The sequence below is a fragment of the Mchenga conophoros genome, linkage group LG6 (assembly GCF_057382185.1).
Source record: "Mchenga conophoros isolate Kocher_MC1m ecotype Shallow Benthic linkage group LG6, M_conophoros_male_GT1.1, whole genome shotgun sequence".
Taxonomy (NCBI): Eukaryota; Metazoa; Chordata; class Actinopteri; order Cichliformes; family Cichlidae; genus Mchenga; species Mchenga conophoros.
In genome coordinates this window covers 10644684-10788862 of record NC_140531.1, presented here as the reverse complement: position 1 = coordinate 10788862, position 144179 = coordinate 10644684, and the positions used below count along the sequence as shown (strand labels likewise).

General features: G+C 41.3%; 5 protein-coding genes and 1 long non-coding RNA gene across 14 annotated transcripts in view; 1 reads left to right on the top strand and 5 right to left on the bottom strand.

Annotated features, from left to right (window-relative positions):
* The window catches only part of tab1 (TGF-beta activated kinase 1/MAP3K7 binding protein 1), a 25118-nt gene extending 14757 nt beyond the window's left edge, over window positions 1-10361 (bottom strand). For 2 of the 8 annotated variants that reach the window (XM_085276122.1, XM_085276124.1), the window contains exons 1-5: window positions 10262-10361; window positions 7709-7842; window positions 6917-7070; window positions 4502-4597; window positions 4070-4208 (exon numbers count right to left, since the gene is read on the bottom strand). In XM_085276122.1, coding sequence (XP_085132248.1) covers window positions 4070-4208; window positions 4502-4597; window positions 6917-7070; window positions 7709-7842; window positions 10262-10294 — 556 coding nt within the window. In that variant the 5' untranslated portion in view covers window positions 10295-10361. Of the gene's footprint in view, window positions 1-4069; window positions 4209-4501; window positions 4598-6916; window positions 7071-7708; window positions 7843-9894; window positions 9991-10261 lie in introns of those variants that run through there. The other 6 variants (XM_085276128.1, XM_085276130.1, XM_085276126.1 and 3 more) reach the window with 4 other exon arrangements.
* A 1784-nt stretch (window positions 10362-12145) lies between these two features.
* On the bottom strand, window positions 12146-43146 carry syngr1b (synaptogyrin 1b). Of its 2 annotated transcripts, none has more exons than XM_085276119.1 (4): window positions 42425-43139; window positions 19067-19304; window positions 17080-17219; window positions 12146-14996 (listed from the first exon to the last, which is right to left on the bottom strand). In XM_085276119.1, exons 1-4 carry the CDS (start codon window positions 42524-42526, stop codon window positions 14781-14783), a joined length of 696 nt encoding a protein of 231 aa, XP_085132245.1. In that variant the 5' UTR covers window positions 42527-43139; the 3' UTR covers window positions 12146-14780. The 2 variants fall into 2 exon arrangements, with proteins under 2 accessions (XP_085132245.1, XP_085132246.1); XM_085276120.1 differs by lacking the exon at window positions 12146-14996 and adding an exon at window positions 15003-16876 and having other exon boundaries at window positions 42425-43146.
* Window positions 43147-43516: 370 nt separating this feature from the next.
* On the top strand, window positions 43517-54601 carry ift27 (intraflagellar transport 27 homolog (Chlamydomonas)). Its single transcript, XM_085276121.1, has 7 exons — window positions 43517-43701; window positions 44148-44227; window positions 51721-51780; window positions 52282-52341; window positions 52563-52680; window positions 54019-54128; window positions 54272-54601. The coding sequence occupies exons 1-7, from the start codon at window positions 43668-43670 to the stop codon at window positions 54374-54376; spliced, it is 567 nt and encodes a 188-aa protein (XP_085132247.1). The 5' UTR covers window positions 43517-43667; the 3' UTR covers window positions 54377-54601.
* An 11025-nt stretch (window positions 54602-65626) lies between these two features.
* cacng2b (calcium channel, voltage-dependent, gamma subunit 2b) lies at window positions 65627-134595 on the bottom strand. The gene is made up of 4 exons (XM_085276118.1): window positions 134260-134595; window positions 87387-87470; window positions 69860-70000; window positions 65627-66344 (listed from the first exon to the last, which is right to left on the bottom strand). Exons 1-4 carry the CDS (start codon window positions 134468-134470, stop codon window positions 65812-65814), a joined length of 969 nt encoding a protein of 322 aa, XP_085132244.1. The 5' UTR covers window positions 134471-134595; the 3' UTR covers window positions 65627-65811.
* On the bottom strand, window positions 114881-117102 carry LOC146572129 (zinc finger MYM-type protein 1-like). The gene has a single exon (XM_085278600.1). It carries the CDS (start codon window positions 117007-117009, stop codon window positions 115162-115164), a length of 1848 nt encoding a protein of 615 aa, XP_085134726.1. The 5' UTR covers window positions 117010-117102; the 3' UTR covers window positions 114881-115161.
* LOC146572128 (uncharacterized) lies at window positions 117160-118782 on the bottom strand. The gene is made up of 3 exons (XR_014892905.1): window positions 118199-118782; window positions 117894-117947; window positions 117160-117465 (listed from the first exon to the last, which is right to left on the bottom strand). It is a non-coding gene; the product is annotated as an uncharacterized LOC146572128 (long non-coding RNA).
* Window positions 134596-144179: the final 9584 nt, after the last annotated feature.

Sequence of the window (144179 nt, the reverse complement as noted above, 5' to 3'; positions counted from 1 at the left end):
ATATAGCATGTTCTGACAGAGATTTCTGAAAAAATGTAAATGTACAGCTCTGTCATCACTTCCAACATAAATGAAGACGGAAAACTAAACAGCAGTGATGTTTGTAGGATTACTGACTGCTTAATGTGATTTATAATCCGGTGCGTCTTACGGTCCAAAAATACGGTACAAGTCAAAGGAGCTGCACAGTTTTTGGCACATCTGGATTTTCTTTATTCTTCAGCCCTGCTGGTTGCTCTTTGGTGTAGCCTTTTTTTTTTTAAAAAGACCACAGAGCTAACATGTCTCTTTTAGCATCAAAAACAAAGGATTGCTTTTAAAATATTATATACATGTCAATAAACAGGTGCCATAAGGTGCACCTTCCATATAAAAGTTTATATAAAAAAGTTTTATGAAATAAAAACAAGACAAAAAATGTTAATTACAAAAAAAAATACTGTCTCATCTTTCTCAGTCCCTATCCATATTCATGAGACATTTGGGCTTCTAATTTTTGCACGCATTAATCATGCAGAGGCTTTGATGTTGCTCTGAGGTTACTCACAGGTCCGACTCTCCACCAATTAACGAGCTAAGACACTGTGGTACTTTTAAAAAGCTAAATATTAATTATTTGCCTCTGCAACCACACAAAAGCTGAGCAGGGAGAGATCAATGATTAATTCACTTTTATATTAATAGTTTGGGGCCGCTGAGCCGAAGCACGGTGCAGTTCCACGCTGCCCCCGCCTCCGGCCAAATCTTATGTTCGGCTGTGTGTGTGTGTGTGTGTGTGTGTGTGTGTGTGTGTGTGTGTGTATGTGTGCATTATTCATATAATCCGCACATAAGGGCATCCGGATCAGCCCCAATACACAGGGAGGGGTCCGTGTCACCTTCTGTGTTAATCAGGTAGTGTTGGGTTTAAATCTGATGTGATAGTCAGGAAAACGCACGTCTGTTAATCTGTAAAGAGCAGCCAACCATTTCTGATATTGAGCGTTTACATATCGGCGCCCTTCCCCCTTTCTCCAAACACTCCAACTTGCAGCTCAAACTGTGACTCACATGACCTTAACTGTCAAACTGCGTTTCACATCAACACACAGCTGGGAGTGATTTTCAAGCACACTTACTCCTATGTTTAAACATCCCTGGGCCTCATGTTCTGTCAACTTTGAACTCTTGACCTCCCCCCCCCCCTCCCCCCTCACTCACACAAAGCACCAGAGGGGACAACAGTCCCTCCTTTCTACCATCTACTAATTACTACCCACCTCCCCATATTGTGCCCTGTTCCACGTCCTCAAGGACAAAAGAAAAATCCAACTGAGAGGGAGGGGCTCTTTTCCTGTGTGTGCCCCAGCATCAAATCAGGAAGCTAAAAGAAAGAAACGTGAAGCAGTGCTTTTAAAGGGTTTTGCAAAACTGAGGTATTTCCAATAGGTAAGATTCATCCCCTGGATTAGTGAATAAATCCACCAAAAATAGGAATATCCAGTGTTCACATTTATCTGAAACAAAGCTCAATATGCAGCAGCCTTTGGCAGCAGCTTTGATGATTATTAGACTGAAATCCTTCTGGGGGAAAATCGCTGTCGCTCTTCAAAGTTGGTGCGTCTGTGTGGGAAGAACTGCGCCCTGCTGCCTTGTTTGAACTTTCTTACAGTTAAGGATCTAAAATGGCCTGCGGGTTTGTGTATTCAGATATTAACAGTAGATGCTCGTTTTCCACTCTGAAGCTTAAAGAACACATAAACACACACAATAAATCATGCAGGCAGAACTAGCTGTTATGATGCTAGTACTGCAGCTGTTGTCCGCGGGAGCCGAGTCGGCAAGCTGGGATTTAAAAATATTGATGGACACTGTTGGTATGGTTTGAATGAAAAGAGTCAATATCATTCTATAACTCCATCTGTCTGTGGGCTGCTGGAAACACAGCATGTGGAAATGCTGTGATGGCATTTGGTTATATACTAACCAAATCACCATCTCTGACGAGGCTTCATTGACATATAGCATATATTACATTGCCAAAACTATGTTTGACTGCTTTTACATGCATCTAACTCGAGTAACATCCCATTCCCGTTTAACGTGATGTTGACCCCTTTGCAACTATATCAGCTTCAACTCTTCTGCAAAGGCTTTCCTCAAGGTTTCGGAGTGATTATGGGAATTTTTGACCATTCTTCAGATGCAAATTTGTGAGGTCAGACACTGATGTTGGACGAGCAGTCCCAGCTCACAGTCTAAGCTCTAATTCATCCCAAAGGTGTTCTGTTGGGTTGATGTCAGGAAACTGTAGAAGCCAGTCAAGTTCTCCCACTAAAATTCGCTTATTCATAGACCTTGCTTTGTGCACTTATTTGCAGTCATATTAGAACAGGAAGGGGCCATCTCCAAACTGTTCCCATGAAGTTGGGAACATGAAATTGTCCAAAATGTCCTGGTACGCTGAAGCATTAAGAGTTCCTTTTACAGGAACTAAGCCCAACTCCTGATCAATAACCCCACACCATAATCCTGCCTCCACTAAACTTTACACTTGACACAAAGCAGTCAGACAAGTAACGTTCTCCCGACAACCACCAAACCCATGCTTGTCCATCAGAACTGCTAGACGGAGAGGTGTGATTCGTTACTCCAGAGAACACATCTGCACTGCAGAACATTTCAGCTGGACTACTCCTAGTACCTACAGCTGATGCTGAGCATTCAGCATCAGCTCACATAGTTGGTTAAAAACAAGAAAACCCCAAATACCCTCTATGAAGAGATGGAGGTTTCATGGTTTTAAAAGAGAGTCTGGCAGCACTCTTTAGAAAGAGAAGTCACATAGGAGTCTGCAGAATCTGCCACACAAGTTTAAATCTACTATTTATGAGTGTTACGATTTTTTCTCAGTGCTGTCAGGTAGCTATCAAGTTCCATGGCAGCTGGCATAGATTTATATGTATGTTTTGTCTTCACTAAACCTTTCTGCGTGTGGATTAACAACTCATTTTCCCCCTCCTTTACCTAGTTGATAGGCAATGAAATGACACAAAAATGTTCCCTGCTTGTGTTCGTTTGCTTTGTTTAAATAAGAATACTTTAAAGTGGGACTATTATGCTCTTTCTTAGCGCCACCCTTTCAGACAGCTTTCTTCTCATCAGCTTCACTCGAAAAAAAGTCTGATCACAGAGGCCTTTCCCACCTGTTGTTCAGTTTTCCAAACGTCAGATCTAGCAGATCCCCAACACCACTGGCTGATTTGAAGTGTCACATTATAACAGAGCCGGCACCTTATTTTATAGATGGCTGCAGACACTCACTGTTGTACCTCTCCCCTGACCTTCTCTGTACATACTGATGATGACTTGAACCAAAGATATTACATTTCAAATGGATTAATCACTGCATATTTTGTGTTGCCACGGTTTGTTATTGTGTAATTTGGCATGCCTCAGCCTTTTCTTCCTGTTTCCCTTCCTCAAAAATGCCTTCTTGACAGCCAGCCTTCCACTGAGACCATCTCTGATGAGGCTTCACCATTTCTTTGGAAGTTCAGTTTAGGAAATGGGAACAAATTCTGTGTTTTAGTGCCAAGCTTCTAGTAACAAAGTGCCTAAAGATACAATTTAAAATGAGTTCTTTATCAAGTTGTTATGTGTAGACACTGCACTGCTTCATCCTTTGACACAAACTATTATTCCCTAATGTAACACTATATTGGCTCTCAACTGCATCAGGATGCAATACAGCCATTTCTCCAACCTTTAATAAGGAAGGCATTATTCTCCGTCAGTGAACAAGTGCATTCCATAAGTATATATAGAGACTGTGACACTGTGGAGCTAACATGGATTTTCATGCTGAAAGCGGCCTCGGTCATTTCCACAGAGTGGCCAGTAACCAAACACAAATCTGTGTGAAGCCTGACATCTGCTGGTGCAAAGCAGACTGTGTCATGGCTGTCTGTTACTGGCTGGCCTTTTGGTGGTTTTGCTGCCAACTGTTTCTGTTGCAAATGATCGAGTGCGATCACACATTAAACAGGAAATCAAAGCGTCATCGCTGACATAACCAGAATCAACTTACCAACGTTTGCAATGTAGAGCTTGTTATTGAGAATGAGCGCCACCGCAACCGTGGCGCCTCCTGACACCTCCTGCTCTAGCTCCTTCAGCCGCTCCATCACCTTTTGACTCTGAGGAGAAAGCTGGTGGAACGGAACATTCTGATTGGCCGAGAGGTGAAGACACAGAGTAAAAGATGGAAAGGAAGAGGAAAATGAAGCAAGTAGGAGCAGGACAGATGATAGGAAATGAAGGGAAAAAAGAGAGAATTAGACAAATGATAAAAAAGCAAGAAAAGAATAAGAGCTGAGTATCTTATCTGACGAAAGAGAGTGATGAGCCCAAATAAAAGAATAACAAGCTCATTCTCCCGTGGCTAAATACTTGCTCACATCAAAGCCTAAATCTGTGGTTGTTATGGAAACCAAAAGAGAAAAGAAAAAAGTGTTCCTACCTCATTGTGCGGTAGGAGGTAGTTGCTCAGGTTAGCCTTCTCAGCCAGAGCATCATCTATGGTTTCAAAGTAGCTCTTCTCCACCACATCAAAGGCCTGCAGTGCAGCAACAACAGCGTGTATAATGTCAAGTGTCAACACACGTGAGAGCGAGCGTCACTACTGAACACTTAATGCTACTGAAATGTCAACTCAGGCTTAATGGGCCTGGACTGCAGCTGGCAGTGATGGTCCTTGTTTTGCTCGTGACCAGAGCAGAACAAGGACCATCACTGCCAGCTGCAGGCCAAGAAGCTACAGTTGGAGATTCAATGAATGAAAACAAGGACCACGAGATCAGCAGGTAGAGGAAGTAGAGAGTGAACTTGAGTGAACTTTCAGAACAGCAACGAGGGGATTGTCTGCTACTGAATGAATTGCAGATGGCACTGAAGACATGACAAACATAAGATAAGAACACACATGCAGCCCGCGTTCACACAAAAAAATACTTATTACATATGTGCACAGAAAATCTATAATCTATAAACTACAACAGAGAATTTTTACTGACTGAGTAGTGAAAAGTGAAAAACACCTGGGAGACCTGCTATGTGAGGGAAGCACAGTGTATGAATACGGTTCATTTATGCCACAGTAGTGCATAATGACCCACACAGAGCATCTTTCTATAATCTGACTAGCCCTTAAATGCACTGCACGGTTATGTTTCGTTTTTTGTTTAACGCAAAAAGCTTTAAGTCGCATTAAACGATCGTTAAAAAGTGAAACAGGCATTTCACATTAATATGATTTAAATAATATCCATAAATGTTTTTGTAATGTGGGGGAAAATAAAACCGCTGGCTTAAGTATTAAATCAAAATATGTAGCGGCAGCAAACGCAAGCAATGTCTTTGAGGCAAGAATGAGATTTTACACTTTTATTCATTTATTAAAATAATCAGCGCAGTTTCTGCCTCAAGGAACTGCGCTGATTATTTTAATAAATGTTAAGGCTGGCGTTTCTCCAGATTAGCTTATTAATGACATGTTTCCGAAAAGTTTTATACAGCATGTCTGAGTATATTTTTTTTTCCATATGAAAATAAAGCCTTGTTTATAATGTATTAGTATTATTTATATACTAAAAGGTAATAACTTCAATGTAGCTTTATTTTAAACATATCTGAGGGTAGTTTAAACATTTAACCCTCACATAGCGACCACGGTGGGCCAGTGCGTTTCTATGATTTTGTATAAAACACCCTGTATTTTAACATTTTTGAATAATATCAACACTTAGCAAAGGACCAGGACTAAAAATAAAAACGTGAAGATGAAATATTTTGTGATCTTTCACAGTTTTACCCCTGAGGCACCTCAAACACTGCGGTCAGTGTTTCTCTCAGATCACCGGTTACCTCGTAATACCAGGTGTGGAGCATCCACAACTATTTACTATGGAGGAGGCTGCTTGTGAAAGGAAAGCGATACAAGTCGCTGAGTCAGTGAACCTCACTTCTTCCTGAACACAGCAATACTGAACTGAGTTGTTGAGGATTTCCAGAACCTTTCCGTAAGTGTGTGCTGCTGTTTTTGGCACTGTTAGCTGCTGTTAGCCTGTGTTACTGAAACCTCCTTCAAAGTGGAAGTACAAGGCTGGACTTGGACTTTTAGTGAATAAACTCCCATACAACCTGAGAATGTAATCAAACTGTTTAGCAGAGGGAAAGCGTGCTTTTTTAGGACACTCTAGCCTGTTTTCTGGCATAACGTTAGCTTATAATTAGCAACTGCCGTCACAGCTGGCTCTTGTCTGCTGTCGGGAGACATGAGGGGTCACATGTCTGATCTGCTGAAAATCAGCAACTACAACAATACTAGGAATAAATAAGAACGTTCATAAACATTTTTGCGTGTAAGATCCCTGTATTCAGTTCAGGACATGGGGCTTCAGGTGAGCATGGAGCTGGAGGAGGCAGATGAAGAAGAGGAGGATGACAAAGAGATGATGAAATGTACAAAAATAAAAATAAAAATGACCCAATTTCTGTCATCGTCAATAAAATGATCAGTGTGGCTGCTCTACCAGGAGCTCTACCAGCTCTACTTTGATCCACCTGCCACCAACACAAGGTTAGTCATTGTGCACGGTTTTGACGACTCGCTGTGAAAAAATTCCTGATCTTAAGCTACATGTTCCAACTGAAAGCCTCAGAATGATTCTTTCATGGATCGCTCATATATTTGGTTATTAAACGCAGTAAGAGCTTGGGACCAGAAGCAGGGCTGACACAGACTGGGCTAAAGAGGCTTAAAGATTCATTTTGTGTGTGCAGTGTTTTGTCACAGGCTCTGCCTTAACAGACTGCAAAAGCAAGAAAATGTTTCTAGTTTCTTTCCTCAACAGTTACAGCAGTTAACTTAACAGACCTGTGTGAGGATCCTGCGGACGTCGTTGTCTGTGTGACCGGAGTTTAGCTGCCCCAGGAGCAGTTCCGCTGTCAGACACTGGGAAGCAAAGTTGGCCACTCTGCTGCCATCGTAACCATTAAAAACCCCGTACAGGAAACAGCCATCGTCACCTCTGTGGGAAAAAAAAAAGAAAAGCTCAACAAACATGGCACCTATGTTTGAAAAAACTATGGATTACTCTCAGAGCCGTGCTATCTTTTCACGTTTTCGCTGTGTTTGTTGCAGTAACAAATGTAAGAACATTTGTATAAAAATGATTCATTTACAAATAATTAGACGAGCAAAGTCACAACGATGAAACACATTTCTCTGGCAGAGCCTGAGCCTCTATAAAAAGGGACATATACCAACTACCTATTTCTTTACCGCTTCAGTGACTCAGACATTACCAGTGCACATTTAAAGCTACATGTTTATGTGCTCTGCCCAGGCATTGCTGTGTTTTCCTGCTAAGTCCAAGATCTTTGTTTTTCTGTGAGATTAAATAAGAAACTATTCAGGATTTTACTGGTAAGAAACACTGCTACCGATAAGTTTGATCATAAATCTCAGTACAGTTTTAAGTCAGCAAGTTTCCTTACAACATTAGCAAGGACTGGCCCAAGTAAACAGACAAACTCAAAGTGGATCCATTATGCATGTTCCCTGCGCAGTATTAGTTTAATTCTTGCACTTTCTAAAGCAGCTCTGAACAAGTTCACAGTTCAAAACGATGACCCTTATTTGTCTCACACTGGACGAATCGTGTACCTGAACCTGAGGTGTCCATCCTCATTGGGGTGGCTCTGAGTTCCTTTGCCATCAGGGCCGTACACACAGTTGGGTGCTGTTCCGACCCCACACATCTGACACAGAGGCAGGTCATCTGTCCAGCTTTGATGCTGCTAATAAAAAAAAAGAAAGAAATCAAAAAAGAAAAATCAAACAAATACTTGGCCTACGTGCTAAACTCAAGTTTGAAAGCAGTATTTGTTTAAAATAAAAGATTTAAACCGACACAGAAATGAATTAAACTGTCATCACAGATATTTTCCCTACACCTTTATCCTATAAAGTTGCCATAATGAAGACAACCAGCTTTGATATGATGAGGTTTCATTGACATTTGAATTTATTAAATGGTCCAACAGGAAATTACAAACACTTCTGTCAGATGCAGCAACACACTCAGCACCGATGGTGCTTTTGTTTGTACTGCAGCCTCCCTGAGCCAGAAAAATAGGTCATTCATCATTAGGTGCTCCTATTATACTATACTATACGATTTATTTTGCATTACTCTTAAGCATATTTCACTGTTAACATTGTAGATGACGTTCCTGGTGTCAGTCACTATAAACACATTCAGTATACTTGTAATGGAAAGTGTCGCACACAGTCGTGGTGAAAACAAAGCACATCCTCTTTCAATTCTAAAGTTTTATTATTATAAAGTTAAGTTTTTATTATTTACACAAATTAAGCCAAAATGGAGAAACTGTGTGTGAATAAACTAAGCACACCGTTACTTACACTGCTTCCAAGTGAACACCTCTATAACATCAGACATTTTGGCTGTTGAGATGTGTGTCACACGCATAAGGAAAGACGCTAGCGATGATCTTAGAGAAGTAAGTGCTGTCTCAATCAGTCTGGGGATGGTTGGAAAGGTTAGAAGTTCTTTTCTAAACAATTTGAAACTGGGTACAACTTTAGGACTGAAAGAGGGTGTGTTTACTTTTCACTGTGAACGACACTTTCTATTACAGATAAGCCAATGTCTTTATAGTGATATCGATACAGCAGATTATAATCTACATGGGCAGGTTAATACTCTGAGGTTTTGCCACAGTGCACAGTGACATGTTTGGACAAAACCAAACACACCATATCAGCACAAATGCAACTCAAGAGGACAATGATCCAAGTAACAAGTCTACAGGAAAATGGTGGAAAAGGTGTGGGGGCTGTGGCTCAGTTGGTTTAGTGCAGGGGTGGGCAACTCCAGGCATCAAGGCCGGTGTCTTGCAGGTTTTAGATATCACCCTGGGTCAACACACCTGAATCAAATGACCAGTTCACCAGGCCTGTGGAGAACTTCAAGACATGCTGAGGACATAATTTAGCCATTTAAATCAGCTGTGTTGGATCAAGGACACATCTAAAACCTGCAACACACCGGCCCTTGAGGCCTGGAGTTGCCCACCCCTGCTTTAGTGGGCTGCCTGCCAATAGGAAAGTTGGTGGATCAATTCTCGACTTCGATGAGTGTGTGTTAACATTTAGGTGTAGACAAAAGAACTTTATAAATGTGTGTGTGTGAGAGAAAGAGAGATGGAGTGGCTATCACTTATAACAGAAGCACTTTCAGTGCTCAAATACAGCAGAAATGCGCTAAGAGCCAGTCCATTTATTTGTTGCAATAGTCCAGTCTTCAACCTGACTGAAATGCTGTGGTGGGGGATGTGCATAAAGAGATACTAATAAACCGAACAATGAAGTCAAACAAAGAAAAGTCAGCCAAAGTTCATCACAATGATGTGAGGTAGTGATAAAGTCGTACACAAAACTTCAACAACTACTGCTTAAGGTGGTTCAACAAGCTACTGAATCGTGGTCGCTTTCAGATTGCTTCTACATTTGAACTTATTTAACAAGAACTAATAACAGTGTGTCTGTCATGTGTTGTTGTTCATCTGAGGTTGTATTTACCTGCTCAGAAGGATAAACTGTGTACTTCCGTTTTACCACACCTGTATCTGCCTTACCTTGCCTAAAGTTTTAATGTGAATCATTGACGCCCAGGAGAGACCGATAGCATCTCCGGGTAGGGCAAATGGGAAGCAGTCTATGTAAAATTAAAAGTGTCATAAGATATCTACATAATCACAAAACGACTGAGAAAAGTTAGTCGCTCGGAAAAAGTCGTTTGTGTTGTTCACAATATGGCTAATTACCAGTTTGTGACTCTCAAGTTTAGCTAATTCACACAGGTTATATGGACGATATCCCAGGCACTGCAACTGCAACAACAGCATCGGTCGTGTTATTGTCTCCTCCTGCTTCAAGTGATAGCGTTTCTCGGTGCTGAATACAGACGCTAATAAATCGTATTAGTCCAATTTTTTTTTCAATTAAGGTGCCTAGCTAACTGTTAGCCAAACACTCCATGAGCTCAACTAAATTAGCTACACAGGAAGCATTGGACCAAACAACCAGCGATGAACACCGAGAAAAAGACTGTAAGACGCCAGTCTTCAAAAGCAGAGGAACTTTGCACATATTGAGTTACTGAGAGTAACAAACGGCAGGCTTTTCACTTACGCTCTGCATCAAATTCCTACGCTGGGCCGCCATGTTGAACGGAACTCGTTACGTTCACGATTCAGCACAGAGGTAGAAAATCTTAGCTTCAAAGTCTGAAGTTGGAAGGCAAGCTATGCGAGAGTAAAATTGAACTAAAAATATATATCTAAACCGACAGCTAAATTCACCATTACCAGATATACGTTTTATATCCGTAGTATACGGATATAAAACGTATTCACATATTAAAATTATTGTTATCGCGTTTTAACAACAGGAACTGCATACACGTCTTGCTTTCTTATACCCGTCTTTCCTAATTCTTCCACATGCAAGTCTGTGAGCCATGATCCAAATTCAGGGGCTGCGTCCCTTGAAGGATATCGGAGACGGTAAGATTTACACTCGTCTGCTAAATTGCTACAGCAATTCTGATGGTATTTGAAGGCAGCATATAACGTCAAGCTCGTTTGTTTGTTTGGGCTTTTTTAAAATCTCTTTCTAAGCGTGCTTTGTATTTCCATAATACATTTTTGATTTGCCTCATTTATAAAGTGGAAAAGATAAGTAAATAATAATAAACTGAAAAAAACTGTTTAAATAAATAATAAAACGACAAAAAGAAAGGAAGAAAAACTCCCGACTTCTGCTTTTTTGCTGAAACGGATTTCTTTGACAATACCGCCACCATGTGTTTACCATAAACTACCTCTACCTACCACTTTTTGCTTTACACTTTTTATGTTTATTGTGATTGTAATTTCTTAAACTACCATACTAAACTTCTATATATTCAATCGCCCTTCCAAAAAAGTAGCACACATTCTTAATTTAGTATTTTGTGCTTAGACTATCTATTTTTCCATATTATAAAATTAGCCACACATGCGCTTAGCAGCTTTACTCTTCTCGAATTAACTATTTTAAAAGTACGTTAACTGTGTGAACTAAAACAAAAGAAAGAGCAAGTTTTTTAAAAAAAAGCTGAATAACTGCATTAAATTAAAAGCTGTCTTGCAGTTGAACTCGCGGGTAAAACTCCTGCCAGCAGGGGGAGCTGTGTCTTATAAATAGTGGACTAACCAGCCTGCTTGTGACCATTTACAGCTTTGAAAAATAAACGGATAAACGTTTCCTGCATAAGTAAGCTCACCCCAGGTGAAAAGTTGATATTTTTCAAGAGAGATACAACATTTAGAACTTAAATCTTGAGCCACCCCCACATCAAGTGGTCTTCAGCAATAGTTCTCCATGCTTTCTGACAGTCTTTCAAAATATTTCTTTTGCCGTTGAGTGATTTTTATTTTTTTTTTGTTGTTGTTGCTGGCATATCCCAGCAATATGTTTAGTGTGCCCTCAGAAAATGTGAGGACACTGGATAAGAGGAGGACAAGATGTGAAGTGGCAGGCCTAAAAAATATCTACACGAGATGAATAAGATCTGTAAGTCATTTCGTTGATCCATCTGCTGTTCAACGAAACCTCATCAGAAACTGTTTGAGTGAATGGGTGGCTGACAAGAAGCCATTTTTAAGGAAGGGAAGAGAAAAGAAAAAAACGATTGGACTGTAAATCAGTGCCTACAGGTATCACAGTGAGTGTCTACAGCCACCTGTAAAACCCAGTGGACGCTCTGTCCTTTTTGGGGGGCAGCATTTCAATCAGGGCTGTGGGGATCTTGTCAAAACTGCTAAAATTATGAACTCAGAGAAGTACTATTAGACCTTGAGCCAGATACAATAGCATCGGGAAAGCGTCTGATTGGGAAAGGATTCATTTTTCAGCACAAAAACAACCACACACACACTGCCAATGTATTTTAATTCTGAGGGTTGGCTCATAAAGTTTGCACAGTACTGTAATCCAAAAATCCAACACCAGAGATTCTCATCTCATCTTGCATTTTTGTTCAGTATTTTCTTTATTTTTATTGGTTAAAACCACATCAGAAACATACATTTGTACACAATTGTTTTTTCTTTAATCTTAATTTGCTTCATTTCACAGAGGAACATCACACATTTCTACATCTACACAGATGTACAGCATAAAGTATATATGTGCATATATACTTTGATAATTTGGTCACATTTTCCGTAGCCATATATATGTATGCATATTTTAATATTTAATATTGTTATCCCCAAAATAAAAACTTCTCCTTACCTCGAGAGCAACACAAAGGATGAGGCATGGATAACCTCACCATATATCTTATCACAATAACACTCAACAGACCACAGAGCTTTCTTTCTTTTGTCTTTTTTAAATATAGAACTAACTTAATGCCCTAAAATAAAGCAGAATCTTTTTCAAACACTGTTATATACTCAATTATAGATTTACATATGTTTATACAGACAGATACACTGGAGAAAAATGGAGCACATGGAGCAGCGATGCATGTTCATAAATATTGAGGATGCCTGCAGATTTGTTGACAACGAGCGGAAAACACACACAAGTTTTCCGCAGACCTGCTGATAAGGAACGCTCTATACTGATGACAAACGCTTGCTTTTGTAAAGTGGTTTGACGTGCTCAAGGACAAAACAGGACCAAATTCGTTTTGCTGTACATTAAGACTTTGAAAGAGAGCATCAGTGTGTTGTGGAGGCTTGTGTTCCTGCGTGATGGATTCTGCTTGGCAGTCAGCACTAAGGCAACAATTGAGGACAGAAAAAGCTTCACAGGGAAACATAAAAACATTTCAAGGAAAAAAGAAAAAAAGGACAAATTTCAATACAAACACAGTCTCATTATACAGGGGAGGGGATTAGTTGCCTGATACGCCACTGCTGCTTGTTTATCTATGCTGATATCCTGTAATGGCCCATCGACGAGTTCTGTCAACAAAAACTTGTGTTCGCAGCATCGATAGGCTGTGAACCTGTGCGTGCGTGTCTGTTTGGGAGCGTTTTAGCTATCGCACTTATTTTGCTGACCAACTGAAGACCTCACAAGTTGAAGGCAGTGTGGTCACAAGCATTGATCAGCTACAGGGTGACCTGCCGATAGTTTCTAATCCACCCCCTGCCCCCAAACCCCGAATTAACACCTCCAGTAAAACCTGGCGTGTTTGCACTCTGTAGCTCCTTCCCAAGGATGAAGTGAACCCACTGATGTTTGTCTGCCTAACTGCAGATCACCACCTGTTACCTATGCATCCAAAATCTGGGGGATGCCCAAGATTTCTTTGTGGAGGTTTTTTTTTGACAAAAAGACAGATAAACTTGCCAGAATTGATGACATTAACTTCTGATTACTACAGTGTTTGTCACATGGGATAAAAATCACCACCTAAATGCAGAGGCTGTTGTTAAGATCACAAAGTCAACTGAGCTGATCGTTGGTGTAAGTCTTAAATGTAAAATGTCATAATCTCTCCCTGTTCTTTTTAAAAGTACGCTCTTTTTTTGTTGTACTGACCTTTAATAATATGTTTTCTTTACATTATTTATTGTCACAGGCACATTATTTTGTGCACATAACCAGGGGTTAAAGTGGGTCTTAACAATTTTCTGGTAGCCTACCTTGAGTTAATAAATAATAAATGATTGTGGAATGAGTTCATTTTTCTTATGCTTCAGCCTGGTGTTACTTCCAGTGATGGCCTGGAGACACTTGCTCAGTAGTAAGAAAATAACAACACACCACAGAGCTTTTACACATTAACACGTCCCCTTTTCCTTCTCATCCCTGTGATGTGTTCATGGTGCAGATGTAAAGTTGTGGTCGTGGTACTTCAGCATCTTCCTCGCACTAAAGACGAGGAGAATAAATGGAGCAACTTAGTGTACTTCCCAGAGAGAATTTCATCTCAGAGATGAAATTTAAAGCTGTAATAAAATTGGTTTCAGAGTTTTAAAATCTACACGTGTTGTCAAACTAATTGAAGCATACTCATTTTAGACAGTCAAAGACTGCAGGTTAGTGTAGTTAGTTTGCAGTTCTGTGATAGAGCTTACAATGATGCACTGTGTTAGACTGTTATAGGCTGTGGTGTTGTGGTGTTAGCTTACATCAGGTGTAGCAGACATCAATTTACATTTAAGGTGATGGCGTGGTGCACACTTACTCATAGAATCCGATCTTTTTATACTAACTTTTTACTGTCTAGGTGAAATCAGCCGTACATGCAGCTGCTTACATCTTGTGAATAACAGTGAATATCGAGTCACAGCATGAACACAAAGAAAAATCTGCTGGAACTCAAAAACCAAACAAGGATTTTATGTGAATTATTTCAAAGTAAATCTTTTCTCCCCATGCTGCACCGCTACACCCGATCTTCAGGTCTCCTCACCTGCCAGATCCCACTTTAACCCCTGCACGTAACAATAAAAACAGTAAATTGTAGCAATAAATTTGCAACTCAAAACTTGAGGTTGTTGGATCTAGGATGTGATAAAAGATCTGCCCAATACACTAAGTAATGGATTCAGTGTTTCTTGTGTAACACAAAACAGCACAAATATTATTTTGAAGTAGAAACCTTGGACAACTTCATCAGCATACATAAATGTCTCCTAACATCTCAGTATTCTTGACGTTGGTAGCCTCCGGATCCATCGAAGGCCCCGTCACTGTTGGTCTGGCCTCCTCCTCCTCCCGGGCTCTCCAGGTCATCCCCACCGAATGAGGTGTAGGGGGCTCCGGCTGCATCCTGGCTGGGGTCTGTGTAGTCCTGGGAGAAGAGGGCCGAGTCGGCCCCTAGCTTGTATCTCTGGAAGGCCAGGAAAGACTGGCCCGCCTTGGCGATGAGGATCGTAAATGGGAAAGGACGAGGAGATGAATAGGAGGCGATTGAAGACAGATGATGAAACAGAGATGTGACGATGTTAGTGTGAGGAAGGGAGGGGTCAGACAACAAAAGACAGGAGGACACAGTGGTTAGTTGGCTGGAAAGCTTGACAACATTATTAGACAGCTTTAGTGAATCAGTCACAGTGAATTACTTCCTCAAGCAGCAGCACAAAAAACGCTGCTCGTACATTGTGTAGCTCTAGAAGAAGAGCACGAGTTCCTCTTGTGTTGATAATTCAGAAAGGAAATCGTGGGACAAGCCAGAGGTAAAACAGAGCAACACAGAGAAAGTTAAAATGATTCAAGTTACACGAGGAGATTTTCTTTATTATCGACTGCTCAGATGTTGCAGACACTTGAATAGCTGCAGTACTTTTGAACCTTTTTTGATTTTATAAGTCGATACATGACAGCGCATCAGGCCAGCTAACTGTCCAAAAGAAAACGTTCCACAGCACATACTTAGAGGAAATTTGCACTCATTGTAGTCTGAGTTACATGGACTGAACCCTGAATATTTCAGACTTTTTTGTAAATATGAATATAGAACATTTTATTAGCACCCGCATAATAAAACTTAGCCATAAAAGACAATGAATATTAAATGTTAAATGACTAAAATTGAAGCTCTAACACACCTCTACCATCTAAATTTAATAAAATGAAAGTGAAAGAGGGAGCCTGTGTGTGCAAACACAGAGGAAACTGACACCCCTATAAAATGTGTTAAATATGCTGGAGTCTGTAGCGAGACGACTCAGCTTAGCTTGTGTTCTCACTGTAAACGAGGCGAAACAGTTCTCGCTCCATCTGAACTTAACATCTTCCAACAGAAAGCTCTTTAACATTTCTCTGCTTGATTGATTGAGCCTGAAGTCCTACTGGAGAAACTGTCCAGCACATAAACAAAGTCGGTCATCTTGAAACAAGTTTGGTGTTACTAAGCATTAGCTAAATTAGCTTTCATTTCACTTGTCAGCAGTACATAGAGTCAGCAATCAGATCTTACACAACAGAAAAGGCTTAAAACATCCCCTATAAGTTACACTTCCACCAACGTCTGAGTGCTGTCGAATTCTCCCATTGATTTCAATTGAGGATTTTGAGTGCAACATATCTGTGTAATAATATATCTGAAAATAACCATCTCAACACTGCAATGTGCTCTAGATTGTGAGTAAGTATATATCAAATTATTCATTTAAGTGAGGAACTGAAAATTAGGGGGTGGGGGTGTAAGCAATTAATAATTTTATAAAAACTCATTACAATTAAGGACGTGAAAAAATGGTGTCCAGTCCTAAAAACTGAGACAGCAATTGCTCAGGGCTCCAGGTTTGGTGTTGCAGATACTCTGACTGTAACATCTGTTTCAACAAAAAAATTTAAAAAAATAATTTGGTGAAGCTTTTCTTCATAAATAAAATGAGTCTTTCATGAAATTCCAACAGAAAAAGCTCTGATTTCACACCTGAGATATTTAGAGCTGCACATGTGTAAATTTAGCTGTTGAGTGTCTTGCGCTGATGAATGATAAGGTCAGCCTGCTTGTTAATGTGGGTGTTTGGAGGTGTTTGGATTAGTAAGTCTGCTTTTATGTCTCTGTGTCAGCAACGGCAGTATTTGCTGTAAGAGGGCGCCCAAATCAAGTGCAGTCTCAGTAAAGAAAGAGGAGCGTGTAGGACCTGCTGCAGATGGTTAAGGCAACAAAGAGAGAAGATAAAGTCAAACAAAAGACTGATGAGGCTGAGGAGGGAACAGCTTGGTGTATTCCTCTTCAAATGACACATTCTTTAACTTCTCCATAGAGAAGAGAGCCTGGGCCCCCTGTTGGAACAATATTTGTACAGTCATGAGTTCACATGTCAGAAACAGTAAGCAGTACTAAAAAAAAGATGAAGGGAGACACATTTATATAGCTCCCTGGCTATATAAGCAAGCTGAGGATAAAAGCCAAATAAGATTCAAGGTTTAAGGTTGTCAGTCCCGTCTTTGGTTACAGCACCGCATCAGGCCATTAAGGTCCTTACCCAAGTGAAGATGGAGAAGAAGGAGAAGGTGATGGCTGCTCGGGCAGCGTCCCCTCTCTCCTTAAATTGGTTGTCCTCAGACACCTGCCACTGGTTGGCCAAGAAACAGAAACCCACAAACCACATGAAGGACCAGAATGCTGGAATAAGAAAAAAAAAACAGAGATTCGGAGTAAAATTGCTAAGAAATTCCTCTTGCTTAACTCCAAAATAACAGAATGGAACTCGTGTTGCAACTCAATATGAGCAAATTACAATGTTTGCAACTGAATTCATCTGTTAAAAGACTAGTTTAAGTATTTACAGTACTTACTTGATTAGATTACATCTGCATGGCTGTTTAGTTAGAATATGCACTAACAGCAGGGGAGAATAGGTAGCTGTCTTATAAAGGTGACAAAACTCAGCCAATCACCACCTTCACCTATAAGCTACTGGTTGATGAATATGTTGTATAACTGTAATTAAGCCAAACTAAACGTTCCCGCCTGTTTCAACTCTTTTAGCTTAGCTAGGCTAAGTTCCTGCTGCCATTTGTTTAACAAAACAAGAACTGTTTTACTGAAGACTCTCATAAAAAAAGAGATATTTCTCAAATTGTCGAACACATAGTGCAGAAAAACAAAGCTCAGGTACCACAGCTGGATGACTAAAGCAGGTAATTAAGTCAGCATAAGAATGAAAAGGTGGAGGCAATCAACTGAGAACAGCAATGGGCCCCAAAATGAGCCCTGTGGTATGCAAGATGAGCAGTCAGACAGCAGGATTCACTCATAAAATCAGATATGATTCTTTCCTGCTGGCTGGGGGAAACTGGAAGACGAGAGAGAAATTAAAAGAGCTGGAGTGTGGAGGCAATGTATAAAGCCTAATCAGAAATGCCCAGGGATTATCAGGTTCCCTTATTTCTTCAGTGTGGAAACCATCTCATATTACAACAGATACGGCAAGAAAATCAGAGAGTCAGAGAGTGTAGGTGACGAAAACAGGGAGGGCGAACTCTGTCTGTGACAGGAACTACCTCATTAACCGATCCGACACTTCACTGTCCTGTCATTATATTTGAGTTCATTGCAGTAGCAGTGCAGTGGAGAAGTAGTGGAAGCCACTGTCAGGGACGCCAACGCACAACATCTCAGAGACTTGTTAGTGTCAGATGAGTACTTGTCTACTTATTATCCCTGTCACACATCTCTCCTTTTGTTGTAAAAACCTAACTGCACGGCATTTTTATACATTACAAAAATCGCTGACAGGTTTTTGTTAGGTAGTATATTTTGAGCGGCTGGGATAATTTGCACAGAAAAAGGCCTATTTGGTTCGAGCATCCATGGGAAGTGAATTTAGGTATTTTTAAAAGCTGTTTGTAGGAGTCTTTGTTGATCTCCAGACAAACAGACCCAGAGACTCATTGGCAATCACCTGTTGCTTGGAAGAAATGTGAACTCCATGAACAGATAGCAAGTGGTTGCTGACGCTTGCTATGCGAAACTGGTCGCAAAGAGGTATACGGTGCAAATACCCTTGTGATTGCTTTGGTTGCTAGCAGATTCCCACAGTTACTGTATTGTAGATGGAAGATGAAGTCTTGTTTGCAAACACTTGCCAACTACTCCCCAAGCAAAACTGTGAAACTGAAAAAAGTGTGGCGCAAACTGGAAATGTAGCACGCTCACCTTCAAAGTAAAACTTGCACCTTTTGACTCGTAGAAGTAAGGCGGGATTTTTATGAGTAGTTGGCAATCTGCTACCGACCAATCAATCAAGTTTTTTGGTGCAAGCACCATCTCTGCGGCCAGTATCACCCGGCGACAGACAGCAACCACTCACCAACTTGCATGTGATTGCACATGTTCCCCAAACCAGTCTCTAGGTCTGTGTAACTGAGGCTTTAGCACATCTGAAGGTAAAATCCAAACTCAAACAAAATACTTCACAACTATAAAGTATTGTAAAGAAATACGGTATGAAAAGACAATGTGTTTACCTGACAACCCAATATCAGCCAGCACAGCTTTCTTGCGGTCTTTGACGCTGCTGATCTGAGGGAAATAGATGTCCAGAGCCAGGAAGCCCACACAGCAAAGAAATGCCATGGAGCCCATAAACACCCCATAATTGCAGGCGTTTTGGTTGCGGTTGAAGATGCAGTACTCCTCCTCTTCTTTGGCCTGGTTGATGTAGCCCTCATTGGCGATGCAGCCGAAGATCACAATGGAGAAGAGCTGGAAAGGAGAGAAGAAGGGATGAAAATGCACGAACAGATATGACTTTCAGGACTGTGGTAGAGTTTACAAGACAGAATTTAATGTCAGCACCTTTAGAACATCTGAACTGAGTGTGTACCATAGTGGCTCTGTAAAGTGCTTCTATATGTAAAGCAGCTTTGAGGTTTGCTACTGAATTCAGAAGTCAATGTTTCCATATTTTGAGCATTTGGAATGAGTGTCGTCACATTTGCCTCCACCTGGTTGCTCAAAAGTTGAAAGTCGAGTATTCAAATGGCGTCCCACTTCGTACACGTCAAACTTTTCTGGGAACTTCACAAACAGGTGCCACTATTATGTATGGCTTTTCTTAACTTCATGTCCACACAGCATTGCCAAAGGCTGGAGCCTATCCCAGACAGCACTAGGCGAGAAGTGTAGTACACCCCGTGTAGTGTCACTAGTTCTTTACAGAGACAACCAACCATTCGTATATCATTGTTTGTCTTTACCAAGATTGTGTCAATCCTTATAACATTTCCATGCTGCTGACTGAGTGTAAATAGCAAGAGAACCATCAATCTGACTTTCCTGCTTTATATTAGAGATGGACCGATCCGATATTACGTATCGGTATCGGTCCGATACTGACGTAAATCACTGGATCGGATATCGGAGAGAAATAAAAAATGTAATCCGATCCATGAAATATAAAAAAAGCACCTCACAAAACTTGCTACACGGCGTAACTCGGCTCATAACCGTAGCACGTCGGAGCAGTGTGCTCACGTGATAGAGCAGCTGTGTGTATTTGAAGCCTGCTACCAAACCAGCATTTCATCTCTGAGAAAGTGATCCCAGAGAGAAGTAAAGCAAGTGTGGACGGATCTAGCAAAGTTTAGCCAGGGGGGCTGATAGGGCATTAACAGGGAAAAGGGGGCACAAAGACATACTTTTCTTTCTCATTCTCATTTAAAATGTTGAACTTTTAATAAATAATTATCTGAATCTTACACCCAAAGTCCATTACTGTATATAGTAACTGTTAAGTCTAATATACCCTAGTAAGCTATATTACTTTTTCCTTTGGGAAGATACCATCTGTGCAGTCTGCAGTTCTGTTGAAGCAAGATGTTGAATCTATTTAATATTTCTTGAAAAATAATTGATTTCTGTGCATTTTTTTCACACTGCATCAAATTAAAGTTGATTACGTCGATTAAGCATCATGAGGTGGAGGGTGGTTCCCTATTTTATTTTATTTTTTGCTGGGAGTTGGAACCCTATTAGTTAGGTTGCTTAATATTTCTGCTAAGTACTCTTTAAAATACCAGAATAGGGAGGATGGAGCAGGTTTAAGTTTATTAGATTGATCAGTATTGCTGAACTATGAAATATTTTGGGTGCAGTGTATTTTTTACATACAGGTATAACAGAATAGCTTTAATGTTGTTGTTTATTTAAACTTGAGTATGAACCTATACAAAATGCAGCAAGATATTAAAAAAACAGTTTTATTGATTAAAAAACACTATATCGGATTCATATCGGTATCGGCAGATATCCAAATTTATGATATCGGTATCGGACATAAAAAAGTGGTATCGTGCCATCTCTAGTTTATATTTGTGCTCCAGTGCTGCCTTCTATGTTTGCATGTTTTCTGAGTGTTTCATAAAAGCCATTTCCAGGCCATAAAACTCCTACTTGCTGCAGTAGGGTGATATATTTAGACTGACTGGGTAATGAAAAAATAGCTTTAGCTTGGTGTTTTCAGCCCATACTGTCACAGAAATCCTGCAGTTATCATTTATTAAACATTTCTCGTGTCTTCTTCAAACAGTTTTGCTCACATGCCTCTTTTTTCTGAGAAGCTGGCATTTTGCTGCATTTCTTTACTGCAATTTAACACAACAGCAACACACAAAAGCAAACTTTCTGGTTGTTCCACTTAATGAACATACAGGTGATACGATGCTTGTAATAATGGCTGCATGGTGAGAATCACCTTCTTTGACTTCTAAAACGCATTAAACACAACTGAGCCGCTGCTATTGAGAATGAAACGACAGGAAATAAAAGAAAACCCTGGCGGTAAATCATGAGATGCTGCACATTATATGAGAATGGGTTCTGTTCTGTCTGGCTTGGTGATGCACACTACAGTAGCTCCACAGGAGACTGTGGAGCTTAGACTTTCAGTAGATCACCAGAGTGTGTCACCTACAGAAATACTGAGGTACAAGTAATGGGCTAAATGGGAAGACCAACACTGAGGAAGCTGAGATCCTTCACTGTGTGCAGCAAAATGATGGATTTTGTGATTGGCAGCAAACTGGACAGTTTTGAAGATGTAATGGAGAGGAGGACACAGACTATTGAGCTATAGTAGCTCAGGTCAACCTTCGCTCTCCACGTGAATCAGTGAGCCTTGGCCGCCCATGACCTTGTTGCTGGTTCACCACTGTTCCTTCCTTACACCATTTTTGATAAATACTGACCACTGCAGACCAGGAACATCACGCAAGAGCTGCAGTTTGGGAGATCCATCCATCCATTTTCTTTCATCCATTATTTCCTGTACATAATCTTGTACGGCATGCATGCACATGCTTATAATGTTAACCCAAAACAATAGCATTCATTGCTCCTGCACTGCATCTACTACAGAACATCATTTCAATGTCATTTTGGAGGTATTTGCTACTGGCACTGTAATACTGATCTTCTGTAAAGCTGAACATGCTGGAGAGGATTTATCCTTCCTGCAGTAGTCGGTTAAGGTCGAGGCAGGGACCCTGACAGTGATAAAATGGAGCCAAAGAAAGGACAAGGTTACTGTGATAGCATCTGAGCCCTCTCTCCTTTGTCTTTTCCCTTATTTTCCTCTCTGCGTCTGTCTCGCTTTGCCTCAAGGAGCGCACACCCAAAGGGATACAAAATGGAGTCAATAACAGGAGCAGGTTAATAAGATATCATCAAATCCCTCTCTCCTCTTCTCCTTGCTCCTCTTCAGTGCAGTATCACGAAACAATATTCTCATGGCAACAAATGCAGTACAAACTGTGTAGCATGCTACTTTTAGTTGCTAACAGCAGATCAGACAACTTCATCCAGCTGACAAACCCTCAGACCAAACCTCCCGGGAGCTTTTTCTGTCTGGATAAGAGGCAGAGTGTGTTTATGTTTGTCTGTGTGTGGTCTTTGCTGTGATGAGTGATGGATTCAGAGGGTATCTCTAAATGTGATCCAGTGTAAAAAGAGAGATAAAAAGCTAGAATTGAACCTTGGGTTGGTGTGTACAGTTTACCCAGCTGTCGTGTCTCTGGGTGTGAGATAAATGACAGCGATACAAAGACTGAATACAAAGCAAAGTGTACCTCCTCTGACAGCCCTGATCATGAAGGCTAGCTACCGGGCCGGGAGGAGACAGGGATGCCAGTCACGGTGGGATTACGGCACAGTTTTTTCTTCAGCTCCTTCCTTTTTTATCTGCTTTTGAGCCCTTCAGCTTCTCTCTACTGTCCGGTCCACGCTTGGGAAACCCCGATTTCATTTGACATTGAGTTCTTGCTTTCTATTAAATTTGACAGACTGGCATTTCTTTTCTCTTTAGATACAATCAGTTAGATTATGTGAAGGACAAAAGTTTAAAATCAAGTCACAATGACTTCATTTTTTATCTGTGGGTTGTGAAGCTTTAACCTATAGCGTCCCACTGATAAAAACAACTGCACTTCTAAGTCGTTTGCATATTTGTCAGACTTTACTTACTTTGTTTCAGATAATCAAACAAATGTTAATAATAGAAAAAGATAACCCAAAGATAAACCTGTCTGACAATGACAAGCAGGCTATAAGATCTCAAAAAGCAACACATCATGCCTCGTGCTTTTTCTAAAGGAAAGGCTGAGGAACAAAGTCAGTGACGTCTGTCGGTCTATAAAGGGTTACAAAGCCATTCCTAAGACTTTGGGACTCCAGCAAACCACAGTGAGAGCCTTTACCCAGCGAGCATAAAGGGAGTAACTTTTATAAATGGCAGGTAATTACAAATGTAACATTTATATCACCTCATCAAACATCAGCAAACACACACGCTGTGTTGCTAGCTTACGATCCAGCCGCCGTATTTCACAGCGAGAGAAAAGAGAGAGAGCGCTAACTCCACTCAAAGACCGGACAGGAGAGGACGAAGGGAGGTTAGATTTAGAGGTAAGGATGCTCAGTCGTATTTGATAAACTGTAAAGTTAAAGCTTACATGTAAGTCCTCGTATTTTTGAATGTGGCATTGTGTTTCTTCATATTGTGAAACACGCTGCAAATCAATAAGATAAGATAAGATAAGATAACCTTTATTAGTCCCACACGTGGGAAATTTGTTTTGTCACAGCAGGAAGTGGACAGTGCAAAAGTTATGAGGCAAAAATTAGAATACAATAAGAATAAATACAGTACACAACTGTACAGAATAGAATAAAATAAAATACTATATACAGTAGAATAAAATAAAATAAATATACAATAAGATAAAAATAGAATACAAATACAAATACTATATACAACTGAGTAAAAATACAACGATGACAGAAAGGATTATTGCACTTAGTATTATTGCACATGTATGGATGTGTGTGTTTGATCAGTTAAAGTCTTTATTATGGAGTCTGACAGCAGTGGGGAGGAAAGACCTGCGAAATCTCTCCGTCCCACACCGTGGGTGCCGCAGTCTCCCACTGAAGGAGCTGCTCAGTGCTGTCACAGTCTGCTGCATGGGGTGGGAGACGTTGTCCATCAGGGATGACAGCTTAGCCGCCGTTCTCCTGTCACTCACCACCTCCACTGGGTCCAGAGGGCATCCTAGAACAGAGCTGGCCCTTCGGATCACCCTGTTCAGTCTCTGAACAGGGTGATCCGAAGGGCCCGTTGTTTTGTTGAAGCTGGTTCTCCATCTTCTGCCTGTAGCTCTCCTTCCCATTCCTTATCAGTCCCCTCAGCTCTCTCTGCACCCTTTTCAACTCCTCTTTGTCTCTGGATTTGAAGGCCCTCTTCTGCTTGAGGACGGTTTTAATTTCTGGGGTAATCCAAGGTTTGTTGTTGGAGAAACACCGTACAGTCCTGGTAGGTACAGTGTTATCCACACAGAAGTTTATATAGTCAGTAATGCATGTAGTAAGGCTGTCGATGTCCTCACCGTGGTCATCACAAATCACCTCCCACACAGTCGACTCAAAACAATCCTTAAGAGCCTCCTCGCTCTCCTCTGACCATCTCTGTACTGTGCGGGTGGCTGGTGGCACCCTGCGCACTAAGGGCTCATACACAGGGACAAGGTGCACCAGGTTGTGATCAGATCTGCCCAGGGGAGGGAGAGGTGATGAACTGTATGCCTCTTCTGCATTGGCATACAGTAAGTCCAGTGTTTTATTGACTCTGGTTGGGCAGGTCACATACTGGGTGAAGGTGGGCAGTGTGGAGTCCAGTGAGGCATGATTGAAGTCCCCTGATATTATGAGAAGGGCTCTCGGTGATTGTGTTTGCAGTCTGCTGACCACAGAGTGGAGAGAGTCACAGGCTGCATCCGCGTTGGCCGAGGGGGGGACATACGCTGTTATCGCGATAACATGCAAGAACTCCCGGGGCAGGTAGTACGGACGCATGCTGAGACAGAATAACCGTGTTATTTAAAGGTTGTGTGAAAGGACTCTGCAGTATACTGTCAGAGGATGGAAATCTGCCAGGGCAACTCGTGAAACGTCTGCTGACATCTCGTTGAAATCAGTTTTGTAAATTTGCAAAGAGCAGCAGATCAGCTGATCACAGCGTGCACGTCAAGAAAATCTACCGGAGCTCTCAATAGAAATTGTGATTCTTTCCCTCACGTTGAGCCATTCCATCTGATTCCCCCACCTGCTGAATCCCACTTTAACCCCTTCCCTACATGTTTTCCTGTTTAGAGGCAAAGTCACCCTCTACAAGGCAGGCAACAGAAAATAAAGCAATTTTTTTATTTTGCTTCTTTTTCTCTGCTCATGTTCTTCTTATGATTCAAGAGTACCTTTATTAGAAATTAAATTTAGACTGAAATTAAACTTGTATTCCTATCTACTAATATTATTTTATTACAACAATAACTTAGCACAAGGTCCAGTTAGCTTTGCACAAAAGTATGTGGCATTAACGACGGACCCGACCACAGGCTTGTGCTTTTCAGCATCACTTTATTAACACTTTCACGGTTGCACACTTTCACCAACACACGGCTGCAGCTCTACAGCTGCCGCCACACACATCACCAACACCAATACTGCAGGACCCAGTGCAGACTTTAAGCCGGCGAGGCGGGATTGAGGATGGTGCATCCACCTCCCCTGCAGCGGCACCACAGACCACGCCCCACCACAGAAGACCACGCCCAGCCACAGAGTACAGAGCTGGTAATTTTTCACTTTTACTCGAGTAAAAAAGTTGAATCGGTACTTTAACTTGTACCAGAATATTTTTTGACACAGGTACCTGTACTTCTACTTAAGGACAAAATGTCTGTACTTGTGCCACCTCTGCATGTCAGTGATGCGGCTCTGCACTGTGATGGTGTTAACACTGTGAACAGTCTCACTCGGGTCATAACAAAAGACAAAACAATTGAATCCATGTCCATGAATATGACCATGCACATGTTCATGAGTTATGTTTTTAAATAATGCTTTCATTCCTTCGCAGATCGTGCAGGATTGTATTTCGATGTTTAATAAGCATTTAAGTGGACGGCACAGCAGACTGACACAGAGTCTGGGACAATGACCTGGGTTTATTAAAAATATCTGTCATGGTTTCATCGCATATTTCTATTTTTTGTTCAACAGCAGCTTGTATCAAAAAAAATGTTCCCTGCCTCTGACAAAAAGCCTGAATCCCCAGAATAATGGCCACCGTCTCTTTCACCTACAGTGTTATAGTTTGACAGACTGGTGATGAGCTTATGAGCAATCACCTACCTGAATGAATGGAGAGTACGCACTTAAAACTGACCTTCCCTGGCTGTATTACTTATACTAATAAGCATTAATAAAAGTGATTCAGCAGACTATGTTAAGATAAACAGAGTAACACTCATTCATTTTGTTCTACACAGCAACAAAAGCCAAACTCTTATTTCCATTTTAAAGCTCCAGCACAGAGAGAAAGCTGGCATTTAAATCTGCGTCTCGATGGCAAACTCTAACAGTTTGTTACTAAGCATGCGCAACCTTTCTGTTTCCTCGCTCCTCCCTCGGTCCACTTTATGCCACTCTGGATTCTGGCCCATGCCACGCACTCCTCTTTCTGATTAAAGGATGTATGGGGGAGGGCAGTAGCACCTCAAACACCTCAATCCCATCATTCATCTACCTGCAGTTTTTGTTGTTGTCATGATGAAGAACTAAAGGAGGAGATGGTGGGATTGTGAAGGGGATAAGCAAAGAGAAGCATCGGGGGTAGAAGGGGCATGGAGGCGGTGCTATTTTTAGACCGGCTGCATCATTGCTCCCTCCCCCTCGTCTTTTCCCATCTCCCCTCGTTACTGGCCCTGCCTATGCCCACAAGCATTCTTCAGGAAAAAGGAGCACGCTCCGACACACATACTCATGCATACACAGCTCAAATGCACGCACAGTTTGTCCACTGCTTCACAGGGCTGGCTTAACGACTCAGGTCAGAAAATGCGCACACACAAGCATTGCAGCACAAACGCACAGGCATAAGGCCAATCCCATAATGTGGGATATTGTCAGAGCAATAATAACTTTATTTGCTCACTTAGTCTCTTTCCTCTTATAAAAACACGCTGCATGTATTTATTCATTTATTTAATCTCCATGTGACACAACGGATTTGTGGCGCTGGGTTTAAAGCTAAAGAAAAAGTGGCATATTTGCACGTGCAATAAAAATAAAAGACGTGGTGTCCAAAATGATTTTTGATGAGTTCGAAAAAGGCCAAAAACTGCAGGATTCACAACACTTCTGTGTTTCTCTCTTACCTTTGTGTCATCGCCAAAACCAGCACAGTAACTGTTCAAAATGTGTCTGTTTGGAGAAGCGTGAGGATCATTTACACCCTAAATACACAGACTCACCGCCTGGTCTAACTCCCAGCCTGACACATCAACTCTACTCTTCTGGGTCCTCGTGATATTTGTGAAGTACAAACGTGCACACTCTTCTTCTTCTTCTTTTATCTTTTAAAGAGATAAGCGCAGTGTCGCTAACACGCTTACCTGCAGGGTCATCGCTTCTTTGATATAGTAAAGGAAACCATAAAGATTCTTTTGAATCTTTTAAATCAATCTACTTGACTTTTATACATTGATTTGAAGATGCTTTTAAAGCACTAGTCACCAGAACAGCTTATAAGATTTGATGATTTTGTCCCACATGAAGGAATTTACACTTCCACCACCATTTTTTCCATAACAGAAGCCTTCCAGCCTCCCATTCAGGAATCTTTAACTGTCACATCTCCTCCTTCTGATTAACATACAGGCAATATTACAATGTCTCTGGTTCACCCCTCACCTTCTGTTGACTCAATTCTGTCACATTGCGAGCATGACTGGATTCCACAGTAATCTATGAAGCATGTACAGCTGTGGCCCCTAACTTTTTTTATTTGAATACAGAAGGGAGTCTGAGTATCTGTAACAGGGACAAAAGTACCTGCAGGGCCACAAGTTTTTAGTGATGTGACACACTTTGGATTTGAAATGCTCGGAGAATCTGCACTGGGAAATAAACTCATCGCCAGGGACTCGCGTTCATCTTTCAAACTCTTTTTTTTCTTCTTTCTTTTCCAGCTACAGCTTCAAAGACACAAACACTGAATGCACAAACGCTATTCCTTGAAATATGGATTGGACTCGGCGTGACCTGGTTCACTAAGAAGGAAAACACGCACCATCTTCAGGATCACAATTATATTTGGTATCACATGGCAGGGGGCAGATTGAATTACAAAGCTTTTCTCTCCTGCTTGCAGCGAAAGTCCGACGAGGCTTGTGTAACGATTCGAGCTTGATCCACAAAAACACCCTTAAAAAATGCACAAAAAAATGTGAACTGCACCTAAACATTTCCCGAGAGCTTCGAAACCATAACCAGTGAATAGTGTGACATGGTTTCATATGTGACTTGACTCCTTTGAGTGGGTGTGTGTGCCTGGGTGAGGTGAAGGTACCCCACCCTGCTTAATCTGTAGAGAGATCACAAGGCTTCTGAATGTGGTGAAAGCAGGCACTGTGAAGAATCCCACGTGCTGTCTCTGGTCTTGTGACCATCAGAGGGTCCCTCACAAATTGCCCTTTAGCGATGCTGATTACAAGATGTGTGTGTGTGTGTGTGTGTGTGTGTGTGTGTATGTGTGTGTGTGTGCTTCTGAAACGTTGTGCATTTGTGCGTGAAAGCATGTGCTTCCTGAGAATCTCCCTTTGAAATTGCTGCTGTGTCTCTCCATTCAGACCTTCTTTAGAGCTTTAAGCAGAAATTCTGATATTTGCACGTGATTGCAACAATGAAACACACTTACACACAAACACACACCCACAAACCCACAAACCAGCACCCATATCAGCTGCTACCTAGGCCTAAATCAGATCGGTTCAATCGGTCTGCTTGTGAATGATTTAAAGCTGCTGTTGTGCTGGCTGAAAGGCCTTTTGCATCCATTGTTGAGAACCAGACAATTGAGCCGGGCCTCATGTCACCCGGCTATTCACTGTACCTCACAAAATCCTGTACTAGAAGTAGCCATGCACACACAAATGCACAGACCGTGAGTTAGCAACGTGCAGCCTTTTCATAATAATAGCGTGCCCACATTTAAGGAACAAATCCTGTGAAAGTTATCACCTTTGTTGAATCACTCATTCGCTGATTTGAACTTATTTTAGAAATATTTTTACAATTCACACATGTAAAGTTGTAAATTACCACATTTTCATCTATTTTTAAATATAACCAAGTAGTTTAGATGCCTTCAAAATACCAAAAACGAGTAAAACATGAAAGCAACACGTAAGAGCAAAAACAACAGGACATGCATCTTGGTCGCTTGGTTCTGTTTTGGGTAAAATACTCCTTTTTTAAACGTTTGGATCTGTATGATGTCACAGAGAGGAGGATTTTAGCAAAGTTGGCTTAAAGGGGGAAAATTAGATGTATTTTCTTCAGTAAGTGTTTTGTGATTATGAACATATTTTAAAAATACAGGTTCAGAAATAGCTAATAATAATAAGCTAATCAGCTATGTAGTGTATCAGTGGAGCTTATGCTAAGTAGCCATGTGAACCCATGTGGTGGTTGCCCATCTGGTAAAAGATAACACTTTTATAGAAAAATTCAAGAGTGAATGGGAAGGTCATGATAATATCTGAACATATTATCTTTTGTTCAGGATCCAGCCTTGATCAAATATTTATGCCTGCAGTAAAAATTACATTTTTAAAGGAAAAATATTAAGGATATTAAGGATAATTGTTTACAAGGGATTCTCAGTCAGCCTGAACACAATTCATGTTAATTAATGATGAATGGCTATGAGCACACTGTGTTGCAAATAAGCACAGGCTATGTGCACGTGTTCTCTGTGGAAACTGTATTAGATGAAGGCGAGGCAGCACAAAAACATGGCTATGTTATGATGCAGAAGCCATGAGAAACCTGGCTGAGAGGCCTGGCTGGGGTCTTGGAGGTCTGAGAGGTTGTTCTGCAGATAAATCCTAAGAGCTCAGGTGGAGCTCCAACATCTAAGCCTGAGCAATCTGGTGCTAATGGTTACTGCTGTTCTGCTACAGTATGTGCATACGTGTGCACACTGCAGCCATTTTTTCCCCCTGCATGCTACAGGCAGTAAATCCGTCCATCGATTTTTATTAACCACTTATCCAGTTCGGGGTTGCATGCTGGAGCCTTTCCCAGCTGTCACAGGGCCAATGCCATGGGAAAATAAGTTGAGAAAAGTCAATTTTAAGGTTAAGGCTGTGCAAACAAAACACACCAACTAGGGCAGAGCAATATGGCCAAAAATATTTATCACGATATACATTTGAAAATTTGTGATAACGGTATAACTGACGATATAATTGACACTAGACAAAATACTTTACAACTCCACAACTTTATTAGTGCAAAAACCCCATCAATGTATTTTCACTTAAACAAGCAGCTGTTTTTTATGTGCATTAAAGTTATATAAAAATGTAACAGTGAAAATGCAAATGCCTTGCTGACAGTTTAACCAAAAGGCATTTCCAGTGGAAATTGGCCGACATATCCTCAGCATAACCATGTATAATATCCACAAAACTTAAAAAGAGGTTATACACACACAATATGGTAATATTATGTTGAAGCACAGTACGTATCACTCCGCGAGGCTCCAGCCTACGATAGCTGTAATGCTCCGACAATCCATCAAGCAGAGCGTAGCTTCGCACTAAAACATTTTTTGACAGATTTTCGAGCGCCGTGTACCACATAAAATCGGTTCAAGGTCAGTAAGCACAATCAGAATTCATACATAAGGCACACCGGATTATAAGGGGCACTGTCGATTTTTCAGAAAATCAAAGGATTGATTTTAAGTGTGCCGAGTTTACCGAAAAACACTGTAATAACAACAGCCCGCTTGCATGCTCTACCAAAACTGTGCTTTGGTGTGTATCTGACAGACGAAAGCTAAACCAGTTCCACACCACTGAAGTTGCAGCATTTTACAAACCAATTCTGGTTCATCCGTTTCATTCAACGATCCGCTTTCGCCCTTCTCATTCTCCGTCGCCGCCATGCTTTTTCCGCCATGTGCGTATGAAAACAAAGGCACTGCGCATGCGCGTTTTACCCATATTCTATGGCGATATTTCATTTTCTTATCGTTGCCTAACATTATACTGGTATTACTGTGAACAGTATGATATAACCCAGCTCTAACACCAGCCCATCAAAACAGGTAGAAAAAGAAATAAGGGTAGAACAATTTGTTTCTCATGACGCGTTCTAGACTATTAGGATGTGCAGGTCCTCTGAAGTGAGACAGCATTTTATCAATAGGTAGATACAGATCGAGGTCAGAACTAGACACAAGTGTCCAAACAGTTGTCTAATGAATAAAAAAGAACTTGAGATAAAAGCTTACATGTGGCCTATTTTGAACCTCGGCACACCCGACCAATCACTGTGTTTCATGGCCATTTATGTTACATGTTGTTTAGAGAAACTGTCAGAAGCAAAGGAACGTGGGGAACGTGTTGACTCTGAGACAGTAAGTGTAAAGCTTTCTAACATCAATGCCTTTGGATTTATGCCATTCTTTTGACATATAGGTAGTAATTAAAATATGGACTAAGGAAAAAGAAACATTTCAGCAGCACATCACCAGTATCTGACGTGTGTGCTGTGCTCTCAGTGACATTAATATATTATCTAATTGCAAAAACGGAGGAAATTTCCATTATTGCTTACCATAATGATGTAAGTACAGATAAAGAAGACAGCACTGTTGATGCAATCAGATCGTCCCAGAAAGAACATGTTCATTTCTGCAAATTCTTGCCTTTTATGTGCTTCAGAGCTTTTATCTGCTCTGAAGAGAACAAACCAAAGCGAATGCAGTGAATGATCAGTAAAAGTAAGTTATGACAGTGGGAAGTGAGCAGAGCTATCTGCTGCATAATACAGGATCACTGCTGGAGGATATTACATCCTCTGTGTGTGTGTGTGTGTGTGTGTGTGTGTGTGTGTGTGTGTGGGCTTATTGTCTGCTGCAGAATGTCAGCCCAGACTGGGGATACCTGATTGCTGCTGTCACCATGGCAGCAGCTGCTCATGTAATGAGAGAGAGAGTGAGAGAGACAGGAGACCTTGTCAAAGTACAATTCAAGGAGAGCCACTGCAGTACCAAGGGTACACAATGAGACAGACAGAAACACAAGTTCAGAGCACAACGGCACTCTGATGTCTGTTCTGTCGAGTCACTCAGTCACACACACAATGCTCTCCTCCATACGTCTCTGTGCCTTTTTTTTTTTTTGGGGCATTATTATCTCGTTTCCATTTGAAATGTGGTGGCAGTCAGTGAGAACATGACCAGACGAGCCCAGAAAACAAGCATGTATCAGTGCAAGAAAACAGACGGTCCCTCAATCTTGTAAAGCCAAGCATAACAGAATCAAGGGAAAGTAGCACTGCAATCTGGTACGGGTGCTCATTCAGTTACAGGCCTGCTTTTTACGTTTTTTTAATGGCAACAGCAAGTGAAACTGAAAGGGCAATTTTGTAGTGTGTTCAGCCAGTCCACAGACAAGGAACAAAGATGGCTGTAGCCAAAGAGATTTGAAGTCTTATCTTAATGATTCAAGTTACGAGAGTTTACTCTCTTTTCTCATATGAGTTGCAAGGGAAACCGTGATCAGGTATTTGCATGAAGCAAAATGCTCCAAAAGTCACCAACACAAATAGCAAGGGTGTGAGGCCCAGTGGCTACAAAGGGCCACGCCTTAACAACAGGAACTATAAATCTTAAGAATAATTAACAATATATACTTCAACCCTCTATAAGGTTATCACTAATGGGAAAAATAACCATAGAGACCAAAAGTGTTTTTGTACCATTCTGTAAATACATTTATTTCTGATGTAAAGTTGGACACACAGGAATCTATTGAAAGTGACTTGCTTTTGGAGCCAGCCTGCATTATATGACACTAACTACATCAATGTACTGCACTATGATGATATACCCAAATAAAGTAGGGTTCAGCCTGCTCATGAACTATTCATGCTGAATTGAATCTCAACCAATCACCAAACTGAAAACGATCAGTTGGTTAAGTTAGAAGATGATTCATTTTTTCAGGCTTTATTTACCTGTGAACACAAGCAGTACAGGTACCCAGCGGTACCCTTTTCAGTACTTTACACACCACAACAGCTGCTGGTTACTGCCTGGCACTGTCTGTGATGTTGACGTCACTGTCACAGTGCTTGCACACTGCAGTATTTAAATGGTAGTGTGAGACAATTGTTGGTTATGTTTACATACTAAGGTTTTGTGTGTGTTTACAGTATACCATGCTGATATGACATTTCAGCGCTGCGAAACAAATGCTAAAAGTTAAAACGTCAACAGCACAGTGTCAAAAAGCCGTTTCTCTGACAACAGCTTTTCATCATCATCATTACCATTCCTGGGTTCACCTTCTTAACAGGCACGTTGATGTTACCTGCCGGTCTTTCAAATACGGTACACTTTGCAGCTTTCAGACATACTTTGTATTTGACCAGATGTTTCTTCAGATTAGATGTGTTCCCACGTTCAGCTTCTTATTTTACACTACAGATGTTACATTTTCCAACTGTTTTAGCATTGGATGCATGCTAATAATTAGGTCCAAACAGAGATTTATAACAAACAAAACTTTCCACTACACTGCGATTTCAAATATATAGCAGTCAGAAAAAGAATCACCCACAATCAGTCACAGCAGACGGCTGTCCCTCCCTGAGCCTGGTTCTGCTGGAGGTTTCTTCCTGTTAAAGGGAGTTTTTCCTTCCCACTGTTGCCAAGTACTTGCTAATGGTTCTGTTTTTTTAGGGTCTTAACCTGACAGTACACTGAGGCAACTATGGGTGTGATTATATAAATAAGAAATATCCATCCATCCATTCGCTTCCGCTTATCCTTTTCAGGGTCGCGGGGGGCGCTGGAGCCTATCCCAGCTGTCATAGGGCGAGAGGCAGGGTACACCCTGGACAGGTCGCCAGTCTGTCGCAGGGTGAGAAATAAGAAATAAGTGAACTGAATTTAATAATAAGATCTATCTCAACCGCAGTAAGAAGTTATATCAGTGGGGAGTTTAGGATGCTTGGCTGGCCAAAAAGCTGAGTAATTTGAATGATGTATAATAAACATTATTTGACAGGGCTTTAGGTTTTATGAATATTTAATGCAAACATCTGCAGACTTTATGTTCACAATTTCTACTACAGTCACATTAAGGCAGTCAAACAACATAAAAATGCAACTTGCTTCTTAAAATAGCTTTCGAACAACATCTGAATTTTGACATGTAGGTGCTGACACACTGTGGGTGTGTGAGTAACCAGGAGATGACGGAATGCCCTGCACTGCAACGGGTTTGTGCTGGTGACATAAAATAGTTACTCATCAAGCACAAAATCTCTTGACCTCTGCAATGCTAATCACCATCATGGCTAAATTTAAAACATTATCCAACGCTATTTACGTAAGAGTGTTTTAATTACAGAGCAAATATCAGGACAGAAGAATTTTCCACAGCAGCTCATAGTTTATGTCCACTTTTAGATAGGATTCACCATGCTGGGAATGTCAGGTCTTTGGCTAAATGCTCTTTGGGAATCACATTGTTGGTGCAGACGTGCTATTTTATGTCAGTGAGACTCTTATCTTTAGCGTTTTTTTTACATTCTACTAAAGACATGGAGGGAAAAATATGTATCTTTGGGAGGCTGCTAGTAACATAATGTCTAAATATACCCTTTAAAATAGGTTTGTTCTTAGGTTGTTTGTTATGTGCAGGCTGGGTTATCCCTTGAGTTTGGGGCCTTTTTTGTGCTTGAATGATTCCTAGGTCAGTGTTAAGTGGTTTAACATGCAGTCACAAAAATGAACCGACTGGACTGTGAATGTGTAAAAATGTAAAAAAAACAAAAACACTTTATAACCTTCAGAAAGCCTTAAGAACTATTTCTTGAGACCCCTTTAAAAAATGACAAGAAACTGGATTCTTGGAAGCAAATACTTTAGGCCAGGCTGAAATAAGTAACATTATTAGCAGTTTTCAAGCCAGCTGTGTCTAATAGTTTGACTTTTAAAGACATGTTTATATTTAAAATAATCATGCCTATACGTATATATGTCTCTATGTTACTGTATTTTTGTCTTTTTTGAGAGTTAAATTGTGAACTTTAATCAGCGTTTTCATCCACAGGGCAGACAGAAGTTCTACTTTGGGCATGTTGACTTCTGAAAATAAAAATGCTTCTTTAGCACAGTCGAGCACAACACAGAACTAAACAGCATATTTAGGTGTATAGTGATGTGATGCTTTATGTTACCCCTGCGATAACCCGAATCCTTGAACAGCAGCAGAATTCAAGGAACTTCACTCAAGGGATCGATCCAAGTTTTGAAAGTAATTCTCTTTTATGCACAGATCAAAGTAGAACCACAGGCAAACAATGTCATGTTTACTTTGTGAGTCAGGTTGACCCTGTTCAGCTTACTTAAATCCAAATATTTTCATTTCCTCAATTAGAAAATTATCACGGCCACGTTACTCTCCCTGCACCTGTCACTGTGTTCGCTGTTCTTCTTTTCACCATCCAATACTCTCGTAACTAAAATCCGGCGCTGATTCTCTGAGGCGGACACACACGTCATTATCACCTCCACATTCAGCCCTCATGAGTCAGAACAAGTGGGAGATGGATGGAAAAGAGAGGGCAGAGAATCCTCGACCAACATTCATAAACTTTTCTCTTTCTTACTCATTCATTCTGGTCTCCTCTCTCTCATACGCTCTTCTGTGACGTCGCCCATCAACAAATGTTTAAAGGAGAAATCCAATCACGTAAAGTGTCTACCCTTGCTCTGTGGGTGATGCTAACTTCATCGTTTTTAATGTTTGTGTTTCATGCAAAAGTCACTTTAGTGACTGTATTGGAGATCTCCATCCCAGGCGACCTAATCGCACAATAATTTACCTATCCTAGTTTGTTTCAACAATGATTTTCAGCTGTAAAACGTAATGACAGACCATTACCAGGATAATAACAGGTAAATTCAGTTTAACGGTTGGTTGTAATGGAACTTAAATCTGCAGCTGAGGACTCCTCAAAGTAAAGACAAAAGGAAATAAGAAACAGAGGAACAGAGGAAAACCTTCCAGAAAGACGAGGTAATGCTGGATCCAGGGTGTTCCTGTTGTCACTACTCAGTTGCTGACTAAAAAGAAAAAATTATGCTCCAAAGTGTAGATATCGTTGATGTTTTGAGAGTCTCAGTATCTGAATAAATCAGAGCAATCCCTTTCATGAAATGATAGATCTGTGTCTTTGTTTTTCCCCTCACCAAAGTAAACCTGAAGACTAAGAAGACTTTTCATTGGAACAAACGTTTCGTCACTCATCCAAGTGACTTCTTAAGTCTCAGCTGAATGCAGGTTTCCCCAACGGCATAAATGGTACATTTGCATAATGACTTCCTTACCTGGATGAATTAGTACATTTGAGCCTAACAAACACCACCAATTCAGTGGTTCAGGTATGTAGATGACACCTGGGTAAAAATGTCAGGATGTACCATAATTGACTGATCACAGTAACTCAGTAGACATCAAGTTTGCCTGGAAGGATATGACAGGCTAGACTTGTTAGACTGTGAGATTTCCATCAGTAACGGAGGACATTTAAAAGTTAATGTGTACCATAAACAAATGTTCACGGATCAGAATTTAAGGTTTGACTCTTATCATCCACTGAAGCACAAACTGGGTGTCATCAGTATGCTACAACACAGAGCGAACACCATCGCCACAGATACAGCGGCCCTGAGTAAGTGTGGTTATCCCAGCTGGGAAGGCACCTAAAGAAAGCTCCGGGTGATCCAGACAAGAAAAAGCTGAAAACCCTTAGTGATGATCTCTTCCATGTCAGGAGTATCAGAAGAACTGAGACGCATTTTTTATAAACAATCTGCCTGTGTGGCTTTCAAACACCAAAACACGCTGCGCCAAAAATTGGTCCACCCAGGGATCGGGTCCCTCGACACAAACAGAGTAACATAGTGTACGCTGTTAATCGCCAGGACGATTGCCAGGATTTATACATCAGAAAAAACAAACAACCTCTGGCGAAGCGGATGGCACAACACATAAGAGCTAACTCGTCAGGCCAGGACCCCGCAGTCTACTTACACCTACAGGCCAGTAGCCACTCAAGACCATCTCTGAATTGAGGAGGGGGCCTAAGGGTACATCTTTCGCCATCTTACAATGCTGTGACTGCAGCCATTCCCCAACTCTCTGTGAGTGGCACTCATGGCCATTGATCAGTGGTTGTTGATCAGTCTTCATGAAGATTTGCATATTAATGATCATGAAACTGACCTACAGCCCATAGTTCGTTAGTAGTGCTAGTTTCAGTCATTATGCAAATGTACCATTTATAAGGTTGGGGAAACCTGCGACTGAAAAATTCTCTTGGATGAGTGGAAAAACCGTTCTCCCACTGAAAACACTACGTCCAGATAAACAGAATCAACTTTCTGGCATTATCATTTTACCTGGTTTGCTCTTACCTCTACATTACAAACAGACATTAAATTTTACAGAATGGGATCTTAAATACTGTTCATCACTATAATGGACTTGCAGGAAAGTGCTAAGAAGTGCTTGACCTTTAAGCGATGTTCACATTGGAAGGGACAAAGTTTCATTATTGCTGAGCATGGCCTGCTACACTGTCAATGAATTGCTAACAAAATATTGTTAAATCCTCTGAGGTTGAAGATGTTAACTTCTATCTTTCGGATGCAAGCAAAAAGCACTTTTCTGGAAGAAAAAGTTTTGACACGTCCATTAAATTCATTGATGTTCTTTGTCTCCTGATTGCCAGAACGTAGGAGAACAAGTTTAACAAGAACATGATATGTAGCACAAGGATAGGGTCAGAGGTGACAAAAGCACAGACATCCTTTATTTAAGTAGTATAGATACTAGTATCAAAAATACTCTGGTAGAAGATGAAGTACCAATTCAACTTCTTTACTCAAGTAAAATAAAAAAGTATAGTTCTGAAATGTACTCAAAGCAAGAAAGTAAAAAGTAGCTCTTTGAAGGACATTACTACCAGCTATTCTTTTGTGAAGGACCTGGCACTTTGGGGTTATTGGAATGTGTGTGCACTGTTAGACATAAGATGCATAAATTATGTATTTTTGGTTATTTAATATCTTTCTATGCAATAATCCACAGTAATGGATATACTAACAGGATTGTCACATCACTGGATGTTTGGCATGCAGTGATGTGAAACAATATCTTCTCTTAAATGAGTCAAACCTAAAGAAACGAGGCTGTTTTGACAATCTCAGGAGTAGAAAGTAGATATTTGTGAAAAAAAATGCATGTTTGTTACATGTTTGTTACGTCTTACGTGCTTCATATTATCCATCAGTTTGTGTGTGTTTTACAAATATGGAAGCATATGACCCACTGAAGTCTTGGAAAAAGCTGAAACTTTATTTGTTTGCATGTGTCAGTTTTTAACTTCCATTGAAAGTGTGACTTGAAGCCAACTGCCTTTTCACAATAAGAGCCACAACAGCTACACTATTGGGACATCTAGTATATGAACTAAGGAAGTCTCCTTTAAAGTGGTGAATGTTATAGTCTCCTCCCCCACAGACTGCTGCAGGCTCAATATGATACGATACATCACAAGCTAGGCTATGCCTGTTACTATGGCGACATGCTGCTGCTCTGATGACACCTCTGGACAGGGGATGTGGTGAAGAGTCATAAAGACACTCCATACCTGTAGAGTGTTGTCTTAGTGTCACTTAAGATGTCGCGGTAGTGTCAAATCAATAGAAAATTATAAATGTGTAAGAAAATCACTGCTGAAGCGATCTGTCACCTAAAAATGATCTTGAAAACATTTTTGAGGACCATAAAACTCTTCATTAAGACATTTAAACATGTGCTGTTTTGGTTTCTACTTTTAAGATTTTGAGTACTGAATGCTTGAAGAAACAACTTCAACCATTTAACCCCAACTATGTAACTTGAACATTAATAAACAGTCACATAACAGTAAAATGTATTGTTTAAATATACGATTTAACCCCCTTTGTAGCGCAGTAATTTAGTTAATTGAAATAGTAATAATAATATAAAGATTAAGAAATGAAGATAGAAAATAAAAAAGGAAAAAACTGCAACCCTAGATAATAAATACAGATTTTATAACTACAAATATCTACTGAGTTGTGCCATATACTTTCAACATAAAACCTTAAAACTCTCAAAAAAGGTGAAATAGCAGTGATCAGATTGTGCCATATTAAAATATGCTTTCCCTACGTGACTAAAAAAATATTCCTGCATACAGATGAATTTACAGCACAACATGTGTCATATGTTTAGAAAAATTCAGTGAAAGAAATGTAACTGCCAGGTTTACTAATATAAATGATACACAAAGTACGTCATCATATTAGTATACCTCGTATACAGCCAAAAATCTGACCTCACAACTAAGCTTTACAATGATTAAATTCATGATTTACAGACATATCACATCACTAGCCACTGGCCTTGTTATTTAAGGCTAACGGGTTAATAAACTCGGTTTATGTCACCACAAACTATGCATTTTCTTTGTATTTCTAATTATACAAAGAAAGTTTATGGCACTTTCAGGCAACAGAAACTTTTTCATTTATAATTTTTTAAAGAGGAAAACCTTAGCTCCCACTTTAGTGTCAGGACTGTACAATACAATACAAACCTTACCTTAGGTTTATATAGTTATAAGCATAATGTATTGACGCAACACTGGTCACTGACATTATATAACTGCTTACATTTTAGCTCTGAAAGCAACCTGTGGCTCTTAAGATGAAACTAAAATTTGAGAACCTGACTGACGCTAAAGTTCAGACTTTACGCTACAAAGGAAACACAATGAAATTTTAACTTTTTAACACTATAAAATCTTTGCAAGTGTTTTCTCTTAACCAACTGGTGCCTCAACAGAGACAAAATCAGTACAGTGAAAATATAGAGATGCAGGTAATACAGGAACAAAAAATCTGTTAGTCAGGCTTTTAAAGGCTATCCCGAGCTGCAGAGCGCCAAGGCTTAGTGGCACATTAGAGAAAATAGTCCCTTGTAATTTTATGTTACTGTGCAAAAGTCTTGAAGCACCTCTCATTTCTTCTTATTTTGTTTCCAAGCAGCTACACTTTCTTGTGATATTTTAAAACGCTCTTGAACAATGGTGCTCCAGACTTTCTGAGTCTTTCATTGCACAGTGGCTGCTTTTTCACTTATTTTCAGAGGAATGTTTCTTGTGTTTGTTAAGCCAATTATCACTGACCTGTGAATCAGCACAGTGTCTACACATAACACATAACTGAGGGGAAAAAACAATTTTAAATTGTATTTTTTGGCAGAAACACAAAATTTGTTCCCATTTCTTTAGTTGCGTCTACAAAAAAATGATGCCAAATATAACACATCTTAACAGACATAAACTAGTATTTTAGCACCACCACCACCCATTCAGTTACTTTCATTAACGGACAAAATCCCAAAACTCCAATCATGTCTTCCTACAACCTTTTGTTGTGGCTGTAGCCAACCTGTTGCGAGCACACAACTTCTAGCTGGCTAATACATCACATAAACATTCTTACTGATGTAAACTAAGAGAAATAATAACTAAAGGTAAGATGTTCTCCCAGTAGGTTGTTACCTTCAGGTAATCCCAACAACTGTGGTCAGGAAGTGCCTTTAGTCATGTGTAAGATAATTTGAATGAGTGCTAGATTAAAAAAAACTACAACTCATTTTTCTTATTAAAAAATATTGAAGTACACCTTTCCACATCCTTTCCTGTTTTTGCATAAAACAAGGAGACATCAAAAAGTTATTATTAAAACAAATAATAATATGCTCTTTGTAATAGATTGCACTGTTGTCAAAAATCAATCGTATAGTTCAAAATCTAAAACAACAACGTCTTGCTGAGTCGAGGAGTACTATCTGTTAACTTATTGTCCAAATATGTTAAAAATAACAAAAATATGAGTTGTTCTGAACAATATACCCATTGTCCAAAGTTTGAAACATCTCTGATATACAGCAATCTTCTTTGAAAGCTTACAACAGCTACACTATTGGGACTGCTGGGCCTAACCTTTGCACTGCTGCCTTTTGTTGAAAAAAATGTTTTAAAAAGTGCAATAATGCCTTCCTAATTGCTGCACATCACCAAATGTTCATCTAAAAAAATAAACTGTAACAATGTAATGTATAAATCTCCGTTGGATATTCATCACTTGATGCGGTTTATGAATGGATGCAGTATATTTACTTCCTGTCTTTCTTAAATTACAACAATTTAAGAGAACGTTCTTGATGCTTTCTAATGAAAACACATAGAATTGCATTTTCCTCCTCTCAAAATATAAACGACACAAAAGGTACAGCTGCAAAAACTAGACACCCAAAACAAAAATCCTATAAAATACCACCTGGCAGTGCACTAAAAAGAAGAAAAGCTGCCCAAAATCCTGACTTTAACTCATTTAAATACATGTACATTTTCCATGTAATTACATAAGTACAATGTAAAACAATGGTCTGGTCAAATAAAATGAACTTGATTGTTATACATTCAGTTTATACCGAGCACATTTTCCTTAATGATTAATTATATGAATAAATAAACCTCCGGTTTCATACATTTCGGATGTATTTTCCTTAAAACTCAGCGTGGAGCCTACACTTTGGGGAGCACTTCTGTTGCCATCTGTTTACTATGCTTGTCAAAAGTGTTCTCCTACTGTTGCTACTTTCATTAGTGCTCCTCCTCCTCCTCAGAGCCCGGAGGGTGGACAGTTATTATGAAATTATTTTCTATGAAATCCAACAACTGTGTGACTGTGTTCTCACTGTGCTCATGAGAAAACATCCTCTGGTCACTAATGTATCATCTGTAGAAGGTGGATTTTGTACACAGCGATCGGGACTCTGTTCAATCAACCCATCAACCCACTGCGTGAGGAGAATATTATTAGTGAGATCAGGTAATAGCACCAAACACACAAGTGAAAACAAAAGTTAAAAGAACAAAACACCACAAAGCATGTTACAGCTTCCTTCAGTATCTATAGGAGCTCCTCTCTGAAATGAAGCCTGTGTGGGCCCTCAGTCGGCTAATTCAAACCCATATTTGACAACATATATGAACGATTTAAAAAGTGGTGGCCTCTGTAGCTAACTGTGTATCCAAGAACAAAGTTATTTTTCGTTTTTACGTCTCCAACTCACCCAAGACACTATGCGGAGAATGGTCTGAGGCTGCTGGAGGAAGGTGACGGGGTCGAAGGCTCCTCCGGCTTTCCCGGCTCCGTATGCCTGCATCCCCTCCATGGTCCTCCTCCTCCTCTCTCTCCCTCCCCGCTGCTGGCTCAAAGGCACAGGGTGTGTGGAGCACCGGGTAACCGAAACGGAAAATCCCCGAAACTGCTCCCTATCACCACTACTGTACTACCGCTGAATCTGCACGGCTGGGATGCGCGTCTCCCCCCACCCCCGGTCTCCTTTGGCGACCTGTTCTCTCGTGCTGTTGGTTTTAAATGTACCTCTAATATTTCTCCGTTATGTGTGGGTAAAGAAAGCTTTGTGATGGTGCTAGATAGTGATGCTTTCTCCCTTTAGTTCAGCGCAGAAGCCGGTGGCGACCCCGTGAACGCGCCTCCGTTGTCACGCCTCGGACGGAGCGCTCCTCGTCAAAACACCCGAGTAAAAAAAAAGAAAGAAAGAAAAACAGCGACGTACTCAGGACCACTACAGAGTCACGCGCTCTTCGTTTATCGACGGTGGGCGGAAAAACAGTGATTAAACCATTAAACCAGAACATGATATTAACTTAATCAACGTTATATGATAAAGTGTGTGAGCTGAAAATAAATATTGGTAAAGGGTTATTTTGTGCGACAGCACTTATTAAAACACTAGAATGCTTCTACACGAATAAACGACAGTATAACAGTACCACCACCCAACAACGTTGAACTCCATGATTGATGGTGCCGTTGGTAGGTGCAATAAATTCCGCCCTCTAGCGGTCTTACCGTATATTGCCTGAATGTGCAAGGACCTCACGCTTGTTTTCTCCTTCAGGCTTTATACGTGATATTGCTCTGTTCTTCAACAAGCTCCATCAATCTTTTGTCAAGTCGGCTTATTGGTGTTATAAATGGTTGTGCACACTGGTATTTACGTTTGTACACTGTTTCAGTAAGTTCTGTCTTACACACTCTGCAAAAGTAGCCTTTTGCTTCCTTTACGTCCTCACAGAAAGCCAATGAAAACGCGATTACGCGTTACGTCCACGCCGGCTGGACCAATGAAACATCCCCGTGGCTGGTTGCTAAGAGACGCTTTGTGTCCATGTTCCCGAGGCTGCAGGGAGGATAATCCAACGCATATGGACCGATAAACAGAGAAACATAGCTCGATTAGCTTCAAGAGAGTTTTACCTGACAGAGACCGGAAGTCATCCCATGTAATGGTCAAGTTAAGGGCGAGATGTCTGCTGGTCGGTAAGGTTTTCACCACCTGATATGTAAGCAACGGGGGCTAAAGCTAGCCTTTTACTACAGAAACATCCCCAGCCACAGGCTGTGTCCTTCTTATGTTTCAGATTCAACCTACTTGTTATAGGACTGACGAAAAATACAAGCCTGATACTATTCTAAATGTGAAAGATGACGTTTGTTGGGTCTATTTTATCATGTAGCTACAGTCATTTAGCTTACACAAACCAATCACTGCCGAGTGATGATGTTTCAACTTAAAGAAATGATGGTGAACCAGACACTAAACTCTAAAACTCCCTGATAATGAGGGGGGTTAATTATGAATTCTGTCGAGAACCAACTCCTTACACACAAATTAAACTATTAATTATTAATTCACAAAAACGACACCGTAAACACAACCACAGGACATTATATTTGTATTCTTCCGTGTGTGTGTGTGTCTGTAGGAGATGCTGCAGTGGGCAAAAGTGCTCTTTCTCATATGTTCTACAGCGATGGCACTCTCTTCCAGAAGAATTACAGCATGGTGAGAGCATTAACACACAGTCACTGAAAGGCTCATGGTTTGATCCCACAAGTGAAGTGAGTCTTCATACTTTAGATCAGATGTGTCCAACATAAGGCCATCCTTTCATAAGTTTTACAGCTTTTCTTATTAATGCAAAACAAAAGGAATTGACTAGGAGATAAACAACTGAATGATAGAAAAGTGCCTGTTTTTTTCCACACCATCTATAGAAATATGTAACAAAATCAACATTTACTGTGAATTAACAAAAAATGTGTTTTGTAAATACAGGACAGTTTGGTGAGCTACCACAGCTCTCTATGTGATCATTTGTAGTTAAACATCTTTACAATGACAGAAAGTTTTGCTCGTTAGGCCCACGTAAGATCAACGTGTGGTGTGTGTGGCCAACGGTATAAAATGAGTTTGACATCATTGCTTTAGACTAATCTGTAAGGGTTAGGACAGTCTTTTGTTTGGCTCATTGGTCATTTCATTCAGTTTATACAGTGGGGGTATCCGTATTCTCCTGAACGATAGATGTTGCCACTCAGACAAAATTTCCATATTGTCACTGGTACAGGAGAAGTCAAAACCAGAAGCATAGAAGTTATAAAAGCATATTCTTTTTTTCCTCATTTTTTTTTTTATTTCTCTGCATAATCTGCGGATCTCCGAGCTCATGTACTGATATATCATTAAAATGGCAGAAAAAAACGGCACTCATATCTTCAACCTGCATTGGTTGGATTGCCTGCAGTGCCTCAGGTTCCAAAAATCAAAAGGTACTTGGCCGGCCGGAGCAACACTCAGGTGGTATTGCAGGCAAGTGGATGTGATGTCGGTTTGACATCATTTTTGTCACCTGGCAAATGGCGAGCTTTATTGTTGTTACCATGGTAGCAATCAGTGATACCGGTCTGGACCAGTGGCAATCAACACTTGGCGCTTTACACGTGTATAGACATGTGTATATGAAGTTTGGTTTATCTTTAGATAGTTTATATTAGGGGTGTCAACATAAGACTTCAGGGGCCAAAATCAGCTTGGAAAAGATTCCAAACTGGCCCACTAGAGGGCTTTGAAAAATTTAAAATAAGGAATAAATTTAATACGTTTTACAGCTTTTCCTGCTGGTAAAGACCTCCCCCGTGGCCATTCATACTACACCTATACCATTTAATTACTTACTTATAACCAATTAATTACTATAAGTGAATAAGTAATAGATAAATGTCAAAGGAGCTTGCAAAGAAAAGCGTCTGGACTTCTTTAAGTTGCTTGAAGACGTTTCACCTCTCATCCGAGAAGCTTCTTCAGTTCTAAGGTCAAATGGTGGAGAGTCCCAGATGTGAGTGGGCGTTAACGCCCACTCACATCCTGGGCCATCTGACCTCAGGAATTCGCATGATAAGGTGGGGCCAGGTTTCACAATGAACACACCCGAAACTCTGGCTGATTGGGACCCACGCCCAGTTTCCCACCTTGGCTCAGGCGATTAGAGGATCATCAGGGGGTCCTTTGTCCCTCTGTGGGGGGTTACTCCCACTAGGTTTATATCTGGGACTCTCCACCATTTGACCTTAGAACTGAAGAAGCTTCTCGGATGAGAGGTGAAACGTCTTCAAGCAACTTAAAGAAGTCCAGACGCTTTTCTTTGCAAGCTCCTTTGACTACGATGACCTGGATGACTGAGAACCTTCACAGACATAATAGATAAATGGTTAATTTACAGAAAAGTTTCAGTTTTTCACTATTGACTGTTGACTTTGTTTTTGGTTTTTTTGGTCTTTATCTCATAGAAAAACTGAGACATAATGTTGAAATTGCTCTTCTTTTTTTAATATTAAGATTTCTCCGGGCTTAAATGTGTAGTTAGAATTCTTTACACAGACAGAAAGGATTTTTTCTGGTTTGGCTCACTGAAGATCATAATTAGTTGAATGTGACCATGTAAAATGAGTTTGGCATCCCTGGTTCATATAGAGGAGCTGCTATACTTTGTGTATTTAAGTATACACTTGGTCCGATTCACTACTTTTGTTGTGTAAGGATGAATGTGAGGCTCGGAGCGCATGTCAGCACGCCTTTCAGTTTTTGCACCAATGTACCAGCTATGGATATGTCCTTCACGTGGACTTCAAGCAGGCTTGAACAAAGTATAATAGAATGACTACTTGTCTGTGACATCTGCAGCAGTCCACATCTGAGAAACTGCCCCCTGGTGTAGCACTGTCACATAACACAGAGAAAGCGAGCCCAATGCCAGAGATACTGCAGTGTATGTGGGGTAGGCAGCATAACATGTCTTATAACAGTAAGTAGGGATGTGTTGTACTCCATTCACACAATCAGCAGAGGAATGGAGCTGTAAAACAAGTTGTTCAGGGATTTACAGATCGGGGTGTACTCCGTGACTAGCCACAGGCTTATGTTTTTGTATTCAGGCTGGGTAAGTGAGGTGAATTGGGTTTGAAGGAGCAGCTCATGAAGTGCAATGCTGGCTCACTGCCAGCACAGAATAGATAGTAGTTTGTAGGGAATAGCGTTATCTGTGTGCTGTGAAGTGCTCAGAAATCCAGGCGTTCAGTCCTGCCTGACACTGCAGCAGCTAATCAGCATGTAATTGGCAAAATGTGCTTCTTTAGTAGGCACACTTGTTCTGATGTTAATCACATGTAGTCGTTTACTTCAGATTTGCTCAATCAGTCAAGAACTGTAGAATTTTCAAATTAATGAAACAGTAAGATGTAATTATACATCAATAGCAAATCAACATGTCTAATATTAGTCATAGAGGACTATGTTTATATTGCATGTAGTTTCTTTAGTGGAACTTCTTGCAGGCTTTTCAAGGACCTGCAGAGGTCTTTACTATAGGACTCACTGAAGTGCACAACAGCATAATGTAGCAATTAATGCTGACGCAGAGAAGGACTAATCTGCATTATTTATGCTAATCTACACGAGAAAAGGAACCATGTCATTAACCTGACTCTGTGATATATGGCGGCATGGCTGTTCAGCGATTCCCTCAGTTTTCTAAAGGGCTAGGGCACTGCAAAAGTAAGAAAGTGTAGGTGCGGTACATGCATTAACTCGTGAGTATGGATATATATTCATGCAGGTTTCTCAACACACAGCCACTCACATTTAGTGAGTTTACCATAAAGTCGTGCAATGGTTATGGTACAGAACAGGTTGGTGTATGAATTACTGGACAAAGGCCAAGTGTGCGTGCATGCATGCGCCTGTGTGGTTGCTCAGATCCTGCTGTGTCAGCAGTTTTGGGGCTTCTGAGGTGACAGGAACGTCGATAATTAATACAGCAGGATTCTGGAAAGCCACCAGAACAGGTACTTAACTAGCAAACACACACACACCAGCATACACACAAAACAACAACAGGGATGAGTTTCTTCATACTGCATAGGCTTAATACAGTAGGCACTTGTTTGCGATGCTGTGTGTGTCTCTTCACCGTGAACTAGCGGGTCATTGACAAAGTAGAAAGAGGCTGCAATTGGGAGGCCTTTACAGTTTGTAATGGCCTAGCATGCATGATTGCTGAATGCCAGGTCAAACTATTAGACATCTTCTTAACTAATGCAGCTAATATGAGTAGATCTAAAGAAATGATACAGGTGGAGCTGTGTGAAAATCTTCAAATACATAGCAAACAGGAAAATAAGAAGAGAAGCAGTGATGCAACTTTGAAAGTAAGTGGAGAGAAATTCAGGTCTGCATTTGTGCCAGTAAATCAAGGCTCTGTGTCCAGTTGACACCACTTTATTAGCTGAATACTCTGAAAGAAATGCTCATGGGGAATTGCTGGTCACAGTCTTTGCTGTTGCCATGCAACTGTTAAAACACCTATTTGTAGCCAACCGCTTGCCTGATATTAGTTGAAATATTTTTAACTTCTTAACTCACTTGGTGTAAAGTGCTTCATGTAAAAGGAACTTGACTTTTGAAAAAAAATTGAAGCTCTTAAACCACGAATTATTCATCCAGAAGTTACTTTGTATTTTCAAGAGGGTAGTAACAGTGAAATGTACAAATTTGGCTTCAATTCCAACATTTGCACAAGAAGTATGAATATTTACATCTACCGAGCTTCGCCCAAGAGGAAGAACCCTTACTCAGGACTGTTGAACACGTTAATGTTCCCTCTCGTTCTGACTCCATAGACCTTTCTTTGCTTCTCGTTACTTTGAACAGTGTTTTGAGTTGGGTTGTTTAACAGGACTCTTTGCACTCCTGTAAAAAATTAAGTACGCCCATTGATTCAGTAGCTTGTTGAACCACTTCTAGCAGCTTGAAGTAATCATTCTCTGTATGACTTTATCAGTTTCCTGCATCATTGTAGTTCAATAAGGAGAGATCATTAGAAGGAACTGAACATGATTTGTCGATGTAAAGAATTCAATTTGAGGCATTTGGCGGCTACACTCCGATGACCCATCACAGCAGAAGAACATCCCAGTGGTGATAGGGATTAGGACAAGATCCCCTGGAGTCTAGACTCTGGTGGTGGAGATGAAGATGGAGGCTTGAATAGGGCCTGAGTGACTAAGGAGAGGCGGTGATGAGGAGGAGGTGGAGTAGATGAAGGCGTCTGCAAAGGAGAATGACAGATACGCAGTGAGATTTAAAGTATGTGGAGTGAAGGCTGATTGGCCTAAAGAAGGCAGGCAGAAAGATGATTGGACTAGACCAGTGATGTCACAATCAGCTTGACAGTGTGGGAAAGTGGAGGTGATGTAAAGCTTAGATTAGCCGCCAATACCTGACAAGCATACAGATGTGTGACTACAGATCTCCCTTATTGAACTTACGTATGCTTCAAAATAATTTTTCCTTTACGAGTTTGCTTTAGTTTATTGAGATTTGTGACCACTTGTTTTCTTACTTTGACCACAGTATTTCAAATGGGTTGAGATCTGGGCTTGGACTGGGCCATTGTGCAACCCCTTGATTCTTTATTTTTTCTGTCGTTCTGCTCTAGATTTTCTAGATTTGTCCTGATCTGAATACATCTCAATACTTTGCCAGGTGCCCAGATGCAAAACAAGTCCAAATCATCACTCCTCTACTGCCATGCTTGACAGAGGGTATGAGTTGTGTTTCATTTTTGTTCGATGTTTGTACATTATGGCCAGTCATCTCCACTTTGGTCTCTACTGTCCAAAGGATATTGTTCAAGACAACTTGTGGTTCGTGGAGATGCAACTTTGCAAACCTAAGCTGTATTGCCATGTTGTTTTTAGAGAAAAGAGGGTTTCTCCTGGCAGTCCTTGCAAACAAGCCGTACTTGTTCAGTTTTTATTCTGTCATGAACTTTAGCCTTTAGCATGCTAGCTGAGGCCGGTATAATCTAAGATGTAACTCTTGGGTTTTTTCGCGGTTTCTTTGAGGTCTGCACGATCTGACCTTTGGATGAATGGAGTGAATTTGCTGGGGTGCACATTCCTGGAGCTGATTAGCGTGTTTTTACAGGGATAGGATATTTTAAAAACTATAAATGGACAACAAAGTATTTACAAGGTCTTTTACTTCTACTTATTTTATTCCAGATTCTTCCAATAGCTAGGTTTGCTGCAAAACCTAGAGCAATATAAATTAGTGTCATTTTTAAAAATGTTAACTGATATCATGATTGTAAATCACTGATCCCTGGGGTACTCCATAGGTGACCTTTCTAATCTAATACCAGTAACTGTGTCCCACAGCTTTCAATTTAAGATTTAAATGCTGATGGAAACAGGACACAATATGTGTTTCTATATGGGGCTTAACCGGTGCTGTGAAGGGTTAATCCTTCTGCAGACGCCCAAGTCATCCCTCATGTTCTTCAACTTTTGATTTTGAAGGGTAGCCGAGGCTGTCAGCCATTCCGCTCACGTCCTCCTTTGAAAATGTCAGACAGCCTGTTAGCAATATTCCAAGCTTATTTGCTACTAATAGGCTCTCATTGACATTCCAGCAAGAAGCTTCCTATGCATCACACCAGCTCATTAGACTGCTCTGAAGTGGGACTGCAGCATGGTCTGTGTGTGTACTGCTGGATGCTTGTTATGAACTCTGCGTGTGTATGAATTGAGTAAATGTTGGTCGGAGGTGTGTGTGTGTGTGTGTATTTCACAGAGGCAGTGAGTGTCCACGGTGCGTTTGTGTGTGCGTGTGTGTTTGCAGGATTTTAGTCTCTTGCATTTGACATGCTTCGTTAAGTGTGAGCTCAGGAGATCAGATCAATTTAGAGTTAGATGCTGATGTGAAGAAACCTCAACTCACTTCTTCAAGGTCATCACTGATCTCATACCAGTGAATAGTTGGAGGGGGAAAGGCAGCCTGCAACTATCTGGTCCATTTAGGATTTCTTTAGATCTCGTAGCCTGTAAAGAAGGTGACTTCGTGATATCGTCCTTCCTCTCTACTGCCTGCACTTTATCTCCTTTAACAGCTACCTCTGTTTGCTCTGTACTAAAAGATCCCAACTACCTTCAGCAGTTTGTTTAACATTAAGACAGTTTGACCAAAGTTCAAATAGCTGATGTTTCCTGTAGTTTGGGGCAGATTCAAAAAACAGCTGCCTCCACCTTGCAAAGGAGGACGAAGGTTTGCAGCCACTACAGCTCTTTTTGTGTCATTCTTATTGTTTCGAAATATTTTTGCAGCTGCTTTTGTGTGACGAACATTCAACATTCATTTTAGTAAACAGCTATACCAGCTATTTGTTTTGACAAAAGAGAAAAACTCACACTGACTGTTTCTGTGTTTCTTTCACATAAACAGTCAGTTTTTTTCTCTTTCACAGTAGATATAACTCTAAAAAAGAAAAATTTACAGTTATACCTATTCTTTTTTTTTTTTAATGGCCTCTGTTGACTCCCTTTTTGAGTTAATGGCCAAGTTGTTTTTGCTTTGGTTTACTGTCATGTCAGTTTCGGTTGCTGTTGCAGCTGTTTTTAGTGAAATTGTTCTAAAAGTCCTTTGTAAAATACTTGCTTACCTCTAAATAACAGCACAAAGTAGGGAGCAAGAACTTAGAACATAGTGGACCATCAGAAGCTAAATAGTCAGATAAGAAAAAAGGAAACTGAACATGACACATATGTACATCAGTTCAGTATGGCTACAAACAAATGCTACCATAACATTAGGTGATTTAAAGGCTTAAAATACTTTAAATTCAATTAAATATAGCGCCAAATCAGAACAACAGTCAACATGTATTGACATTTGCCATACATCAGACTAGACAGTGGTAACTCCCCGACAACAAACTTCTCTTCTCTTCTCTTCTCTTCTCTTCTCTTCTCTTCTCTTCTCTTCTCTTCTCTTCTCTTCAGCTGTTGCAGATTGTAAATGCATTTTGACAGGCACGCCCATAATGTGACAGAAAGAGTGATTGTTTATGACAAAGGCATGCCAGATCCATCATGAAGAGGTTTATTTTAGCTTTACGTCACATAACTAATTTAACATTTGTAGCCTTGTTTGTTTGGCAGACAACAGGCGTGGAGCTGCTGATGAAGTGTATCAACATCCCAGCGACCAATGACAGCGTGGTGAGTCCAACCATGTGCCTAGAATCCATTGCAGGACTCTAGGTGGAGGCTACATTTTGTTGAATGAAGCAACAGATATTAGCCACCCAACCACAGCTTAAAGTTCATCTCTCAGCCATGGCTGTAAAAGGCTGATGGAGTATTGTCGTCACCCCGCCAAGTGGGCTGCATGGACACTTAAGTTTGTGAATGCAGTAACTAGAGAACAAGGCCATGTAGGATTTTGAAATTGATAGTTGTGTCGACTAGGAGGCTGAGGGGAAGCACTGGCAGCCGCCAGTCTGTTTTTAAAATGCTGACAGTTGGAATCCATCACTCAGTGTGGAAGAAGCTTTCCCAGACATATAATATTGTTATTTCTTCATCTGAATTCAGTATGCTATTTGGCAGTATTGTAGGTCTAAGATTAATGTCCTTATAAAAGATAATGTGAAGTAATTTGATTAACTTCCCGTGAATAACACTCGTCCGTCTCCCCCTTTCTCTGCTTTTCCCCACCAGGAGCTCTACATCATAGACTCTGCAGGGAAGGAGACATTAGTGGATTCCTGTGAGAAGATGGTGAGACTCGTTCCCTGGATTTTTTTTAATCTGCATGATACTAGATAAATTCATCATCTAGAGCTTCACCTCCTGTCATAGTAAAGTATTATTTGATTTGCTACACGAGTAGAGAAAAGTAAGCTGATGTGGGACCAATCATATGTCTGTCCCACTTCCCTCATTCCTTGTATATAAAAACCAACATTTCCCACCTCATCACCACTCGTTCCTTTCTGTAGTGGGGGGAACCTTCGCTGCTGTGCCTGGTTTTCGACCTGACTAGTGAGCAGTCTTTTGCTAACTGCAGCCGTTGGCTGGAACGAGTCCGTGCTCATTGCCAGGGTCTCCATGTTCCAGGTAACACCTCACAGAACATGAAATACTGGGAAACGGAAAATAAAAGGGAGGGAAATTAATCAAGACCACTGTGGTCAGAAGAAGACTGATATTACCAGCTGCGGTAATTTTAATATGGTTAAATGGTAAATGGCCTGTATTTATATAGCGCTTTACATATCCAGTCATCCACACATTCACACACTGGTGATGGCAAGCTACATTGTAGCCACAGCCACCCTGGGGCGCACTGACAGAGGCGAGGCTGCCAGACACTGGCGCCACCGGGCCCTCTGACCACCACCAGTAGGCAACGGGTGAAGTGTCTTGCCCAAGGACACAACGACCGAGACTGTCCGAGCCGGGGCTCGAACCGGCAACCTTCCGATTACAAGGCGAACTCCCAACTCTTGAGCCACGATCGCCCCACAATTGTTAAAGATAAAATGAGTATGTCAAATTGAGGTGGCTTACAGATGTGCAGCAACAGGAAGGCTAAAGCTGCATAAACAGCATGTGTTACATAAGATAGCCAGTTGTATGTGTAGAAGGGTATCAGCTGAGCCAACTTACACATGTAACCCACTTTGCAACCCACCATCTCCCTGAAAAAAAATACATTTGAGTACAAATCTGTGAAAAAAAAGTTTCAAAACATTAACTCACAAACCACAAGACTTATGTAACAAAATCTTTTAGACAGATGAAACCAAAGGGGATGTGTTTGCTCATAGTGCACAGTGTTTGGAGAAAAATGGAACTCTGAATTTGTTGAATAACTTATTGCTCTTTTTACTATTGGTGTACTTAGCTTTTCAGATATTGTTTCTGGATTTTGTTTGAATAAATAAGGAATAATGACAGTGTAATATGTCAGCAGTTGCCATTGATGTGAATTTATTTCAATAATTAACGAATTGGTAAGAATCAGATAAATTGTTCCGTTACTTTAACTTGTTAATAGTTAAATAAAGACCCACAATCTTTACAAACATCTCAAATGCATCACTTAGTCTGATGCCATAAAAGAAGAATTTTTGAATTTTTGGAACTTTTTGAATTTCCTGAGTATGTGGACCCAATGTCAGCCCAGATTAGACGATAGCGCAGATGATACCCATCTACCCTGTTAGTGTCATGTAAGGTGAGCTATTTGTGCAGCTTTAGCATTCCTGTTGCTGCACCCCTTTGTTGCCACTTTGCAACCCACCAAAAAAAAGACACGTTTAACTACAAATCTTTAAAAACAAGTTTCCAAGCATTAACTGAACAAACAACAACACTTCTGGAATAAGTCTTGAATCTGTGTTTACTGTATGTGCATCTCTAAGTGCATCTTTCTGTTTGCATGTGTTCCAGGTGTCCTGGTGGGCAACAAGTCAGATCTGTCTGCTAGAAGAGAGGTACAGGCATCTGTGGCCAAGGAATGGGCCCAGAGTCAGGGACTGGAGTACCACGAGACCTCAGCTGTGAGTGAGCACATCGACACAGCGTTCACGGCAGACTTTAACAGTTCCCACATCTGAAGGATGAACTATGCAGGAAAATATCCCATTCTTTATATCTTTTTATAATACAGTGACTACTGTCTGTTCATGTTTGTCTTTTACAGAAAGAGATGGAGAACTGTGATGCTCCTCTCCTCTGTTTAGCTCGGGCCTTCCATTCTCTGTACCAAGAGCACCGTGAGACCATCCAAAACCTTAATCCAGCCTAGACCACCGCCACCCTACCCCACTTACCACACACCTTGATTTTTCACCATTAGGAGGATACAAAGTATCTCTTCTGAGAGAATTTCATCGACTGAGGGCCTTTGAAACTTACAAATTCAGATAATACACAGCAAAACACTGTTTTCTACCACACATGCAAAGGGATAGCTTGTTCAGACAGATATTTTACTATGACCACAAATAAAGTTGTTTTTCTCTGATAATAAGTGATTAGCCGTGTTCTCTCGTATCCGTGTGTTTCCTCTGTGCTCAGATAGTGGAGGTTTTCTTTCACATCGATGGTTGGGTGATTACCAAAACCACAATAGCACTTCAGCTCATTGTGGGGGTGGGGGTGTCTGTACCTCCTTTTTTCTTCTTACAACTCCTCTTCTGTCGCAGTGGTTGTTCCTGATTTTAGGCAACGCAAATGTTTGATCTCCTCTTCTTATTTTCTGCCTCTTCCACTCGCCCTCCTTATCTTTTCTTTTTTTATTTCCTGGCGTCAGCTTTGCCTCACTTGGCTGTTTTTTTGGGGGGGTTTTGCATTCACTGAATGCTATTTTCTGTTTCTTCTCTTTTCTGTTCAGTTTCTTTCTCCCGCTGTTCATCTACTGCTTTCTCCCTTGCTGTGTTAACTCCCTGGCTGCAGCCCTCGCACATCATTTCAGTCATGTCCCCTGTGCGGCGCTAACAACCAGTAATCACCGTTCTAATTAGCGCTCTCCCATTCAAACCAGGTCAAAGCCATGTCCTTGTTCTTTCTCTGCCTCTCAGACCAGCTGCTACCATTCAAATGAGGGCAGACTGGTTTGAGGCAGACACAATAGTTTTTATCTCATTATGCACCACATATAATAACTGCAGCATTTACTCATGACGACTCTGTCGTGTTTTGGAGTCCAAACTCAGTCGCAGAATTTGTTTTTTGTGTGGTCTTTAGAAAATCGCAGCTGTGTTTATTCCCCAAACATGTGCAGTAACTGGATAACACCTAAAGGAACTAATCTGGAAACTTTATCCCCTGCAAAATGGTTTGTAGTGAAGTTCTTACCAGAATCTGCATTAAACAACTTATAATTGTTATTGCAGCTTTTGTACTCATTGAGTGGGTGATTATAATTATAGCAATTAGGCTCTCTATCCTTCTCATTCTTTCTCTCCTTGTTGTTTTGTGTAGGTAATTGGTATGTGTGTTTGTGAGGGTGTCTGCATGTGTTCTTTCTCTTTGTGCCCAACAATGTGTGCTTGCATCTCCGTAAATGTATTGTGGCACTGGCAACTGCAGTTGGCTCTTCAATGTGGAACCTGTAATGTAAGTACTTGCGTGTGATGGATCTTTGGAAGTGTGAACTCATAAACCTGGAAGGCTTGGGCTTGGTGGAGCCTTTTTGAAGCGTAATTACGTAACTGTCTTCTGTTCTTCATCTACAGAAGCTTCAAGGACAACCTGGCTTATTGTTGATACAGAAAATTGCTGTGTTCCCTTTATATTCAGGGGAGGGTAGACATACTGTAGAAGTAGGAGGTCTAAAAAAAGTCTCTGTGGAAGGTAGGTCATAGCTGCAGTAGCGGGTGTGTTCATCTTTGGACTTAGTTCTGACTGCCAAAAACTGCATTTGTCAGATGGCCACTTGAGGTTTGATCCAAAAAGATTGACATAGCTTTACGGTCTGAAAATGAAAGCCTCAAACCTGCATCGTTTTTGATGACTGCCAGGTGGGAGGGGGAGGGGGTCCTCTGTTTCAAAAAGAAGTTGTATTTATTTTCCTCATATGGCATCATATTGCTCAAGAACTGTCCATCATATTTGGATGTGATGCAACCACCGGTTGCTAGGGAAAATTTGCATTGCCTGACTGGTTGGCAGTGGTTTCTGGAGGTTGCAGAGAAGGTGCTGCACCAAAAGCTTCACAGTGATTGCTGGAGTTTTTCATGTTTCATGCAAATATTATGCAAGTAGTAGCCCAGTGATAATGAAACTTGAAAAAGTGCAACAAAAACTACAAATGGCCCACAAAAAAAGTTGTCTGTTGTCTACAGCTCTGAGGCACAGCTTTTACTTTGAAGGCGGAATTTCACAAGGATTTCTTTATCAACTGGTTGAGAAATGCACATTTTTCTCTAGTGAAAGGTTGTTCCCAGGGGATCACTGATTGGTCTGTAGGCCTGTGTGGCTGAGACCAATATGACAGAAACCAGATTGCATGGATGTGATAAAACAAAGAACTAAAAGGCTACTTATTTTAAGTGAAGGAAAGATGTTTAGTGCAAAACTGACCTCTGAGGGCTTTTATGGAGCGCTGGCACTCTGAGCCAGGTGTTGAAAACAAGCCCCACCACCTCTCCAGTGGCTGCAGATGAGACCTGCCACACAAACAGGCCACAGGTGGAGCGTCACAAATCATTTTCCCCCGTCACTGTACCAGCTTCCAGCAGCCACTCACAAACGATTAGGGAATACTCCACTTTTCCTTCACGATAGGTGGTGGCCTGATGGTCACGGACAGGCGTGTGTGACAGGGGCCTTACTCACTTGAAAATACATTGTCATGCAATAAATGTCACATATTCAAAATGGCAGAGAAGCTCATGTCATGTGGTTATTGGTCAGATGTCTGCAAAACCTCAATCGAAGTCTGTGAAAATGGCCCTTGGCTCTCTTGCTCTATGACAACAATAAACATTTTCCTGATGAGCACAAGCCTACCTAATAATGAACAAGTTGCTGTTTCCTCGGGTCCCATATGAAAATACCAAGATGACGACTCTGAGAGCACTGGAGGATTCACAAAGGGACTAACCAAGGGACATCATTGGATTCATTTTTTATGTATGGTCTATGGTCAGTTCCCATAGAGTCCCATGTTTAAATTAGTCTTGGGCTGAGGTGAATTTTTATATAAATATATCTGTATTTTAAACTTCATTTGTGCATGAAGAAAACTTTAACTCATAAAATTTCCATAACGACACTTCCTGTCTGTATGAGGACACTCGGGGGAAAAAAATTCCCTAAACAGCCCTTTGAAGTTGTCAAGAGGACATTCCAAATTTTCAAACTATGGTTTTGAGCTACAATTTATTCACACAAACATAAACACGCACACACACCAAGGTACAGTATAACACAAGCTCTTGACTATCCTAGAAAACCATTATTATTACTTAAACAGTATCCCTCCTGTCCTCTATTCAATTTAAATGGGGCATCATGCCTCGGGAATATCACTTAATAATATCATAAGACGGAGTGTGGGCTGGTTCTTATTGCTTCGGGAGACACTTCTTCATTTCCACAGATATTGAAACAGGGTTTTAGAGATCACGGCAAATGTCGAGCTCTTTGCTTTCGTGCTTCTCTAGCATGCTCAATCATCTTTCCTTACTAAACACAATCATTTCCTCTCAATGATTAGTATTCATAACAGGTTTGCTCGGCCTGTAATACAACACAGCAGGACAGATGCTTTTCACCTTCCAAGTATAAGTGAGGTAAATGTGGCACTAACACTCGTTCAAAGCAGACATGTTTGCAGCAGGTAATAGTGGTCGGCTTTATGATGTTTATAGCTGTTGACTCTTCAGGGGGTCCTCAAATTTTGTGTCACTATAACATTAATGCAATTTCTTTATGGCTTTAATTATTACTGGTGTAAAACACAATCATTTCTGTGTCTGGAGTTTGTTTGGCAATAGTTTTACATTAACCCTTCATAATTATAAACAGAGATGGGCAGTAACGCGTTACTATAATCTGATTACTTTTTTCAAGTAACAAGTAAAGTAAGGGATTACTATTGCAAAAACGGTAATTAGATTACCGTTACTTTGCCGTAGGAACGCTGCGTTACTGCGTTACTAAAACCGTGATTTTTTTGCGAGAATGTCTCACGACAGTGACGTAAGCGAGTGCGACGTTTGTGACAACAGCTGTGTGCGGATCAACAACGAATCATATATCGAGTGCGGGAGAGAGTATGAGCGTGCAGCGTTTAAAGCGTGGAAGTACTGACCTTACTTTGAGTTTGATTCCATAAAAAGTGACAAAAACATTAGTGTCCGTTGTGCGTGGGAAGAAAACTTCTTTTTAAAGCGAAAAAACCCCTAAACTTCCAAGCAAGCACCGAGTGCGCTACAACGTAATGGGAAACTCAGAGAAACTCGCGGATTCTTCCACTGACCGCTGCGGAACACCTGCACCAGGGTAAACCTCCGCCTACACCACTCCTGCTTTACAGGTGAAAATAGAGCAACAGGACCGCTGAGTCTTTGATTTTATTTATTTTCTGCTGTGTTTTACTTGCATCTATTTGAAAGACTGAGTGTAAAAACAAAAAATATTTCATTTTATGTGCTGGAATGTGCAGAAAATAGGTTTAAATGTTAAACTAATTTCTTCAAGTCAGAGAACGGTGCATATAATTTAATTTTTGCTTGATGCATAAAGTTAAAAGATTAAAACTAATAAAACAAGTTTTAAAAAGGGACTTTTCCATTTGATTACATTTTGTATGATGGATTATGCAGAAAAAGTAGAATTGGGCTGAAAGATCTATCGCTTTATCACCTATTCAGGTTGTAAATCGTGTTTTTAAAAAGTAACTAAGTAACTATGTAATTAATTACTTTTGAAAATAAGTAATCAGTAAAGTAACGGGATTACTTTTTTGGGGAAGTAATCAGTAATTAGTTACTAATTACTTTTTTCAAGTAACTTGACCAACACTGATTATAAAGCACTTATGATTCTCTAATATAATGAAGTATTTAATACTGTAAGTAATTCTGGGTGTTTTTTTGCAGTACTTAGCAAGAGCATTGACTTTAATTGTGTCTCGTATGGGACATAAAATTGCAATGCTGCTGCTTTTCCAAGTCGGTGAATAGTGAATGGCAAAAACAGTTCACATTCCTAAAATCAATTATTATTTTTGATTTGATTAAACTTTATTTATATACAACCAAATCACAACAGCAGTTGCCACAAGGTGCCTTATATTGTAAGCTAAAGACCTCTGCAATAATACAAAGGAAACCCCAATAATGAGATCACCGCCTGTGAGCAGCAGTTGATGGTAGTGGGACAGAAAAACTCCCTTGTAACAGGGAGTTTTTCTCTTCTCTTTTAACGTTAGAATAAGGATTGGGTTAACCAAACAAACACATGTACATGTATTTTGCCACTCCCCCTAAATACAGAGTGGAGTAGGGAATAGCCTCTCTATGGGAGAAAAAAAAACACCCTGTAGCCAAAGTCTGAAAACTGCTCATACAAACTTCATCAACTTTGGCACTAGAGTCCCCAGCAACAAATTTTCCAAATTGAAGAGGATTATATGAACGGTTATTGAGATAAGTGAACAAAGAGATTTCTGAAATTACTACTCACGTGTGGGCCCACAGTGGGTAGCTGTGGATGAACTGTGGGGCTATGTGGGCAGCACAAAAACCACACTTATTCCACACAGCGCTCAAGGGGGGGTGCCTACACAGCCCCCACAGCAGTTTTGTCCTTTTGGATCACACACTTCTAGAAAACAGCAGAACATGGGCCTTCTTACAGAAAACTCATGTGGGGCCCATGTTGGCCCATATGGGGTACATAGAAGTTCTGACCCTCTGGACCTCCAAATCTCACTTTGCCCACACTGGGCAGCACACCATGCTGGCACTCTGTTGATACGCAGACACATATGTCACCTGCCTAAACTGCCTTTGTGCAAGTTCCACTAGTAGTTTCTCCAAAACTACATTTTGTCACAGTAACACAAAACAGCTGATCAACAGAAATTTGTGGATGCTGAGAATCGTGGATGAGAAAGTGTATGAAAATAAGCAGAAATTCTTAAGTGCAAGCCTTGACTGATGAATTTCTGATTCAATTTCACAGACAGTTGTCATCAGGTTTAATGCAGTGTGTTGAACTTAAAGCAGAGCCTAAGCTGCTGCATTGAAAATCCCCACATGTGCAAAGGTTGAGTAAACACTTGAAGCACTAATTGCTGTGTTTGGATACAACCTAATTGACACTTTGATTACCTTAAAATGCCACCATATGTTTATATTTGAGTCAATTATGCTTGCTGTGCTCTTTTACACTTAATAAAAACGCATCAGACATGTTTAATGGTTTGACAGCGACTTCATTAAAACCGATCCATGCTCTTGGCGTAGCACAACACAGCACATCATATCTGTGGAAGGTCTGAGTGTGCTTTGGGACCCGAGGACTTGATTTGAGCTACATTTCACTGCAGTGCTCCTCATCCAACACAGAGTTTTGTATTCATGACACAGCCTGAGCACAGGGCGGAGAGTTCCAACTCATATCTTACACCTACTCTGGCTGTTTTTCTGTTTCTGTCGCACTTTTCCTGCAGATCAGCTTTCTGCCTTTCTGGTGGCTTACTCTCTGAAAAATCTGTTTCCATTTGCTTAACACCTGTAGTTTTTAAAGTCGCTGCTGCTCTTTTACAATTTATATTCGTCTCATGCCACAGCAGAACAAGAAGATTGACGCCAGGCACAATTCTGTGCAGGTTTATAAAATTGACACACCAAATTATGCAATAATTATAAAAATATTCTAACTCACAATCTTATCATTTGATTTAATTTGAGGCGAACTGACCTCAACCTTGATTTCTCTTCTTTTTGCTTTTTTCGGTCTGTGTGTAGGCTTGAATCTAAGCATGGTTTGTTCTATAGCCTCTAACTGTCCATGACCTAAAAAGCTTACTAATTGCAGGTGAGGGAGGACACAGCAGCTGTTCCCCCAGATCTGCTTCCCTTACAATAATCAGCTACCGTGCCTCTGAGCTCATCTGCGTCACCACCAAATTTTTTTGGTTGTTTGTCTTTTATTTCATTATCTTCCATTTGAGGTGCCATTTGTTATAATAGCAGTCATTGCATTTGCATTCTTAGATAATTAAGGTAACCTCCGGGCAGTATTGTAAGAATTGTAATATTACATTTGAGATAACCATTAACATTCATAACTTCCCCCCATTTTGTTGTACAAAGCAGTCCAATAGATGTTTTGTAAATCCTTACCAGAGTTGCACAAATAGTAAAATGGCCAACAAATACTAGCTTAAAGTCCTCAGGCGAAAACAAAACAAAACAGTCATTGGTAGCAATGTGTGAAACTGGCAGTCGTCTCATATCATAATAAAATTGCGAGCTCCCAGCCAGTAAGAGTGCAATACTGTGGAAAAAAATTCAACCAACCCTCAAACCAAGTTATTTTGTTCTTGAAACAGACCTGAAAAATAACAAAGTTCTCAATTGAGCAAAGCGAATAAAGGTAGGTAGTAGTAGGTTCAAAGGTAAAGATTTAAGAGGCCTGACACAAGACCTCATTTGATCCATCTACTGTCCACTGAAGCCTCATCAGAAATGGTCTCAGTGGAAGGTTAACTGTCAAGGAGCCATTATCAATATCAGTGGGGCAACAGTGATTGTCTACAGCCATCTGTAAAACATGGCAAAGGCTCTGTCATGGTTTGGGGCTGCATTTCAGCCATTGGTGTTGAGGATCTCGTCAAGATGAATAGAATTATAAATGCAGAAATGTACTGTCAGATTTTGAGCCACCATGCAGTTCCATCTGGAAAGTATCTGACTGGCAGCAGCCTCATTTCTCCCCACAACATGATCAAAAACACACTGGCAGTGCTTTAAAAGCACACCAGGACAGAAAAACACTCTCAGTCAGCCATGGATTGGCCTCTCCAGAGCCTGGACCTCAACATTATTTTAAAATTATTGTGCAATCATCTTGACAGACAACAGAACGAAAGACAGCCAACATCTGAAGAAGAGCTCTGAATGCCCTTAAAGAAGCTTAGAGAACTATTCCTGAATTCTACTTAAAGAAGGAAAAGGTGGTTATACCAGATACTGGCTTTGTGCAAACTCTAGAGAGCAGATTTGAAAGATGGCTGAGTGACAGATGAGGGAATGATGTAAAGTCTGCCTGCTCCTAGTCAAAAAAAACCCTTCCTCTAAGCATTTGATTAAAGGGGTTGTTTCAGGGGTTGTTGGCTTTCTCCCTCTAATATTAAAGGGTCTTTACCTTACAGTATAAAGTACCTTGATGGCTTTTGTTGTGGAATGATGCTATAAATATATTTAAAATCTTTCTAGACTCTGTTGTGAATCAACAAAATTTAGCCTCCAATATATTCATGGTGCAAATGCTCTGTGGAAGATTTATGTTCCCTGCACTTCGGCGAGGTCACCAAGTTCAAATTTTGTGATGAAGAAAAATCATTATGTACCTCCGGTCCAGATGGGGGCAGCGTGCTGCTGTTTGAATAGAGCAGAACTGCTACTCCACTCCCTTTACTCTTTCCTCCTTCCCTCCCTCCCCCACTCGCTCACTGCTCTTCAGTGATCTCAGCAGTACTGCAGAGAGACATGCCAGCCACTTTGATCATCACACCGGGGGAGGAGAGAGAGTGGGACGGAGGAAAGAGAGGGACAGACAGCGCATGATGCAGACTTTCATGCAACATGCAGGACATCGAGGCTGATTTAAGAATTTGAGATTTATTCCAGAGCTCATGGAAATGGCAGGACAGACAGCTGATGAAGAGCTGACAGCAACAGAGAAAAAAGTGAAAGAATGACAGAAAGAGGGATGCTGAAGAGTGCTGTGAATGAGTGACTAAGAAGGCAAAGTCAAAGTGAATGAATGAAAGTGACCGAGTATCACCTGAGCCACTGTGAGCCAAACTGCTAGGATTGGCTGTTCCAGCTGAACCAGCTTTAACCATTTGGAAGTGTTTCACTCATGGCAGTAGGATCTCATCTAAATGTAGAGGCACTCCCTACAGTTTTCAGAACAATAAATGTCAGATTTAATTAGCTGATTTTATTTAGATTAGAGTTAGTGGCCCAACAGTTACGTGACACACCAGAGTGTAACGAAGCGGCCATTTGCCCACCTTTGCATTGCTCTGTACCTTATCAAAGAACGTGACATTTCATCTAATGCTTAAACAAGCGGTGAATATCAAATCTATGAAGTGTTTTTTAGATGTTACATCTTAGATTTATAAGTCATTTGTGGGAAAGGACACATTAGCAATGTCCTTCATTAGCAGTACAGCTAACATCAGTGATGCATCTATAATGTCAAGTAAGTAAATAACACATCCTTGAACATTAATGTTCTCATCTATCACATACTTAAATACCACATCATGAAAAAACAAAACTTCTGGGCTCATTTTCTTTTTAGCTCTTCTGGCTGAAAGACTCATGCGGTGGCGAGGCATCCGTGCAAACTTCCACAGAAGGATCACCAGTGCTGGGCATAATGTGTTCCAAAGTAATGCATTACTGTAGTCCCAAAATATTTTTCAGTAATGCAGTAATGTAACGTTAGTGGATTACTGTTAGTGTACTAAATGTATTAATATTTATTAATTACGTTATGGTTACAGTTATGCATTACAAAGGTTATTTACACACCATGGCTACAAGGGAAATAAATCAAACAAAAATGCAGAAACAACTGTATCTGCTTAGTCAGCATGCTAACACAAAGCTAGCCATAAACCCAGAGTGATGATAAAGCTGAGTGCATGCTGACCCCCAGCCCAGCAGCCAGATCTTCAACAGCAGTTGGGCTTGTAGTCTCGGTTTCTACATGTTCATGTTTCACGTTCAGGTTAGATCAGATATAATACAACAAAGACTCATTCAGTTCCCTACGGGGGGTTCAATTTTTATTTGTCATCAGGACTTGATGCATCCAAGTTCAGAATCATTCAGTTTTGGCACCTTGAAAGACATTATGTTTTTTTGTTTTTTTGTTTTAATTTGTCATTTACAACAACACAAAGCAAAACCAAAGAACAAGAAAATGAGATAAAGAAAGAGACTAAGGCTGTGTGAAAGTCCAAAGTAATGGAGGAAATAAAATTAAATGAAAAGGCAAGATAAGATTCTCTTCTGTTTAAAAAAAAAGAGCCTTGATACGTTTTTCAAAGGTTGTTTTTTTTGTTTTTGTTTCAAGCATGATGAGACCCCACCCCAAATAACCCACTCAAAAAGAAAAACAAGATAAAGAAAAGTAGAAATTGACACAGTACTGTAACATTAATTACTACTTTTTTCACTCCCACTGCCCTTACATGGTATCATTGTTCAGTTGTTCAAAACATAGGTTTCTTAAAAGCAGATCGGATGATTTTAGATTAGCATGCATGAAAATTCTTAATTTTTTTTTGGAGTCACTTAGCTTCAGCTCACTCGTAGCCATGTTCTCACACGCACTACTTTGTGTCTTTGGCAGTAGTGACGATTCATTGTCCATAGTCATCTGCAAGTTTGCAGAGAGACCATCCATTACCCAGAGTTCTCTCTTCACTCCACCCCTGTATGGGGAAAAAGCAAGAGTGGCCAACTCACATCTAGCTGACCCTGAACAAAGAAGGCTGCCAGGGTTTTGGCGGAAGGCCAAACGATTTTGTTGTTGTTGTAAAAGAATGTGATAATGTATCTAACGCTAACCAATACGAGTTTATCAAGTAGGCTGAAGCCTTTGCCCGTCAAATGAGCCAGTCACAATGAATCCTCCGCCTTGGTTTAGTTTCCATGACGACTCGGTTTAGTTTCATTGTAGGTTACGTTGTTTCTTTCTTTTTTTTCTTTTTTCTTGATATTTTTTGCTTCAGGGAAGTCGAGTCATGATTTATTAACATATATGTTCATATATTTATATATAATCAATACATATATTAACTTATGTGTTTTTTCTTGGTTTTTTTCTTTTTTTTGCGGCCTGAAATGCTCCCTGCTAAAATCCCGTACCGCAATGGTTCACAGTATTAATGCGAATAAAGAATGAAATCAAGAAGATACAGTAACTAAAGAAAGGAGTAGGGTTTATAAGGGAATTTAGGGTGCGTGTGTTGGGGGGGAGGGGCTTGTGGTATGGTAGTGCGAGGGTTGGTTCATAGGCAGGGCTGTGGGGCCTTTCAATCAGACTGAGGAAGAGTAAAAAATATAAAGTTCGCCTATAAATGGGCAGTTTGGCCCAGCCCACCACTCCACAGTTCCACAGCCCCGAGACAACCACCAACCACCCCAACCCAGCATCATGAATGCCCCCCATCCCCACTCATCTTTCCCCGACCTTCCCCTCAACTCTTTACAAACATGTTCAAAACTTGTTAAACAATGGTTCATGGGAAAATCATGCATGTTTCTTTTTTTTATGCAATTTTACTCCATTTCCTTTCTATTAAACAGAAACTGTGATTATCTGAGGCGCTGTGGAGCTCTCAGAACTTCTCCTCTGTTGCCTACCCCTCGCTCCTCAGTCTTTTGGAGCCCTCTTTCTCTTTCTGTTTCCTTAAGCCACAATCTGTCTTTCCCCCCAGAGTTCCTCTGATTTCTCTTAATGTCTGTGTCATTTTCATACAGGTGTGGTGCGCCGATTGGCGGTGTTGCTATGGCCACCTGAGTCTTTCAGGTCCTTCTGGATGCAGTTGTGGACCTGCAGGAAGTTGTGGTCCCTCTCCGTGGAGTTATAGGTGGCTGTCGGAGTGCCTGTTTGGCCTTTGGGGAGCGTGTACATGGACAGCTCAGTGGAGGGCAGCGTCCCAAAGGCCTTCAGGCCCACTGGCGATGCCTCGCGAGAGTGCGAGGGATCTGTAGAACGAGACGAAGAGCGCGAGCGGCGTCGATAACGGTAGCGGTAGCTTGGGATGCGTGTGATGGCTGCCCCTTGGAGGTAGTCGGCGGCTCGTGCCCCCACACGCAGCTCCCGATGTCGGTCGATGAACATGTGCACAGCCAGCACACCCACCATTTCAGCCATGATGAAGGAGAGGGCGCCAAAGTAGAAGGACCAGCCGTAGGAGTAGCTGTTCTTCTTGGAGTCACTCTTGGAAGGATCCCCAGCATTGGCTGATATGTACACAATGATTCCTATAATGTTGCTCAGGCCTGGGTAAAGAAATGAGGGATGGAGATTAGCTCAAGAGCTAAAATGCAGCCAATCGTAGACAAAGCCACACGTTAAGCACACATTAACCTCAGTATAATGAAATATTCACAGGCGTAACACTATGACCACCACCCTAATATTGTGTTGATCCCCCTTTTGCTGCCAAAACAGTCCTGACCCATTGAGGCATGGACTCCACTAGACCCCTGAAGGTGTGCTGTGGTGTCTGGCACTAAGGTGTTAGCAACAGATCCTTTAAGTCCTATAAGTTTTAAGGTTGAGCCTCCATGGATGGAACTTGTTTGTCCAGCACATCCATTCAATTCAGAACCTCAAACTTACTGTTGTGCTCCTCAAACAACATCGAATACTGTTTCCATGAAAGTGTGTACATGATCTGAAAATGTTGCCCAAAGCATCACACTGCCTCCGCCCACTTGGCTTCTTCTCATAATGCACTTTAAAGACAAAATGTTCCCTTACTCCCTAATATATCCTACCCACTAACAGCTGCCATGATGAAGAAATAAGCATCATAATTCACTTCACATGTCAGTGGTCATAATGTTATGTCGGTGTATGCAAAGTAAATATGCAAAAACATATATGTTATAAAATCAGGTCAAATTAAGATCATCATATGTCATATTTATATTTTCCTCTTAATAATCTTACCTTCCTCCACACTTTTCACTGTCTGCTCAGACTGACTACATTTTTGTAACTTTTCTCTGTAAGAAGGGCAGCAAGTACTGTATTTAGGACAGCTGGTACCAGCAGCAGCTGAATCGAGTTCAGCATGTACAGTAGGGTCCACAAGTTTTTTGGACTACGCAGCTTTTGTAGTTTTGCCTCTGTACACCACCACTGGGGATTTCAAATCTAACAGTCGACATGTGATTGAAGTGCAGACGTGCAGCTTTAATTTTAGTGGTTTAACAAAAAGGATCACATTAATTGTTTAGGAACTACATTCATTTTTATTCATAGCCCCTATTTTCAGACGTACAAAAGTAATTTGGCAAACCCAAGTGTAGGTCTTTAATACCGAACATTTTCCCTGAGGGGAAAATCAAATCTCTGAAAGCTTAAAATGACTTATTATAATTTGTCATTATTTTGACACATAGTAGTGTTTCACTGAAAGTATAATGATTCAATAGGAAGTCACAGGGCCTAGAATGACATTTATGATTATTATAAGAAACCAACCTTTTCATATTTAATTGAGGCTTTTATGTTGAATTTGTTTACATTTCAACTGCTATTGTTATCCACCAGGAAAGTGGCCAAATAGCTGTCCTTCACATCTGATGGCTGAAGTGGCTGATGAATGAGCATGGCAGAGAACCATAAATATGCCTCAAATAAATTAGTAAATTATCAATGTGCAATGTGCATCTATGCGCAACAGCATTAATATGAGTAGAATCAGTGATACTTGAAAGAAAGCATATTCCCAAAAGTGCAGGATTTTTTTTTCCAAACTGGGGCAGGTTCACTTTTATTTCTTATGTCTTATTTGAATGTTTTCATCTGTGCCTTTGTATTTTACCCTCCTCTTTCTCCCCCCAGCCTCCAATGAGCTTCAACTCACATCCTTTGTCAGGCTCTCTGTTATCTCCCTTTCTGTATTTTCAACATCATACAAGAGGATTCTGGGTGTGTGTGGCCAGAAATAGACACAGACATGGACAGACAGCCAGAGAGACAAAAAAGACGAATACAAAGCTAAACGGTGAAAACAGTTCTGCACAAAGACATAGAGCAGCAGTCCGAGGTGTGAGGACTTTGTAGGCCTGATTGAGATGGATCAGAGAAAAAGTATCAGGGACACCTTATTTTTAGAGTGTAATCCCAGTGGCCTCCTCTTAGCCTAGCAACAGGGTGAGAGAGTCAGACGCAGACAGTGAGAAAGAGAGAGAGAGAGACAGAACTGCATCTCTCACTTCTGACTTGGAGGGGAACTAGTTATCTAGTGCAGCACAGTAGGCCATGGCCTAGAACCATGCACAGCCACACACACATACACAATCAGAAAAATTCTGTGGCAAAATGGCAACTTGCACTATCTTTGTCTTGTGTCGGATGTGGTGCTGTATAACGCAGTGCAACTGGACTCTAGAGCAGTGCAGACATGTTCTCTGGAGTGACGAATCACACTTCTCCGTCTGGCATTCTGATAGACGAGCATGGGTTTGGCGGTTGTCAGGAGAACGGTGCTTATCTGACTGTATTGTGCCAACTGCAAAGTTTGTTGGAAGGGGGATTATGGTGTTGGGAGTTGGGCTCTGTCCCTTAGTTCCAATGAAAGGAACTCTTAATGCTTCAGCATATCAGGACATTTTGGACAATTTCATGCTGCCAACTTCATGGGAACAGTTTGAGGATGGCTCCTTTCTGTTCTAATATGACTGCACATCAGTGCACAAAGCAAGGTCCAAGAATAAGCACATTTGGTGTGGAAGAACTTGAATGACCTGACCCCAACCCGATAGAACACCTTTGGGGTGATTTAGAGCTTAGACTGTGAGCTAGGGCTTCTTTTCCCACACCAATGTCTGACCTCACAAATGTGCTTCTGGAAGAATTATCAAAAATTCCCATAAACACTCCTAAACCTTGTGGAAAGTTTTCCCAGAAGAGCTGAAGCTGTTATTGCTGCAAAGGGTCAACATCATATTAAACCCTATGAATTTAGAATGGGATGTTACCCAAGTTTAGATGTGCGAACAAATACTTTTGGCCATATATATAAATATGGACATGGTCAAGTTCACACTTAAGTGTTTCAGATCATTAAACAAATTTAAACAGAAGTTTCAAAATGAATGTGTTTATTATTAAGAGGAAAAAATCCAAACCTACTTGGTCCTGTGTGAAAAAGTCATTGCCCCCTAAACCTAATAACTTGTTGGTCCACTCTAAGCAGCAGCAACTGCAATCAAGCATTTGTGATCACTGGCAATGAATCTTTTACAGCCCTGTGGAGGAATTACGGCCCACTCATCTTTGAAGAATCGTTGTAATTCAGCCATTGGAGGGTTTCTGAGCATGAACCACCTTTTTAAGATCATGCCACAGCATCTCAATCTGATTCAGGTAAGGGCAAGGCCACTCCTAATCTTCCTATTGTTTTTCTTAAGCCATTGAGAGATGGACTAGCCAGTGTGTTTTCACTTTCAATCACTTTCCTAGTAGTAAAGTAAATCATACCACTGTATAATCTATATATCTATTATTTTTCACAGTGGTAACATAAAATCATCAAGTCTAACAGAAACCTTTCTTAATATTTGCTTAATATGCTCCCCTTCCCTTTTCTCCCAGTATATCAGTATAGTTTTTAACTTACGCTGGCTCTTTGGTCAGCTTCATTTTCATCTGCCTCTTCATACATCCACAAAGATTTTACCTCCTCTAACTTGCTTCCTCTTAATGTTTACCTCCATCTCCTCACCCACTTTGACTGTTATATCTCTAAGTCTGCCTGTTTTCCTATTTCCCTTAATACCTGCAGAGACGAAGAGGATGCCGGCGCTGAGGATGATGTTATGCCGTGACTTGTAGAACTCGCTTGCGGCGATGCACAGCCCCCCCATGAAGAGCAGGATCACACTCAGGATGGGGAAGATACTGGAGGCTCGTACAGCACCTGCACACATGCATCAAGGCAAAAAATAGTTACCATAATTGTCATCGGTGGACACGCTGACATTAGTTCCTTGTATGGCACGAGATATGAGCAAATACAAATCTTTTAACCAGAAGCTAACAAAGTATGAACAGTTTCAGAGAAATAGCTGCTTTCATGCTTTGCTTTTGGACTATTAAACCTCAAACAATGATCATCAGTAACAGAAATTTCCCATTTGTGAAGGTAATCTGAATTTCTTCAGTCTCTTTCAGTAGCAATGCTGCACTTGACAGCACAACAGGAAATACTTTTAACAACTTAAACACCTTTTTTATGTAATAAAAACTTCTTCTAGGTCTCGTGTTCTTCAGTGACTTTTTCTAAACACTTCTACACCCAGGTTGCAAGACAGGGACTTCCAGTGTGGAAGGGGTTAAGCACCATATCTGCTATCATCCTGTGAAAATTGAAAACAATTATGCTTAAAGCGGTGTACAACATTTGCTTGCACAAATTTTCAGCAGTAGGCCAAATTACCACTTTGGAGCGCCTCGGTACAACTAATCCTTGATATGATCCTAAAGAGGGATCTTTTATTGCCCTGTATATAATATTATTGTTATTACTTTGTTTAACTTCCTTGCCACTTTTCCTCCTTTTCTATCTGTATCAGATCCTCCAATGGGCATCGTGTCTGTCTCCCTCCATGAAACCCCTCGTCATCCCTTTATCGCCCCATCTCTCTGTATGTGTCTGTCCTCATCATCTGTCTGTTTGCCATCTGCGTTGCTGATTTCCTGATCGGCCTCAGGGTTGTCATGGCATTGCTGTGGTCATGGAGCCGGTTTCTGAGGAGACCAGTGTCACGATTCTGAAATTTTGATTGTATTTCAGCAAGCTCATTCAGGTTATTTCCTTTTCCCTTGCAGAAAGTGTGCCAATATTCTAAGCTCTGGTTTTCAATGAATCTAGCATTAAAATCCAGATGTGCAAGACTCTGTGAAGCAAAGACTATTCTTATGCTTCTTGTGAAACTACTAACAAAAGTGTTTATTGTAAACAGCTGCAATTTTGCAGACCTTTGACCTGACTTTACATCCTATGTCTCTCGAAATTATGGTCACAAAGCAAAGGCAAAACAATGCTGGCTGTAATAAACCAGAGTTTGCCTCCATTGCTTTGCTCAAAGGTCCTTAAAATGAACAAAGAGCAGGTCTTGTCCCTGGTATTGTTTCTAATGTCAGTAGCTCCCATATTGGTTTTCTTTTCCCTCCCTCATTTGGTTTTTAATCCTGCATTTCTCTCTCCCTCCAACTCTCTATTGCAGCTGCTCTCTGACCGTTTCATCCACTGAAGCAGATCAAATATTAAGGTGACCTCAGAGTTGGAACTGCACCAAGATTCCCCTCCTCCTCTTCCTCCTACTCTTCTCCCTCCTATTTGTTTTAACCCCATCACCTCTTCTTCATGTGCTGTCAGTGCAAATCGTCTTCAAGGTGGAAATCCTTCATAACAGGTGCACACTGTACGTACACAAAGACACACACATATTCAAAGAATAGGCAAAGTTGCCTTCTGTCACATTCACTCACAGTCATGTAAACATGACTTCAGAGGATGTTACACTGAGTTGCACTTCTGGAGAATCAGTCCAGCATTAACTACTACTAACTACTACTACTACTACTAACTACTGCCTGCCCAAGACCCCAGTCACACAGGCCTAGAGACAGGTGGTTGCTAGGGAACAAAATGAGTATTCCCTGACTGGTTGTGAGTGGTTGCTGGGTGTCACTCTGAAATCAATTGCTAAAGCTCCAGTCTTGCAGGTCAACAGATCGGTGACCTGCTGGTAATGACCGGTTACTAGGGAAAAATATATATTCTCCAACCAGTTGGCAAGTGGTTGCTGGAGGTTGCTGATAGTCATTAGTAGAAATTTGTCAAAGAAGTATACAATTCTGCACTGATAATTTTAACAGCTTTGGTCACTAGGACATTGCCACAACTGCAACTATGTTTCTGTAGACACAAACAACTATTCGATAAGTGACAATGCAACTTTAAAAACGCAAGAAACAGAGAATTTTTGCCTTCAAAGTAAAAACTGTGCCTCTAAAAGAGTTAGGCTGTGTTTGCAAACGAGTTGGCATCTTCCATGCAAATATGGGCGCCTGCAGCAATCTCTTAGCAGCACTCAGCGGCAACCAGCAACCTCCACCAAACATTTGCCAACTGATTTGGCAATATGGATTTTTCCATAGTGAATGGATGCTGCTAGGGAGTTGCCAACTTGTCACTAAGGGTTACGGCTGTGTCACAGTAATCTTTACAGTGACAACATGAGTAATACCTATACCACACACACGATTTTGCTTTTGCTGTGAGGACACTTGTTGGCACAATGCGTTCCCTTAGCTCCTCGGTCACCGATAGAGGGACCAGTCCGGATTCCGACATAGACCTATTGCTAAATTTTGACAGACTGTTTCTATTTTACTCTGCACAACTTTTCTCATCTTTACAGTAGGGTTTTTTAATCTGTTCAGCCTTTTCTTTGTCTTTACAGGAGTCAGTATATGTACAAATCATTCAGAGCACGTGTGAAAACAGACTACTGCAAGAAGCTGAGATGCAGAAGTCCAAAGACAGAAGAACCCACTACTAAAGAAAAACAACAAGCAGCAGAGATTTGTTTGGGCCAAGGATCACAAGAAATGGACATTAGACCAGTGGAAATCTGTGCTTTGGTCTGATGAGTCCATATTTGAGATCTTTGGCTCCACCCGCCGTGAATGGATGGCCTCTACATGCATGGTTCCCACTGTGAAGCATGGAGGGGGAGGTGTGTTGATGTGGGGGTGCTTTGCTGGTGACAGTGTTGGGGATTTATTCAAAACTGTACCAGCATGGCCACCACAGCATCCTGCACCAAAATGCCATCTGGTTCGAGTGTATTACTTATTTGCTTTGAAAAAATGGTACATGCTGATTCCAGATCTTTCTGTAGCTTACCACAAGTGGTCCTCGGCTTTTGGAAAAGTCTTCTGATAATTCTTTTCACTCATGTGACTATAATCTTTCAGAGAGCACCTGGAACGTTCTGTAGTTTAGAAATTCTTCTGCAACCAATGCCATCAGTATGTTTTACAACAATAAGGTTGTAAAGGTCTTGAGAGAGCTCACTGGTTTTACCCGTCATGACATGAGACACCTTTTTATAGGCCCTCAGATGGGACTGAACCAGCTGATATTAATTTGGTCTAAGTGTCACGGTGTACAAGGTGGATTCACGCGCTGGACTCCGGGGATTGATGCACACAAGAGAATTTATTAGTGAACAATGTCCAATGAGTGTATATACAAAAGGTGAGAGGGGCAGGGCTCCGGGGGAAATCCAGGTGAACACTCTTGTCTCTCTCCAAACAATCCAAACACGAATCCACTCGAACACTCGTCACTCAGGGAACACCAGGGAAAACAGTCCAGAGGGTGAAATTCTCACAACAATCCAGCGAAGAACAGCCGTTGCTTCCTGGCTTAAATGCCATCCACACTGATGAGGCACGGGTGTTTCCTCCTCCGAGGGCGTGGGCCAAGGGCGTGAACCCATAATGAGTTCCGCCCTGGCGCGAGAGAGAGAGAGAGAGAGAGAGAGAGAGAGAACTAGAGAGATAGAGAGAAACAGCTGATCAGCGACCAGCTGAACCTCCAGGCCGTGACACTAAGTGGCAGGATTGATTTCTAATTATTGCGAGATTTCAGGTGGTGTCATGACTTTCCGTGCCTGCTTGTTCAATACTTTTTCTGTTTGTCATTTCTCATTATTAAAATAAAAGGCTGCACTTTGTTATCAGATTGGCATTTTGCTAAGCTACTACGCAGCTACGTTAGCTAGCACTATCAAACCTGTCAGGTTTGGCATTGTTGCATACAACATACTTTACAATGACATAAGTGGTTATGTAAATTCTGACACAATGGATTCAGAGAGAAGTATGACATGCTTAAATAAACTTCTTGGTTTTACCCGGTGAGCAAAATATGACAACACTCTGACAACATTTTTACATTTTCCAGTTGACTTGATTGAAAGTAGAAAAGATTTTTTTTGTATTTTACCACTATGGCTGATTTCATGTTAATTTGTGCCATAAAAAAGTGAATAACCAGAATCGAGAGAGAAAGAGAGCGAGAGCAGGAGTGGGTTTCATAGATAAGGAAGAAAAGAAACAAAGTTGCAGTAAGCATGCTGTGGCACTGCAGGATTTTTTTAACACACACTGCATGTATAATTATAGGATTCAATGAGAATAAAGGGCTAAATAGGGAAAGGAAAAGAAAAAGAAATAAAGAGAAGAAAGAGAGGGAAAAGAAGAGAAGAGAGGAGAAGTGCAAAGACTGCAGGCTTTCACTTCTCTGTGAAGCTGCTTTGCCTCCAGCGATCCCTCTCCCTCTGTTTCCCTCCCTGCACCTACACTTTAAGCAGAAGGCAGGGAGTTAAAAAAGGAGAATTTTTAAATGCGCTGGCCTCCAGGCGCACCCTGCCACCAAGCACATCATGGCACAGAGACAGACAGAGAGAGCTGAATTGAGAGTGAATGAGTTTTAGTGTCAGCAGTGTGAGGAGACATATTCAGTATGGTTTAGTTTCTTTGTTAAACAAGCAAACTTTTTCCCACCTGTTGTGATTTGATCTATCTCGAGGCCACCGTTTCTTATCAAAGTACGCCAAACACTACAAGTCAGACAGAGCATTACAAAATCCAACTTTCCAGAAATATCTCCCCTATTTGTTGCACAGAGTATTGTTGTACCAAAATGAATTCATCAATTTTATTATACAGTGTTCCAAAAATTAAAGGAAATTTCCCAGAGGTCTTCAATTGGATTTAGGTAATGTAAGCGTGGAGCCCAGTCAAGTCCTTTGACCAACGTTACAGGCAATGTTACAGACAGCGCAACTTTCTTCGTGACTTCTTTAGACTCTTTTACGTCTGGCACATGTGCTCACGGTGTACCTGCTCTCATCTGTGAAATGCACAGGGTGCCAGTGGTCATTAACCTGCTTCCAAACGTCTCAAAACCCTATCCATAGAGGCAGCACACTGCAACCGACAAGAACAAAGGATTTGAACACTACAGAGCACCTCCAGAAGTCTCATCATATGGACATGTTATGGCTGAGGAATACAACAGATATTTACTGAAGACAATCAGAAAGCAAATTAAAAATACCAATGAGCAATTTGTTTTCACTGGCTTCCATGTGAGAACAATTGCAGCTGACATTACAGTTTGTGCGTGCCACTGGTGAGGGGATCAACACCTTATTATCTGCACATCTCAGCCTATTTATCTATACCCCCTTATACATGCAGGAGTTCGTGGCTGTCTTAGCTCATAATTGGACGAGAGGCAGTGTACACCCTGAACAGAGCACCTGTGTGCTAATTATCAGCATGAAATTGGTTCGTAATATTGTTTCTACATTCCCCCGTTGGACCGTGCAACACTATTGGTTTAGTGGTTCGAAATTAGAAGAGAGTAAGGCTTTGCATTATTGCTGCACATGGAGAAACAATCATTCAGAGGAGGAAGCAGAGAATGGCGATGATCATACTATTGCTGTTGATGCTCCTATACTACACATCAGTCCAGCAGTTGTCAGCTGTGTGACATTTCATCTCACTAAATGTGCCAAAAGCTGCATAATATAAGACTTTTTCTCCAGTTTGGATTTCTCATTTCCAGAATCTGTGCATATGAGCAAAGTTAAGCAACACTTTGAGACATTAGGTCATTCCTACATCCACACCAGCACAATATGTACTGAGGACTATAATTCAGATGGAATACACAATCAGATGGCAGAGCACTCACACAGACATACACACAAACCAACACATTCGCCTCGCTGCTTTCAAACAGCTTTTCTTTTTCTTTCTATGTATTACACTTTCATCTTCCATTCATTTCCCCAATTGCTTGGCTGGTTCTGCTGCAGTGGTGTGTGTGTGTTTGTGTGTGTTTGTGTGTGCGTGTGTTTGTGTGTGTGTGTCTCTGGCTGACTTATGGTTTCATTAGCTGCAGCAGAGGAGAGCCTTGTAATTGTGGCTGAATTATAGAGATGGGGGTGGACACCACCATGGGAGCTCCTTGGGTTCACACACACACACCTACACACACACACATAGCTGTGTTATGTGTGTACACATAATCTACAGTTACAGTACAGTTGAACCCCCCCCCCCCCCCACACACACACACACACACACACACCCCAATTACTTTCTCTCTCTCTCTCTTTCTCTCTCTCTCTCTCTCTCTCTCTCTCTCTCACACACACACACACACACATTAGCTCAGCAAGCTACAAAGTGAACACACTCATCGATCAGCCCACCACCTACTCACTCGCTCATTCTCCAAAGTGGGGTGTTTCCCATACACACTGTACACTAACCATGCTGGAACAATCTGCTCACTCTTTCTGTCTCCCATACACACACACACACACACACGCACACACACACACACACACACACACACACACACACACACACACACACACACACACAACTTCGCCCACGTGGGAGAGCCCAGCAGCAAAGAACATGTGGTAGTGGGAACTCAGCAAAACAGCTTCAGGGGAATAACTATCTGTGTGTGTGTGTGTGTGTGTGTGTGTGTGTGTGTGTGTGTGTGTGTGTGTGTGTGTGTAGGTGTGTGCGCGCGCGCGCGTGTGTGTGTGCGTCCATGCAGGGCTGATGAACGAATCATTTTTGGGAAACAAACTGCATTTATTTAAATGGAGGAAGAAGAACAGAATAATGAAAATAAACGCCACCCTGCAGATGTGTGTTTGCACGTGCCTGTGTGAGTGGGAGCACGTGTTTGTGTGTGTGTGTGTGCTACACGCACAGGGGGAGCTTGCACAGCCTGCCAGTCATTATCATGCCGTATTACTCATGTAAATCGTGATATGCCTCCATGTCACAACTCGACCGCCAAAAATAGCTGCAGTGACATCGGTGGGCCTGATGACATCATCAGTGGGTGACGTCACATGTCTCCTAGCATACCGATTCAAAGTATTAGCATTATGTATACGCATTCAACATTCTAATTATAGGAGCTAGAAGGGTTTTCAGTGCAAATCAGGACTCTGAGGGTGTGCGCCCTCTGTACCGAATTTTAGACCTGACTAGTGAGGACATCTATTCAAAGTCATTATATTTTGCCTTATCCTCACTTGTTCACCTGGCTTTTTATGCTTTAAAAATTTGTTAAAGGTCATAAGTGTAAAATAACTATATATATATTACCTTAAATACTCTATTTTACAGAATTTAGCTCCGCCTCACCCAGCACATCAATGTATTAAAGTGAGCTACATCCCAACATGAGTGCTTTTTTGTATATGACACATTTTTCTAATCAACAGTTTTACTTACAGTATTAATTAATAGCAATAATATATAGTTTCTCCTCATAATGTATACTCTAAAATTTGAATTGTTAGGTGCGTTGGGAGGTTTGTGGTGTAGGACTTACAGACTGCAGTTCGGCATGGATGGCTAGAGGGCGTGAGTGAAATCAGTTGAGCTGAGTGTGTTAGAGTAAGAGCCAATGTGTTTTCAGTTAGCCAAAATACTAATCTTGGTAACAGCACCTACTATACTGAGCCCAGCTGCTGAAGACGATGTCTTATATCTTTCAGTTTAACTCATTTTGTCCACTACAGAGGATATAATGAAGAGGCTATTTTAGATTTTCTGTTTGTGATGCTAACTTTTGATGTAAATGGTTTTATTGATCCAGTTGAACAGCTTACATCATATTTTACAAAATAAATTGTACAGTTAGCTGACTGAATTCAGAATAATTCAGCTTATATTTATGTAGCGCCAAATCACGGCAACCGTCACCTCAAGGTGTTTTATATTGTAAGGTAAAGACCCTGAATTAATTTAGCTACGTGAACACCACTGCTCTAATAGTGTTAGCTAGCTGGCATTACCTGTTTTTCTGAGGAAGCTGCAGAATAGCTACTCTGAAACCGACTGCTATGAACGTTGTTGTTATTATTGAGAACAAAATCTGCTGGCAGCACCTTGTAAAGTGTATTGTTTTTGACAAAGCCAGTCATTGCCCAGGTCTCATTAGTTTAATATATACTGGTAGGAAGTAGAGATGGACCGATCCGATATTACGTATCGGTATCGGTCCGATACTGACCTAAATTACTGGATCGGATATCGGAGAAAAATAAAAAATGTAATCCGATCCATTAAATATCACGAAAGCACCTCACAAAACTTGCAACACGCCGTAACTCACCTCAGGTTAGCACGTCGGAGCAGTATGCATCACGTGATAGAGCGGCTGTGGCATGCGGGACCTGTCGGTGGTCTGGATAGCATTTGGAGCTTCGCTAGCAACCCGGCATTTCATCTCCGACAAAGTTATCCCGAGAGACGTAAAGCAAGTGTGTAAGTCCATCTCTGAATGTTTGTAAAGCATTCCTGCGTTAAGCTTAACAAACTGCCTCTTCTTGCTGCTACTTCAATCATGAAACTGCTTAACGATCAGCTGATCGGCTTTTCTGTCGCTAGTCCGTGTCTCTAGTTTGCTTTTGGCCCACTTTGCACCAGAAAGAGGAAACCAGCGGCTGAACAACAGCAGCACGTTTAAGCTTGATCAGCTGTTGTTAGAATGTATTTAATATTACTTTCTACTCGAGGATCTTTTTCTACGTAGCTGACGCTGGTAACTGTGCAGGGGCGGATCTAGCAAAGTTTAGCCAGGGGGGCCGATAGGGCATTAACAGGGAAAAGGGGGCACAAAGACATACTTTTCTTTCTTATTCTCATTTAAAATGTCTAGCTTTTAATAAATAATTATCTGACACCCAAAGTTTTAATTTGATGTAAAATGAATAGAAGTCAATTACTGTATATAGTAACTATTAAGTCTAATATATATACCCTAGTAAGCTATAGTACTTTTTCCTTTGGGAAGGTACCATCTGTGCAGTCTGCAATTTTGTTGAAGAAAGATGCTGAATCTATTTAATATTTCTTGAAAAATAATTGATTTCTGTGCATTTTTTTTCACACTGCATCAAATTAAGGTTGATTACGTCGATTAAGCATCATGAGGTGGCGCGTGAGGGGTGGTTCCCTATTTTTTATTTTTTTATTTTTGTTGTTGCTGGGAGTTGGAACCCTATTAGTTAGGTTGCTTAATATTTACGCTAAGTACTCTTTAAAATACCAGAATAGGGAGGATGGTGTAGGTTTGAGTTTATTAGATTGATCAGTATTGCTGAACTATGAAATATTTTTTTTTGCATACAGGTATAACAGAATAGCTTTAGTGTAGTTGTTGTTTTAAACTTGAGTATGAACTTATACAAAATGCAGCAAGATATTTAAAAAACAGTTTTGTTGATTAAAAAACACTATATCGGATTCATATCGGTATCGGCAGATATCCAAATTTATGATATCGGTATCGGTATCGGACATAAAAAAGTGGTATCGTGCCATCTCTAGTAGGAAGCCTCTGCCACGCAGACATGGCTAATTTGTCGACTTCTAAAAATCTTCCTGATTTGTGCATATCAGGAGTCACAATCTTCCACAATACCAGTAAAAACTGACACTTTCATATGTTATTGTTTGCTTTATCTGTAGGTTCCATAACTCCACTACTAGAGCTTAGTTAAGGTTAGGCAGTGGTTTTAATGGTTCTCATAAATGCACACAAATGTGTGTGTGTGTGTGTGTGTGTGTGTGTGTGTGTGTGTGTGTGTGTGTGTGTGTGTAACTCTGCCTTGTTCAAGCCAGTTAGGGCCAGTGCTGAGCTGTTAGCCATATCTAATCCCATTCATCGGCTCCATGCATGACACAGCACACATAGACACTTCAAAAGCTTGCACATACACTGTCTCTCTCGCACACACACACACACACACACACACACACACACACACACACACTTTGTGTTGTATGCTTCACAGCCTTTCCCTTTTTACTCTTTCCAACTCTGCAAACACACACAGCTGTAGTGGCCTATGCAAAATCTGTGAATTATAGACTTCATATGTTTCAAATTAAAGCCTCAACACACATAACTCATATGATACCCAAGTCAGAACATTTACTGTAACATGTCCACAAAGGCACATCAGTACACATATAGCCACGCACCGTGGGCTTCGGATTTCCTCAGTTTTAAAGCCAAAATGGGATCAATTATGTAACAATTTCAGGAAATAAATATAGATAGCTTTTTTATCTTTGTCTTGTTTTTGGATATAGTGAATGCACATTAATCCACCTTGATGACACCAAGAAACATGCTGTCACCTAAATCTGTTATCCAATAAATGCAAGCTCAGGTTTCAAGGACACCGTGAGTTCATGTGCAATAATAGCAGACAGTGCAAGACATATTATGGACAGAAGGCTATACATCAAAACGGTTTTATATAGGACATAACAAGCGTCTCAGCAAGCCGAGGTGAAATGTATGTCCTTGTATAATATCTGTTTTCAAGTGACCCACAAGTTCGGATTTTGTCAGGTGCATATTTTTGCACAAGGTTTCATAAAAGTCGAAGTTCTGACCAAGAAGCCGGCTGTGATTGCCTTCATGGTTTCTGCACAGCATGAAACAGACCAAGGAAAACCCCAAAGTCTTCATGCATAAGTTAATGTTTTAAAATTAAGAGATCTGAACGAAAGGAGACGCCGGTAAAATTTTCCAGGAAAATGCAGTTGAGTCACACAGAGAGAGATTTCTGCATCGACAGTGGTGCTCTCTGGTTTAGATGGGTACATCCTAGGGCTGGGCGATATGACCCAAAATTCATATCTCGATATTTTTTAGCTGGATGGCGATATAAGATATATATCTTGATTTTTTTTTTAAAGCCATAAGTTAAGAACAAAAAGAGAGTTCTTAGTCACACTGTGTCCCAGATGTCACACGGGCACTTTTATTTACATACAGCGTAGATGTACATGAAGAAATTACTCAAAAATAAATTATCAGCATTTATTAAATAATCATGGTCCATAAATAAAAGAAAACAATGTTGTTTTTGTGCATAACAAAAAGCTCACAATTGTGCAGTCAAAATGTAAACTAATAGCCGCTGAGCATAATAACAAAGAGACAGATTTCACAGCTGCACCACGTCTCTGAACAGGTGCCATTTGTGGTCCTTATACACACACAGTACGTATCACTCCGCGAGGCTCCTGCTCGGTAGCCGTAATCCTCCGACAATCCATCAAGTGGTGCAGCTCCGTAGCTTAGCAAAGTCATATTAAAACATTTTTTGACAGATTGCTGAGCGCTGTGTACCACATAAAATCGGTTCGCGGTCAGTAAGCACAACCAGAATTCATACATAAGGCGCACTGTCGATTTTTGAGAAAATGAAAGGATTTTAGGCCGTGCAGCCCCTCCTGGCTGCATGTCGTTAGCGCGGTTAGCTCGTTAGCACGGTTAGCTCGCTAACACGTTGACGCCGTCCAGCCCCACGCACGGTAACTCGCTAACGGAGATTTTCCGCTTTCATCTTGTCATTGCCTGCAGGTGAAGCTATGGGGGAGGCGGAGTTGTGTTCAGTGAAGGAGAGGCGAGGCCGAGTAACGTTGCGTAGAGACAAAAGTGGACGAAAGAGAGGCAAACCTGCGGCTCCACAAGTATAATTATAACGTAACATAGACTATATCGATATAAACGATATTGTCACATCTTATATCTCGTATGAAAATATATCGATATTTTTAAAAAACTCGATATATCGCCCAGCCCTAGTACATCGGCAAGGTAAATCGTCAGCTCTGTCCTCTATATTATGCTATGCCGAAGAATTCTGGTGGCAGATCTGTCCTCTCTCTCTGTGGCTGATAGTACAACTGCTGCAGGACGAAGGCTGACTGCTTGCTCTTACATAACCACATGTACAAATTCACCCAGTGAGAGGAGACCTAAAAGGGAGGGGGGCAGGGTGAAACAGCTCAGAGAGCAAGAGACTGAGGGAGAGAGACAGAAAATGCCCTTGGGCAGAGAGAGAGGGAGACAGAGAAAAGGAAAAACAGTGTGTGAAAAGAATCTCTAACAAATAAAGGAATCTATGTATGCACGTGTGTGTCGGTATCCGTTCACCTGATATACTGCAAATTTTGACAGTGTTTTTCTCCGATTTACTAGAGCCATGCTCATGTGTTGCCTAAAAGCTGTTTTCTGTTGCACACGGGCACCTATGAGGCATCCCGGGCAAAACTTTGCTACATAGCAATGTATGAAAATGTATGAAACCATAGTGACCGCAAACCCGAGTTTCTTATGCTGCAGTCACGCTCGGGAAAACAGTGACTGGAAACTGCAGCATGACCGGAATTATTACGACTGTGTGGAATGAAACTACAATCTCATTTCTTCTTAAATAGCTGCTTTGGAGAAGGGGATCAGATCAGCCACCATTCACAGTCAGTTTCCGGACATCTTCGAAGCCACTCTGGTGCATCGAGATGGTACTAAAATGGCAATATAATGGAATCAATTTGTTATCAGTCTGTATCAATTTGTCATTGAATGGGGTCAATTTGCAATTATATTCAATCTGTTTGCGATAATATGGCAGTTAACTGTGATAAATCAGTGAAAATTCCACATCTCCTCCTGTCTGCTGAAAATCTGTCGCCATATTCACATTAGATAGAAATTCATATTAACTATTTACATTGAATCCTGCAAGAACCTCCTAGATTTGAAACAGAAATTCTTTCTGATGTAGTTGCTGCAGGATGGTTATTTAACTACAGACTGACACAGGCACTGCGTCAGACTATTTACAGGATAGGGCAGCACGGTTGTTAGCACTGTTGCCGCACAGCAAGAAAGTCCTGAGTTCAATTCCACCGTCAGGCCGGGGTCCTTCTGTGTGGAGTTTGCATGTTCTCCAGCTTCCTCCCACCATCCAAAGACATGCAGTTTGTGGGGATAACTGATTAATCTAAATTGCCTGTTGGTGTGACTGTGAGTGTGAATGGTTGTCTGTCTCTGTGTTAGCCCTGCGACAGACTGGCGACCTGTCCAGGGTGTACCCAGCCTCTCGCCCTATGACAGCTGGAATAGGCACCAGCACCCCCCGCGACCCTGGAAAGTATAAGTGGAAGCGAATGGATGGATGGATATTTACAGGATGCAACCAGCTGAGTTGAGTCCCCTGCTGCAAATAGCCAAATGCAGATGAGTTGCGCTCGCTGGTGCAACCTGATGCAGATTGATCACAAGCGGAAACGCGTTGGTCAGTTAATAAAGTTGTTCCTCTTTACTTTTAAGTGTTGCTGGAGCCTCTGCTTTGTACATTTATTAATTATACAGCAATTATTTGCAAACCTTCACCAATCTGTCTGAGAGTGACTACAATCTTTTTGACAGACTACATTGTAATTGTTTTGGGAGCAGCTTGCCTTCCATCAGATGACCTGTGCAATCATGTTGCCATCAAAAGTGGTCACCCCGAGGGTCAAGGGAATTCCCTGCTTAACTTCTGGGTAATTAGTTAGCTGTCCCTACTATTTGCTATTGATTGCCTTAATTCAACTTTTGAAAACCTTGCATCAAGGCACTCCTCTAGTCTGAATAACAGCATATTAATATTAGTCTGCTACTGTTTGAATTGTTACAGAATGACATCTGACATTTCTGCCCGTCTCTGTGCTTCTGTACACTTTTTTATTCATTTCAGTTCTGGAGCTGCACAACTGCTGCACTTCATTAATCTGCGGACAAATCCCACTCAGTCATGATGCAAGAGGTGTTATTTAGTCCTTTTCCTTTTTTTTCTGTGCAGTGAATCTCAACTTAAAAAACCCATCTGGGACAGATCATGATACTGCAACAAAAACAGGAAAATGTTAGGGCTCGTTTGCTTTCTCCTTCTTAATTTGCATCTTCGATGTGGTCTGTGATGTTAGTCCATATATCACCACAAAGCTGCATTCAGACATGAGAAGAGCAAAGATTTATTTCACACGCATGTTTTCAAAACTGTTGGTCAGAGCTTAATGACTGATGTGATGTGATATTACGACAGAAAAAAAAAACAGGTGAAGGTAAAATACCTGCATCAATGATCGGACGTCCTTTTTCTGTATAAATCAGAGTACCTGAGAACAGCTTTGATGTTTCAGGATGTATTGAGGAAACCAGCAACCCCAAGTCAGCAAATATTGAACTCTATTGTTTCACTCCATCTCTCTGGCTGTCTTTATTCAGGCTTTTGGCAGCAAAACAAAGGGATGGAAATTCAAGGTGGCAGAGGTGGGCTGGGATTTACAGATGCAGCACTTGAAGGTTAGCTTTTTGAAGGGGAATGGTTAACCATCTACATCGACTACTGTATAATGAACCCAGCAAGTTCAGTTGAGCAACTAGTATGAGACTGTGGCTACAGTGGGAAGCTTTCAGGTGGGAATGTGTATGAGCAGAATAACAGAGGAAAAGATCTTGCATTGATAAACAGATGTTGCATCATTTCCATCTGTCAAAATGTGTCATCATCCACACTTTACATTGTTATTGCTGTAATTTAGCTGACACTGTTAATCAGAGTGACTTGCAGTGAAGCGGACAGTAAAATAGGCTTTGATTACCATATCACTGAAGAATTCAGGAAGCCAAAAGCAAATAGTGCAAGAGTCAGTGCGTTAACGCATTTATAATAGTTACGTAACCTGGCAAACTACAAAAGTGGTGCTCAGATAGCAAACAGAATAGGAGCAGAAGGACAGTTTGTGCAAATGGTGACAGTCACAATTAAGCACTTGACACAGTGATGAATTTCAGCATATAATTACAGCTGAGTTCAGCATTTAACTGTTTTACCTGACTTGTTGTCAGGGTTACAGCTAATGACTATTCTAATTAAGCTAGGTCATTGTCGTTGGACAGCAGTGGTTACATCTCATTACAAAGTCAACGTTAGAAAAAAAATTACATTCAGTTTATTCATGCCCACGTGCATGTGAAGCCTTATTAACTCTTACAAACACGTGTTTGTGTTCGTATGGTCAGGATCAGTTTTTCCCAGGCCTAGAATTGCCTCATTATATGTGTTTATACCAATTTTAAAATTAGAGATTCATTATGGAATTTACATAATAACCCATCTGACATTATTAAATGGAGGATTAATTATTAATTAAAGGGAGGAGGGAGAGTATTTTCTAGGCTTTTCAACCCCTGTTTCTGTAGAAAAACCTCTAGTATCACAAATTAGGTCCTGTTTTACCTAAAAATATTTTGTGTTAGCCGTGCAGCAGACTGGGGACCTGTAAAGGGAGTACCCTGCCTCTCGCACTAAGACAGCTGAGATAGGCTCCAGCCCCCCAGCAACCCTACCAAGGATAAGCGGAAGAGAATGGATGGATATTTTGCGTGACTTTTAACAAAATTTCAGGTTAATCTTTTACTGCTACCATATATCAAAATGATTCAAGTTTTGACCTGAACAGTATATAAGGAGGACTCAGAGCGGTGATCGCCCAGGAGAGCTGATGGGCATGATGGCATCCCAGGGGCTGTGGTCAAAGCCTGGCAGGGATCCTCGCCAGCTTCTTCAAACTCTCCTTGACTCATGCCACTGTTCTCACCTGTCTGAAGGCCTCCACCACCCTTCCCATCCACACAAAGACTGGTATAGACAGCCTCAACGACTACACACCTATAACCCTCATGTCTGTAGCTATGAAGTGTTTCGAGCAGCTGTTTCGCACATCAGAGACTGTATACCCCCCTCCCTTGATCCTCACCAGTTTTCTTACAATCCACATCGGTCCACGGAGGATGTCACCACCATCACCCTTTACAGAGTGCTTAGCCATCTGGAGAACAGGAAGAGCTACATTAGGATGCTCTTCGTGGAGAATCCCAGACATCCTCACCACCAAACTGGACCACCATCAGGTCCATCCTGACACCTGCTCCTGGATCAAAGACTTCCCAACCAACTAGCCTCAATCAGTCCAACTCGGCCCAGTTCACCTACAGGTTTTTGGGCACCCACATCTCCGCTGATCTCAAATGGACCCACAACACCAACGACCAGAAGCTCCTGCTGGGCTTCTACCGCTCCTCAGGGCCATTAGTGTGTGAATGTGTGTGTGAATGGGTGGATGACTGAATGTAGTGTAAAGCGCTTTGGGGTCCTATGGACTAGAAAAGCGCTATACAAATGCAGGCCATTTACCATTTACCATTAGTGACAACAGGACGGCTGCACAGAGGGTAATTAACACCACAGATACTTTTTTTGGCTGATAGGTCAGAATCTTCTGTCTGAAAGGCCTCAGAGAAAGCCTTATGGCATCGAGAGAATTGCCGCAACTCACTCCCTGCTGTTATAAAAAAGATTAACTGCACACTATCCAGTCTCAAACTAGCAAACTTCCCGTGCCACACTGTGCGCATCCGTTTCACTAAACCATCTTCAAACTTTTGCAAACTTTTAAAAACACAAAAAAAGATTTTTGAGTGGACATGACAACAAACTCAGTTCCCTCGCTTCCCTGTATTCCTCGCTCTACCCCACAGCCTCCATCCACCAGCTGTCAGGCAAGCGTGAAGGCCTCGGTGGAGATGGACAGACATATGGATGGAAAGCAAGAGGGAGGAGGTGAGGGATGGCTGGATGGATGGAAGGAAGGAGGAGTAGGAGAGGTGTGACCCACTTAGCAGAGCCTAGAGTATTTATAGAAGAAAGTGTCCTAATTGGCAAGCCGCTGGGAGAGCAACAGCGCTGTACTGCTACCCTACTCCTTGTCCTTCACCTCCTCAACCTTCCCTTCACTGAGCCATGTGCTTTCTCCTGATGCACCTTCCTCCTGTCCTCTTTCACCTCCCACAATCTTTCTTCTTGAGGACTTTAACTATTTCTTCTTCCTCCTCTTCCATAACAGTGAGATTCCCCTCATTCTTCCATTCACATGCCTGACCCCTCCTCTACTGAGTCTCTGCTGTAAGTGTACACTGCCCTCCATAGTTTCTCCTTGTCTCTGACTTTCTGCCACCTCTTCCTTTTACCCTCTCTACGACAAAAAAGTGTGGTTTCTCATCCCAGCCCCTTTCCCCTCTTCCTTTGATCTTTTTCCATTTTTGGCTAAGTGTGCTGTCACTCAGCCCACATCCTCACTTTCCATCCTTCATTTAATATGTTTGTAGGCTTTTCAGAGAGTTCATGATAAAGACACGAGCAGTGAAAGATAACTTTAAGATCAGATGTTACTGACTCAAAACCAACTAAAACCAGAAAGCATGAATAGGTGACAACTTTGGGATTATTCTGGGATTATGAAGGAAAAAAAGACAGACTCACGTAAGAAGTACTCTGAGGCATCCGCCTCATAGTCAGCATCCTCAGGAAAGTGATCTATCTGCTTGCACATGCCTTTGAAAGAACCTGTGAGAAAGAAAGAACATATTACAAAAATCAGCACTGACAAAATCTAAAATTGCACGTGTAAACATGCGTTTATGTTTGTGTTCGTCTGAATGACCGAACGCAAGAAAACTCAATTTTCCCATTTTTTCCTGCATGGTATCGCAGATTGTATCAAGTCTCCAGTATTCTGCTCGGTGTCTGTATCAACCCTTCTTTGGGACAAAAGAGATGAGACAGGGAGGAGAACTTTGTCAGGAGCTTTGAAGGAAACATATCACAGAACAAAAAGTGACAGACAAGGAGAAATAAGGAAGACGATTGGAGGAGCTCAGTCTAAACAACTCAAAAACGCAGGTGGGAGGGTGAAGAGGAGGCACGGGGAGAGCAAAATGCAAATGATAGACAGGAAGAAAGGATAGTGCTGCTCATTAAGAGAGATTGTGTGTGTGTTTGTGTGTGTGTTTTTGGCTTAGTGCAGCTCCTGTGGTAATTGTTGTACCCTCCTAAACCACTGCAATTAAATGGCCCCTTGTTAATTGGCGATTGAAGGACGAAAGACTAGCGCCGGCTTTCAAATTGGCATCGGCTGCGCACACGAGCACACTCTCACAATATGTCTCACACTTCCAGGCGTGCGCGCGCACGCGCGCGCGCGCACACACACACACACACACACACACACACACACACATTCACATACTGTAGCATCAGCCCTGTTACCACGAGCCTCCCTCCAGCCGTCTTTTTCACTCATCGCTGGGGGAGTGTTTGCTGCTAAACTTGCATTTTTATCATACCTGTGGAGATAATAACCATTTTATAACAAAGCCTGATAAAAAAAAAAGTGAAAAAAGAAAAAAAAATCATGACAGGACTCCAACAACAGCCTGTTTCATATTTACATATCTTTAATACACCTCAGAAAACTCTCAGACGAACAAAGTGTTTTTCATCAAGTGCACTTTGATAGATACATTAAAGAAGATATTTCACGAGGAAGCGGCGCCGAAACCTTTCAGAGTCCTGCAAAAACACTTTCATCTTTTCATAATTTCAGCGTGAACTGCGTGTAGAGCGCCGTGTTGAGATTGCGTTCGCTTCCTGAAAGGACCGTGATGAGTGACAGCGCACTGTGTTTCAGCAGAAAAGTTTCACATCTGAATGCCCCTGTGTCTCACTTGCTTACAGTAATTGTTTGTTGGGCAAATGCGAGTCGGTACTACAAAGTTAAAAATACTGCAATCATGCTGAGTGTGCTTCACAGACACACTCACTTTTCTACAGTAAGCGCCGATGACTAGACTTTAAAATGATGTCATTTCCCCTCCAGTGGACGTGAAGGAGATATTTAGCACTTCAGCGCAGCCTCTTAGAAACTGTTTCTTTGTTTAATCAACAGAGCTTTAAAGGATGGTGGTGACAGCTGCATTGTTCAAGTTACATTGGTAGAGGATAATCTAAGAGCATGAAGAGTGTGACAAATGAAGACGTGAGACTGTCCTCCCTCAGAAAACAACACCACACATTTGCACGAGGTTTTTTTATATGACCCATAAAAACCTCAGTGTGAATAAGAGCATGTGTAATGTGCACTGAGCTCTCCAAAAAAATGAGGATGCCAAACTCATTTTACCACATACAGCCCACTTTGATCTGCAGTGGACCAGACCGGTGAAACTTTCTGTTAGTATAAAGGTGTTTAACTGCACGTTTAATCCCTAAGATGTCTTAGGATAAGAAGAAGAGATGCAATTTCAACCTAATGTCTCAGTTTTATAAGATGATAAAGAAATGCTGCTGTAGTAAGCGAAATAAAAAATTCCAGCTTGGCCCTTTGGGATTGAAATAAGAGTGTAAAATTACAGAAACAGCTCTGCTGGCTCATTGCCCAGACTGCCCTGTCATTACAAAGAGGAAAGTTTTTGTCAAAACAGAAAAAAATGTCAATTTTAGTTATATATTTGAATGTGGACACGTTGTAAAAAACAGACACTTCTAAAGTAGATGTCATTTAATTGTTTATCTGTTACCTTTACTACTGTGGGGGAGGTCTTTATCAGCAGAACAAGCTGTAAATTTGATGAAAATACAGTTAAAATCTAAAATTTATGTCCTCCTTTAAAAGTCCGGTGGGCCGGATTGAAGTCTTTTGTGGTCTGATTGTGGTCCCCAGGCCTTCTGTTTGACACCACTGCTTTAACCTCCTAAGACCCGAACTCTTTCATGGCATGCATTTTTGATTTCTCTTTGCTATGTGGGCTGATTGGGACCTGATGAATGTAAAAAGATTGAACTTTTTTTTTTTTTTACCTGATTTTTTTGTCTCTGAGAAAAATGAAATCCACATATGAGGATATTTGTTTTAAATTTCTATAGAACAGTGGCGGTATAATGTCCTCGTACGTGGATATCAGGCCTTTGTGGAGCAAAATTGAGTACTTTGGTCTAGACGACCCAAAATGTGATGTCCACATATGTGGACGCCAGGTCCTAGGAGGTTAATGCATTAGTCAGAGATCACTGATTTGATCAAGATTGTTGGGGGCAGTAATTCCAAACTAACGAAGCTTAAACTAAACTTGGCATCATATTCAAAGAACCTGGGTGTGACGTAGGTATCTTGTGGGAAGTTTCTGATATCTGAAGTGATGTGCATATCTTATGTTGTTGTTAGCGGTGATTACATTACTGTCAAAAACAATAAAGTTTCTGCAGTACATATGAACAAAAGTAAGTTTAACAGCTACCTAAGAAAAGAAAAGAAAAAATAATGTTTTGATGGTGTCTCTCTCCCTGAGTGCCCCTTGCTGAGTTCCTCCAAACCGAAGACCACGCAGATACCCTGCTAATATTTGCTGGATTGTCTCAGGGGTGTCTTTACACAGCCTGCACTTGGGGTCTTGCATTGTGAGGTAGACCCCAACCTCTGTGGAGCTTGTACTTAGAGCTTGTTCTGTGCTGCAATGATTAATGCCTCTGTGCTGTCTTTCAGTGCAGCTTTGTCCAGCCACTGGTAGCCATTCAATATCAGCCACTTCTTCTATCTGCCGATGATCCATGCCATGCTGACGTCTATCCTTCCTCACGTATTCACTAACATGCGGTCAGTTGTGTCAGTCTTCCTGATGTACTCATGGATGTTTGTTGTTTCATCCTGGATAGCGGTACATAGTGGTATATATATATTCATCATTTTAAGATACGTTATACGGCGTCTTTCTTGTGTAGCTGGGAGTATACAGCCACGGCGCTGTTAGACTGGTACCACCATTTCCTTTAACTTTAATAAAAGGACTTCTTTTTTCCCGTGTTTGGTTTTCTGTATAAATTTATTGGTTTGATCTCTGGTGTCTTCAACCCACATCCCACAGCATGTCAAACACATCAATTCGCACACACTCACAGCTATGTAGAAACTACATTATATCTATTCTTCCGTTGCTGCTTTCTCTCTCTCTCTTTGCCTTTCACACGCTCCCTCACTTGCTTCAACACTTGCCCACCCACACTGCACCACAAGCACATGTAATCTGGAATTGGATTTTCCCTTCCTTCTCCTTGCTTTCGCCCCCCCCCCCCCCCCCCCCCCCCTCCCATCTTGCTCTCCTGTCTGTCTCACATACATGTGCTCGTACCCTGAAGACCAGATTCCCATTTGAAATGAGCTTGCAGCTCAGCCCGTCCTCTGGGCCTCCCTCTCTCTCTCTCCTTTTTATTCCTTCTGCAATTCAAATTAAGACCATGCTTTACTGTCTTGACTGGGAAGAAACCTGTGCAGTGCATTTCATTTCTTGGCTGATTCTTTTTTATGAATTTTGTATGGGCGCTGGGGGTTAAACACATGATTCCATGGCCTCTTTATTACATACACTCATACCTGTGATTATAGAGCAATATAGCACAAACAGGATTGCCAGCTTTCACCCATCAGAGTGAGGCTGTGGAGAGAGAGAGGGGCTTTGAGCATTTGGCTCTATTCTACTGATGCCACATACTTAAGAGCAGGAAGGACATCTCAGCACAATGATACCACAAGTACTTCACGAGTGGATATTAGCCTAAATCTACATTCTGTCTTATTGATTTCACGTGTGAAGATAACTGATCAAACTTTGGTGAATTATGACACAAAAACATGTGTGAGACAAACTGGAAATATATGAAATGAGTACCTTTTCATATATTTCCAGTACCTTCCTGCTCACACCGTCTATAGTGGGAGTGGGGTGCTGCTGATCTCATCCATGGATATAATAAAGAATTATTCGAAGATCTCAATGCCACCGAAAGACTTTCTGTAGTAAAAGCACAGTTCGGGAACAAGAGGGATGACTCGCCCATCACTGTGTCTGAGGTCACCAAAGTAGTCAAAAAAAGACTACTTATTATTTGGGAGGCGGCTCAGTGGAGCTGTTACTCCTCGATGTGGAAAGGAGCCAGCTGAGGTGTTTTGGGGCATCTCCCTAGGATACCTCCTCAGTGAAGTGTTTTGAGGATGCCTCACCGGGAGGATATTAACCTGTGAATCCAGTCATAAGTGGCCATTCAGCCCTCAAACCCCAGTTTGAGCTAAAACAGAGTTGGCTTCTTGGAGCTGGATAGAAAGAAAAAAAGGGGAAATGATCAGCTTCATAGCAGTAAATTTGGTTTCCATGAAACTGCGAAAGGTCTCTTTATGAAGCAATGCTGTGTATTAGCAACACAAACCTCTGCTAGCAAACAAATCCGCTTTGCATTCATTTACGCTCATTGTGTATTCGGCTTTTGTCAGCTTTGTCATCGTGTTGAAACAAACTGGAGTATTTTTTGATGCTGCAATACATCAACCAATCTTTCGCTCAGATAAAAGAAAAAATGCAGACACCTTTGTGCCTGCTGAGAAATCCCCATCTGAGAAACTCCTCCTCTTCCCTTCTCCTCTCGACACAGCCATCGTAATGACGCGTCGCTCTTACAAATTGCCCCTTTTAAATTATACATTCTGCTTTAAACATGGAACAGATACTATTATTCTGAGACCAACCTAAACCTCGGGGGTCAGGACAGCTCTGTCACCCACTTATGCTCACAGCAAGAGGGGCCGCTGTGTCTCACAGAGGATGATTTATACCAATAAGAGGAGACCCCGATGACCCCTTTGCTGTCATAAGCCAATTAGAATCCTGCTCGCTGACCGACCTGGTAGCTGTTAAGGATAAGTTAATACAGTATGATGAAACACTAGAAGACATCCTTTCATGAAGCATTAACATCGTAACCCACTCGGCGAGATACGTGAAAATGTGTGTGAAGAGTAAATGCCCTCCTCTGAACCGGTACTGTGTCTTATGCAAATAACTCGGCGTGTCTTTATTCCTTTATGCTAATTATGGCTCAGTCTGTGTGTTAAAGTGCCACTAAAGTAATCCCTCAGTGGCAAAGGTGGATGAACATCAGAGACCTCAAAGCAGATGTGTTGCACAGCAAAGGTGGCTACCAGCTCAGTTCAGTGGATTACAAACACGGTAAACAGGAAATGTGCTCCTTTCTTTTCTTGATCTATTAATGTAAATTCACCCAGGAGAACATTCATCCCTGCTTTCATGCTTTTGTAAATATTTCTTTGTGTTCTTTAGGCTCCTCGGTTGTTCCGAATACGAACATTTTAGATTTTCTAAAAGGTTGCAACAACCCCACCCATGAACCCTTAGCAGAGATGCTTAAAACGCTCCCTAAACGCCCCACCTGCTGCATCTGATCCACCTATCTCCCCAGTCTTTGACTTTTAGTGGCATTAACAGAAAGGAATTTAAAGTAAACATACAACTAACTACAACACATTTAATCTCCCTCAGCTACATCATATTGATGGTTTTCTTCTATATTAACTAGTGGGTTAACAAAGAATCCGATTGTTCAGTGATGACGTGACGAATCCTACTTCCGGGCCTAAAGTAGTCTGCGTTTAATATGGCTTTTGTGTTGTTAACATGTTTAATGTTTTGTATTTTCTTCTATTTGATCTCAAAAAGCTCCTAAAACAGTCAGTGATCCCTGTTGACCTCCATAGGCTTTTATTACCGCTAATCATTTATTTAAGCTCAGTTTTTAAAACCTTAGGATGTAACTACAGCCCAGCCCATGCAGCAGTATATGAATGACTAACCTCGTATTGTGGATGGATTATCTCAGTTGTTCTCCTGGCTGAAGTTTGGTCCTTTTACAGCATCCTGCCATGCGATTACATTTGTTCCTGACCACCGACAACACTCACGTTAACTTTTATCGAGTGGGAAAAAAAAGTTAGCTTGTTTATATTATGCTAACATAGCTGTGTCGCTAGCGGTCACGTAGCACATCATTATATACCAGCTAGCCCAACTTCAGTAACCCTACAAACGTCACTGCTGTTTAGTTTTCTGTCTTCATTTATGCTGGAAGTGATAACAGAGCTGTACGTTTTAATTTGTTTCCAAAACCCCGCAGTCAGGACATGCTATATTGTATTTAGATAGAAGCTAGCGAGCTAACTTCCTGCTAACTTCTAACTCAGTTAAATGTCATAAATTCCGTTTTCATGGATGCCTGGATGTTAAACTCAATTGTTACACCTAGTAGAGCAGAACGCTGATTATTTTATTAAAGATGAAAGACTTTAGACAGTTTTTCAACTCTCAGTAATGCCATAGTGATCGTTTGATATATGGACCTGCAGCGGAGTTTAGGTCCAGACAGGCTAGTGAGGTCAGACTGAACAACCGGATATGACCTTAATTATTAATAAACATCTGCAGTGTGGCTTATATAATTTAACCTTCTGAAAACACCGTAAGATTTTCAAAGACATACACTGGAGTTGAATGGGAAGGGAGATGTCATGGTTTGAACCATCTCAAAAACATGTTTGTTAGTTAAACCTGTTTTGCATTGTTAAATGTAAGGCTAAAGATCGCTATTGATCGCTATTGATCAGACGCCACAAGCGAAAGATTCATACTGGTGGAACATCACTATATGGAAACATAAACATTTTAATTGTCGTTATTTAAATCCTTTATAAAGAGCACCTAAAATATTAACAATTTGAATAAGCAAACATAAGGAAATACACTTGTCCATTTAGTAGTGAATATTTTATAAACCCTGTTAAGGTTTCTTTGTTAGACGATTAAATTCAGTTTTATTTCTATAACACCAAATCACAACAACAGTCATTTCAAGGCACTTCATAATGTAAAGAGCCTACAATAATACAGAGAAAACCTCAAGAATCAGATGACCCCCTATGAGCGAGCACCTCGGCGATGCTGGGAAGGAAAAACTCCCTGTTAACAGGAAGAAACCTCCAGCTGAAAAGTGGGAAGTTAAAGATAAGAATAGAGCTTAACTGCTGTGCCCTGTAACTTTACATCATAAAATTTAAGAATAAAAATATTTTGTTGCTTTGTTCTGTTGTGAGAAACATAAATATCTGTGCAAACTTTCACCTTGCGGGATGTTACTTGCTTAGCAGAGGAAGACAGAGAACCCGGTGCACCCACCACCCAATTTTCAATATGAGAGGATAAGATGATAAGACTTGCTTGTGAACATACACCCAGGCAGCTGTCATGTTATTCAACTTACTATTGCTCTTTAAATCAGGCCTACACATGTGTAGCTGGTTCCCTTGTACAATACTATCACAGCAAATTGAATAGTATGCAGATTTCCAGAGCCTTGCATTCGTATTCTCCTGATGAAATTTATATCACTTGTGCTCGTGTATGTGTGTACACGTTACAGTTCAGGTCATGACCCAAAATCAGAACAAGTCGGGAGACAAGAGGATTACCAGGGAAAGTGAAAATTGGATCAAACTGGATTGTAACATATTGTAGTAGGAGACATAATCAGGTTTCTCAGCAAGTCAGGGTAAGCAGCTGCCTGACTTCACCTCATATGAAAAATGCAAAATGTTATTTCTGTACAAACTCAGTTCAAAGAGGAAAAAGGCTTCATTTTCTCCTACTAGTCCCAAATGGTCCAAATATAATGATCCATATAAAAGGAGCTCAGACAAAATTCAGTAAACATGCGGCCAGAAATGAACTCTTCATGCATTTTAAAACTTTGATAGAGAACAAAAGGACTGAAATGACTGAAAAAGCCTTCAGTTCATTAAACGACTTCATTTTGAGCTGTATTTCATTATAATCTTTGAACCCGCACGGCCAATTCATTTCCACGCAATTTCAGCACACGTCTGGCAATAGACCGACCTATTAAAGATAATTGTAATAAATGTGGAATTAGATTCTCACCCTATTTGTTCTAACTAATTTAGAGTAAGCAATTACTTTTCCTACCAGCAGGCATGCACAAGTGTGCACACGCACCACATAAATTACTTTGATGTCTGGTTGTGACAGAGAGAACTGCTCGGGTTTGCTCCTGATAAAGAAGCCTCCATCCCGACTTTGATTTTTTTTCCCTTTTTTGTGACGGGGAAGTAGAGCAGCCTGTTGTCATGTGGCACAAAGCAAAAAGGAGCAAATGACTGGTTAGTGATAATTTGGCAGATCATGGCGCTGTGTGGTGGAGGTCACCGTAGCGTCCAGGTGGTCAGAGAGCATTTCACAAGTGTTCACACTTTTAGTCCAAATTAGTTCATTGCTCAGATTTCCCTCCGCGTTTAAATGACTCAACTTGGGTTAAGTGCTTCTGATCAGTAGCAGAGCAAAAGCCAAGTGGACTAACGTGGGTAAACCAAGTGTGATACAGTAAATGCATCCATCCATTCGCCATATCTTTTACTCTGTATATGGCTATAGGGGGTTGGAGCCTATCCCAGCTGGCACAGGGTATATCGAGGGTGGGCAACTCAAGGCCTCGAGGCCAGAGTCCTGCAGGTTTTAGATGTCACCTTGGGTCAACACACCTGAATCAATGATGATTAGTTCATTACCAGGCCTCTGGAGAACTGCAAGACATGTTGTGGGGGTAATTTAGCCATTTGAATCAGCTGTGTTGGATCAAGGACACATTCTGCCATCTGCCATTGCTACAGCTGTGTATCCTGCTACAGTGATGCCAGCGGAACATTTTTATCAATGGCCTGTGTCACTTTTCTTTCAGATGTTGAAGGACTCCTGTTGACTCTACAGGACTAACCTGCACATTGCCAATAGATGCTAAATAATACCAAGCACAGCTCAGTGTAAAGCCTATGGATCCAGATGCCTCAGTATGTGAAACCTTGGAAAGAAGAGTGGACCCAGCCAGAACCGTCAGTCTGTGGACAACAGTGCTGACCTTCCAGGCTGCAGACAAGACTGGATGTTTAAATGACATGACTGTGTTGCTGCAGCTGCATGCAGAGAAGCAGGCAGAAAAGCAGCTAAACAGGTGAAAGAAAACCAGTGTGATCCTTGGATGACTAAGAAATATCCTGTTTTGCCAGTGTGTCCAAGATGCTGTTTGAAGCGAAAGGCAGATATATATAGATATATAGATTCAGTTATAAGCTGTTAAACAGACTACACTGAAGTTGTAAGGAATCAGATTGCATCTCATATCATGCAAAGTTTTCAAGTTTTGCTAGATATGAAATCCTGCAAAATATAAAATACATCAAGTAGAAGTCAGTCATGTAGTTAATAAAGACAAATTAGCGACAGCAATAACAGCAAAGTTGCAATTTCAGGAGACTTTTTCATTAAAGCAGTCACTTAATTAGCAACACTGGCATTCTAGCAGAAGGAACACCTTAAAATAAACAAGCTGCTTGTAGAGAGTTCATCTGTAACATAACTTGGCATTGCATGCATTCAGTAAATAAACAGGGCATATGGTGACATTATATCTGTGATATAACATTTATTTTAAACTACTACTGAACACAAACATAGTTAAGCCTTTGGACTACATGGTTTCAGTGTTGGTGAATTGTGATGACACACAGCGTCTTACAGAAAAGTCATTTGTGATTTTAATCACTCAGGCAGAGTCAGTGTATTAAAGCTTAGACCATAGTTTAGCTTGTTTATAACAGCTCACATCTTGGATATCTGTTTTTTATGTCTCTGATTCTTGTATAAACACATTATGTAGTGCTGTTACAAAAAGAATCAGTCAACAAATGTTGATATTAACTGTGTCGGACACAAAAATTGTACGTCTCAAGTAATGCGTATGCCTTCAGTCAGATATACTAATCCAAAACTGTCATCTTCTGCTATCACGTTTGGATTTGCATTTACGGTACTTTTAAAAAGTATATACAGGGCTTCACAAATTGCCACAAAAACAAGAGAATACATGAATTATTAATTCATGGATTACAACGATAAATATATTTTTAGCTTTAAAATATTGTCGTTGATTAAAGGATTTGTGCATAACTGGTGGATTCACCATTACAGAAACATGAAAAGTGATTTTGGTAATTACCAAGGCTGTTAATGTAGGATAGCAGTGGCAACAACCTTACATTGGGTGGTGCTTGTGACCCTTTATGAAATTGTTCATTTTTCTTTTCTTTTTAAATGAATGCCAAGCGGAGGATTCAAAAACCCATTTTACCCAATCAAGAATCAGCCTGATTCATAATGAAAAATTTCTATTTGTCATTTGTACACAATGTTTGCTGTATAAGTTAAACAACGAACTTATGGATGATATTTCTACTGTTGCGATATATCATCAAGCTCTTGGTAAGACAGATAATATTGGCATTTAAGGAAATATCAAACCATTCATTTAAGCTGCGATAGAGACCAGAACAACTATGTCAACTCCAAGATCGTGCCAAATTATTTATTTCTATATTTATTTTAGAAAAATCCATCAATGCAACCAACAGTGTAGTTGCTACTCAGTTAAAGTTAAAAAGAGAACAAAATCTAACATGCACGTGAGACGCAGCATGCCGCACCATTCATCTCAGATCTCAGCTAAAAACATGCGAACAACAGAGGCGTTCACGCATCATGAACATCATCTTCATCTGTGCATCCAGCACTAATATATTTGCAGACATCTATCTTCATGGATCCTCGTTACACTAGCTCAGCACGGCTGTCTCCTCTGATAGCGCCACACAAAATTAAACGTGTGATCAGACATAATCACACCATCTCAGAGAGCTGAAAAACTCAGCAACACTTTTTTGGGGGGAGACAGAGCTGCAGAGAAGCAGCAGTTCAGCTGTTAAAAGTAGGACTTGTACTGTGTCACCAGCATGTAGCACTCTTACAACAAGAGTGTTACAACTTGGCGAGCGAATGCAGATTTTCAGAACACATTACACCACCTCACGAAAAACAGCTACAGCTCTTTGAAACTGCCACATGAGAAAGGACGTGAAACGACAACTGAGTGGTGAAAACAGGGCCATCATTTCTTAAGTGAAGCGTTTTTTAACATTGTACTCTGGCTCCACCATCTTAATGTGAAAATAGACGGTTGCGAAACAACAAACACGGTAGCTCTCGCAGCTCTGAGAAAAACACACAAGCCCTTTACACTCTACATCTCTGTGAAGGAAGGTATTTTGTTTAAACTGATGGCGGCTAAAAATGTTGCACCCTGCCATGAAAGACGAATGCTTATCTTAGGAACGCATTGATTTGTATAAATATGTAACTATAAGAAATAATATTCAGCACCAGCAGTAAAAAAATGGTCAAAACGTGAAAGATAAATCAGACACTAATCAGTGCATGAGTGAAGCAAACTGGACAAGGTTGCTGATGAGACAGTTACTAATTACGGAACATCCACCTCCATCTGTGGCTGTAAACGTGCTAATTGCAGACATAAATTTGCAGATGGTCTCTCAAAGTCTTTAAAAAAAAGAAGATTACCAGGTACAGCAAATAAACAATTCATTTTTAAAAAGGGAGTACCATCAACCACCTGCAAACAACCACACTGTCCCCCTTTTGAGAAATCCCTGAGCGCGCCGTCTCCGGTCCCTTCCCTGCTCTATCCTAGTTTTGTTTAGTGAAACTTTCTGCAATGTTTTCCTCCCCCCTCCCAGCTCTGATAAATTCCTTTGGCACACATGTGAAGAAAAGAGGAGCGAAATGAGGAAACTGAAAAAAACAAAAACAGCAAAAGGGTGGAGGGAGGACAGGAAGGAGACAGACAGACGAGACATGTGACAAAAATAAGAGAAATGTGAGAGATCCACAAAGCCTGCAGCGTCCTGGTGAAGCTTCATTGATAAATGAGGCAACAGATGTTTAGCCCCATATAAAATTACAGCAAGCTGCTATATGTGGAATAGATACCTGCCCTCATTCTGCAGCTCTACATTACATCCTCCCAAAATCATCTCTGTTGCAGCGCACTGGGCAGCCGCTCATACGTCCAATATTCGGCTAGGAAAGTGACATTTAACTCGAAATGTTCACATTTTCTCCCCATTATAAGGTGTCAACAACAGCATGTTTACTGTATCTCACTGTGAAAGCACATAACGTGTGCTGGTGAGAGAAATACTTAAGCCAAAATGCTTTGTCTGTTTGACTGACAGGACCTGTAGATTATTTAGTGTGTATTTCAACATCTGCTAGAATTTAGAAGAAAGTTGTTTGGCTGAACAGATGGGTCGGAGTTTTGAAGGTTACAACAGAGCACTGCAGTGACTATTTTGAATCTCTTACGTGTGATGTGTGACTCATTTCAACTTGTTTTACATTTTTATCACCACTGAATATCCTGAAATATCAAGAGGACTAATCATCATTTACTAATTAAAAGCAAAAACAGCTGACTATAATTAAATGACTATAACTGAATTTAATTGTGCATATTTGTGACGCAGCACGAGAGACGTAGCTGTGCACAAAAGCAGCAGCGCAGTGACACGGCCTTTTCTGTTGTTTCCAGTGTTTGCTGTCCTAACTTCACTGTCTCCAAATGTCTCTCAAAACTCAAAAAAGTTTACTCTGTTTAACAGTTCGTGAAGCATAAACTGCAAATAATCAGTGTATTATTTTTCCTCAATTTTCACCCAGCACAAACCTCCACACACGTGGCTGGAGCTAAATCCAGGATGGAAGCTGAATGGAGATTTCTGTTGAAAAGTATTTTACATGCTTTAAATTGCAGTATTGTGAAATTCAGCGGTGCTCCATTCTGAAATAGTCACTAGCTGGTTTTTTTGCACTGTGAAGGTTTTTATTATTGTAGTCTCAAATTAGGGACATTTTGATGGTAAGACCGACCAATAAAAATGTCTTTAATAGTTTTAGAGACATTCAGGTTCAAATATTGCTGCAGATTTCACTGTGTGGAAAAAGGGCCTGAAAGTAGGTCAATGGACCATTTTCAAAAAATATAGTAACACTTGATCCTGTGGAGTCCTGTGACCTGGAAATCATGTTGTACATAGTACTAGCTTTCTTTTCAAATGTAGGAAATGCTACATTCATATTAGTCGTATACCTTCATTCAAGTGCTTAATCTAGAACTGGTAACACATTGCAAGGTTGGAACCACTGCACTGAAGGCCAAAGCACCGAAGCGTTGGTTTGATTGGTGTGAATTGTGCTCAAATATTGAAGGGATTGATGGCAAGCCAAAAGGCCTGGGAGAGTCACCTCCCCCCCACCCCCCGACCAAAAAACCCCCCAAAAAAAACAAAAACCAATAAAGATGTGATTCAGTGTGAATTAAACTTCTAAAAGACATTATTATCTCTGGTGTCCATATTAGATTGGGGTTTATTTACTTGAGACCTTAATCCATTGAGGTTCTTGGTGTCGTTGGTGATGACCCAAATCCTTCGGAGTCGAGCAAGAAGTCATTTTTTGGAAAAGAAAGTTTTTCATGTGTATCAGGTAGAATGACTTAAGATCTTTGTTTTCTGATTGCGAGACTGGGAAGAATCATTTCTATCAAGAGCAAAAATGAGATATTCTGGTTGGGGTCAGCGTTTAGGCTATAACTAATGCTGACTTACACCTCCAAGGCCTAAACTTCCTGACTAGTGCAGATATAATGCTCATCAGAAATAAATTGATTCTTGATAGGTATCTAGGTTTTGGGGGGTTTTCCGCCTGTCACGTGAGGACATGACAAGAGCAGAATATGTCTGAACATTTCAGGAAGTAATACAACAGAATTACAGTAAATTTTACTTTGTTTGGTTAAAAGAAACAACAAGTGGTCATGAGATATTCTGACTATTTGCAGATTTTTAATTAATCTCATTTACAGCATACATTTAAAGCCTTGAGTCATTCAGAAATCTTTACATAATCACATTAATCATCAGTGCCTGTTTTTCAAATACTGAAAATCTTTTAATAAACCTTATTCTAAAATATCTCCTCGCTTTAAAAGCCCAAACAAATCAGCTGGGTCGGGCTGTTGGTTTAATAAATGATTTAAGCAGAGGTCTAATTTTCAGCCTACCGTGAAACTCGCCGCTGGTGCAGTTAAAGTCGGAGAATTACGTGTTGGTTAGAAACCACAGGCCTAAAATAATTTTCTTCCTGTATTTCTGACATGGACGTGAATTGTTTGACAGATGGGGATTGCTGAATGAAAAAGCGGTCATGGTCATAACGTCACACATTACACCACATTAAAATACATTCATGCTCCGGTGAAAAACGCGCGTAAACGGGTCAGAATCGGCCGTTAGCTCAAGAGGGTTGACTGATCGGACCGCAGGATCTGGCAAGATAGTGGGTCAGTGACCAATAAATGGCGAGTGCTTGCTTTCTCCCCCTCTCTCCTCATTTAAGTCTCCCGTCCACTATCTTTCCTCCCCATCCGCGTCTCTCTTACACTACCCTCTTACCCCCCCCCCCCCGGTGTGTCTGTGATGGACGTTGCGTAACATTACTAAAGAAAAACGACACACACCAGTGTGCAGCATCGGCGAAGGCTGGGAGCTTGGAGGGTGGGCAGGAGGATGGGGTGGTGAGGGAGTCGAGCAAAGAGCACTGACCCAATATCTAATGAAAGAGCAGAGAGAGATGAAGGGGAAGGGAGGAGGAGGGTGGGGTGGAGGGCAGAGGCGAAGTCGACTGGAGAGATGGAAAGAATAAACGGAAAAGAAAGAGATGAGGGATGAGGTTTGGTGTGGGGAAATATGGAGGGGAGGAAAAAGGGAAAGGGAGAGAGGCTAGAGGGGGAGACAGAGACAGAGAGGGGCAGACAATGAATTCAGGCAAAAAAGAGCCTGGGCATTTAAACTATAAATAACCAAGATACTAGCAGCAACACTGGTCTTCTCTTTCTCTCCCTCCATCCTTCCCACATCTTTCTTTCCCCCCGTTTCCCTGCGTGTCCGTGCTTGTTCTGCTTCACAAAGTCTGTGATTTTGATCAGCTTACGCTCTTCAGAAGGACAAACCCCATCTGACTTTGATTTAGTCCTGTTGTGACTGGCTGCAATTTGGTTTGTTTGATTTGGTGATCACAAGCATTTGTTTTATTGGGATTTATTTAAAAAAAAAAAACAGCACAAGACATTTAACCAGGTTAAATTAAAGTCCCGTGCTTTCATTGGCTGGGCAGGGTATAGAAAACCATAACCGTAAACCATAAATAAATTGATATTCAGTTACAATCACAATTAATACAGGCACTGATTTATAAGATGATTTTCTCTGAAATATTTTAATTTGTAATGATATTTATTTCCCAAAACATGTTTACATTTTGTTATATCTGTTATAGGGTTAGCTTTTTGCCTATTGGTTGCTTAAGATCACAGTGTAAATGCTAGCGTCCAATCAGGGGACTGCTAGAAAGCAGCAAACAAAACTTTCACATTTGTCCTGCAAGATTATGCTGTCAGTGTGGACTGCTGCATTAACAATACATGAGTTTGAAAAATATCTTTAACACAAGAAACAATTGCACAAGTTTTGGCAGCTTTTGATCTCCATATAACACTCCCCTAAGCTACTCAAACCTGAAGAGCACCTTGCATTATGTGATAATAGCTCGAGAACACATATCCAGCTGTGTTAATGTGAATATTGGCATGAGAACAGACATGACCGTGATCTGAGCTTGAAAGTTTATCTAGCACAGGAAAATCTCAGCTCCAAAACCTTGAAGCTTCAACTTCATGTAGGAAGGAAAAACCATGTAACAAGTGTGGCCTGACATGTAGGAGCCTCAAAGTTCAGTATGTAAGCATAAGGTTTGAGCGCTTCACTTAAACGACACCTCAGCAATGGTTCCTGAGGGGAAACTGTTATGATGGCTGCATGTATGTATTTGTATTTATGTTTGTGTACATCTGCGTGACTGTGTGCACTTGTGTGTTCATGCTCTTGCATGTGGGAATGTGTGAATCTGCCTTAAAAGCGTTCATCTCTGCGCTGTGCGTGTGCACCTGTGAATGCATGCGTGGTCCATGCGTCCACGTGTGTGCAAAAGTGCAAGCGTGCCTGTGTGTACATGCATATGGATATGAGCCATTAGCTGTTATCCACAGGGAAGACATGTTAACATGTTTGGCTACCACTGAGAGAATTGTTAGGAAACTGTGTGTGTGTGTTTCTGTGAACGTTTGTCCACACGCACACATGTATACATGCCCAGCTGCGTGTGTTTGTGTGTGTGAGGTCCCATTGAGTCAGTGGAAGGAAGGCAGGGGGTATGAGTGTGAGGGGAGGGAGGGCCTGGTGGGGGGAGGTGGGGAGGGTGCTATGAGTCATCCTCCGCATGGGCTTCTGGCTCTCTCACTTGCTTAGTAGCTCACCCGCTCGCTGTCTTTCCCTGCATAGCAACGGCTGTGCAAAAGCTCATATAGGTCCCTAGCAACCAGTACTGATCGTGTATTGGCCTGTAAACACTCCATTAACAGGTCACAAGGACCCATTAAATCATAAATACACTAATAAATGCGCACAAAATTGTTTCAAGACGTCATGTAAACACGTAAACAAAAATGATCAGGACAATAAGAGGAATGTGGGGGGCAAACAGAATCTATTTTAAGGACAAATTCAATAAAACTCAACAAAACCAGCCTACAACTTTAACTAGCTAATGTCTTAAATATGCTTTCAAGTGAACAAAAACAAATTCACATTTATTTGCTGGAAGTAAAAATATGACTTTCCCAAAAGGCAGGATTCACACACAGGGATCACTTTGAGTGACCTTTTCACACAATCAACAAAGCAACAACAACCAGTCGCTCACAAGGCAAGCTAGCTGAGTGTTTTTTAGTAATTAGCATTACCAAGCTAGCTATATGTAACTACCTAGCTAGGGTGTATCGGATATCCCGGGTTGCTGTTACTGCCTCATCAAAGTAATGTTGGTCCAGGATCAACATTGCAGCTGACCAATCGTGTTGCTGGATAACTTACTTGTCCCCCAGAAGCAGAGGGCAGAAGGCATTAGCTGCCCGATAGTTCAACACATTGAACACATAGATTCGATACCATTTATGCAGTTTATCGCTTGCTAGGAGAAAAAGAACCTGGCACTAATTTCTCACGTTTGCTACACATTGGTGCAGAGACCTTTTTCACTCAAAGTGTTTAGATCCCTAACTCGGAATTTTGAGGTATGGATGGCAGAAACAAGCTTAATACATTCTAGCAACAATTTAGTTGCTAAATGAGAGCATTCAAAGTTTAAGTAAGCAAAAATATTTCTGAGTGGCAAGGGCTAAAACCATAAAAAACCTGTCATAACGTTTAGGTAGGACACAAGTTTAGTACAAACCGATTGCTGGGTCATTGCCTGCATCATCACATCCCAATCACTTGATCCTTACCTCCACATCTGTCTTGGAGTTTTCTAATTAGCTCCCTCAGTATGCATACCAGTCCCCCAGTTTCCTTACAGACTGACTCTTGTGCTTTCGTGCACAGTTCTCCAGTTCACAGACCTTGTGCTCTTGTTTTGATGATTTGGTGATGGTGATTTTTTCCCCCACCATGTACATTTTTTGGAACCCATCTGCCAGAGATGCCACTGTCAGAGAAACTGACCTTTTACATCTTGTCTTATACATTTCCCAAAATTGAACTCTGAGTCATAGGGAGGTGGCGAGAAAAATGCTGCCCCGTCGCAGGTCTCAGCACTCCGGCCCATTTCTAGAAACAATGTCAATGCACAAGTGAATACAAATGTGCAACGGCAAGTAATCTTTGAAGGAAATGAGAGCGGATTGTATTTCTGTTAAAAAAAACACTGCATTGCATTTCAGCAGAAAATACATAGAGTGCAAGTAATGTGTTCTGTGATGGTATAATGTTGTTTTGATCTTGCATTACAGTGTTCACTTGTTACTACAGCATTACTGAAGTTTTTATGGTTATTTTTAGACACTCTAATCGCTTACATTCAGCCAAAACAAAGTGTTTTCCCTGAGAACAGCCCAGCCGGTAATTATATTCCCACCTTAGTGTAATTGAAAAAAAAAACATTTGAAATTTGTAGCCTACCAAGAATCACAGGAATGCTGTTTGCTACCGCAGCTGGAGCACCTGAAGGGTTAATAGTGATAGATGGGGCAAATAGTAAAGCTAGTAAGCCATGCTGGTGATCGATGATGTTTCCCAAAAGGCTCAGCTGCGGTGTTTTTACCCAATCAGCAAAGGAGTAAACAAGAAGAAAGTGTTGTCTTTCTCTATCAGCTGATGTTTCTGCGGCGATAAAAAATACACGAGCTTCCAGTATCTGCTTGCTGTGTCAACAACATTAACCGTCACTCAAGGCAGCGTCAGTCATCACCTCGGCGCGCTCTCACTTTAAGATCTCTTCTTCCTCTCACCTCACCCCCCATTAAAGACGTTGATCTCGGTACAGATGTTGTTTGGAAAGCTTTCTCTCGTACACATCCACGGCTACCTCGCCCTCCTTCACAGATGTTGTTTGACACATGTCTACCCGTCCCCATCTTCTGCTTTTTCGCCTCTCCTTTTACCTCCATCTCTCTCTCTCTTTTTCCACCTTCTCTTGGTCACCAATGCTGTTTTTCTCTCCATCTGCTCTTTTTTCCCCCCCAGTTTCCCTTCCTCACTTCTCCCGTTTATTTTTCACCTTCCTTTCAGACTTTCCCTCTGTGCTCAACCCAGATCTTCTTCTCACTTTGCAGTAGCATCTCTCCCAGATGTTTCAGGGCACAGACGATCTCTCCTGCAGATGCAATAAAACTGAAAAGTCTCCTGAGGCAAGAGAAGTACTTGTTGTTTGGGTTGGGTGGGCCGGTCACAGTAATACGCTTGCAGCCTGCATAAAGAGAGCAACACATACTGTCACGCAAGCTGGGAAACTGTGTGTCTGTGTGTGCGCGCGTGTGTCTGTGTGTGTGTAGATATTCAGCTGTGAACTGTGTGAGCATGTATAATTCTAGCCTGGTGTCTAAGAATCATTTCCATCTTGGTTTCAAGGCTGCTGATTTGGGTCCAGACCCAAACACAAAATCTCATTACATGGACAAACATGAAAAAAAAGTGAAAATAAATAAATAAATAAAAGGAAAAAGCAAGAGGCAATTTTCCTGGCTGGATACTGAAGCAGCAAGAGTCGGGTCTCAACATTCATAAGATTTCAAATTGCATAGAAGGTCACCACATTTTGTTCTAAAAACCAATTTACGGTCTCTTTTACAAAGGTTACAAACACATGGTTAACTCTGCAAGCTACTGAGTCGATGAGGCCAAACGTGTTTAATGCCGAAATGGGGAGAATAAGGATAAATGTTTATGTCCATGCCAAGAGTAAACAACCTTAAGGTGGCAAAAACTGCAATTCCTCATTGACCTGCTTCTAAAAGCAAGACATACACATGTCAAACCCCACAATTCTAGACCAGAACAAAATGTTCACTGCCTGCTGCACTAAATAGTTTTGGCTTGTTTGGGTAGATTTCTCCATCATGAAAATTTGTAGCGCGGTCAGTTTTATACAATAAATGTTTTTAAAAATAAATGACGCACACAAGTTGTATTTAAAGTTTAACATCATGCAGTTAGGTGCAAATTATAGCCAGATGTAGCAATTATGATATAAATTAAAATTCATATATGTAAATTCATATTTGCTTAATTTTTTAAAAATTGTCAGAAGTTTCAGTAATTAAAATTTTCATGGTTCAAGCTTTAAATGGTAAGTTCTATTTAATTCTAGGGGAACTGTGGCTTAGTTGTGTGCTGTATATTATGTATTATAGGTGGACGGATTGATCCAAATATCGATAGTATAGTATTGGTATTGGATTAACACTAGCACAGTAGGATACTTTGTTTTTATGCTCATAGTTCAGTATATAACCCACTGAACTGCGTTGAATAAATTATAATTATTGTTACATAAGCTACAAATTAAAACTATCAGTGTCAGTATTGGTAATACTGCCCTATATTTACTTGGTATCAGATCAATACCAAAGCACAGCACTAATGCATAAATAGGATTTCTGCCCAATGTTCGCCCTGTGTGTTTTTACTGCTCGTTCTTGCAAGTCAAATTACTCATTTATTAATAACAAGCCAACAATCCGGTTTTATTAACTGGACAGCTGTTAATAGGGGAGCTTTAGTAGAACATAATGGTCATTTGTCTTCATGTTTAACATTTTACAGACTGAACGATTAATCGAATAACCGATAAATTAATCGGCTTGGGTGGCTGAGGTTGGGGAAAAAAGCTCAACAGTAGAAGAAAACAAAACACGGAGACCCTGAAGACAACCCAGCTCAAACAGGTCCTGCCATTTCAGTGGATTTCAGCAGTAATTGGATTTCCTTTTATCCTTCACCTGTGCAGAGCCTTGAAGGAATACTTTGACATTTTAGGGAAAAAAGGGTTATTAGATTACTTGTTCAATACCGCTCTCATATTGATCCTTTAAATATAATTTTACACGACCGAGTGCTGCTTGGATTGGTTTAGCATAAAGAGTGCAAAAATAAGGAGCTCTTCCTCAGGCGCTAGTAGGAGTTTTTCTGACTTTGCACCTATTTTTTTCAGACCAGCAGACTACTTTACCAACTTTCTTGTTTCGCTTTTTTAAACTTCAGAGCAGAGATAGTCATTTCAGAGTAGGTGTGACTTTAAAATCTCCAACTGGTGGATTTCCATGAAGGCAAGAGATATTTCCTTCCTGAAATGATCCAAAGAGCGACTAACGGGGGCGCCACAACAATCGCCATGACAACAATGATTACTCATCTCCAAATAAGTGAAATAACAATGAATAACATCTAATCAGGCTCAGCGCGCTGAAGGTGTGATTATGCACACTGCTGCTGCTTTGCCACTTTATGCAAACCATCTCTCTCTCTCTCTCTCTCTTTCTTTCTTCCTCTCTCTGTCGTTCTCAGAGCGGTCTGGGCAGGATGATTAATTTGCGACTATTGATTCCTCGAGAATGTGGGAGGGATTGAAAGAGAGCGAGGGAGGGGAGAAAGGAGCATCCAGTATTCTGAGTAGCGCCTCGCTGCAGCTCTCGCCTCCAGTCTTTCATTTAAGAAAAAGCCAATGAGTGCAGAGTTTGGATCCGCCAGAGCACCTCCATCCACCCCCCTCTCTCCCTTCTTCTTCTTCTTCTTCCACCTCCTCTGCCCATCCTTCCTTTTTTCCTCTTCCCTTTCGCTTCCTTCTTTCTTCTTTACTTCCCTCCTGCCCCTGCATCCCCTGTTGTCTAAATTATCTGTGAATATTCAACAAATGCAAGCGCGCCTGGCAACAAGCAGGAAGGAACGGAGGGAAGGAGAGAGGGCGAAGTGCTTAGAAAACAAAAACAAAAATATTTTCTCCTTTCCAAGTTCATAAACTGTTTCGTTCCATAAATATCTTGAAACCAGGAGGCCAGCCCTCAGCTGAGTTTCACTGCAACTTCAAAACAGTAACAGCCGATGAAAAAGTCACAGAATAATTATTAATAATTTAATATTACGAGCAGCGAGCTAATACGCCAACTTCTGCCGTAGTGGTGGCAAAAGGTACATTTTAACACAGCGCCAGTTCACAAACACAGCAGCAAAACAAAAACAGAAAAAGAATCCCGTGAAGAAACAAACAGCAGAGAGTGAACGTCTCGAGCCAACCCTCATTTTTAATTTTGTTTCTAAGAAGCTGGATTTTTTTAGGCGTTCTCAAGCAATAGATTTCCTAAAAGATTTCTCTTCTTTAAAAAAAATATACTTTAAAGCAGATTAACTTTTTTTTTTTTTTAATCATGCCCTTAGGAAACCAGAAAACATCCAGCAAAAACCTGACACAGGACCCAAGAGATGCACTCGGGCCTTTAGTAGATCCTGTTCACTGAAGCCTCAGAGAGCTCAGGCTGTGTTGAAGAATAAAGATGGCCACAAATATTGACTTTCAAGGTCTTTAGTATTGTACAAATTCAGTTTTTGTCTTGTTTCAACATGTTTCAATAAATCATTGCACCTATTTCCCATTTGCCTAGCAAAGTAAAAAGCAGTGAGGATGGCTACAGACTTTTCCACTGTGCTGTACATTTCGGATCATATCAGAACTTATGTGAAACCAAGTCAAATTTGCATCTCAGTGTTTTTGTTTTTAGCGCCGTTGCATTTTCTTGTAATTTATTTCTAACGATATGAAGTTTTTACGTTTGCATTTCTCTTGAACAAAAAATTATAAGGTGGAAATATACTTGTAAGTTCAGTTTAAGTTAAAATTATAACTCCACAGGAAAATAATTGGGAGACGATGGAGTGATAATGTATTCACAGCTTCACTATCATAGCAGGGGACCTTCAGTAGAAGAAAAGTCAGAAAGACTTGAAAGAAAACCAACCCCAAAAAAAGTCAGCTTCAGCCTCCCACTTTGAGGGAGGGACACACACAAGTGTCCTGTCATCGTGACTTTGTCCCTTAAAACCTGAGCAGCTCTCCCACACGCCAGAGACTTCACCAGAGAGGTCGTTTAACTCCACATTTAGGGCGAGAGGCGGGGTACACCCTGGACAGGTTTCAGGCCGATTGTGATTACACTAAACCTGCTATAAACTTGCATTCTTCCTGATGACCAGCAGGGGGCTATGTGTCAGTGGGAGGTCAATAGGAAATCAACACTATAGTTCCTTGATCTAAGAAGAGGGTATTCTTTGACTGCAGCCACCTTCTGACTGATAATTACTTTCTATGTGAAGGTGATAAACCCATTGCTTATGATATTATGGTTTAAAACCCAAGATGGTGATGGCCAAGACACTCACCTCAGGTTAATCTGGTTAACATCCTTGTTCCTAGTTCCCTCATTTATATACAGCGTATGATATGGATAAAACTTTTGTCTGATAGTCAATATGTTATCCACTGTGATATATCGTCGTACCAAAAGTTCCTATCTTTGCATATGGAAACACTGTTTTGCCACAGATAACAAGAAGGCAGCTTATGGATGTGTGACTACAGTCAGAGTGCAGACAGAATAGAAATTGTCCTCTGACTGCTTGTCTTAGAGCACTATAGCTTTTTTACATCCAACCCTCTCAAAAGCCGATCGCTTGTTGCTAAAGAAACACTTGAAATCCTAATGAAATGACACAGCTGGAAACATGTAGGCATCTGTTTAGCGTGCCTGCTGTGCTGATATTGTGCCATGTTTTTTGGACATTAATCAACAGGATGGCTCTACAAAGGAAGAAGAGCGTTCAGTCTGGAGCATCAGAGAATCACACACTTATCTAAACACATGATGCTGGGAGACACACTCCACTGTACGGTTAGCAGATGGCCGCAACGTGTTCTCAATCGCTTAATTCACAAAAAGGTTTACAAATAATACACAAACATAGCCGCTGCACACTGCAAATCCTGCGCCTCCCACGTGCGTCACCTGTCGGTCGGCACGTCTGGACAGAGACACACCGAACAAGGAGATTTAGCTGGAGGCCATTTTGTGTCCACGCGTTGTTGTCACTGCACTGACCTGAACTCTGAAAGGCTTCAGGAAACTACTGAATCGTTTCAGCTTACTCTGAGTCGACTCATGCACTGCAGTACCTGCTGCAGGGAAGAAGCTTCCTGTTCCCTCAAAACAGCACGATCCCGTTCTCGAACGCTTCATCAGCTGCACGCACGCACGAGTCAAATACCCACTACGTAGCTTGCACATCAGAATTGCAGTGAGGTTCACAGACAGTAAACCGGGTGCTTTAGATTCTCTCAGGAACAAGGAGAAAACTTGCATTGAACTGAAAGTTTAAGGAAATTTGCAGGATACGAGAAAGCATTCGTATAAATCAGCTGCCAGTCAACCTGCCCTTTAAAAACGTTTTTTTTCCAGTTTCTTTAAAGAACAAGTCTGTTTCACATCATTGTTTAGCCATTATCTAGAAAGAAGACTGGTAAGCATGGAAATGGTGCAAGTGTAACTTTAACAGTGGAATAATGAATGTGCATGCAAGTAGTGTCTTAGCAACACACACTCAGTCTCCTTGTTAAATTTACACACCATCACACAGCACCACCAGCCCAGTACAAATACAGTCTTTTGCTGGGTCATTTAGCAGCTGCAGTTGATCAATGAGTAGTTAAAAGTCCAGTAACTGATTCACTCCACACCTATTTACTGTATGTCTCTCTGTGCCTCTCCAGTTCAGTCCTAAGGGAGGGATTAGTAGTATACTGCAGGACTGAACCCCAAGTCATTTAAACCTTGTTTTTCAGATCATATCTGCATAAATTATGATTTTACAAATTGACTGCCATTTGTACAATTTTGCATGGCTGAAACACAAAGAAAACGGCCATTGTCTACATACAGTTGGCCATTGCTATATACTATATACTTGCTATTACTATATATATGCACATACATTTAGAAGCTCTAGCTGTGTAGGTCAGCAAAAAGGGGAACTTCACAGATAAAACCATCTGTTTAAATAAGCTTTGATCCTATAGGATCAAAGCTTATTTGCAATACTTGCAAATACTCTACAAGGACAATAAAGGGTGAGTGGTTCCCTCTGACTCCAACAGTGTCAGGTTGAGAATCCATTCTACCCCCCAGGTACAGGAGCTTCTGCAGCAGGACTGATGGAACCACCAGCTAACACAGCAGCATGCTAAGGAACCTAGCTAGTGTAGCTACACTGTACACTGCTAAGCAGAGGACTGTTTAATGTACTGATTTAATGAAGTGATAAAACTTTATGTTGAGATATGTGTTCAGAGAGAGGCTGTTGGGTGGTTATCGCCACCATTCTCGTTAAGTCGACGTAAGTTATGTGCCACACATACACAAGGTATGGCATGCAAACTAACAGTCCTCTTTTCTGACTTAACCCTAACCCTAACCACATGTTTCGACTTGTCACACATACGTTCTGACATTCAGGCTCAGTCACACTGGAGTAAAAACTAAACGGGAGCGTCTTTGCGACGAGGAAACGTTGGTGGTTGACCAATGCTAGCAATTAATTTTTACCCATTTTGTGACCACTTGGAAGCAGTTGGGCAACCAACTGGTCACCCAGAGGATGAGTGTTCAACAAACAATCTCCTTGGATGTATTTTTGTTATATTTCTATTTAAAACTAAGGTTGCCAGGCACCTCTGTCCTTTTTATATCACTGTTTTGCAGAAACTAGGTCACTATTTGTAGCAGAATTTCAGATTTTTTTTGTTCTATGAGGTTAAGACTGCACTCTGAATTTTAGTAGTTAATGTTAAGTCCAACAGATTTGCAATTTTTGCTGATTTATCAGTTAATCCCAGTGTTGTCACAAACAGATTGCCAACTAGACCCCATTAAATCACAAACTGATAGCAGACTGAATCCATCTTACTGCCGTTTTATCTCCAACTTAAAGCACCAAAGTCACTTCAAGGACGGTACGTGACTGCGAGTGGTGGGATGCCTGGTGCCGTCTTTGAAGCAACCATATCAAAGGCAATGAAATATTTGTGCCTTGGTCTCGAACCACTGTTTTGCCTAGTGTGTCTGCATTACACACCTTCCATTTCTAATGCACCTTTAGTTACAGTGTGCAACTGTGCTTCAAAGGAGTGCATTTGATATATGCGCTTCTTTATTTAGCACTGCACAAGAGTGATTGTTCCTTTCGACCTTTACATTATTATAGTGTTATATATTTGTATTAATTTAAATCTAATAAACAGATTAATTTTAATCGTGTCATTTGAAGTATTATTTAAAATGCCACCAATTATGATAATTATCCCGAGACTGAGTAATGTTGTTTATCTGTTTGAGAATGATTTATGAGGCTGATTTAATAACCTAAACCTACAGCTGAACATGTCCAGAAGGCAAAGCCATGGTTTCGTGAACCTAAAGCTAATACATGCAAATGACTAATTATGAATTTATGCAGGCTCATTTTCATCTATACTGTTTCCTCCATGCACGCAAGAGTCAACCTCAGCTGTGAATTATAGTAATGACCACATACTGGCCTCTTTACTTTGTAGAGGTTAACAGAGCTGAAGCACTCAGTGAGGACTGGAGGTACTTACTGCAAGTAAATGTCCATCAATGAATTACTATACTCAGTATGCTGTATTATAAGTATCACTCAATTGTGTCTGAGAGAATTGGCATCTGCTAAATTTATTGCTCTAATTTTCCATCTTCAATCTTAAAGACTTTACCTCAAGTATGGAACTCAAGCATCTATCCTCAGAAAGTATTACTCCCAAACATCTGTAAAAGTACTTTGATGTAAAAGAAAAAGAGCAGTTCTTCTTTGAATACTTGACTTTTAATACTTTAGAATTTTCTTAATAATTCATCTTTTTACAGGTTCTCAAAAGGCCTTCTAATCCTTGTTCATCAGTAGGCGGATGTGGTTTGATCAATTTTCTTTTGCAGTAACCAAACAATGCACCAACAGTCATCAAATTCTTGTTCAAATATTGTCGCTCTGATCGGTGCAAGGAGCACAGCCATTTAGACTCATTCCATCAGTCTGCACAGAAAGGAAACATTTGTTTTCCAGGTCTTTGAAAGCTTAGGCTTTAAAGCTGCTCTCAGATGACCTGCGCACTTAATAAAATGTTCTTGCTGTCGAGGTCTGCCAATCAAACATATCTGATGCATCACATATTCAGTACCTGTAAATTCCCAAACTAACTCACGACCCAGGACACGCTGGAGAGATTATATCTCTCGGCTGGCCTGGGAACGTCTTGGTGTTCCCCCGGATAAGCTGGAGGAGGTGGCTGGGGAGAGGGAGGTCTGGGCCTCTTTGCTTAGGCTGCTGCCCCCGCGACCCGGCCTCGGATAAAGCGGATGAGGATGGATGGATGGACTCACGAAAAATGCATCCAGATGGCAACACGCACACACACATACGATTTACAACAGACCACGAATCATAACGGCAGACAGTGGAGTTTATTACAGCCTTCATAGTGTTGCACCATTATCACTACTGTGAGTTAGACACATCTGCAGTGTGGCTATAAACATCTTCTGCTGACCATGAAGACTTGGTGAATCATAACCTCACACCAGGGGTGTCACTAGGTTTTAAGGACAGGGGGGGCTTAGCCCCCAAGAGATGCACACGACATGAACGAACGTAGTGAATGAGCACAAAATTTCACAAACAGAAAACAAAGACTGAGAAATTGTTTTCCTACTTTTTTGGACAGATTAAACATCCTAGGCCACCAATAGATCTATTGTTTTATTTCAGTCTGCTTTATAATACAGTACAACAAAAAAACAGAGGAAATGTGTTTGCTGCATCAATAACAAGAAAAAAACTGAAAATAAAAAAGTACATTTTTCTGGCTGCAATCACCAGTTACTTGGTGGGTGGAAGCATCAAAGAATGACGTCTGTTTTTAAGAGTGGCAAATCGGTCAATCACTCTGTTGTGACTCAGATGCTGAAGCGTGTCTTTTTCAATAGACATGACTGCAAGACTGTGAAGTCTTTTCTGACCCATTGTTTGACGCAGCCAGGAGTGCAGCCGACGCAGTGCACTAAAGGACCGTTCGCACGAGCAGCTGCTGACAGGCACTGTTAGGGCAACTTGGATGGTTGCCTTCAGAGAGGGAAACATGTCTGAATCAAGGAGGTTGTACACAGACAACATATTTTTGGGTGGACATCCAGCCTCTGTTTTCCGGGTAAGAAAGTTTCTGGCCACCAGAACCTCCTCTTTTTTCAGGTCAAGTCTGTAGTGCTTTGCAAGTTCATTCAAGTGTGGTTCACTCAAGAAGTTCTCAGATTTAGGACTGCATGCCTGGACGCCTTTTAGCAGCCCTGCATCTACACTGCAAAATCTTTGATCAAGCTCGCCAACCATCCGATCCACACAAGGGAAAAGTAACTCTCTTTTCAATGTGTCTGAGTTGTTCAATTCAGTGCGTGAACCCACAGTTGCCTCCAGGACAAAATCCTCCATTTTCCTCTGTTTGTGCCTTGTCTTGGCACCTGGTTCAGGGATACTGTGGGTGTTACACAGGGCCTTGGTTTTCTCATACAGCTCTGTAGCAAATGCATCTGAGTGTTTGCCCTTAAGTGTGTCACACACAGCTTGTTTGCAGATAAAAGCTTCTGCCAGGTCTAAAGTCTCTTTCTGCAGGAATTTGTGGAGTCCTTCGGTTACAGACAGAATCGACTGAAACATCAGTAGTGCATAGACTGCTGAGAACTTGTAGAGCTTTGCTCTGAGACCAACAGCTATGGGGGATCCAATTGCAGATAGGCACTCCAAAATGGCAGGCAATGTCTCAAGAACTGCACTGATTGATCGCAACTGACATGCCCAGCGAGTGTTTGAAAGTTGCACAAGCTCAGTTTTTGTCAATCCAAGCTTTGCCTGAGTCTCCATGAACTTATGATGATTGACTAGGGAGGTGCTGAAGAAAGAATACACACACTCCAACAAGCTGAAAAGCTCCACAGCCTCTGGGACAGCCTTGCAAGTATTGCACAAAACCAGGTTGAGTTGATGAGCATAACAATGCACATAGATAGCCTCAGGATGGAGCCTTCTAAAATGTGCTTGTACACCTCCAGTGGAGCCACTCATAACGGCTGCACCATCATATGTTTGTGCTACACACTTAAGCTCTGCAAGACCATAGTTTTGGATCTGCTGCTGAATCTCATTTGCAATGGACTGGGCATCAAATGATTTTATCTCTGCAAGTGCAAGGAAACGCTCCTTCACTGCCCCCTCTGACACGTACCTGACACAAACAGCTAACTGCTCTGCCTTTTTATCCCTTGCCTCATCCACCATGATGGAATAGACTTTAGACTTTGTCATTTCAGATACAATGACACTAGTAACTTCCTGGGCACAACAGTCAATCATGTCATTCTGGGATGTTGGTGAGATATACTGTGCATTTGATGGGGGATTATGTTTTTGAAGAAAAGGATCAAACTCCTTCAAAAGCTCCATGCACGCAAGAAAATTCCCTCTGTTTGGGCTGTCTTCACCTTCATCATGACCACGAAAAGGGAGTCCCTGTCTCCCTAACATAGAGGTGACTGCAACAATTCGTCTGAGATACTCTCTTCTTTCGACTATCTCACTCACATTTGCAGTTGCTATCACCTGTGCAACGTTTCCCTGTTTGCTAGTTCCCTGGTAGCTTTTCCATGTAACAACACTGTCCTTATGTGTTTGTGCCATCTCATGCTTGCCAAAGATGACTAAAGCTTTCTTCCAGTTCTTGCAACCGTTACTGACCAAACTATCATGTTTGATGTTTTTGCCAAACACTCTACATGGGAAGCAGAAAGCTGCATTCTGGCTGACTGAATATTCTAACCAGTTGTGCTTTTCAAACCAGCTGTGGTTAAATGCTCGCTTCTGTGTACCAAAAGTATCATGTGGATAGCTCTTCAGCTTCACCTGTCTGGGCCCTGTGTCTTTGTCACCTAAATCAAACCCTGTAGTAGAATGAGTTGCTGCAGCTGCTTCATCATTTTCCCTCTCTTGGCCTGTTTGCTCTCCTCTCTCTGTAATAACTTGATCTTCCTCTGCCTCTCGATCTATTTGCTGCAGCTCCTCTGTCTCTCCTTGCTCTCTCTGACTTGAACTTGCCTGTTGACCTTTTTCTCCCTCAGCCACTCCTTCTGCCTCACCCTTCAAGATACATTAAAACATACTGAATTGTAATGTAAATTGCTAATATCATGACTTCTGCTCCCGCTCCACAGTAATTTGTTGCTCCCAAATATTTTGAAGTTACAAACATTATATTTTGAGCATGCATGTGACTAAAATGGTTGCAATTTAAAGCCCTGAAAAATATTACTAAATTACTTGAATTGAAGTAATATTAAAATAGAACCCTCAAAAATATGTGAGTCAGGCTAATTTGACTTATATACATATATCTCTCTTTGCTCTCTCCACTTTCTAACCTTGACTCTCCTAAATAAAAGCTCAAGTTAAACAGGTCTTATATGTTGTACCGTGACTGAAATGTTTCATATTTCATATCCATATTGAGTCCCATAAAATTCTAATCAGACTGTCTCCATCACAAATGACTCCATCCTTTGACTCACCTCTCCAGCAGACGTCTCTCCCCTCTGCCTCTCTGTGCTCCTCTGCCCTGACTCCTACAGGTTAATGGGGATGGAGTGATTATTATTATTTCCACTGATGATAACCATACCTGAATGAGCGCAGCTGGATTTTTCAGAGCTAAAACGAGTGACAGAAATGAACATTATGCTAACAATTTAACTTAGTGCGCTAGCCAGGTTTTTATTTACAAAATGGGGAGCACCTGGTTCATTATTTTCATGGGACTCTCTGCTGTTAGCTGGAGCTAACTAATTGTTACTACCAGCCAGTGATGAAGACTTACTTTCTTGAAAAACTTGCGTATATCCATGATTTCTTGCCGTTTGCCACATGCACGCTAGTGTTTCTGCAGGTGTATACGAGCGGAGTGTAAAGTAGCAGTGAAAACGAGGACTGGATTTTCAGTCATGTGGATGTCCCCTGTGAACAACTGGAAGGGATTGGATAACGAAGCACTGACGCTACCTTAACAATGTAAAGCGAAAGGGACCAACCGAGTTATGATCATATTTGTGTGAATAGCGACAGGTTTATATTATTATTTCTTTAAACTCATATTCCTGCATCTTTATATTGAATTTGTCTGCAAGTTCTGTAAAAAAAAAATCGAATAAGTTAAAAAAAAAAAACCCACCAAATTATTTAGGGGGGCTTAAGAATATTTTAGGGAGGCTTCAGCACCCCTAAAATAGGCCTAACGACGCCACTGCCTCACACCTTGTTCTTTGTGCATCTGCATGTCTCTCAGTTAATATCTTTCTATTTTTATGAAGCATATAGTTAGTGCTGATCAGGTGACTCTGAGTCCTCCTTTAGTTATGCTGTAATAGGCCTAGGCTGCTGGGCCTTCCCATGATGCATGATGCATTCTTCACTCACCTTTTCTCACTCTCTGTGTGTTAATAGCCCACTCTGTACTTAATCATTAGTTAGCTCTCTTCCACAGCATGTCTTTTGTCCTGTCTTCCTCCCATTAGCCTGAACCAGACACAGCAGATGGCTGCCGCTCCCCAAGCCTGGTTGTGCTGGAGGTTTCTTCCTGTTAAAAGGGAGTTTTTCCTTTCTACTGTTGCCAAGTGCTTGCTCAAAAAGGGTCATCTGATTATTTGAATTTCCTCTGTATTATTGTGCGATTTTACCTTATAATATAAAGCACCTTGAAGTGAATGTTCATACACTCTGTAAAAAGAATTGAGAGGAATAATAACTGGAGTGTCCATGAGTCGTAGTGTCATGTTCAGGTGCTTTGCTCATCTTCACTGACAAACGTAAACCCTGTAATTCAATTGCTGCTCAAAGCATATCAAATCTGTCATGTTTTAATATACCTCAGTCATAAAAGTGACATTTGAAGTAAGCCAAACCAACTTTGTGTCACCATGTGGCCTAATGCTGAGTGAAGTGCAACAGGATCTGGCACTGTGACTGCTATCGTAGTGTTCATTCACACTTCAGTGTCTGCCAGGTTGTGCAAAAAGTGGCCTCGGTGGTTTGTGTCCTGGATTGTATCCCGCAGTAGTGCATCTGCATCCAGGCAACATAAATATCATTCTAGTGCATCATAGTACTGTTTCCTGTATTAGTTAAGAGCCTAAACAAACACAAATGACTTACTTCTAAATGTTACATTTCAACAGGTAGGAGGATTGGTAGCTCATATCTACTGACGTCAAGTTTCGACAGTGTTTGTATATGTGTGTGTGTCTGTGTGTAAGACTGAGTCGTTGTACTTAACACATTGCTTAACCTTACAAATTTGACCTCTGAACACCTCTTTAATGAGAAGTGCATGTGTTTGTGCTCTGTAAATGAAGGGCCAACGTCACGACATCACTTTCTTCTGTATGCAGCCGTCTCTGCCCGACTGTACACACAAGTCCGAACTGCCAAGCTCTGTACCAAGGCTGCACGTTATTACTCACACAATGAATGTGAGAACACAATTACATAACGTGCATGCGTGCGGGTAACGTTAGTTTGGCTGCGTGTGCGCAATGTGCTTGCGTCTTAAATGTGTGCAAGCAGTCCACGTTTAACTCATATTGCGTGTGCTGTGCTGAGATCAGCTTATTTTACTATCAGGTAATCAATTGACTAATGTATTGTTTACAGGAAAGTGAGACTGTGAACACACACACAGGCATTATGTTTATGAGTCATGTGGCTTAGAGATGACAGCATTGTTACTCCATCAGTTCGACCATATGTTACTACTAATGCAGATTTCTTATCGGCTTTACCCTGTGTTCGTAATGACAGCAGCCCACTCGAGCTGTCGCTCTGCTGTGACTGATGTGGGCAGGGTCACAGGCTCTCGTGACTTCTATCTAATGAGCACATGGATGTTGTAGTATTTTTCCTTCTAACAATAAAGAGTGTTTGCATCGTCACCATGTGACCACAAATACTCTTTGCAAATGTAAATGTAACAGGTTTATATGCACATACATGCACTGCCTGGTCATTCCCTTTGACTCCTGTTGTCTGCAGGATTAGGGAGCAGTCGGCCTGTCAGCACCTCTCCCACCAGGCGTTAAACAGACTGTGTGGAGGTGCCAACAGATCCCCACTACACCACAGTCAGCCTACTATACTGTAAAACAAAGAATGTGACATACTGTTACTGTTACTACTGTAAGAGGCTGGGCTCTTACAATCTGTGACAACACAGATTGTAATACAATGCAAGTCATTCTGGATTATTTAAAATAAAGCCTATAGATCGTTTCGGTGTGGTTTAACAGTCAAGGATTGGCTTACACTACAGAAATAATGCACATGTGCAGGATAGTGCTGCTACTACATCGCTCTGGCACACCTTCCTCTTGTAACACCACAGTCTGCTAACAGCTTTGTCCTGTTGCATAACCCTGTTAGTGAAACACTTCAGCATCCGCAGAACAAACACATGACCGGACACACTGCTGTAGTTTTCAAAAGCAATTTTAATGTTAACACTGGAGGCTTTGGATGCCCTGTGACCCCAAACATATCAAAAAAGATTTACAAATATAATGAGGGATTTGATTTGATTCAAAATGTAAATGTATTCAGTCTAAAAACAACAGTCTTTCTTCAAAAATACCCACCAAATTAAAATTACGTTAGTGCTCACTGTCCTCTGCCTGGATATTGTCCTCCATGAAAATTATTACTGATCAGAAATGACTTGTGTATATAATTGTATTGAGACTGAAAAAAAAGTTTGGTTAAAGGTTGGAATAATTTTAGTATTTGACTATACAGTACATGAAAATATTTTGAATTTTTAAGATTTTACTAATGGATTATGTTCACACATTTATGAACTACATCTGCATGTTTACCAACGCATCATTAGAGGTGGGCAGATTGATCCAAATATTGGTAATAAACACCGGTATTGGTATCGGATCTGATCCTCCCAGTTCAGTATGTAGAACCAGTGGATTTTGCTAAATGAATAAATTTTTTTGCAAATGAAAAAGTATGCCTCAAACATGACAGATGGCTGAACCTTTTTTTGTTGACTCTCACGTCTGTTTTTTGTAAAAGCTGATTTCATTGTGTTGATTGATTATTGCGGAAAGTAAACATTTACAGGGATTTATTGGTCATTAAAATGTGTTTTGGAATTTGGAAAGACGATAATTCATCTTATAAATCATGACATACTGCTGTCTCCTACAAATAAGCTGCCTTTAGAGGTTAAAGATATTGATATTCTTCAAACTTCAATTCTGTGGTAAACAATCAACAGTTAATATGTCAATGAATCGTTTCATTGAGTCCCATATGGAAAAGATATATATAAATCTTTCCCTTGAAAAATTATATAATGAAACTTGTATGTTTTGGATACTTACTAAAACAATATATGAAAGTAATGAGAAAGTGGCCACTTTCATGAGTAAATCATATAAGTAGGGATGGGTATCGTTTAGGTTTTATCCGATACCGGTGCCAAATCGGTACTTTTGAAACGGTGCCGGTGCTTAAACGGTGCTCGAACCGGTGCTTAAAGAATGGAGAACACAAACTTTGTCCAAAAACCTCTCATGTTCAGCTGTTTGTTTGTTTTTTTGTAAAAAGATAACAATGTTAGCCTTTTCTGCAGCTATGGGGCATATATGGTATCACTCTTGGCTGGAAGCAGTGCTTAATCAATGGAAAAAAACACAAACTTTGTCCAAAAACCTCTCATGTTCAGCTGTTTCCCACTTTTTCTTTGGTCATTTTAGCCTTTTTGTCCAGGGTGAAGGGAGTATCTGCCATCAAACAAGAAGACAGCCGCATGTAGCTATGATCATGTTTGCTAGTTCACCTTACATGCATTAATGTAATAACGTGGTTAGCCTACTCAACGTAAATTACACTCAAACAACATTAAGCGACTCACGCAGAGAAGAACGGCTTCTGCTGCCATCATCATCCTCATCATTTCTGCTATACTGGCAGGGCTAGGGGCCAGGACTCTATTCTTCGGGTTTTTGGGGGATGTTGCTCCGGGTCCGATAACTGGCAACCCACCCAACGTGCACAGTGTGAGGTCTCGCAGCGAGCTATCAAATACGGCGCATTTCTCTGCTTTTAAAAAAATGCTATGCGTCGCCAGGTGTTTCATCGGATTCGAGGTGTTACCTCCTTTGACAGTATCACAGTATCAGCTTAAAGCACTTGTTGCAGGCTGCTGAGTTTGCATCTTTTGCTGTGAAGTACAGCCAGACTTTTGACCGCTTCGCCTTGGGCATTTTTAATCTGTAGCTCTGCTCTAACAGAACGTACGTACCTGGACCCGCCTACTATCCTCGGAAACGTAAAATTATTGGCTAGAAGTGTATCACAGCTCAGGAAAAAAAAGCACCGAAATAAAGCACCGAAATGTACGCTGCTTTTCGGTCTGGTTACTACCGTTTATGTCAGAACCGGTGCCATCATGGCACCGGACACCGGTACCCATCCCTGCATATAAGCCTTATATGATTCACCACATGAAGTAGGCATCTTATGCAAGTCTTTTATAAGCTTTTACTATTTCTTTTCCATATGGGGTTTATATGTTTAGATTGTTGTCATATTTCCTTTAACTATTTAATTTTTTTGTATTTATTTATTTACTTTTTTCTTTATTGCTGTGAAGGTTTTGCAAAACTGTCCATTTATTGTTATTATTAGTTTCATTGCCTTATTTAGAACAATGCTTGTGTGTTGTCGTGTCTCTACTACACTTGTGCGTGCGCTCGCTCTTTTGCACGTAGCTGTTTGCTGCGTGTGTGATTGATGCCCCTCCCATGGCGCGGACTGGAGTGTGTGTGTCAGTCCCAGGTGGTGTGAGTGCTCGTAAACAGTCGCTTTGATTGAGAGGCCGTGATGCCTGTGTGACAGCCGGCCTTGTGCTGCCAACAGAGCTCTGCATCACCATAGTTACGCCGTGTCATGTGGCCATAGATGCCCAGCAATGCCATGAAAGAGGACAAGCAACACTGCTACAAAAAGGAAGTGGACTGACTGCATTAATTGGTTAACACAGAGAAGGTTGGGGTAATATAAACTAAATTAATTAAAATAGTTTTTCTCATTTTAATTTGCTCCATTTGGATCTTGGGCTGTCTTGGGGGGAGTAATGGTGTATGTTTATATAAACATGCCTCTGAGAAAAAGTGGTAAAACCCATGTAAAACATTTGTTCACGGTCATGACAATGACTCGGGTGCTCAAGGACACAGACAGGAAAAACACAATTTCTGGGTTTATCCATCCATCCGTGTTCTCCCACTTATCCACTTTAGGGTCTCGGCAGGGCTGGATCCTATCCCACATGTCATAGGATACACCCTAGATGGGTTGCCAGTCTATCACCGGGCTAACACAGAGAGACAGACAATAATTCAAACTCACGTTCACACCTACAGACAATTCAGAATTACCAATTAACCCAACATGCATGCCCTTAGGCCGTGGGAGGAAGCTGGAGTACCTGGAACCCACGCAGGCACTGGGAGAACACGTAAACGCCACATGGTGGAGTCGAGCCCAGGACCCGCTTCCTGTACTAAACTACTGCACTAATGTTTTTCCAGTTATATTATGTAATCAAAACAACAACAACAAAAAAACAACCAAATAGAACTTAAGCTCTTAAACCCAAATGATTGTATTATTATTTTTTCCTTTTTAATTCTAATGCCAGTTTTCATTAGCTTTTACAAGCCTGTGATAATGGGATGCAGGATTACTAAAAGAAAATGAATAAATAAAAGTCAGCCTGAGGTCACTTGTCGCTTTTCTGTAAGTTAAATTCTTCACTTCACAGAGTTTATGCACGCACAGCAAGTATTTGTAGCCATGCAGCATGGTTATTAACTTCCAATTACAGTTCTCTGTTATGGCGTACAGTTATATAAGTTACACCACAGAATAAGTGTAATTATGCAAGAATGTATAAGTGTGTGCACAATGGCAACATACAAGGTGAGCAGAACACAGAGGCTTCCAGTTTTTGACCAAACAGGTCAGTGTTTTGACTTTCAGCCTGCCAATAAAAATATTAAAAACAATTCTTTTGACCTGGGGCTGAAGAAAAATACAAAATCAGGTCTTTAGCCTAAAATAAACGCTTATCTCCATGGTAACCTAACCCTTACAAGACAGCCTCACAATGACAGAGTCCCTCACTGTCTTTAAACAATCCTTTGCGATACATACATATCCGCACACATAAGCTTACAGGTGTACATAGCGCACAGCCTGTGTTTTTGTCAGTCCAGGCGAGTGCTGCATAGATGGAAATTATTCGACGTGGCAGGGTTTTTAAAGGTTCAGGCGGTTCAGATGGCTTGAGCAGCGAAATGATTTTGAGTGTGATGAAAGCTAAAATTGACGGTGGTACAAACACATACTCGCAGCACACTCTCAGACACTCACACCTCATTCCCAGAAACATATCTGCTGTCACACACACCTCGCTCGCTCTCAAACCCGCCGTGATGGAGATTAATAGCAACATTTAGAGCCTGCTGAGCTCCACCTGTCAAGGCTAGGGCCCCCAGGGCAGCTCCGGTCTGTGCCTACGAACGAGAGACTGTCCTGGGGCAAGATCCATCACGGAAACCCACGACAGGCTGGATCTGTGGAGCCTGCCTCCACAGCTGGACCACCGACACGGGGCCATCCGTCCAGAATGACAGGCACGCTGAGCGGATCCAACTGGAGCAGACTCGATAGCTGCTGGATGGAGGAGTGTGGGGGTCCGAGAGGACGAGTAATGGCTGCAAGGATATTAGGAGGCTGCTCCAGGATACTGTGTGCACTTTTACACAAGTGTAAAATACACATATACACAAAAGTAAAGTTGTCATATGTGATATATATAGATTTAAAGATTAATTCTGCCTGTTCCAACTGATTCTACTGTAAGATCCTATAGCCAGATTCGCCTGTCAGGGTTGCCCTACAGGACTTCCATGGACTAATCTAAAGATGGCAGCCCCACTGGGAGAGGACTCCCAGAACATTTTTGTGTCAACTTTTATTGCTGTAATAAATAAGTCATAAGTAAAAAAGTAACCATACGTTACTTGTTACTTTTTTCTTCATAGAACAAACCAGCAGCATCTGCACAGCTGGGCTGTTGTGGCAAATACTTTACACTTGTCACCAGTTTAATATAACTGAACTGGTTAAGAAGTTTTATGTGGTCGTGTAATAGTAAAACATGTCATTTTGACTGATGTGCCAGTTTGTCAAAGCAGCAGCATATCTCAATTTTCTCTGACTCTTTAGGAAGGAACGTCCGTCCATTTTCATACATGCTTTCCTAATTCTGTCACAGGGTGAAAGATGGTGTACACCCTGGAAAGGTCACTAGTCTGTCACAGGGCTAACAGGGCGACAGATACACATTCACACTCACTTTCACACCAACGACTAATTTTGAAGCACAACGATAATCACCTATCGCGCAGGTCTTTGGACTTTGAGAGGAAGTCAGAGAAAACCTATGAAGGGAAAACATGCAAACTCCACCCAGAAAAGGCCCCAGCTGGTTGGTGGATTCAAACCCAGGACCTTCTTCCTGTGTGGTGACCGTGACAGCCACTGCACCACTGAGAGGAAACAGCATAAAGCAAAATTGCTGCTTTTTCGGACAGATTTACTAACTAGCTTACAAAATAGCATGCGTTGGGTTCTTAAAAGTTGGGTTGATATCTAGCACAAAAGACGACATTTTTTGGGGGGTTACATTTTCTATAATTCGCGTGTCGGAAATGCCAGTAAGTCTGATTTAACCCTTGTATGGTGTTCTGGTCTGTGAGACCCGTTCTCAGTTTTTTTCAAAAGAAAAATTTAACAATTAATTATTTTTTCAACCTGAAATTCATTGGCTTTGGCTTATTTTCTGTGAAGAACATAAATCTGAACTAATTTTCAGTGACCTCATACTGTACCTCCCCCCACGCATTTACATTACATACAAGGTGTTCGGGTCCACTGGACCCAGGTCTAATAAAAGTGTTGAAAGTGTAGGTCCTGTGTTCCCACACTCTGTTTTTCTCCTTTCTGGTGCTGCTGATAGTGTTTTCTTCCCCTCCTGCTCTCGCACAAAGTTGCAACATTGTTGAAAATTCAACTATCAACACCGTCTGCTCTTACATTCCCGCACATTTTACCCTCTTTCTTGAGGGATCCAAATTTTATTTTCTCATCCCCTGTCCCACCTGCAAATTAGGGGCATAATACTATAAATAAGACTTTGCCAGTGTGGTTCTTTATCACAACTGATCAAGATGGCAAAAGATTATCTGCTGCGAGGGCCATCCAATTGATTTTGGAAGAGAGAGGAGCTTCTGATGATGATGCTGACAAAGAGGTTTCAGAATATTTCACATTTCTGAAAATTCAGAGTCTGACAGTGACTTTGAAGAAGAGGATGAGGTTGAGCACCATTTAGTAACAAAACGAAGACGAGTACCCCATCTGCTGCCAGCTCCAGGACCAGAACAAGCCCACCAGACAGCAAGTGAAGAAATACGGATGTCAATAACTGGTGAAACTGAATGGTCTTCTTGCCCAAGAAATGAGCCACCCTGCAGAGCTGTTACTGTGATAAGCCAGGGCCAACACGGCTGACAGTTACTCATGTGCAGGACATCAAGTCTTCATTTGAGCTTTTCATCCCAGATTCCATCCAGAAAATTATTCTGGATTGCAGTAATCTAGAAGGAAGGTGTGTTTTTGGAGAGAGGTGGAAGGAGATGGACCAAATTGATCTGCAGGCCTACTTTGGGGTTCTTATCCTCGCAGGAGTTTTCAGGTCCAAAGGGGAATCGACAGAATCCTGTGGGATGCAGAAACCGGCAAGAACCTTTCCGTGCATCAATGTCTCTGGAAAACTTCAACAAAATTTCCAGGATTATCCGTTTTGATAACCAGGACGACAGACCAGCTCGACGGCAGAGAGACAAGCTAGCTGCCATCAGGACAGTGTGGGATAAGTGTGTGCACCACCTACCCCTGTTTTACAACCCTGGGCCTAATGTCACCATTGATGAGCAGCTGATCCCATTTAGTTGTGAAACATATTGCTTCACGTGTAAATGTGTTGTCTTTCCACTCACTCCACTTGATTATAACTGATTTTTTTTTATAACATTTTATTAAAAAAAAAAAAAAAAACGAGAAGCACATTAATTCATAAATGTGATCTAACAAAGGTAAAGGGAAAAAATTAACCATGTTTGCTGTTCATATGGCTTGTAATTGGGATGAAGTAAACATCTGTTGAGTAATTTAACATAAAATTGTTTGATAGTGTTAATTTGGAAAGCCAAAACTCTAGCGGGTCCACCAGACCCATGAACACTGGCTGAGTAACAAAAATACGAACACCACACAAGGGTTAAATATTCTCCTCTCTGTATTTTACGTCTTGTGGAACGAACTCTCAGAAACATGAACATCTTTGTGTTTCTGCTTGAAAAATCAGTTGAAATTCAGAATTTTCACTGAAATCTCACGAGCACTCAGCAGCAGGGAGAATTTCATGGTTTCATCCAATAGTTGAGCTATCACGACCGCTTTGTTACGTATTTCAGGATGTCAGTGAGGCAGTTTGAACTGTTTTTGGGAGAGCTGGATCACATTTGAAGAGGCAGAGAAATCATTTCAGAGGGCCTATTGACCTGCAGCAGCGTACAGCTGTGCGTCTAAGGTTTTTACCATCTCCGTTTTGAGCTACGAGCGCGCTTGTTGCCAAATGCAGTGGTCTGATTGGTCAAATCTGTTTATTCACATGTGAAAATTCAGAAAAATCAAGCTTGGTCAGAAAAACATGCCTCCAATTCATCCTATGAAATTTTGAAGTCACTGTAAATGGCTGCAATAAGAACAGAGGAGTTAAAGTATTTTTAATGCACTAAACATTTACACAAGTTTTGCGTGTCCGGTGTGTACAGGCGTGTTTAGACTTCATGTTCTCAACAGGGATTATGGGAAAAAAGTGGGGCATTTTCTTTAAATAAGTTATAAGGCTAAAAATAATTCCAAATAGGTTTTGTTGTCTCTGTTGAGAAGAATTTCCAGTAGTTGGGTGGCTGTGGTTTGACAGCTGCCTTGACCTGTCAGTCACTTCTATTACAGTATCAACAGCAGCACGCCCACAGAGCGCTGCTGGATGCTGACTGTTTGCAGGCCTCTGTGTGGAGACAGAACAACGGTTCTTATTTCTTACACCAGCACTCCTCTTTCAGACATTTTTTAGGATTTGTAGCATTTTATTAAGCAGCTACGTCTTCAACCTTTCCTCTCCTTAGCATGAGTTTGTGTTATTGTAGGAGGGGACAGGTTTACACATTTGCAACATTTTATGGTTCCTGATTATTAATTTCTTGTGAACTACATTGGATGTACTGACCTCAGGGGAAGGACGTATTGTAATTCGGTTCATTTTAAGCTAAGGAGATGACAACAATAGGGCATAATTCTCAGTAAGTGACTTAATATTTGAATGTAGCCTCAACACAAAGGTATTTTTTAGAACTAGTCCTGTGCAATACTGCAAGTCAGTACAGTGCCAATGTTGCAGATACAGATACCAATACAGATGCTGATATTTCTGACCTGTAAAGACAGCTTACATGCAGGAAAGCAGTGTGTCGTGATTTATGGGATGAATCATCAGCAGTTTGCAAAGTCTAAACACATTTTATCGATCACTAAATCACTGTTTTTTTTTTAATTTTCCACAATAATTAATTAACTCAATAAAGCACACCTTTCAGCTTCTCGTGTATTTTGAACCTGGATTTTTTTGGAGACATGAAAATGAGCACTTTGGGTTAACTTTGGGTTAACTTCTGTGTTAAACATAACCCTAAATATCATCATAAAATATGCAGAAAGCTCTAATCTACAATAATGCCTGAAAAAAATCTAACACCCATAACTTGAGGTGAGTGTTGTGGTGATTTGATGCCGTATAAACAAAACTGAATTAACAACATAGACTTATAAATAACTGTATAGAAAACACTGAGGTAACCACAGTGGAAGTTCAGCCTGTCAGTCTAACAGTTTGCATCATTTCATTTATTTCTGGTTGGAACTCGGAGCCTACAGATCCCAGATCGCACATTATCAGGTGACTTTGGAGTAAATCTGTTTGTAATCATCATTTCCCGCTCCCCATATCAAGTAATGAAGCATCCGATAAAGCAGTGGGTGTTCTTTTGCAGTCGGCCGTCCCTCCCTGCACTGACTCTCTGACTAGTGCTTGATATGAAAGATACATGACTTTTTTTGTCCAATCAGATTACTACTGTAATCTGATTACAAGCCATTTGTGCTCTCCATCCACTGATGCACTTACTGGGGCTTTAGATAAAGAGTTGGTCTGCATATTTTTTCTGTGTCAGTAGCTGGATTTTTGTATTCTGGATCCCATGTAATTAGTTACTCCCCTATCCTGGCATATCACTATCTGGGGCTTTAGATAAAGAGGCAGCGTGGAGAGGCTCTGTTGACGATCTAGCACGGCAACGCTACCGGAGCTGTTGGCTATTAGCATAATTAATGTCATCGCCGTAATGCACTCCAATATGGAGACAGAGCCCTGCCTCACGCAGAAAGACACAGGCACTTTTCCATCTGTATACAGAGCAGAGCTTTAAAGCAGAAACATTCACAACTGCAATAACGAACACAAGCTCGACGTGACAGTGCTGCGTGCGATCTTTGGTGTTGTTGTGACGCCAGCGTTTCACCGTGATGACAAAACCTTTAACATTCACTCAGTAGTTTCTACAAATCACTTACATCACGTATCTAGCACTAATGTAAAATCACTGTCACGCTGTGACGTTTTATGTTAAAAGGCGGGCAAGATAGGTTAGATAGAACGTGGGCCTGTGTGTTAAAGATAGCACAGGATGCCTGAGGGGGTGTGACAGCAAACCAGGGCTGCCTGCTCTTTCTATCTCTTGCCCCCCTCCACCACCACCACCTCCGTTTTTCTCTTTCTCAACACCTCCCAATTCTTCCTCTCCTCCCTCTCATTCTCTTCTCTGCACCACACAGCCATAAAGCAACTGTAGCTCTGAAGGCGAAGCACAACAGAGCAAGCTGGATCTCTCTCAGATTCCTCTCTGCTCTTAACCATTTCAAATCTCTGGTGCCAAGGACACAGAGCGAGCCTAGAGTGTGAAAAGTAAAGCCACTTAGCGAGGAAAATAAGCATATCACATGGAGCGAGTTGGCGTGGCCGCGTTCACATCCGCGAACGTGTCGTTGATTTGACACAATTTTTTAAAAATTCGGTGCCAAGTTCTTCGGTTTTTGGCCCTTTTTTTGTACCTACGTTCATAAACCAACCGGCGTTACGTGCAACATTTGTTATCCGTGACCCGCGCTCAAAAATGATTGCATAACGTGGACACATGGCCGATCACTCGTAGCTGTTATCACACCTGCACAAAATGAGCCCTTTGTTTAAAATAGAGAAGCTAGCAAGAAGAGTTGTGTGAAATACGCTGCCTTTTGTTTCTGGGCTAAAATTTAAAACAGTGCTCAGGCTGCAGGGTGAAAATATAAATGCTGGAAGGAAAGTACGTTTCACTTTTCATGCAAAACCAAAGATCCGTGTTGTCCAGTGTATTTCTTTTTGCAACAGATGTGTTAGCACCTGAGCGGTGATGGAGGTAGCCATCAGTGGGAAATTCAGTTTGGGTTAACTGAGGCTGTGTTGCCACTGATAAGTGTATTTTTTTTTACATAGACAGCTTATAGAAAGTTTGTTACCTTAATATAGCGACTGAGGTGACTGAGGGTTAGGTTTCAGTTTGGTTCACTGTTGTGCTCTAAACCTTTATCACCCAAGACTCACACAGGACACCAGGACTTATTTTGGTCATTTTGTAATCTCAAAGCTGATTTTTCCATCTGTGGACCTGTGAATGCTTTGAATGCCATGATCCCAAATCTTCTCTTCTATCTGCAACCGTTTGAATTGTGTTTCTAGCGAAATTGCAATATTAAAAAAAGAGCCTAGACCTGATTCTCTGAATGTGGTATAGGACCTTTAAGCGCTTTTCATAACCTGGTTGGTGTTTCGCTGAATGAGCAAGCATTAGCAACTGTTTGTTTCAGTTATTGGGAGCACTGTGCTATTCCTGGGCTAGTGTTCTGTTGAGATCAAGTCGAATTAAAAACCACAGTTACATTTATTGCTGTAGTTTAACTCGTGTAAAACAGACAGACGAAAAAGTGTTACATCTTCCAGGTCTTGGGCACAGGTTACGCTGTTATCTGTAATCTTTCTCATGGCAGACATTTGGAGTCCTCCCAGCAAGGGATGCGCAGGTGTATTAATGATGCATGCTGGTTTACTACCATGGCTTAATGGGACATGTGGTGGAACTAAACCACCTGTGCTTTCCCAAGTTAAAAAAATATCTTCTTTTGATTTAAATCTCTGATTAATCATGAACACGGCCCTTCATGTTTTTGTCCAGCACTAGATGAGCTCATTTACAAAGAGAAAAAGGAAAGATGAGGGTTTTTTTCGTTTACCTTGCACGTGGTCAAAGGATCGACCAAGACATGATGGTGTCTGGCCAGACATGACCTCATCACCTACATACAGAGTCAATACGTGTACAACCAGGAGTCCTACAAAGCTTCAGAGACATAGGAAATATTAAATCATATTTGAAACTGATATTTTAGACAAAACTATAGATATGATGTATTTCCTTTGATTAGTTCTACGCTAAGATTTGACCAGAACTGGACAATTTTGTGAGAGATGTGCCATCAGCTTCTGTTAGATAGGAACAATGACGGTAGTGCTGTTAGTCCAGGATATAAAAACCTGGTTAAAGGATACATTTTTTTTTAGGAAATACAACAATATTGAGCAAAAAAAGTGATGTCAGTGATGTTCTGATGTAATTAAGTTTTGAAAATTAGTGTGTGATGTTGCAGCTTCATCTGCCACCGGATCACCTCTATGAACTTTTTTTTTTTTTAAAAAGAAAGAAGTGATGAAGGGATAATTTAAGATGTTCTGGAAAAATAAGGTGAGATTATTGTATGAGATCAGAGTTTAATGCCATGAAGTCAAACAGCAGGAGAGCTGAGAAAGAAGAGAATACAACATGATGTTGTGCCATGGAAAAAAACATTTAAAATTTGATGATCAAGTGAAAGAAGCAGCTGGAGTTGTCATTTTAAGTTTCACTACACGTCTTTTCTATCTTTGCCATGAAACTGAAAAGAAATAAATAATATGAGGACAGAATCTACAGGACTTACTGATAACAAGCTCGTCTTCTAATCATTTCTGTGAGCATGAATAACAAAGGTGTGCGACAGGATCAGGCTTCATGGCTCGACCGGTGTGACAACGTGAGGTCACAATCAGGGAGCGGCGCGTCACAGCATCCTCACTGTCGCACACACACAGTCTCACACACACACATATACATGAGTAATAGGTAGGTGCTGATTATGACATCAAACCAGACTCAGCAACATGTCGTTTTCTGTCAGATTTATCACAAAGGTGCTGATTTCAAGGCCCGATTCAACGTGCGAACACCGTGTTGCACACAGAGCTTCTTGCTTTCTATCCCTCCTTCTCCCAAACGCCCGTCCGGGCTAACGTTGAACAGAGCAATCGTGCAGCCTCGCTGAATCGTGGGAGAAATCCCACAAATGCAGTGAATCTCCGTCACTCGAATCTGTGGGCTTGATATTGCGTGATTTATGATCACGACCGATTGAACATGAATGCCGTATGTAAAGTGTGCGCGTGTGTGTGCGTGACCCTCTGCAGTGCGAGCGTTTGTGTGCATGTGTCAAAGACGCTTTCGCACACAGAGACACTTCACAGCTTTTCCTTTTGTATGATCACAAACTCACACTGCAAACTCGCATATGCTTTCCCCTCTCTCTCCCTCCACCAAAAACCGCTCTTCCTGCACACATCAAAGACACATTCATGCCAGTTTTCTATCCATCTCTGCTCCCAAACACGGCTGTATAGCAGGGTTTTTTTCATTATCCCTTTGCAGCCAGTATTTTGAACACAGCAGTGCACCTCCATAGATTTACAATCAAAAAAGTTAAAACTGACTTTTTTTTCCTTGTTCTGTTTTTTTTTTTAGTAGAATCCCAATAACCCCAGCTCTAAAATAAGCCCTGCTGATGCATCACATTGGTTTCCCCTCTGTGATGCAAGGATTTTGGATTTCGCTCCCCATCTACATCTACAAGACTAGTATGGAGAGCAGGAGGGATTACTGTGATCGCTGAATTGCTCCCCCCACATAGACGTAAGTAAGAAATATGGGTTCATCAGCCTGCCGCGGAGATAAACTTAGCTGTACACCTGGCTGGACCGTGTGTGCCATGTGGAGCCCGCTGTGGCAGTTTGCTAAGTGGGCCAGGCTGCTCTCTGCTGGGACAATTAAAAAGACATTCTGGCCACACTGGCCATGACAGACCATGAGGGCAGCCCCAAAACCGCGGACAAGGATGTGACCATTTGGTAGACAAGCCATCCAAATCACTGCTCAGGAAGAAGCTGCATTCATTTCAACACACAAAGAAGGAATGATGTCACACAGATAGATAGACAGATAGTGTGGGAATGGATGCAGAGTACATACAGAATAGTGTGGGCATGTGAGCCTATGTGTAGGCATGTGAGTGCAACTGCAGGACTGTGTGAATGTGTGTGTGGGCATGCAGGGATCGATCTGCTTGTGTGCCTGTGTGTGGTGTTGTTGGTGTGTATATATATATATATACACACACACACATGTATATACGCATATGTGTGACTTCTACAGCACAGCTCCAGCTCACCTTCCAAGCAGCAGGTCCTCCAGAGGCCCGAGTGCGTCATCACCTCCTCGTTCTTCTTGCTGGTCTCGTTTTCGTTGTTGCTCTTGATCTTGCAGACGCCGCGCGAGTACAGCCAGTAGTCTGTCCCCACGGCGATGGTCATGAGGCTGAAGGCAGCGAAGGCCCCCACCGTGGTCAGCAGCATCTGAACCCCGCGGTCAAACACGCCCATGTTGCCGCATTCCACGAAAGGGGGGCCCCCTTTCCTCTTGATGTACAGGAAGTAAATATTTGTGAGTTTGCGTCGCCACGCCAGCTCGGAAAACGGGGGGTGGGCGGCGTCGGGCGGGCGACGGTGGCGGGGGGCGGCTGGGGGGGCGGGGGAGTTCGGGGAGCTCGGGGGAAATCGTATGGTTGGTTTTTGGGGGGGTTCTTCAAAAGGGTGAAAAAATGAAGGGAAGGGTGAAGCTCTGAGGTGGATTTGTCGCTGTTTGACCCAACAGAGCAAGGGGGGTGAGGGGGGGTCAAACAGACTTTGGCAATGACAGCAGAACCCTCAGCTCTGAAGCTGTTCGAGTCCTCAAACGGCAGTAAGTTGCCCTGCTCTAGAAAAAAAAAAGTCGACCTAAAAACACAGGCTTCAAGCAGATCCCACAAGAGACCTGGTCTGGGATCTAGGCCTACTTTGTTGAGTTGGAAGGCCTCTAAACGTCAAACTCTGAAAAAGGCCCAGATCAGGAGAAGATGGAGGATTCTGCTCAGCTTCTCCGGGGCTGTTTTTAGACCTGATTTGGGCTTTCTGAACCGACTCAAACAGTTACACGTATTACAATCCTCACAGCTTCAACGGTGATGTGATGTGCATGGGAGCGCTTGATTTTTTGTGAAAAATATATATATTTATATATATTTTTTCCACTCACAGAGTCTGTCACACACAGCCTACACTGTCATTCTCCTGCTCTCTCGCACACACACACACACACAACACACTCGCTCGCTCGCAAACTTAAACTTTCACGCACCTGTGCATGGACGAGCACCCGCATGCACGCAGGGTGAATTAATTCATACTGAAGAGGAATGAAGAAACATAGGGGGGTGGGTGGAGTGTTGTTAAGACTAACACAGTTGGCGGCCTGATTTCTTTAAAACACTCCCTGAAGAAGGCAAAGCACAGATCTCTAATTAACGATAACACAATTCAGTGATGGCTAGCTCGGTGTGAACCCAGGTGGATCAGTGAATCATGTCAAGCACTTCTGACGAATCAGGCTGAGCACATGTATTCTGATGGGAGACAGGCAAGACAGACAGGCAGGCAGGGCCCGGGATATGTTAGGGAAATTAGGACTAAATGTACCAAAAGGAATGAGAGGACAGACTCAAACCAGCAGAACCAAGCACTTCACCCACCCCAACCACACACACACACACAGACACACACACACACCTCCAAATCAAGGACAGAATGATAAATACTGCCAAATATCAGCCAGTGCCATGACTGCCATAAAAACCAGCCATTCCTTAGAAGACAGGATGGAGAATTTAAAAATAAATAAACAAATAAACCAACCAGGGACGATCAACCCCCCTCCTCCTGCCCCCCTCTTTCTCCAAATAATAGGAATAAAAATCAAGCAAAGAAGAAGAGGAACAACATCAAGTTGTGCAAATCAAACGACAGCCTGCTTAGTTTTCCTTTTTCCTAAAATTCTGGTCCCCAGTTTCCATATGTGGTCCCTAGACCTTTCTCCGGCAACAGTGGAATTCTGCTACAGGGGGACACGGGCAGCGGTACCGACGGCACACCGCGGAGAGAGGGGCGCATCCAGGCGGAGAGGCCGAGCATCACCGGTCACACAGCCGGTCGCAGGCAGGAGGAGGACAAGGAGGCATGGACGAAGCTTCCCGGAGCGTCAGAGCCTCTGCCTCCCGCATCCAAACGGTCCTTAGATGGTTATATCACGGTCAGCCGGAGAACATCGAGGGCACACAGACACACACACACGCACACAGCCGTTTACTGTCATCACATGAAAAAAGATCGGAAATCATCAAAAAAAAAAAAGGGGGGGGGGGAAGCAGCAATTATTTTATGGCAAGGCTGTCGGGCGTGAGGAGGTGGTGGGGGGTGGGCAGTGTGCGCAAAAAAGGAAGAGGCAAATTTCAAGTCGAGCAACACATCAATCCTCGGTTCCCTCGGTTTCCTTCTTCGCAGCGCCGAGATAGAAGTGGAGAGAGGAGAAAAAGAAGAGGAGGAGGAGGAGGAGGGGGTGGATGATGGTTAGGAGCACAGGATGAAAAAAAAAATCGACACAACCAGAAAGCGAGAGAGCGAGGGGGGATGTTCCGTGCGCAGCAGCAGCAGTACTTTACGCAAAAACAAGCGCACTGCAAAAAAAGGAAGAAAAAAACATGCCCTTTACCCACGTCAGTACATCCATCACTTTATTATTTGTCTGAAGCAGTGTGAAAACATGTGCATGTTCCATCAACTCGTTTCTAGAAAGCTTTTCTTTGCACTCCTCTAAGGTTGGGCAACTTCATTTGTAAAACGGCGACAGGCCAGCGCTTTACTGACGGTATGACACGGACATGACACTGAAAGTGTACTAAGGAGCACGAGTTTAAAACAAAGGTCAGAAAAATTAGCTGGTGTAGGATAAAACGATAAAAAGTAGATTTTAAAAAAGTAGATATAGGCACGTGTGGTAAAGTAATGAAGCATTTTTGAGTTGTAAGTTTTAAATTTTATGAAGCAACAAAATAATAATAATAATTAGCAGTCTGGAGAAGCAGATGGTTTCTTCCCAGATACCAAAGAATATAGCGTGAACTAGACACGCATGCAGAAGCCACGTTACCAGCAGGGGGGGGATCATTAAAGCCAAGAGTTCGGTTGTGAGCGAAAGAGAGACAAAGTACATCCCAGGATCCTTAATCGCTAAACAAGATTAAGCTAGGTGGCTAATATGTATTTACATGTAATTACGTTTTCATAATGTCTGTTTAAATGTTTCCCCGTGATTATTTTCATGTTGGTTTGAAATAAAATATCTCCCTCTGCTGTTACTGCAACTTCTGCATGCATGTCCTCTCACACCGGCTCAGTGATGTCAGTTTGAAATAACCAATTACTGAAGTGAGATTCCTTCCGTTTTAGCTGAAATCCTCCAAATATGTAAAGTCTTTAACTTCAATGATAGCAAGGACACTGTTAAAGTAACAAATGACAATGAATTACAAAAGCAGTCTGTAGCTTTTTTAGCACTCGGGGTCAGATGCCATTTAAAAAGAAATGTTATTGTTGTTTTTTTTCTGCCATATTGTAACCCCCCCCCCCCCCCCCCCCCACACACACACACACACACACACACACACACACACACACACACACACATTTCTATAGTAAATGTTGGAAAAACAGGACATCTCACATCACCTCAGGTTTATCCATTACTTCATTACTGTGGTGTCATATGACTGGTGACAGGGGAAGTCTTTGTCAGTAGAAAAACTTGTAAAATGTGTTAAAATATATTTAACAAAATGTATCCTCTCTTTCACGTTTTCTAAAGCCATCCAGTGGGCCGGATTGAAGTCTTTGGCAGGCTGATTCTGGTCCCCGGGTGGCATCACAGTGGCTGTATTTCATCAGGCAGCGTATGTTTGTGTGTTTTTATTTTTTCTTTAAACCAAGTTCATGTCCTGCAGACCCAAAAGCCTCTAGTTTACTGCAGGAGTGCTGCTGTGATGTGACCTCCACCTTCTAGCCTTTTCTATGAGCAGGGGAAGCGAGAAAAAAAATCTGACAGGGATCAATAAAGTGTCACATTATTGTCATCATCAGTGCGTTATTATTATTATTTTCCAGCGAGCTGGTGTGCTCATTCATTTCCTGGGGAGAGGCAGATTCGAGACACAAATGATGAAAGGGGTGAGCAGAGTGTGTAAAACACCTGAGCGAGCAGTTAAGAGCTTGGATGGTTTCTACAGAAATAGATTGGTTAGGTTGTAAAACTCACTGATCCGTGGTCAGTATGTCTGACTCTGTCATATGTTTCACATCCCCTCGCCTTGCAGAAACTACAGTGATTCTAATGCTGTCAGAGCCACTCGTATATACATCATGTTATATGTAGCTGCACGTTAAAAATACCCTAACGAAAGGAGTTTTTCAACACAGGTCATGAAAGCTTTAAAGGCCAAATACTTTTGAGGAATTCCTGCAAATAGGTGGCTGAAGGCCACATATAGCAAGTGGAAATACAGTGCAGTACGTGGAATCTTAGTAAACATATCTAATGTTTTGTTTTATATTATCCACCTAAATATGGAACGTTTCAATAGGAACATCTGTGGCTTCTGCTGCCTCATCGTGGTGCTGAAATGGACAGCTCCTCCAGTGACTCCACAAGCACGGCAACTGTCTCCCTCTTGTGATAGGCTGCACTGTATCCACATGGTATTTTCATGGGTACTGCTAGTAAATAGACACAGATTCATGTGTATATACACACAAACACACGTAGAAAGAAAAAAAACTGAGTGTTGCCTGAAGGCAGCAGGAGTTTTGTTCCTATGAGAAGGCGAAGGAACGGATGCTTCTCTTCTTGGCCAGGATTTTCTTCAAAAGGCGATGTTTAATCTCAAAACTGATTAACTGATTAAAGCGAAGAGAATCCGTATCTTCAGATTCACCTGGATTTCATTGGATTGGACATTATTTCTCAATGCTAGATTGAAAAGGCATCACACAGAACATCACGACGCACACTAAGATGAAGCTGATGATATCGGCAGTACTGTGTTTTTTCTAACTTTGGAAAGTTTGTGAACTTAAGGGGTGCAATCACATCTGCTAATTACTGCCATGTAAGAAACTGATAAAACAAAACAATCTCACTTGCCAGAACTGAAAACACCAACTTTTAGGACAGACTGTACCACACAGCAGCCCATAATATCAGATCGTTAAAGTAAATAAAATGCTCCAAAAAGCACAGAGAGCACAAACACATTAGTGAGGTGGGGTTCATGGACTCTAATTTAGCAGAGTTGAAGCCCAGCAGACTTCTATTAGCTAAAAGCTGCCAGTGTCGAACACCTGCCAATCAATGCTATTATCCAGATGGATGAGTCAGAAAAACAAAAATAAAAACTCTCCCATTGTGCACTGCAATGAAGAGGAAAACTATCAATAAAGGCCAAATTAGTTTTTTGCCCAAGGCTGTAAATATGCTTCTTTAATTGTCTGATTTGGGGCATTTCAAAATGTTTATATCTGCAGCAGAACAACCATCATCTATCCATCCTTTCATTTTCTGTTGCTTATTTAATTCAGGGTCACCAGGGTGGCTGGAGCCAATCCTAGCTGCCGTAGGGTGAAAGGAGCGCATCCTCGATAGGTTGGCAGTCTGTCCCAGGGCTAACACACAGAGACTATGGATGAGAATCAAGAACTGCTTCTTGCAGAAAACCAGTTCCCAGTAGTCCAGTTCTTTGGAATTGTTAGTCTACCTGCATATCGATCCCGCTCATCGGTTCTTGCATTTGCCCTACAATCAGCTGATTTTAGTTCGCATGTCAGAGGAAAATAATGACACAGTCCAGAGCATGGATATGAACATTTATTTTATTGCAAAAAAGGACAAGATAAATGGTAAAGTTGAAATCTGCATCCATGATGGAAACAACTGCAGTATGTTGCTAACACAACTTTGGTTCTTTGCATGCAATTGCACAAACAGCATGCTAACGCTAAGCTAGCCAACAAGAAAGTGCTGAGTGCAGCAGCCAGACCCCGAACTTCGACAGATAACAAGCAGATGAACAGTCGGGCTGCAGCCCCGCTTTCTCCCTGTTCATGTCTCTAAAGCAGAATCACTGTGGTGATCGCTATTTTGTGCTGGTTCTCATCTTTGCTTTGCGCGGTCAGCTTTGTATTCTACTAAGAGAAAGATCTTCGAGATGTGTGTCCTCATTAGGGATTTGTGTTGGTGTGTGGGGTTGTAGCCTCAGGTTTCTGTTGTTAATTGGTGATTACAAGACAGTGTACTTCAACCCGCCAGCTATGATTGACAACAAATTGATACCACGGGTGCATCTTCTTAAATTCTCGGACGAGCTCCAATCTCAATGATCTCGACCAGAGGTCAAGTTTTCTGAAACTCAATAACTCCTGTAGGTAGTCACCAAAGATTTTTATACCATACTGTAGGTTCATCAAGGTATATTTTTATATAACTAGCATGTTAAAGCACATGAGAATTTACAGCTATATACATTATATACATTATTAGGGGCACAGTTACTCTGAGTGACATGTTGGTCCTGACTAGCCCTCTACCTGTCTGCTAATCTGGACCTCAGGTAATGTTTCACTAAACCTCACAACCGTCTCCAGTGTTACCATAGTGATTTACTGCATATAATATGGTTTCCCATGTGGTTTATTGGAGAAATAGAACAAACTGATGCAAGAAGCCTGTCCAACACACACATGCAGTCAATGAATCCTGGTTTCTAACCAGAATTTTCTCAGGTGAGATGAATTCTGAACTTTCAGATGGATACAGCTGAGCTATGTGGTGCAAAGGCTAGCTCACAGAGTGCCATATGAAACATTTCATGATTTGTAAGTACATTAAGACTTTTTATAGTGACCCTCCTATATGTAGAGTTATTTGCTGCAGCGTTAGCTAAAAGGGCTGTAGCTGTTTTAAAGCCTGAAAGAGGCATTTAAAAGATTAGTGTGAATGTATATACAGTGTAGCAAATGGTTCCACCTATATATACATTTCTACATATATCCAGCATGTTTCAGGTGATGCCAGAGACACACTACTGCAGAAAAAACTTGGAGCAATGGTCTTTGACACGGTTCCAGTATTTTGAAATTATAATAAGCTGCCTGTTGGGGATTCTCAAATTAAATGTCAAAACTTCAGACGCTGAAAGGCCATACACTGCAGCACTAGTCAGATCTGGATGTAATGAGGGAAGCTCTACCTTCTTGCTGATCCCCCTGCAGCTGCCTGCACCATTTGTGGGTGATGACATGCACAGTATGCTTCTTTTGTCTTTCTCCACAGACAGTCCATAGATTATGTGCTCCTGTCAAAGTCTACAGCTTTAGTATGCATGCAACAGTGCTGGCACCCCACGTTAGCTTATGTTCTACTCTGGAAATCCACTGCATTAGTATACCTCTGATTTACTATGGAGTAAACAAACAACACGTTACATAGCTGTTTGAGAGTCTGGGTTGTTTTTTTGCCTTTGCCTTTTACCAAAGCAAACCAGCTGCTGGTTTTAGCTTCATAATCTGTACAATCTACATATGAAACAACAAAGGACTGAACCGTTGGTATTACCAGGATTTCTGAACCGATTACTGACATAATCTGGTCTGATGTTCATCCAAGTTAGAGTTACAGACAAACATAATGTACCTGATTGTCTATGTGTTGGTACAAGTGACACAAATAGTTATACACCAACCAGGCATAACATTATGTGGCTGACAGGTGATGTGAATAACACTGATTATCTCTTCATCATGGCACCTGTTAGGAGGTGGGATATATTAGGGAGTGAGAAATCATTTTCTCCTTAAAGTTGATGAGTTAGAAGCAGGAAAAATGATCAAACATAACGATATGCCTTGGCCAGTTTTACCTTGGCCAGATTGTAATTGTTAGATGACTGGGTCCAAAACTGCAGTTCTTGTGGGTTGTTCCCGCTCTGCAGTGGTCAGTATCTATCAAAAGTGGTCCAAGAAAATAACCAGCGTAATGGTCGAGGACGCCCAAGGCTCAGTGATGATGTGTGGAGTGAAGACTGGCCTGTGTGGTCCAATCCAACAGACGTGCTTCTGTATGTCAAACTGCCCCAAAAAATATGCTGGTTCTGTTAAAACGGTGCCAGAATACACAAAGTATTGCGGTTTGTTATGGGGCTGCATAGCTACGACCAGTCAGGGTGCCCATGCTGACCCTTGACCACCTGAAAGTGCTAACACGCATTAGAACTGGATCACAGAGCAATGGAAGAAGGAAGCCTGATCTGATGAATCACATCTTCTTTTGAATGAGCATTGCTTACCTGGAGAACACGTGGCACCAGGATGCACTATGGGAAGAAGGGAATCCAGCAGAGGCAGTGTGATGCTTCGGGCAATGTTCTGATGGGAAATCTTGGGTCCTGCACCAGCTACTTAAAAACTGTTACAGCATTGTTGTACACTCTTTAATGGAAACAGTATTCCCTGATGGCGGTGGCCTCTTCCAGTAGGATAATGCTCCCTGCCAAAAAGCAAACGTGGTCCAGGAATGGTTTGAGGAGCAGAACAACGAGTTTGAGGTGTTGACTCGGCCTACAACTTCCCCAAATCTCAATCCAATCAAGCATCTGTGGGAAGTGCTGGACAGACCATGGCCCTACCTCGCAACTTCCAATATTTAAAGGATCTGTTGCTAACATTTTGGTGCCAGGTATCACAGCACACCTTCAGGGATCTAATGGAATTCATACCTCAACAGGTCAAGGCTGTTTTGACATCAAGTGGGGCCAACACAATATTCAGCAGATGGTCATAATGTTATGACTGATCAGTGTAATCTGCATATCAATACTGAACACACGGGATAATAACTGTACATGATCAGCTTCAACAGTGACAACCCCCATTAGGGCATTACCTTGAGTAGGTTGTGTGTATTAATGGCGTTAGGTGCTTCCTAACTATCACATTCACATGTCAGTGGATGCAATTGTAAGGTTTAGTATCTTGCTTAAGGACTATTTGATATGCAGACTGGAGTAGTCATGGATTGAACCACAGAACCTTGCATTAGTAGATAACCAGCTCTACCTCCTGAGCTGCAGCTGCCCATCAGTAGTCTTGATGAAACAGCTGCCTCCAAGCCAGTGCATCTAAATGTGTCTATGGTAAGGACTCTGACATTTCCAAAACACAACTGTTTTTCCTTTTTCCAAAAGTTCTGTTGTTGATTTGCTTGTGTACTTTGTGTCACTGCATATTTGCATCAACCAGATTCTCCTAAGCTTCAGGTCATGGACTGCTGCCCTGACATTCACCTGTAAAATGTCTGGATACGAGCTTTAATTAACCGTTTCTATGACAATCTAGGCCCTGAGGTAACGAAGCAGCACCAAACCACAAGGCTCCATGCTTCAAAGTGGTTTCCTTCACGGTGTCTTTAAAGTTACATGATCGTTATTTTTTTTCTATTTTTAAACACAGTTTTTAGATTTTTTTGGGTCTAGATTTTTAGATTTTTGCAATTCTGTTACCACCGGGTTGCCGCTAGTCTGCTGTGATCTTTGATTCTCAATGTGTGGATAGTAGCAGCAATACCGAGGGGCACTTCTTATTATCCACACTTCCAATATGACTGACTGAAAATGGCTTTTGAAAAAGTTGTTAGCAAAATTGACTTTTTTTCAGCCTGGACTGTGAGTTGTCTGTAAGTATTAAAGCCAAATCACATTTATCTGCAACTATGTCACAAAACACACACTTTGATCAATTGCTGCAGAAATTCTGATGCATGTTTTGATATAGCTGACATTCTTAAATTGTATTAAGGAACAACGGTGTGTACATTTAGGGGCATGGTTGCTTTGAGTGACAACGTTACAGAAATCCTGTTAATATGCAAATGTTTTCTTGCACTAGTTCCCAAAATGTAAAACCATGCCTTTACCACTAAATGTAAACATTTAGTTTATAGCAGGACTACAAGTGTTATGTGGTTATTAATATGTTGTTCTTTTCCACAATGTGTCTTTTGTCATGACACGCTGCCCCTCCCTGATCCTGGTCTGCTGGAGGTTTCTTCCTGTTTAAAGGGAGTTTTTCTCTCTCACTGTTGCCAAGTACTTGCTCATAGGGGGTCATCTGATAGTTG

Bases quoted from the DNA above. Each gene is read 5' to 3' on its own strand.
- syngr1b (XM_085276119.1), bottom strand. From the start codon at position 42,526: ATGGAGGGGATGCAGGCATACGGAGCCGGGAAAGCCGGAGGAGCCTTC. The intron at 19,305-42,424 runs GTGAGTTGGAGA...TCTCCTTTCCAG, and splicing joins TTCTCCGCATAGTGTCTTGG to CTCTTCTCCATTGTGATCTT. The intron at 14,997-17,079 runs GTAAGGACCTTA...CTCATCGCCAAG, and splicing joins TCTTCTCCATCTTCACTTGG to GCGGGCCAGTCTTTCCTGGC.
- ift27 (XM_085276121.1), top strand. From the start codon at position 43,668: ATGGTCAAGTTAAGGGCGAGATGTCTGCTGGTCG. The intron at 52,681-54,018 runs GTAACACCTCAC...CATGTGTTCCAG, and splicing joins CCAGGGTCTCCATGTTCCAG to GTGTCCTGGTGGGCAACAAG. The intron at 54,129-54,271 runs GTGAGTGAGCAC...TGTCTTTTACAG, and splicing joins AGTACCACGAGACCTCAGCT to AAAGAGATGGAGAACTGTGA.
- LOC146572129 (XM_085278600.1), bottom strand. From the start codon at position 117,009: ATGGCACAAACACATAAGGACAGTGTTGTTACATGGAAAAGCTACCAG.
- cacng2b (XM_085276118.1), bottom strand. From the start codon at position 134,470: ATGGGCGTGTTTGACCGCGGGGTTCAGATGCTGCTGACCACGGTGGGG. The intron at 70,001-87,386 runs GTGAGTCTGTCT...GCATGTGTGCAG, and splicing joins TGCCTCAGAGTACTTCTTAC to GTGCTGTACGAGCCTCCAGT. The intron at 66,345-69,859 runs GTATTAAGGGAA...TTCTTTACCCAG, and splicing joins CATCCTCTTCGTCTCTGCAG to GCCTGAGCAACATTATAGGA.